This window comes from Delphinus delphis, chromosome 7 (genome assembly GCF_949987515.2).
Source record: "Delphinus delphis chromosome 7, mDelDel1.2, whole genome shotgun sequence".
NCBI classification, from domain to species: domain Eukaryota; kingdom Metazoa; phylum Chordata; class Mammalia; order Artiodactyla; family Delphinidae; genus Delphinus; species Delphinus delphis.
The window spans coordinates 43,815,559-43,959,737 of NC_082689.1; the positions used below are offsets into that span (position 1 = coordinate 43,815,559).

The window sequence follows — 144,179 nt, forward strand, 5'->3', positions numbered from 1 at the left end:
TACATTTAAGGTAATTATCGATATGTATGTTCCTATTCCCATTTTCTTAATTGTTTTGGGTTTGTTATTGTAGGTCTTTTCCTTCTCTTGTGTTTCTTGCCTAGAGAAGATCCTTTAGCATTTGTTGTAAAGCTGGTTTGGTGGTGCTGAACTCTCTCAGCTTTTGCTTATCTGTAAAGGTTTTAATTTCTCCATCAAATCTGAATGAGATCCTTGCTGGGTAGAGTAGTCTTGGCTGCAGGTTTTTCTCCTTCATCACTTTCAGTATGTCCTGCCACTCCCTTCTGGCTTGTAGGGTTTCTGCTGAGAGATCAGCTGTTAACCTTATGGGGATTCCCTTATGTGTTATTTGTTGTTTTTCCCTTGCTGCTTTTAATATGTTTTCTTTGTATTTAATTTTTCACAGTTTGATTAATATGTGTCTTGGTGTATTTCTCCTTGGATTTATCCTGTATGCGACTCTCTCTGCTTCCTGGACTTGATTAACTATTTCCTTTCCCATATTAGGGAAGTTTTCAACTATAATCTCTTCAAATATTTTCTCAGTCCCTTTCTTTTTCTCTTCTTCTTCTGGAACCCCTAAAGTTCGAATGTTGGTGCGTTTAATGTTGTCCCAGAGGTCTCTGAGACTGTCTTCAGTTCTTTTCATTCTTTTTTCTTTATTCTGCTCTGCAGTGGTTATTTCCACTATTTTATCTTCCAGGTCACTTATCCGTTCTTCTGCCTCAGTTATTCTGCTATTGATCCCATCTAGAGTACTTTTAATTTCATTTATTGTGTTGTTCATCGTTGCTTGTTTCATCTTTATTTCTTCTAGGTCCTTGTTGACTGTTTCTTGCATTTTGTCCATTCTGTTTCCAAGATTTCGGATCATCCTTACTATCATTATTCTGAATTCTTTTTCAGGTAGACTGCCTATTTCCTCTTCATTTGTTAGGTCTGGTGCATTTTTATCTTGCTCCTTTATCTGCTGTGTGTTTTTCTGTTTTCTCATTTTGCTTATCTTACTGTGTTTGGGGTCTCCTTTTTGCAGACTGCAGGTTCGTAGTTCCCGCTGTTTTTGGTGTCTGTCCCCAGTGGCTAAGGTTAGTTCAGTGGGTTGTGTAGGCTTCCTGGTGGAGGGGACTAGTGCCTGTGTTGTGGTGGATGAGGCTGGATCTTGTCTCTCTAGTGGGCAGGTTCACGTCTGGTGGTGTGTTTTGGGGTGTCTGTGGCCTTATTATGATTTTAGGCAGCCTCTCTGCTAATGGATGGGGTTGTGTTCCCATTTTGCTAGTTGTTTGGCATAGGTTTTCCAGCACTGTGGCTTGCTGGTCGTTGAGTGAAGCTGGGTGCAGGTGTTAAGGTGGAGGTCTCTGGGAGATTTTCGCCGTTTGATATTATGTGGACCTGGGAGGTCTCTTGTTGACCAGTGTCCTGAAGTTGGCTCTCCTACCTCAGAGGCAGAGCCCTGGCTCCTGTCTGGAGCACCAAGAGCCTTTCATCCACACGGCTCAGAATAAAAGGGAGAAAAAGTAGAGGGAATTAGTAGAAGTATGAGGAAAGAAAGAAGGAAAGGAGGGAAGGAAGGAAGGAAGGAAGAAAGAAAGAAAGAAGCAAAGAAGGAAAGAAGGCAAGAAGGAAAGAAAGGAGGGAGGAAGGTAGGAAGGAGGGAAAGAAGGAAAAAAGACAGAAAGAAAGAAGATACAGTAAAAATAAAATAAAGTATAATAAAGTTATTGAATTAAAAAATTCTTATTTAGAAAAAAAAAAGGGACAGATAGAACCTTAGGACAAATGTTGGAAGCAAAGCTATACAGACAAAATCTTACACAGAAGCATACACATACACCCTCACTAAAAGAGGTAAAGAAGGAAAAATCGTAAATCTTGCTGTCAGAGACCACCTCCTCAATTTGGGATGATTCGTTGTCTAAAGGAGGGAAGGAAGGAAGGAAAGAAAGAAAGAAAGAAAGAAGGTAAAGTATAATAACGTTATTAAAATTAAAATTGATTATGAAGAAAAAAATTTTTTAAAAAAACCATGGACGGATAGAACCCTAGGACAAATGGTGGAAGCAAGACTATACAGACAAGATCTCACACAGAAGCATACACATACACATTCACAAAAAGAGGAATAGGGAAAAAAATCATAGCTCTTGCTCCTAAAGTCCACTTCCTTAATTTGGGATGATTGGTTGTCTATTCAGGTATTCCACAGATGCAGGGTATATCAAGTTGATTGTGGAACTTTAATCCGCTGCTTCTGAGGCTGCTGGGAGAGATTTCCCTTTCTCTTCTTTGTTCTCACAGCTCACAGGGGCTCAGCTTTGGATTTGGCCCTGCCTCTGCATGTAGGTCGCTGGAGGGCGTCTGTTTTTTGCTCAGACAGGACGGGGTTAAAGGAGCCGCTGATTCGGGGGCTCTGGCGCACTCAGGCCGGCGGGGAGGGAGGGGCACGGAGTGCGGGTTTGCCGCCGTGACTTTGCACCAGCCTGCGTTCTCCCGGGGAAGTTATCCCTGGATCTCGGGAACCTGGCAGTGGCGGGCTGCATTGGCTCCGCGGAAGAGGGGTGTGGAGAGTGACCTGTGCTCGCACACAAGCCCCTTGGTGGCGGCAGCAGCAGCCTTAGCGTCTCCCGCCCGTCTCTGGGGTCCGCGCTTTTAGCCGCAGCTCGCGCCCGTCTCTGGAGTTCCTTTAAGCAGCGTTCTTAAACCCCTCTCCTCACGCACCAGGAAACAAAGAGGGAAGAAAAAGTCTCTTGCCTCTTCGGCAGGTGCAGACCTGGACTCCCTTCCGGCTAGCCGTGGTGCACAAACCCCTTCAGGCTATGTTCAAGCCACCAACCCCAGTCCTCTCCCTGCGCTCCGTCCGAAACCGAAACCCGAGCCTCAGAGCCTCAGCTCGCAGCCCCGCCCGCCCCGGCGGGTGAGCAGACAAGCCTCTCGGGCTGGTGATTGCCGGTCGGCACCGATCCTCTGTGCGGGAATCTCCCCGCTTTGCCCTCCGCACCCGTTGCTGTGCACTCCTCCACGGCTTCGAAGCTCCCCCCTCTGCCTCCCGCAGTCTCCGCCCGCGAAGGGGCTTCCTAGTGTGTGGAAACTTTTCCTCCTTCACAGCTCCCTCCCACTGGTGCAGGTGCCGTCCCTATTCTTTCGTCTCTGTTTTTTCTTTTTTTTTTTTCTTTTGCCCTACCTAGGTACGTGGGGAGTTTCTTGCCTTTTGGGAGGTCTGAGGTCTTCTGCCAGCTTTCAGTAGGTGTTCTGTAGGAGTTGTTCCACGTGTAGATGTATTTCTGGTGTATCTGTGGGGAGGAAGGTGATCTCCGCGTCTTACTCTTCCGCCATCTTCCTGAAGACCCCCCCCCATCAATCACTTTTGAATATTTTTTCCCCACCAGTTTTATCGCATGGTCAAAAGACTATTTGCCTCAGAATCGTAAATGTAAATTCCCAGGCCATACACTGTACCTACTGAATATGAGTCTTTGGAGATGGGACTCTTATCCACACCAAAATTTGAGAACCACTACTTTAAAGGATTCCACAGCTCTCAATTTGAATGGAAAGATCTGAATTGAATTTGACCAATTATCTTTTATCAAGGACTTTAGCAATTGAGTTTAGAGAACATTTGATGTATTTCTTAATAAATTATATTCTAATCCCTCCCAACATCATTTATTCATACTGAAAAGCTACCTATCTTTTACTTCTGACATGAATTATTAAAATTACTAAACTAGTATATGGCAAGTCAATTTCAAAGTATTTCTTAAATGAAATATGCTAAGAAAATCATGATCCAACAAGTCAACATCTATTTTTATTCTTTTCTTTTATGGAGAAGTCTTGAACAGCCTGTTTTTTTCTCTTGATATATAAAATTCTAAAAATGGGAATTTTTAAAAGGGAGAAATGATGGCGTATAACTTCTATAATCTTTGCGGCATTGGTGGATATCATTACAGTCTTTCTAAATCTTTCTTTATGAAAGAACCCAAAGTAGTAGAACTGCCTATTTCTTCTAATACATTTAATTAAATGTTCTACCTACCTAGAAACCAAGTGAAAGCTCCTAAATAATTTCTGACATGAGCTAAATTTTACTTCTGATTCACAATGACTGATTATAACCCTATGACAGTTACAGAAAATTAATTAGTTATGAAGAGCAAGAACTCTAGAAATAAAAATGCAGAGGCAGAAATTTGAATTGTAATCTTTTTCACACCATGTGGAAATAGTCATATGGAATTAAAGAACTTGGGTCATTAAAATAATATTAAGGAAGCTCTTTATTATACATTTTTTAAAAATAAGTATAAGTCATATTCTAACAATGTGAATTACATAAAATGCACACACAGTATTTTAGCTGTGATTATAAACTTGCCCAAAATTCTACTTACTGTCAAGCGTGAAACTTGTAAAACTCAAAATTTAGTCCTAATACTCTTGATTCACTTGGGTTACATGTTAAGAAGAGACATTTGGGGCTCTACGCCCGATGGACTGAATCAGTCTCTGGAGGGTATGTCCTGGGAATCTGCATTTACAATGCTAAACATTTACATATTACCCACACAACTAGCATTCTGGCAAGAGTTCCAACTTCTTCCCTATCTATGAGATCCAGATCCCCCAAGTGGCAGTGCTTCGTTTTGTCTTAGAGACGGACGTGGGGTGTTTACCAGAAATCCATAGCTGAGGGACTTCCCTGGTGGCACAGTGGTTAAGAATCCTCCTGCCAGTGCAGGGGTCACGGGTTCGATCCCTGGACTGGGAGGATTCCACATGCCAAGGAGCAACGAAGCCCGTGTGCCACAACTACTAAGCCTACGCTCTAGAGCCTGCGAGCCACAACTGCTGAGTCCGCGTGCCACCACTATTGAAGCCCATGCACCTAGAGCCCGTGCTCTGCAACGAGAGAAGCCACAGCAATGAGAAGCCCGCGCACCGCAACGAAGAGCAGTACCCACTTGCCGCAGCTAGAGAAAGCCTGCGTGCAGCAACGGAGACCCAATGCAGCCAAAAATAAATAAATAAACAAATTTAAAAAATTGTTTCCGAAGCAAAAGCATCAGTGACAATACTCAAAGTATTGCCAATGTTGTTATTAAAAAAAGAAAAATCCATAGCTGAAATCTGTAGGCAATACAATTGGGCAACTTCTTCAAAGAGATAATGAATTTTGTCCTTTTTCAAGCATCTCTTTTGGTGTAGAAATGTATGGGCTGGTGTTAAAATTCAGTTACAATTAATCGTTTTACATCATCTAGGCAAATTTAATGGTGACCCCCCCCAACTACAACTTTCTCACCTCACTGACCCAGTGATGGGCAAAAATATTCTCTATTTTCTAACAGAAAGATAGAAAGCAAACCTGCATAATAATCCCAGGAGGCTTTGAACAGAAGATTCTGCAGGTGTCCTGTTTATATGGGATTTGGTTTTGGTTTCGTTTGTTTAATCAGTATAGTTCATCTCCTAGAAAGAGGCACACAAATGCTGGTGTAATTTAAGAACAATAGACTGCACTAATCACAGATTGTTAATCCCATCTGCTCCTCATGAGAAGGAAGCAGTGTTCCATGATGTGTCAAAGGACCTATGAGCCTTCCTAAATCTGACTACTCTCCTTATTCTGTCTTCTTGTATTTCTTTCTCCACGGTTCTTTGGTGTCTTTTTTCCCTTCTTCTCATTGCATTGTCACCACAAAGCTTATCTATTTTCATATGAGAGGTTTTCATATGAGAGAGAGGTTTGGGGAGGTTAGGTCAGATTTCATCATGGTCCCCCAATGACAAAATTATCACCTCCTAAGAGTCTGTTATCTCTGGAAAAAATTTATTGCTATCCTATAAAGAGCAATGTGGTGTTTTGAGTTAGCTTCTTTACTAAGAAGCTAAAGATATTTATTAAGAGTATGCTACATGGATAGCACTTTAAATATTAATTTAATACACTACTTCCTGTCCTTTTATTCCTCTACCTGATACAGCTGTAGGAAAACACACTTGTCGTTCAAGAATATACCTGTTAAAAAAAAGAAAAAGAATATACCTGTTTCTTTTAGCCACGTTTCGTAGTGCCATTCAAAATTAAACTAAATCAAAATGAATATGGTTAGGGAAAAAAAATGTTGGGCAAGAGGCAAGTGGGGTCAGGGTCTCTGCTATTTCTCTGGAGATAGTCTGCAGGGTAAGACAAGGTAGGAGTTCAAGTAATAACAGTTTATCTGTAAAAATCATCCTCCCCAGGAGTCCTTTACAAGATTTCTGAACTTTCAAAAAGCCATATATGGGTGTGCACATGGCACCAGGGGGTTGAAGGCAGTTGGTTAAACCTAACTTTGAAGCCAGGGAAAGTCTTGTGAGTTCTACTCAGATCTTTGGGGAAAATGAGGCTAAGCTAGTTTTAGAGGTTGATTTCTGTTACAACTGGCTTCTCTGAAGTACCTTAGCAGAAGTCCAAAATTAGAAAAGAGGAAATGACCTTTTGTTCTACCGAGTGTTTAGTAGGAAATATTGAATCACATTAATGGGTTTCCAAGGCCTGAGGAGGGTTTGGACCTTAAAAAAAAAAAAAAAAGTACAGTATAATAATGTTTAAGACTACAAGCTCTATACTCATTATCAATATTAAAACCACACCAGATATTTTTCCAGGTTTATTGAGATATGACTGACATATAACACTGTATTTGTTTTAGGGGTACAACACAATGATTTGATATATGTATATATTGCACATATAATTTATTTAACATCCGTTTCATCACAGTTACACATTTTTTTTAATGACGAGAACTTTTAAGATCAACTCTTAGCAATTTTCAAATATTCGTTACAGTGTTGTTAACTTTAGTCACCATTACATCCCCAGAACTTACTTATCGTATAACTAGCAGAAGTTTGCACCTTTTGACCACCTTCACCCAGTTCCCCCACCTCCCCCCACCCTGGCAACCACTAGCCTGTTCTCTACATCTTTTTAAACACACACACACACACACACACACACACACACACACACACACACGTTAATTTTAGGGGATATATTGGTGAGGGAACGTTTTACATGCCGTTTATACTTAAATGTGAAAAGTCAATGCTATTTAAGCAACCAAATTGCCAATCTGTTACTGTTACAAACAAAAAGGAAAAATAAACTGATTTTTATTTCTAAATAAAGGGTTGCTGAAGGGCCTTCGCCTTCCGGGGGTATGACTCTGAGAAGCTCTGACAACTGAGCCCTAAAGCCCCACAGTCACGGGTCAGGGCAGTTGTAAGCACAATTCTCAGACGAAGGGTCGGCTCCTCCCCACACCCTCCAGGGTGAGACGGGGCGGAGCCCGGAGGGCCCCGGAGGCGGGAGGGGCGGGACAGGGCGCGAGCGGGCCGGTGGCGGCGGGGGGGGCGGGACCTCCGGGTTCCCGCGCGCAGGCCGCAGCGGCCCCTGGTCTCCTTCTGGGCCCCGCGGCATTTCCGCTACTCTCGGCCGAGAGGGACCCACAGGTCTCGTCCCGCCGCTGGGCCGCGCGGAGCTGACCGCCTGGCGGGATGCGGCCGTCCCCGGGGACGTGCTGGCTGCTCTTCTGGCTGCCGCCGCTGGCCGTGCTGCCGGCGGACGCGGTGCGCGGCGAGGAGGACGAGGCGGCGTTGTCAGGTAATCGCGGGCACGGGCGGCGGGCGCGCGCACGCTCCTCGGCTCCCCCGCTCCCTATCCCCGCCCTCCTCGCCCCCTCCCCCCGTCTCGGCCGGCTCCCCGGAGATGGACCAAGCTCTCCCTTCTCCGGGCGGCGGGGCGCGGGGAGCTGTTTCCTTGCCCGGCTTAAGGTTTCCTCCGCGGGCGCGGCCTCCCTTACCGCCTGCTTGGGCGTCCCTGGACTCTGCTGGCACTTGGACATTATAATTTTAGGGTTAGAAGCAACTGCAGAGTTCATTCTGGCCCAGTTCCCTCGTTTTGCAGAAGCAGCCGAAGCCCAGAGAAGTTTTGATTAGTCCAAGGACACACAGATAGTCATTGTACAGATGATCCTAGTCTCCCGACTTTCAACACAGGGCATTTGTATACATCAACTTAGGTTGAAAATATTATTATTTATCTAGGTAAAACTTTGGACTCAAGACTAGAGAAGGTTTGGCTTTAGAATTGGACTGAACTTCCCCTGCCCTTACTAGCTCTGTGACCTTGAGTGAGTCATGTTACTACCGGTCACATGTAAAACACGGATAATATTTCACAGGATTACTGTGATGTTTAACGTGTACCTGGTACAAAGGAAACAAGAAATGGTAGCTGTTCGTAGTGTTGTTATGGGCTGTCTGGAGTGGGGCAAGGCAGGAGTTCTAACTCCACAACTGCTACTAATTTGCTATGAGCTTAACGTTTCTTTTTCACTGTTTTCACTATTTTTAAAAGATTTCCTGGAATCACTGTCCACTAACTTCATCTTATTGCCCCCCTGTGGTTGCAAGGGAGGCAACCAAGTGTAGCTGGGCATAGCTGCTACCCTCCAATAAAATCAGGATTGTTTGTCTAAGGATAAAGGCAGTTATCAGATTGAGCTGGAGCTACCAACTCCTCTGTATCTTGCAGTGAGGTACGCCTTGGGGGACTCTTCTATACCAGTTTTCATTGAATGGACATTTGTTGAGTATTTACTATGTGCTAGGCAGTGTTAAAAGTGCTTTAACTGCATTATCTTATTGAATACTCATAGTAGCTGTATGGGGTAGGTACCATTTATATACCCATTTTACAAGAGGGAACAAAGGCTTGGTAGTAGGAGAGGTAACCAGTATGTACTGATGAAAAAATAAATCACAGATCTGTCTAAGAGGGAGGATTTCTGAGTATGGCTGCAAACAGAAAATTGTAAGTAGCCTTGGACCAGCATCCAGAACGTTGATTTCTCTAGTTCGGTCATTACATTCAGCCACCCACTTGCAGAATTCCGTTGGTCCAGGCTTGTCTTTATGGGCCATAGTTTTCTCATCAGTAAAGATGAAGAAGTTCTATTACTGAATGTTCTCCAATAATTTCCTTACCTTTTATTTGCCTCAATGAACCCACTGTTTTTCAGGTTTTTGTTACCAGATTTAGTGTTAACATGTCAACTAATTTATTTTGTTAATCAAATCATACATAAATGCTTCTGTTCTGCCTGAGACATGCAGGATGCCCACTGAATTGATAAAATTCTAGTCCACAGCTAAGAGAAATGGCAACTTCTGTAGCCTTATAGCAACACTTGCCCTTACAGATGGGCTTCAAAACTGAGACTTTTTTTTCTTTTACATCTTTATTGGAATATAATTGCTTTACAGTGGTGTGTTAGTTTCTGCTTTATAACAAAGTGAATCAGTTATACATATACATATGTTCCCCTATCTCTTCCCTCTTGCATCTCCCTCCCTCCCACCCTCCCTATCCCACCCCTCCAGGCTGTCACAAAGCTCCTAGCTGATCTCCCTGTGCTATGCGGCTGCTTCCCACTAGCTATCTACCTTACGTTTGGTAGTGTATATATGTCCATGCCTCTCTCTCGCTTTGTCACAGCTTACCCTTCCCCCTCCCCATATTCTCAAGTCCATTCTCTAGTAGGTCTGTGTCTTTATTCCTGTCTTACTCCTAGGTTCTTCATGACATATTTTTTTTCTTAGATTCCATATATATGTGTTAGCATACGGTATTTGTCTTTCTCTTTCTGACTTACTTCACTCTGTATGACAGACTCTGGGTCTATCCACCTCATTACAAATAGCTCAATTTCATTTCTTTTTATGGCTGAGTAATATTCCATTGTATATATGTGCCACATCTTCTTTATCCATTCATCCGATGATGGACACTTAGGTTGTTTCCATCTCCGGGCTATTGTAAATAGAGCTGCAATGAACATTTTGGTACATGACTCTTTTTGAATTATGGTTTTCTCAGGGTATATGCCCAGTAGTGGGATTGCTGGGTCATATGGTAGTTCTATTTGTAGTTTTTTAAGGAACCTCCATAATGTTGTCCATAGTGGCTGTACCAATTCACATTCCCACCAGCAGTGCAAGAATGTTCCCTTTTCTCCACACCCTCTCCAGCATTTATTGTTTCTAGATTTTTTGATAATGGCCGTTCTGACTGGTATGAGGTGATATCTCATTGTAGTTTTGATTTGCATTTCTCTAATGATTAATGAAGTTGAGCATTCTTTCATGTGTTTGTTGGCAGTCTGTATATCTTCTTTGGAGAAATGTCTATTTAGGTTTTCTGCCCATTTTTGGATTGGGTTGTTTGTTTTTTTGTTATTGACCTGCATGAGCTGCTTATAAATTTTGGAGATTAATCCTTTGTCGGTTGCTTCATTTGCAAATATTTTCTCCCATTCTGAGCGTTGTCTTTTGGTCTTGTTTATGGTTTCCTTTGCTGTGCAAAAGCTTTGAAGTTTCATTAGGTCCCATTTGTTTATTTTTATTTCCATTTCTCTAGGAGGTGGGTCAGAAAGGATCTTGCTGTGATTTATGTCATAGAGTGTTCTGCCTGTGTTTTCCTCTAAGAGTTTGATAGTTTCTGGCCTTACATTTAGGTCTTTAATCCATTTTGAGCTTATTTTTGTGTATGGTGTTAGGGAGTGATCTAATCTCATACTTTTACATGTACCTGTCCAGTTTTGCCAGCACCACTTATTGAAGAGACTGTCCTTTCTCCACTGTACATTCCTGCCTCCTTTATCAGAGATAAGGTGACCATATGTGCATGGGTTTATCTCTGGGCTTTCTATCCTGTTCCATTGATCTATCTTTCTGTTTTTGTGCCAGTACCATACTGTCTTGATTACTGTAGCTTTGTAGTATAGTGTGAAGTCAGGGAGCCTGATTCCTCCAGCTTCGTTTTTCGTTCTCAAGATTGCTTTGGCTATTCGGGGTCTTTTGTGTTTCCATACAAATTGTGAAATTTTTTGTTCTAGTTCTGTGAAAAATACCAGTGGTAGTTTGATAGGGATTGCATTGAATCTGTAGATTGCTTTGGGTAGTAGTGTCATTTTCACAGTGTGGATTCTTCCAATCCAAGAACATGGTATATCTCTCCATCTATTTGTATCATCTTTAATTTCTTTCATCAGTGTCTTATAATTTTCTGCATACAGGTCTTTTGTCTCCTTAGGTAGGTTTATTCCTAGATATTTTATTCTTTTTGTTGTAATGGTAAATGGGAGTTTTTTCTTGATTTCACTTTCAGATTTTTCATCATTAGTGTATAGGAATGCCAGAGATTTCTGTGCATTAATTTTGTATCCTGCAACTTTACCAAATTCACTGATTAGCTCTAGTAGTTTTCTGGTGGCATCTTTAGGATTCTCTATGTATAGTATCATGTCATCTGCAAACAGTGACAGCTTTACTTCTTCTTTTCCGATTTGGATTCCTTTTATTTCCTTTTCTTCTCTGATTGCTGTGGCTAGAACTTCCAAAACTATGTTGAATAAGAGTGGTGAGAGTGGGCAACCTTGTCTTGTTCCTGATCTTAGTGGAAATGCTTTCAGTTTTTCACCATTGAGGACGATGTTGGCTGTGGGTTTGTCATATATGGCCTTTATTATGTTGAGGAAAGTTCCCTCTATGCCCTCCTTCTGCAGGGTTTTATCATAAATCGGTGTTGAATTTTGTCAAAAGCTTTCTCTGCATCTATTGAGATGATCATATGGTTTTTCTCCTTCAGTTTGTTAATATGGTTTATCACATTGGTTGTTTTGCGTATATTGAAGAATCCTTGCATTCCTGGAATAAACCCCACTTGATCATGGTGTATGATCCTTTTAATGTGCTGTTGGATTCTGTTTGCTAGTATTTTATTGAGGATTTTTGCATCTATGTTCATCAGTGATATTGGCCTGTAGTTTTTCTTTCTTTGTGACGTCCTTGTCTGGTTTTGGTATCAAGGTGATGGTGGCTTCGTAGAATGAGTTTGAGAGTGTTTCTCCCTCTGCTATATTTTGGAAGAGTTTTAGAAGGATAGGTGTTAGCTTGTCTCTAAATGTTTGATAGAATTCGCCTGTGAAGCCATCTGGTCTTGGGCTTTTGTTTGTTGGAAGATTTTTAATCACAGTTTCAATTTCAGTGCTTGTGATTGGTCTGTTCATATTTTCTGTTTCTTCCTGATTCAATCTTGGCAGGTTGTGCATTTCTAAGAATTTGTCCATTTCTTCCAGATTGTCCATTTTATTGGCATAGAGTTGCTTGTAGTAATCTCTCATGATCTTTTGTATTTCTGCAGTGTCAGTTGTTACTTCTCCTTTTTCATTTCTAATTCTATTGATTTGAGTCTTCTCCCTTTTTTTCTTGATGGTTTTTCTAGCCAACCATTTTCTTGGCTATTGGTTTATCCATTTTGTTTATCTTCTCAAAGAACCAGCTTTTAGTTTTATTGATCTTTGCTATCGTTTCCTTCATTTCTTTTTCATTTATTTCTGATCTGATTTTTATGATTTTTTTCCTTCTGCTAACTTTGGGGTTTTTTTGTTCTTCTTTCTCTAACTGCTTTAGGTGCAAGGTTAGGTTGTTTATTCGAGATGTTTCCTGTTTCTTAAGGTAGGATTGTATTGCTATAAACTTCCCTCTTAGAACTGCTTTTGCTGCATCCCATAGATTTTGGGTTGTCGTGTCTCCATTGTCATTTGTTTCTAGGTATTTTTTTATTTCCTTTTTGATTTCTTCAGTGATCACTTCGTAATTAAGTAGTGTATTATTTAGCCTCCATGTGTTTGTATTTTTTACAGATCTTTTCCTGTAATTGATATCTAGTCTCATAGCGTTGTGGTCGGAAAAGATACTTGAAACAATTTCAACTTTCTTAAATTTACCAAGGCTTGATTTGTGACCCAAGATATGATCTATCCTGGAGAATGTTCCATGAGCACTTGAGGAAAATGTGTATTCTGTTGTTTGGGGATGGAATGTCCTATAAATATCAATTAAGTCCATCTTGTTTAATGTATCATTTAAAGCTTGTGTTTCCTTATTTATTTTCACTTTGGATGATCTGTCCATTGGTGAAAGTGGGGAGTTAAAGTCCCCTATGAATGTGTTACTGTCGATTTCCTCTTTTATGGCTGTTACTATTTACCTTATGTATTGAGGTGCTTCTATGTTGGGTACATAAATATTTACAATTGTTATATCTTCTTCTTGAATCAATCCCTTGATCATTATGGTGTCCTTCTTTGTCTCTTTTAATAGTCTTTATTTTAAAGTCTATTTTGTCTGATATGAGAATTGCTACTCCAGCTTTCTTTTGGTTTCCATTTGCATGAAACATCTTTTTCCATTCCCTTACTTTCAGTCTGTATGTGTCTCTAGGTCTGAAGTGGGTCTCTTGTAGACAGCAAATATATGGGTCTCGTTTTTGTATCCAGTCAGCCAATCTGTGTCTTTTGGTGGGAGCATTTAGTCCATTTACATTTAAGGTAATTATCGATATGTATGTTCCTATTCCCATTTTCTTAATTGTTTTGGGTTTGTTATTGTAGGTCTTTTCCTTCTCTTGTGTTTCTTGCCTAGAGAAGTTCCTTTAGCAGTTGTTGTAAAGCTGGTTTGGTGGTGCTGAACTCTCAGCTTTTGCTTGTCTGTAAAGGTTTTAATTTCTCCATCAAATCTGAATGAGATTCTTGCTGGGTAGAGTAATCTTGGTTGCAGGTTTTTCTCCTTCATCACTTTAAATATGTCCTGCCAGTCCCTTCTGGCTTGCAGAGTTTCTGCTGAAAGATCAGCTGTTAACCTTATGGGGATTCCCCTGTGTGTTATTTGTTGTTTTTCCCTTGCTGCTTTTAATATGTTTTCTTTGTATTTAATTTTTGACAGTTTGATTAATATGTGTCTTGGCGTATTTCTCCTTGGATTTATCCTGTATGGGACTCTCTCTGCTTCCTGGACTTGATTAACTATTTCCTTTCCCATATTGGGGAAGTTTTCAACTATAATCTCTTCAAATATTTTCTCAGTCCCTTTCTTTTTCTCTTCTTCTTCTGGAACCCCTATAATTCGAATGTTGGTGCATTTAAAGTTGTCCCAGAGGTCTCTGAGACTGTCTTCAGTTCTTTTCATTCTTTTTTCTTTATTCTGTTCTGCAGTAGTTATTTGCACTATTTTATCTTCCAGGTCACTTATCCGTTCTTCTGCCTCAGTTATTCTGCTAGTGATCCCATCTAGAGTCTTTTTAATTTCATTTATTGTGTTGTTCATCATTGTTTGTTTCATCTTTAGTTCTTCTAGGTCCTTGTTAAAATGTTTCTTGCATTTTGTCCATTCTGTTTCCAAGATTTCGGATCATCCTTACTATCATTATTCTGAATTCTTTTTCAGGTAGACTGCCTATTTCCTCTTCATTTGTTAGGTCTGGTGTATTTTTATCTTGCTCCTTTATCTGCTGTGTGTTTTTCTGTCTTCTCATTTTGCTTATCTTACTGTTTTTGGGGTCTCCTTTTCGCAGGCTGCAGGTTCGTAGTTCCCGTTGTTTTTGGTGTCTGTCCCCAGTGGCTAAGGTTGGTTCAGTGGGTTGTGTAGGCTTCCTGGTGGAGGGGACTAGTGCCTGTGTTCTGGTGGATGAGGCTGGATCTTGTCTTTCTGGTGGGCAGGTCCACGTCTGGTGGTGTGTTTTGGGGTGTCTGTGGACTTATTATGATTTTAGGCAGTCTCTCTGCTAATGGGTGGGGTTGTGTTCCTGTCTTGCTAGTTTTTTGGCATAGGATGTCCAGCACTGTAGCTTGCTGGTCGTTGAGTGAAGCTGGGTGCTGGTGTTGAGATGGAAATCTCTGGGAGATTTTCACCGTTTGATATTATGTGGAGCTGGGAGGTCTCTTGTTGACCAGTGTCCTGAAGTTGGCTCTCCTACCTCAGAGGCAGAGCCCTGGCTCCTGGCTGGAGCACCAAGAGCCTTTCATCCACACGGCTCAGAATAAAAGGGAGAAAAAGGAGAGAGAATTAGTAGAAGTATGAGGAAAGAAAGAAGGAAAGGAGGGAAAGAAGAACGGAAGAAAGAAAGAAGGAAAGAAGGCAAGAAGGAAAGAAAGGAGGGAGGGAGGGAGGAAGGAAGGAAGGAGGGAAAGAAGGAAAAAAGACAGAAAGAAAGAAGATACAGTAAAAATAAAATAAAGTATAATAAAGTTATTGAATTAAAAAATATTTATTTAGGAAAAAAAAGGGGGACGGATAGAACCTTAGGATAAATGTTGGAAGTAAAGCTATACAGACAAAATCTTACACAGAAGCATACACATACACTCTCACAAAAAGAGGTAAAGGGGGAAAAATCATAAATCTTGCTCTCAGAGACCACCTCCTCAATTTGGGGTGATTCGTTGCCTAAAGGAGGGAAGGAAGGAAGGAAAGAAAGAACGAAGGTAAAGTATAATAAGGTTATTAAAATTAATTATTAAGAAAAAATTTTTTTAAAAAACCATGGACGGATAGAACCCTAGGACAAATGGTGGAAGCAAGACAATACAGACATGGTCTCACACAGAAGCATACACATACACATTCACAAAAAGAGGAAAAGGGAAAAAAATCATAGATCTTGCTGCTAAAGTCCACCTCCTCAATTTGGGATCATTCCTTGTCTATTCAGGTATTCCACAGATGCAGGGTATATCAAGTTGATTGTGGAGCTTTAATCCGCTGCTTCTGAGGCTGCTGGGGGAGATTTCCCTTTCTCTTCTTTGTTCTCACAGCTCCCAGGGGCTCAGCTTTGGATTTGGCCCCGCCTCTGCGTGTAGGTCGCCGGAGAGCGTCTGTTCTTCGCTCCGAAAGGACGGGGTTAAAGGAGCCGCTGATGCGGGGGCTCTGGCTCACTCAGGCAGGGGGGAGGGAGGGGCATGGAGTGCGGGGCGAGCCTGCGGCGGCAGAGGCTGGCATGACGTTGCACCAGCCTGAGGCGCGCCGTGCGTTCTCCCGGGGGAGGTGTCCCTGGATCCTGGGACCCTCGCAGGCTCCCCGGAAGGGGGGTGTGGATAGTGACCTGTGCTTGCACAGAGGCTTCTTGGTAGCGGCAGCAGCAGCAGCAGCCTTAACGTCTCATGCCCGTCTCTGGGGTCCGCGCTTTTAGCCGCGGCTCGCGCCCGTCTCTGGAGCTCCTTTAAGCAGCGCTCTTAATCCCCTCCAGGTACGTGGGGGGTTTCTTGCCTTTTGGGACGTCTGAGGTCTTCTGACAGCGTTCAGTAGGTGTTCTGTAGGAGTTGTTCCACGTGTAGATGTATTTCTGGTGTATCTGTGGGGAGGAAGGTGATCTCCGCGTCTTACTCTTCCGCCATCTTCCCGGAAGCCTGAAGTTTTGACTAAGTATTTTTACCTTAAAATGAAAGGTAATTTAGTTTATGACTAAACTCTTTAACCTAATTGTATCTTTATACATTTAGGAAAACATAAATGACAAAAGTAGTACAAAAGAATAATTCTAAATTTATCAGTTAAAGCAAGTGATGTGCAGTTGTCTTTTTTAATATATGATATGTAGTCCTAACATTAGATTAATTGAATATTTTCAAATTGAATGGTATTTTATGTGAACTAAGGGATTTCACTGGCAAAGGTAACCCTGACTCACATCCTTTGGTAATGTAAAGAATTGCACTTTGTCATAGCAGTTTGGGCACAAATGTCCAGAAATACACTGTTCTCCAGGAGTCAGGTTTATTGAAAGGTTCAAGAGAGCCTGCCGAGGACTACAGGTAGTTAAGGAGGGCCGTGCTCGGTCCATGGCCTTGCTGGGGTAGCCATAATAAGCATGGCATTCGGGGTTGGTCCTGCTTATACTCCTAAGTTTTTGGGAAATGAGGCAGAGCTGGGATAGCCCACACTTGCAGACCCCTCTCCTGACTTGAGGCTTGAGGAAGTGAATGCCTAGGTTATGGGAGCACCCTCTGGGGAGGAGAAATATATCAGCTCCAGGGGGAAGCAGTGGCTCTCCCTAGGCAGGTGTTGTTCTCGTCTGACCAAATGAATGATTATTATTACATTTTTATGAATCCCTAGAAATTCCCTTTTGTTTTCTGGATTGCCTCGTGAGGGGATGTTGTTGATATTGTGATATATTTGGATTTGCCCGGATCTGACACTAGGAGGTTCCAATCCTAGCTGAATGAACCAGCAAAGACTGAGACTGCATGAATAAATGACACCTGCAGACCTAAGAGCAGCTTCACAGCCCTCAGTGTCAGGGCTGGAACAGGTGGTAGAGTTCAGCCAGGCAGTGAAGCTGGCTATAATTTCTGTTTCCTACCCGCAGGCAGAGATAGAGGAAGTAGAAACTGAATAATGAAATGTCTCTAGAAGCTTACTGAAGGGAGGAGGGGCCTAGGAAAGACAACGTTTATAAACAATCTAAGATTAAAAGATCTGGTTCCCTCTAGGAAGGCAGTGGGCCAGCTGTGGTAAGAATCTTGATTGTCAAAGTCACTGTCTTATGCTAGTTGGCCATGGCTTACGATTCACATGAACTCACTTGGAGCTAGGGTTGTGGTTTCTTGTGGCTGTGAGTTTCAAGTTCCTTAGATAATTAGGAATTCTTGTGTGGGTGGATTGAGATGCATTCACCTCAGGAGACAGGTGATAACAATGAGGGCAGCCAGAGGGCACCATGAATTGCTGACACCTTGTCTATAATGTCTCATGTATTGTGTGAATCCAACATCAGTTTCACCTCAAAAGCCAGAGGCCGCTCTGGAGAATTCCAGGGGAGACGCCGCTTGCAACATGCTTTTAGTAGTGTTTCTGTAAATATCAAGAATCAGGGCAACGTACCCCTATCTGTACTTTCCTTAATCTGGTTGAAGACCAAGGTGAAATCAGAGCAAGTTCTTTTCTTCTAACTGGGAGGTCTTTACACAGAGTACACTGATGTACCATATAGAGTACAACAAAAACACGCTGATCACCACCTCCTGCCTCCCTCTGCCCTCTTCTACCTGGTGAGGAGAAAGAAGAGGGTTCTCAGCCCAAGGGATATTAAGGGTTACAGCTCTCCACCCTCTAGTTAAGGGTACATTGATGATGGGGTAGGGTAAGGCAGAGGTGTAGCCTGCAGGTTCTGTGGGTGGGATGGCAATGGCACAGGCTGGACAGGTGTCCAGCATTAGGTTGCTTCAAGGGGAAGAGCAGAGTGCCCCCCCTTTTACGGTGCTGGCACTGGCCAGCCTCTTAATAAAGATTGGCCAGGCTTTCACGGGGTCGGCTATGCACGCCCAAATAACCTACCAGTCCTCTCGAATTACAACACACACGTGAAAGACAAATATTTAAATGCTACATATACGGTAATGAACATGCCATGTCCCTAACTTCATGGAAAGAGAGTATAAACTAAAAAATACATATATAATATGAAGAGAATAAAGCAGAGTAAGCAGAAAGTGGGTGAAAGGGGTAGGAGTGTGCCATTTTAGACAGTGGGGCCAGAGAAGGCCTTCCTGAGAAGGTGAATTTTGAGCAAATACATACGTTATCTATCAGAAGGAGCCAGCTCTGCCGAGATCTGGGGAAAGCCGGTTGCAGATGGAGGAAACAGCATGTAGGAAAGGTTGAGGCAGGGGTGGCTTGGCACCCTGAGGACAGGACGCTTGGTGTGGCCGGAGAGGCTAAGCAGGAGGAAAGGTCAGAGGTACCCAGGTCCTAGGAAAGGAGGGTGGGTTTTCTTACGGGTGTGACGAGAAGTCATTGGAGGGTTTTGAGCAGGTAAATGCTGTGCTCTGGTTGATGTTTCTAAAAGGTCCCTGTACTGATTAGAGAATAGGTTGTAGGGGAGCATCGTAGGGGTGATTCTGTAAGCAGACCAGCTAGAAGTCCCTTATAGTAACCCAAGTGCAAGAAGGCTGCGGCCTGGACAGCAGAGAAGCATTTATTCCTAAATTCAAGCTATTGCGCTCTACCCACATTGCGTCATCTTGCTCTTATCTGAAGAGTTACAGATATCAAATGATTTAGGAGACAGTCTTAGGACCAAAATGGAAAAAAAAAAAACACCTCACTGGAAGGCAGCGTTTGTTTGCAAAGCTCAGGCTCCAAAGGGTTTTTCCTCAGACCACTAACAAGAGGGTAGTTCGTATACTTAGGGGAATTGACTCAGCCCTCGAAGTGGTGGAACGCTCTCTAGGAGACGGGATGCACGGAGGGACCCTGGAAAGACCACAAGAAAAGCCCCTAGTGAGCACGCGTATGGTGTTAGGAGTAACCCTGAAGAAAGAACGGGCTGCAGTTAACGTTCTCATGGTGGTCTGGGCTGCTGGGGTCTGCAGACCACAGACCTCACGCTCTTCACCTGACCCCAGCCCCAGAGTGTGCTCCCTTCCCAACGATAGGTAGGAATCCCCTCTTCCACTGGGGACTCCCAGCATAAGGTTCTCAACTCCAGCCGCCTGATTTCACCCTGTTCCTGCCTAGAGAGCCCACAGGGGACCGCGGAAGGCAGAACATGGGATACCAGAAGGCGAGTCCGGAGCCCTCCCTGTGGTCACTAGCTGAGGGCTTTTAACGTGCGTGGTGTGTTATCATTGCAGTCGCTCAGGCTCTTCCAGGGTCTGCACTGCCTGCTTGGACACGCGTCTTTCATACGGCCAGCTGCAGCCCCTTGGGGTCCCGGGAGGGCCCTGTCCCCTGTGCAGCCCGTGGCCAGGAGTCATTTGTGTCTCAGATACACGCAAGAAGGCTCTCAGCATCTGTTGCTTTGTGTGTGTTGTTAACACTGTTCTGCATTCTCCTTTTTGCCCTTGTGTGTAAACAGACCATGAAAGAATGCATTTTTAATTTTTGTATCCTATATTTAAAAGAGAGCCTCTAGAGCTTCCTTCTCGTGCCTTTTTGAGATCTGCCTCTTAACCTGGATTCTTATATTTGCATCTCATACTCTCAAACTCTGCAAATTTCTTGGTATATTTAAAAACATATGCGTCACAGTGTTAAGAGTAAAGATTAAATGGTTTCACAGCATCACAGTGGAGGGTACTGGATCCTCGTGTAACTTCTCTGCTTTGTACAGCCACCTGAGAACCTTGACTTTTATGTAGTTGTATTTTCAGAGCTGATGGGCATTCACAGTGTCTGTTTCTTCACTTTTCTCCAGCTTAATGCTAAGGTGTTTCTAGGCAGGACCAGGACCTATCTGGACTTACTTAGTGTTATTCCCTAAATGGATATAATTGTCGAGTTGTTATTACTGGTTACCCGATCCTTCCCCAACTTCGGTGTAGCAGGTTGTTCTAGCTTCATTTCAGGTTTTTCTGGAGAAACAGCTGATCACACTCTCCTTAGAGGAGTGAGGGTTGGGGCATAAAGCCTGTTTCTTGATGTGCACGTAAACATTCCCTGTTGCTGTTTCATATATGACAGACGTAGTGGTGATACCCTATCCTGGGTCCAGAAGCATCTGTGACTTTCATCTCACTTCATTTTAAATTCAAATATAGCAGCAGCCTCAGAAAAAAATGAACCCCATTACTTCATAATTTTCTTGTGGCATTTACTACATTTACCATCTGTAACGCTGCACCTGTCTTCTCTCTCTCTCTGTTACACTGTGTTATGTTGTATTATATATTACATACTATATATAAAATATTTTTTGTGTATTACACAGAACACACACACGTATGTATGTACTACATCTGTCTCCAGCCAGACTTCTCCTGTGCTACAGACCTATCCATCTTCACCTAGCCCCACCAACCAAGATTCAGTACTTCTAAAATTGAACCCTTCCCCTTTTTTTGCTTCTTCTCTAGTATTCCTTATATCACTCACCGGAACCATCAGGTCGTTTCTGAATCTCTGAGTCTGTTGATTCCACTTCCTGGGTGCTCTTACATCTGTTCTTTCTCCTGCCTCCTTAGTTTGTTTCTTGTTTAGACTGCTTCGGGAGCCTCCGCAGCTCTTCTGCTTTCAGTCTTCGGCCCCTCTAACATTTTGCGTGGCCTACAGAATGCTCTTTCTAAGACACGACTGTGTTCTCTGTTCCCACAGGTCCATTCTGTGCCTTGCTCACCCCTGCTCAGTTCCCGGAAGCTGGCCTCTGTGGGCTTCTTTGCCCTCTGGCTTCCAATGGTTTGGCAGATGAGAGGCACTGACGGGAGGGCGGGAGAGAGCTCCCCCTGAAGCTCTGGCAGGGCTTGCATCCCCTTAGACTACTGTCCTTTCGGCTCTGGTAACAACGGGTCCTCCCTTTGCCATTTCAGGCCTAGGGATGTTGAAGTCTTTCTGCTCTTGTTGGTGCCTGGGAACTTCACGGTTCCTTGTTGTTAATGCCTGAACCCTGCCTACATCTTCACTGAACTCTTCTCAGTGAAACCCTTTGGAATGTCAACAGTGTCTTGCCGACACTTTGACACTTACCTAAAATCCTTCAATGCTCTGCTTTCTGCGGGAAGTCCACCCTCCTCAGTGTAACAGAAACCACCTAGCTCTCTAGCTGCAGGTGTTGAAATGTCCTGTGTATTCCCTACACTCCGTCCTCGTGAATGGCCGAAGCACTTCCATGATTTCCCTCATCTCCATGGTTCTGTACACATTTGTCACCCCACCCCCTGACTTCTGTCTCGTTGCCTCTGACTGTGCTTCAGTGCTCCTCTCACGTTTCCTCCTTTCTGGGAAGCCTCCCTCAATCCTTGCCCTCTACTTCAAGATTGAAGAAGTGCCTATTCTCCATGCTCTTGCAGTCCTTCCATCTGTCATAAGAGTATTGGTACTGGACTGTAATCTTTTTGTCTGCCTCCTGCTAGATTGGAAAGACTGAAGGACTATAATTACCATGTAGAAGAATTTACTGGCCATAGACTACAAAAACAGCCGTCATTAACCCTGTGAATAAAAAAGAAGATAAGATTCTGGGCAATTACATATTTAGGAAATAAATTCTTTTTCCCATTTCTCAGTTGCAAGATGTAAAGCTTTGAAGGAAATGGATTTAATTAAAACGTCTCAGTCAGACTGTTACTGCTACAATCAAAAATCCCAAGTGAAATGGAAGTATATATGGTCAACTGTGCAGGTAAGAGCCTACTTTCAAATTATGTCTTAGGAACAGGGAGTTAAAACGTACTATTTCAAGAGTAGAAGTAGCTTTTGTATGACATAGAGCTGTGTATCAGTATGAAAGCTGCCTGGGGGATTACACACAGCAGTTCAGGTTGGGGGGGGGCTATGGGAGGGGACGTTAACCTCCATACTCTTCATCAGCCCCTCTCCAACCACTCCAAGTAGATATACTATCTGAGTGCAGTGTGCTTGCTGTTCGGACATGGCTCAAGACAATACCCTCTTGCCTACTTTCCAAAATAATTGCTATCTCAGACCCTTCTCTATAGAAATCTGAAGTTACCTCTGATCCCAGGTGTGGTCAAGATAGTAATTACTCTTAATAGCCTAGCACTTTCCTTCCTTCAGCATTTAATGAATATTTATTAAGCACCTACTAAGTGCCAGGAATTCTTCTAGGCTCTTAGGATCCATCAGTGAACAAAATAGATCCCCGCTCCTGTGATGTTTACACTCTTGGGAATGGGGGTAGGGGGTAGGGTGGGGTTAGCTATAAATGTAAAAGAGGAGAAAATTATAAAACTAGTAAGTGCTATAAAAAAAGAAAATGTAGAGTAAGATAAGTGGAATGAGGGGGGTGGAGGCAAGTTGCAGTATTAAAAAGAGTGGTCAGGGTCTTTCTCATTGAAAAGGTGACACATGAGTAAGATCTCAGTGATGTGAGTTACCCAGCAGGGTATCTGAGGGAAGAGTGTTCTGGCTGAGGGAAGAGCTAGGACATCATCATATCAGTAGGCACTTGATGTTGCTTTGTACTATTACTGATAATATACACCACTTTGGTCACTTGGTTAAGGTGTTATCTGTCAGTTTAGTTTTACCACTGTAAGATAACTATTTTCACCTCTGTAATGAATGACTATTTTGAGGGGATAATTTGAGACTGTGTATATATTTTATTCCTCATCAAACTTTTACCCCCTAGTTTTATTATCTGTTGATGATGCTTGCCTGAATCAGTTATCATCACGATGTTTATCAAATGGTGATTTTCTAATTCCATTATTCCTTCTACATTCATTGGCATTCTTCTATAAGGAAGAGTTTTACCTCCCCCATTTATTTATATCCATATGGTTTCATGGATTGCCAATTCATTTGCTGGACTACAATTCCTTACTTTTATTATTTGTTTTGTTATTCAAATTGTCCTAGATTTGGCCAGTAGGAGCCCCTTCGAACTAGCTCTTATGTTCTTTAACTTGTGCCTATCATTATTTGAGCACTTCTTTACCTTCTGGCAAACAAGATGTTCCCAAGCTTATCCTGTAATTTCTTAGACGCAGCTCTGGAGTCATACATTTTTGCAAGGAGCATTCAGTGTCAGGTGTGTTCATTACTACCGGATATCATTATCATATGTGTATATACACACCCATACTCCTATACACATGGCTGTTTCTTCCTTCCTTTCTTTCTTCTTACTTCCTGTCTGTCTGTCTTCAAAAACCATGAATTCTGATCTCTCCAACACCACTGGGTTCACTCTAGTCTTTCTCCTTTCCATATCTATAACTCTCTTCTCTGATTGTGAGAAACCTGGTTCCCATTCTCATCAATATATTGATTTATTTGCCTAATCCTAGAGTAATTTCAGAGTTGTTAAGCCATACTGTTGTGAAAAACAAACCTAGTAACAAGAGCTCAGTATTTGTTTACAGTGTGTTTTATCTTTAGTTTGAGGGGTCACAGTCTAAATATTGTGCTCAAAAGTTACTTGGGTTAATTCATTCCTACCCATCCCCCTTCAATATGGTTATATTATTCATTTGAAATACACTTGTTTTTATTTGTTTCCATTTCAGAGTTTTTCCTCATCCTGGTTGATTTTATTATTATTTTTTAGTATGTACAATATTAATATGGCTCAAAAGTCAAAACTACACAAAGGTATTCTCAGAGAAGCGTCACTCCCCCTCATCCCTTCCCACCCAACCCATGTAGGTAATCAATCTTGTTAGTTTCTGGTATATCTTTCCTGTGTTTCTTTTTACAAAAGTAAGTGGTGATGCGTATTTATAGATGGTGCTTAAAGCCATGGGACGAAGGAGTGAGTTTAGACGGAGAAGAGGAGAGGACCAGCGACTGAGCCTGGGTCAGTCAGATATTAAGAGGTCTGGGAGGAGGAAGGGGCCAGCAGAGGAGAGAGAGAAAGGGCAACAAGTGAAGGAGGTGCCCAGGGAGCCCCAGGAAGTGCGACAGGGAGGAGGGAGTGATCAGCAGCGCCAGACTCTGTTGATGGATCAGATAGAATGACTGGGAATGAGTTGACCATTCGGTTTAGCGACACCATGCCACAGATGACCTTGTCAGGGGCAGCCTGTTGGAAATGAAAGCCTGACTGAAGTGGCTAAAGAGAGAAATGGGGGAGAGGAACCGGAGGCTGCAGGTATTGGCAACTTTTAAAAAGAATTTTATTGTAGTGGGAAGCGAGGAAAGGGGGTGATAGCTGAAGGGGAAAATGGAGTCAATAAAAGGGTTTTTTGTGTTTTTCTTTAAGTGGGAAAAATGCCAGCATGTTTGTAAGCTGATAGGAATGGTCTAGTGGAGTGGGAAGAAGTACTGGTGGGATGTCCTTGAGTAGCCAAGGTGGGTCGGATCCAGTGCACAGGTTGGGGGCTTGCCTTTAGAATGGAGCATGTAAATCTCCATGGCAGAAATTTCCTCTGGAAATGCACAGGCCAGAAGCAGAGCATGTGCCTGCAGATGCTGACAGGTGGGGGGATATGGGGATAAGAGCCCTCCCGGTTCTCTTCCGATTTCTTCCGTTCTCAGTGAAGTAGGAAGGATCACCAGCCAGAAGTGAGGCAGGGAGAAGTCATTGGGGTATTGAGGAAGGAGAAGCCGTGAGGTCATCGTTGAAGAGAGTGGAAGAGCCACTGGATAGGAGTGTGTGGTATGATTGCCGACAGCCTTCCAGTCCTACTTCAGGTTCACAGTCAAGGGTTTGCAGTGAGAGCACTACGAGTTTCTCCAGCATGATCGGTGGTGCAGATGCAAAAGTGGAATAGGTGGAGGGTTGGATTTTGTAAGTGAGTGTGACAAAGCACAAGGGGTACAAACAAGTTAAGGGTACATATAAGGGAATGCTTTATAATGATTGATCATGGAACTTAGCTGGAAAAGAAGGGGCTGAGGACATCAAGGGTGAGGAGCAGAGGAAAGGTGCTTGCTCCCTGCTGGGGTTAATGCTTGCTGGGGTCGGGGTGTTAAGGAAGGCACGCTGGAAAGGTAGGAGGTGGTGGTCAGCTAGTGGGGTGCATTTCATGCAGCCTGTATTGGGGGCTGCAGTGTGGGACTGACAAGATTGGGGTGTGGCTGCAGGCATGATTAGCTGAGGTGAGTGGAGCATAAGAGGGGAGGAGTTCAAGGAACCAAGAGGACAGGATATTGGAAGGAGTTTTGTGTGTATCTTGTGTATATTTAATCCCAGAGACATGACAGGAAGTAGTATTGGAGAGCGAGCAGCAGAGAGCCAGGAGCTAAAATCCAAGAGAATCGGGGCATTGGTAGACAGATAATGGGTGATTTCACCTGAGGCCTGAGATTCAGAGCTGGTGCTCTCTTTTCCCTTTTCAGGCTTGCCGTATCCTTGGACAAAGAAGAGAAATAGAGAGGGACAAAGGCAGCAGCAGAGTTGTCCTTTAATGATCCCTGGGCTGTCATCATCTGCTTAGTATTGTAGGTGGTTCTTTGCTCTGAGACTTGAGTAGGACCTGGGGTTGGGTTCTGATCCTCCTTCAGCGGGCATGGTGAGAGAAGCCTGAATCACATATGCTCAGCTGATCTGTAAGATAGAAATGCTTTTTTCTCAGTCACAGTAGAAGTGGTAGATATATAAACCCTATTCTCATTAGGTTTATAACCAAATAGTTTGCTACCTATTATTTTCTATCTCATCCATTTTCACATGTCTCTTGGCCACAATAACCTGCTGGAAGAGGGAATTCCATTATCCACAACTCAGGGGAAGAAACATCCACTTTAAAAAGTGTCTGTGCTCCAGTGTGTGTTGACTAAACACAGATCTCTGGATCTGTCCCTGGGATCAGAATGTTGCCAGGTACCTCTGAGTGTTCTTTACTCAACCAGTCTTGGGCTCTCTTTACTCCTTTTCTCATGATTTTAAGAAGCTTGTAAGAAGTTTTAACTTCTGTGTTTGTGAATTCGTTTGTTCTTGTTTTGTAGGTGAAAATTACCAGTTCAGGCCTGCTCAGTATTGTATATATCACAGAAAGATATAATTGCCAGTATCCAGAAACCATTCTGTCTATTATCAAATGTGTGATTCATAACCTTTGGACACCAAAGGAGTCTAATGATATAACCATAACCATCAATCCATATCGGGAGACTGTGTGCTTCTCTGTGAAGCCTGCCAGGAAGATATTTATCTATACCGTAAGAGTGAATCGAAACAGTAAGTCTCTTTTTATTATACTTGATTTCTGGAATCAGTTTTTCTGGAGTGACATTTCAGTAAATTGACTTTTTTTCACTACACTACATTGACACAGAATCTTTGTTTGTTGTGTGTCTGTGTCTTTTTTGCTCCAGTTGTGGATTTCAAACTCTTCCTTGTGTTTGTGGCGGGCATTTTCCTCTTCTTTTATGCAAAGACCTTGAGTCAGTAAGTATTCATTTTTACTTTCTTAAATTTGTGAATCAAAAAGAGTAGGACATTTTTAACCCTGTGCTGAATAGTTCCACACTAGTTTTTAGGTCTTGCTTTAGATTTTGCAAACAATTGGTCTGAAGACAGTGTTTGAAAGGTTTTAAAACCAGTAACATTTGTTTGTATAGTATGATATGTACTGCTTACAGAGTACTTTCACATGCATTACTTTGTATTATGTATCAATATACATTTTTTAAATAGATTTATTTTATTTTAATTAATTTATTTTTTGGCTGTGTTGGGTCTTTTGTTGCTGCGCACGGGCTTTCTCTAGTTGCAGCGAGGGGGGCTACTCTTCGTTGTGGTGCTAGGGCTTCTTATTGCGGTGGCTTCTCTTGTTGCGGAGCACAGGCTCCAGGCGTGCAGGCTTCAGTAGTTGAGACACACAGGCTTCGGTAGTTATGGCTCACGGGCTCTAGAGCGCAGGCTCAGTAGTTGTGGTGCACGGGCTTAGTTGCTCCGTGGCATGTGGGATCTTCCCAGACCAGGGCTCAAACCTGTGTGCCCTGCATTGGCAGGCGGATTCTTAACCACTGTACCACCAGGAAAGCCCCTATACATTATTTTAATTGATTTGATTCTCTTAACAACTATGTGAGCTCTGGATTATTGTTCTCAATTTATAAATGAGAAAACCGACATCTGTCATTACATGAGTAGTCTTGCCAGGGCTGAAATTTATACTCAGGTTTTCTGATGCTGGGTGCCGTCCTCTCTCTTACATTTGCACCACCTCCTAGATTTGTGGCTCTGATACAGAAGGTTGAATTTTAACATATTATCCTGATACTTTTTTTCTTATAACTTCTCTCATGAAAAAGGAATATCTTTCCAATAATATTTTACTTCTTAACTTGCTATTCTGGACATTATTTATTTTCAAGTTTTTCCTTATGGCTTAAGAGAGTGTGTTTCATGTCCTCCATGGTCTTAATAAATTGGATGTTGCTTACATAGCCTGAAGAGTAAAGCTTGGACTCAGAGGAGATGGGCTGCAGGCCTGAATCCTCCAACTGGCAGGTACTGACTTGGGAAAGCCTTTAATTTCTTGGCGCCTCAGTTTCCTCCCATGTAAAATTTTCACAGGACTGTTGTGAGAGCATGTTAAGCTCTCAGACAAGTGCCTGCTATGTGATAGGTGCTCCAATAATTATTATTGGACCAGTCTAAACATAGAAGATAACTCAGACATTCTGTTTCGAGTTAGTGGCAAGCTACCATAAATTTCAAGTAGAGATTTCATTTTTTAAGAGTATAGGATGTAATTAAAGCTGCCATCTGAGTTTTTCTTCTTAATAATCTTTATGACTACTGTCAAGTTAAACATGTTTCTAATACTGAAAGAGCGACTTGGCATTTAAATGGCTTTTATCTGCTTGTCTTGACAGGAGCCCTGTTTTCTTTTACTCTTCGGGGACTGTGCTAGGTATTCTAATGACATTAGTCTTTGTCCTGTTGCTGGTGAAAAAGTTCATTCCTAAGGTAGGTATACCATGTACAAATGAATAAAAAAATGGAAATCATGATCTCATAAACATGAAAAATTGATTAAAATTAATTCACGTTTATTGTGAAAGTTCCTAATTCAAACCGTATTTCTACATTGTATAAACTGGCTTAAATTGTTTCTTTTCCAAGAGATTCCATTTTTATTTATTACTATGTGTAGGCTTAAGTATTAAGTTTTGGCGATACTTTTTTGAGACCCTTTTATTCTCTAGATAATAACGTTTTTCTTATGAGTGATGGGGGCTTATTCTATGCTGAGTGCAGATATCTCTTGGCTCAGCTGAGGAATGTCATGATGCTGAACCATTGGGGCCTTGAATAACAGCATTGCTACATCTGGGGATTTCTTCATCATTATTAGTTCCCCCAAAACACCTTCAATAAAAGAATGCCCCGCATTTAGTTGAGGATACATATATATTAGTTCATGATGCTCATGTTGTAGTTACTCTGATGAAAGCTTGCAACACCAGCATTATTTTGAGATAAATTTATTCTTTAGAACAGTGCTTCTCCAACGGTAATGTACATGCAAGTCACCCGGGGGTCCTGTTGAAATGCAGACTCTGATTCAGGAGTCTCAGTGGGCCTGAGAGTCTGCATCCCAGCAAGCTCCCAGGTGACATCAAAGCTGGTGGTGCGTGGATCAGACCTTTAACAAGACACAAGAAGAGTATCTTGAGTTGACTTCAGTGCAGTTTGATATAGAAGTTTTGAATACAAAGGGTTTATTTGTTTATTTCTATTTTTATGAGAGTGAATGAACCAAAAACTGTGTCATTTATTTTCTTCCACACACAGTATAGCACGTTTTGGGCTCTAATGGTTGGTTGTTGGTTTGCTTCAGTTTATATTGTGTGGCAACTGATGGAAGAGCTGAAGTGGCTGTGGTGTGAAAACAGAATATATATATTAGGTAGGTAAAACTTTAAATAATGTGGTCTATTATTGGTAAAGCTGAGAAGTACAGCCAGGGGCCTTCTTTTGACATATGTTTCTCTCCAGAATCCAAATTTTCATTTTGAACTAAGGAGAACTGTTAAAACTAATATTTTATTTTATTCCCATGCTTGGTGATTTCAGTTCACTAGTTCCCATTTTAGACTATTTCTGTATGACATCCTTCTTAGTTTTCTATACTAATGATCAAAAGAGCAAAAAAGCATTTGCCCTTTTGGACTGCATGTGCTTTTGAGCTGCGGTTAAGCTCTAACCACATCTAAATTGTAATGAAAACACTTCTCTAAAATGTGGCTCTTTATTTCTTTTTCTTAATTTATTCAGTATGAAAGGTGAGAAATCCTAAATATAAATGACTAATGAAAACTTGACTTTTCAGAAACAGAGACACTTGTTCTTCTTGTTTGATGTTATTTAAAAAAACAAACAAAAAAGAAAAACCCAACTTTTTTAAGTGTTTTATTTGGGAAATTATAGAGAATGGGAGAATCAATTTTCTCCTAACCTCTTAGTGCCAAATTTCTCCCATAAGTCCACCCACCCAGAACAAAAGCAATCAATTCTTTGTTTCACTTGAAGGTTTTATGTTTTTAGCCCATTTTTCTTTTTACGCTAAAGTATTTTCAAACTTAATTATTGCTATTATGGTGTGTTTCCTTAAATACTTCACTAAGCATCTCTACAAGGCAAGAGCATTTTCCTCTATAGTTAAATAACTATTAAATCTAAAAAAATGAATAATTACATAAAATCGCCTATTATCTAGGCCATGTTCAAATTTCCTAAACATCCTTGATGCTTGTTTTGTATAAGGTAGGATATAGTCCAGAATCACATTTTGCATCTATTGTGTCCTGTAAGTCTCTTTTAATCCATAACAGGTTTTGGGGTGTTTTTTTTCCCATCACAATGATATGCTGAAGAGACCCAGTTGTCCTATAGAATGTCCCACTTTCTGGATTTCTCTGATTATTCCTTTGTAGTATAATTTAATTTTTTTCTCTCTCCCCTGTATTTTTTATAAGCTGGAAATTAGATCTTGAGGCTTGCGTACATACAAATGAAACACTTGGCGAAATACGTAAGAGGCAATGCGCACGTGACATTGGATCACAACAGGAGACACCACAGAATATCTCACTGTCCCTCTTTTGGTAATACAGAAACTGAGCACTGGATTACGAGGGTGACAGCCCCATCCCTGCACTGTAAAATTATATTTTCATTTAGTGACTAGAAAATAAAAACTAGGAATAGCTTTTGTAGCAGACTGTGACATACACTGAGGCTTATTCCTGACCAAAGCAACTGTGATAACATTTGCCCTCTAGGACTCTGGACCAGAAAATAGGGATACTTACGTATTAATATTATAATAATTTATTATTATACATCCTTAATTATTACAAAAGTCAGCCTAATATCTCACATGGAAGGAATAACTAGCCCTAAATGTATTTTTCAACTTCATTGGAAAAAGAAAACAAAAATGAAGGTTTTCTGATATGTTCTTAGCTCTAAGCCATGGCTCTGCTGGTTTTTCCCCATAACTTTTCAGTTCAGTGTTATGTTGTTTTACATTCTTCTGCTCTTACAGGCTACGTCTTGATAGTTGGGTGTCTCAGCTTTACTGTTTGTTACAAGCACGGGCCCCTCGTGGAGGAGAGGAGCGTGACCCTCTTGGCGTGGGCGCTGCAGCTCCTCTCCCTGCTCCTGGTCTATGCTGGCGTGGCCATTCCTCAGTTCGCCTATGCAGTGATGCTCCTCACCCTGTCGTCCAAGATCCTGCACTACCCACTGAGAGCACTCGCTTACGTGAGATGGTGCGTATCTTTTTTTTTTTTTCCATCATAAATTTGACATTTTGAGCTCTGGTTTTATTTATTTTGGGGGGGGGATTTTTTGGACACATCATAGTTAATCTCACAATTAACTCCACTTCATCTGGATATTTCCCTCTGAGAGGGGGACAGTTAGAGAACGTAATAAGCATCTGATTCCATCCCCATTGCTAGTCGTCGTTCATCTTTCAGAGGTGCACCACCAATTACTAGGTAATGACAGCGCACCAAGAAGTCACTAAAATCAGTGGCAAAATTACTTGGGCTCGGAGTCGCCTATAATTTCTACTTTCATTTTACGTTTCCTTTTTTTAGGGCCCAGGACTGCTTTAGAGGTAATTGTGCATATGAGATAAGAGTTAGGGAACAGAAATGAATCACAAATGATTGAAAGTTATGATTTATATAATTCGGTTAAGCCTTTGGAAAGTACAGAAAGAAAGATGAGACAACTTCTGTTGTCACGGCTTTATGATGTCCTCAGTCATGGAGTCTGAGCACCTGTTTTTGTGTCAGGTGCTCAGGTGAAGGAGATGGTCCCTACCCTTGAGGTGCACTTGTTGACACATAGGCATATGTTTCTATAGCTCTGAAGTGTTAAAGTAGGCCTGCACAGGAACTGTGGCGTGTAGAAAAAGTTCAGGAAAGTTCCTGGAGGAGGTCACCGGGCTGAATTTTAATGAATCAAAACAGCCAGATGAATAAATGTAGGAAGGGCCTTCCTGACGGGGAGAAAGCCCAGTTTGGTACCATCACAGGGCCAGTGAGCGAGGCGGGTGTCGGCCAGGTCATGGAGGCATCACAGGCCCTGCTGAAGAATCTGATCTGATCCTGTAACGTGGCGGAGGCAGCTGACCGTTACGTATCTTCGTCAGTGCTCTCTGACTACTGCCTCGACAGGGTTAGAAATCAAATGCCTGGGGCCCAGAAGGTAGTGAAGGAATGAGTCCAAGCAGAGGGAAGGCAGTGGTGAGGACTGTGTGAAATTCTACAACATTGCCTCCTTGAAAGGGGGTCAGTTGCCATTCAGCCTGAGCTGACTGTTGCCATGTGGGAATATGGGCCTTGCCTTGCCAGCTCTTCTGGTTTTCTAGAGAAGCTGGGAACGTGGATTAGAATGTAAATTCAGACAACGTTTAAATGTTGGCAACTAATCTGAAAATAAAAATACATTCAACAAGCAAAAATCAAAGCAGAGACCATGAACATGCCTCGGGCAGTAGGAGGGGCCCATCTGTCTCCTGGCACAGAGAGTGGAGGTTAAGGGGAGGTTCCGGGGCAGGAGACCAGTCGTCAGACATCACAGCAATCCACGCGAGAGGCGATGAGGGCCTGGAGTAGGGCAGTGAGATCAAGGCAGGAAGAGGGAGTTAATAAATATTTACAGGGTAAACTTGGCTGTGAGGAAGGAGACTCTGTGGTAACTGGTAGTTTCTGGATCTGATGACTGCATGTGTGGTGATGTCACAGGGTTAAAATGCACCAGCGACAGGACAGGGCCCCTCTGCAGAGAATGCTGGGGAGACTGAAAGGCAGCAGGGTCGGGGGACTGATGCTGACTGCTTCCCCCTGCCCTGTCTCAGAGGTAGACAGTGACTGGGGGTCTCAGAGGTCCCTCTGTCAGGAGGACAGTGGGCACTACACATCCTTCAGACCTCTGGTCCTTTGCCAGGCTTGTGGCCCAAGGAGCCCAAGAGAGAATTCCTTCCACTTTCCCTTTAAACATCCACCGCCCTGCCAAGAGCAAAGTGTGATCTGTCATGGTGATCCTTTAGTGCATTTGCTGTGCGTTCTGTTAACACAAACGTAATGATCAAGATATTGTAACTTCCTCAACTTTTCATCTTGCTAGTGAGCAATTATGTGAAACATTAGGGGATAAAACAGGAACTTATAGGTTAAATAATAAACCAGAGGAAATACTTTGATTTGTATAGTACTTTCTAGTTTGCAAAGAGCTGTTTGAATATATTTTAATAATATATGGTAGCTGTTCTTCTGATTATCTTGGTTGAACACTTATTATAGACCACTCACTGTGCTACGCACTTGATACAAAATAATGTATTTCATCTGTACAGTGACCTCCTTGTTGCTTTCATTTTTTTCCATGTGAGCAAGGTGAGGCTCAGAACTGTGAAGGAATTGCCCCAGTTCACACGGTGGGTAAACCTCAAAGCTAGGACTGTGTCCCAGGCTTCTCCTCAGAGCCCAGGAGTTTTCCTCTAGGGAGACAGTCTAGGTATTCAGAAAAGGAGAAGGAAATCATGTCAGTGTTTCCCTAATTGAGCTTATCAACCACCAGATAATCAATAAAAGTTTAAAGATTTTTCAGGTCCCAAACCTCAAGAAAATGTATGTTTAAAACACCTCCTGGTGATTCTGATGCTCATTTATATTTGGGAATCTCTGGGTAAATTACATTTTAAACCACCTAAAAACATTTTTTTAACTCATTGGTAAGTATAACATATATGTTAAAACCTTTTCATCATTACCATTTTTATAAGATTCTTCACTTTAGGACTTTTTTGGTTGGAAAAGAATTCCAATGTAGCAGAGGAAGAATTATTATAAATGACTGTGTATACACGACCCTTGTACAGTATTTACTTCCTCTAAGGTGAGTCAGAATCCCCACCACTAGGTGGAGGCGATATTCCACAAATCTTCCTGGCTTCTCTGTTCAGACTAAGTGGCAAGTGATTCTGCTAGGTCTCCATAAAAGGACATCTCAGAGGCTCGCTGCTAAGAAAATCAGCAGGGCAGGCATAAAGAAGCCAGACTTTTAACTGCCTGATTTGAAATCACTGAGGAAGAAAAATGCAATCAACATCTCTATCAGAAATCGATCCTCAAACGCCGTAGGACATTATTTCAGATGGTCCAGGAAGAGGGGAAATGTACTGATAGGCCCAAACTACACGTTCTGTAAACCTCCGTCGTGATAACAATAATAAAGTGTAGTATGATATAGAGGAAGTTAAGAATTATTACCGTCACTGTTGAAGAAATGTATTTTTATAAATCTTAAGGGTTGAACTGAGCAACCAAATATGGCCAGGAATCTAGCAACCAAATGCCGCCTGTTTTAGGAAAATGAAGAAATGGTTTACATCAGAAAAGCCGGTGGTTAAGTTTCTTACTGAAGACGAGTACAGGGAACAAGCCGATGCTGCGACGACCCGCGCCCTGGAGGACCTGCGCCAGGCCTGCCGCAGCCCCGGCTTCCCATCCTGGCTGGCCGTGTCCAGGCTCCGGGCGCCTAAAACGTAAGCCCCGCTCCACTGCCCGCAACATAGCTTGGGTTGGAGTTACCATGAAAATAACAGGATAGTTTGGATCAGATACTTCAGGCTAGAAACAGACAACTTTCCTGGATAGCAAATGACATGGAAGCTGTCAGAGTCGCTTTTGCTTCAGTGCTCTGCCTCACCCTGTGGATGTGCCAGTGTCAGAATAAATGTTGATCAGATGTGTTTCATAGGGAAGGCCATAAAGATAACTCATAGGAGAAGGGAGACGGAATGGGATGTGTCACCTGCTTCTCTTCCTACAGGGGACGAAAAGTCATTTGTAAAGATCACCAAGAAAGACATCTCTGCCCCAGCATCTTTTCCCTACTGCTTTCCCTTCTTCCTAGCTTTATCCAAACGACAGTGCCCTCAAATTAAAGATTGAAGGGGGAAAGTCGTGACACTAAAATAATGAATAAATAGTACGTTTAATAAGAAAGAGAGAAAGAAGGAATTAGAAAGCAGGAGTGGGTATATTTGGCAGCGTTCGGTGCTCCTAAGTCTGCCTACTTCTCGATCCTTTCCCTGAACGTCTAGAGAAGGATCACATAAGCCATTCCTGTTTTTACACCCACTGTGCAAATGCCATCTTCTATTGATGCAAAGTCAAATTTAATTAAAGGGGATAAGTAGCCAGGGAACATGTTATCTTCCCAATAAACCTCTCTGTGATAACATTAACTTTATTTAAAACAAATACTAGGTTTGCAGACTTTGTTCTTGGAGGAAGCCACTTGTCGCCTGAAGAAATTAGGCTGCATGAAGAACAATATGGCCTTGCGGGTGCCTTCCTGGAAGAGCAGCTCTTTAACCTGAGGACTCCTGACAGTCTGCCTGCACACTGACTTCATTCTGGACAAGGAAGTGGGGAAGGGCAGGGATCCTATTAAAGGTGGGCAGAACTGTACCGGGGAACAGTGGCAAAAGCATTCACTATGGAGAAAAATCAAATCACGCTGGAAAGGAAAACTAAACTGTATTGAAGATAACTGATCCTTCTTGGACAGTTCTGTGTATTGTACTGTAGGTGGCCACCAAGATTCTGTGACAGTCATTACCACTGTCCTTGAATGAAGACTCTCATTAGGAACAAAGGGATCGTGTTGATCTTCAAGGGGCCAGTTAATTTGAATAGGTGCCTTGTCAACCGCAGGGCATTAAATCCTCTCTTAATCCCCAGAACCTGTGTCAAAAGACTCTGCATTGCTCTTCCTGCGTGTTATCAATGTAAGTGCTGGAAGAGACCTGAGATACACTGGACCAGTATTTTCCAAAGTGTAGTCCACAGGATGCTAATAAGTGTTAGTAGGTAAAGGAATCCTGAGGTCAACTAAGATGGATGCATGATTAAACGTACTGCAGGACTTCTCAGAGCCTTTAATAATGCTAATGCACACTGTGAACTTCCTAAAGAGGAGAAATTGTGTGCAGCATTCTCCGGCTTAATTTGACAACAGAACCCTTTTTCATGAGATTAATATTTCTTGGAACACATGTTTGGAAAATGCTGATGGTGGAGGAATGGAGGTTTCAGAAGGTTAAATAACTTGTCCAAGACCACAGGGCTTTTTAGAGGCTGCCCTGGGACTAAAACTCCATCCCTGCTGTTTCCAATGACTCAGGTAGAAGAAGAGACCTTTAGAAATGAGGCGCCATCTCGCCACAGCCTTGGGTCTCACAGTATTGGTGTGAGGGGCCATCTCTCCATAGCCTTGGGTCTCACAATATTCATGACTTATTTTTTATTTTTTAATAATAGCCAACTAACTGTTTGATAACTGTGATAAAGAGAAACATTTCCTATGGTTATATTTTAAAGTTTTGATAAGACTTTTATAGACATATATAAAGATTAGAATTTAGAATTACTTTTTACATTTTTTTGTATGTTGAAATTGAAGGCATTTAACCTCAAGTCGACTGGCCTATTTTATTTTATTTTATTTTTACTCCCTAAATTCAGGTCTCAATAGTGTTCACACCTGAATTTCTACAACAATTCTGGTTTGGTTTTTTTTTTTTGGCTGCATTGGGTCTTTCATTGCTACACGTGGGCTTTCTCTAGTTGTGGCGAGCAAGGGCTACTCTTCGTTGCAGTGCATGGGCTTCTCATTGCAGTGGCTTCTCTTGTTGCAGAGCACGGGATCTAGGCTCACGGACTTCAGTAGTTGTGGCACGCAGGCTCAGTAGTTGTGGCTCGCGGGTTCTAGAGCACAGGCTCAGTAGTTGTGGCGCACGGGCTTAGTTGCTCCGCGGCATGTGGGATCTTCCCGGATCAGGGCTCGAACTCGTGTCCCCTACATTGGCAGGCGGATTCTTAACCACTGCACCACCAGGGAAGCCCCTCGACTGGCCTATTTTAAAAAATTGTTTAGTTATACGTGTTTATAACAATTTCCTACAAAACAGATTTGTGATCTTTCTTATAGAGAACAAATCATTTTTCTTCTTGTGCTTCATGATTTTAGACTCCAGAGTGAAATGAGGGACTAACCATGAGCTTTGACCCTGAGGAAAAGAGGCCAAAACATAGGTCTGGGAAAAGATCTGAACATGGCAAAACAATCCAAGGGTTAAGATGTTGCTAACTTCTCTTTAAGAATCAAACGCAGGCTCTTTTGCTGTGGTGGGGCCATAAAGAGTAGCAGCATAAAGAATGAGGAATCTCCCTTTTCTAGAAGGGTTATGGAGGAGGGACACACAGATCATTTGGGCACTGCTTTCTGGAACCAAATTTAGTATTGCGTTTTTCTAAATTGTTCAATAAGAGTGTGGCTGCCTGTTTGGAATTCTTTAGATTGATTTCCAAATGATATTTCCTCTTTGAAGCAGTGTGTCAGTGTTTTACGGGTCTCTATTTTTGCCAGACACCTTTTAATATCAGGAGCTTTGCTATTTTTGTGAAATACACTAAATTTAATCTGTGCTTTCACATAGACTTCGATATAAAAAATCAAAGTATCTTCCATTCAGATTTATGAAGATGATGACTTTTATAAGTGTAAAGTTGTAATAGCGTTTTTGTTACAGTTTAATCTGATTTTTATTGTTTTGTAATTCTAATTATTGGTGCTATATTATAAACGTATCAGATGTGTTTGTGGTTGTGCTCACCAAGAGACGGTGTGTGTCCTACATAATGTGTGTGTGCATAACGTGTGCAGTCTGCTGGAGTTCCCAGGGGACATCCCAGCCAAGACAGCCACTGGGCCTCACCTGCGCCAGGGTGAACAGGTGCCGACAGTAGAAGAAAGCAGCTCCTGGTGAGCCAACAAGCTAGGTGTAGCTGTTTTTATTGTGATCTTTATTGCAATAAAAATAGCTAAAGGAAGAGAAAAAGAACAACAAGAGGCTTTGGGGATATTGTTTTTCATTTTTACTTTTAGAGGAAACCATGGATTTGTCAGTTTCTATTATGTGAGTACTGTGAGAAGCTAGATAATTAAAAGCACTGCTTGTGATATATTGGGTGTATTTCTGTTGTGCTTATTTGAATTGGGGTTTGTTATAGTGCTGATCATAGGTCTAGTCCCCATCAAGCAGTATGTTTGTCAGCTCCTCTAAGAGATCTTTTTTCTCTCCTTCCCTTCTTCCCTTCTCCTGTCTGTCTACCGTCTGTCTCTCTCTCCCCACCACCCTACTCCCTCTCTCCTCTTTTTCTTCATTTATTTAAAGGCCTTTAAACAATTTAAATGACCATTCAGTAAAATGGTTATGCCCTTCACAGGTTGTTGACAGTTGGTTCTGTGCCTCATGCCACCCTAGGTGTGCAGTTGTGGAGCACAACAGAACCTTTGTTGTGTTAGTGTGCCCATGAGGTGCCTCACAGAAGCTCACTGTTGTTAGCAAGTTGGACTCTTTGACCCCAAAACATATGAGTGAGATGTAGTGTAGGTCGCCATGCTTAAACAGTCATATTCAATGTTATTTTTTAAAGGTTTTTAAATAATATTTATTATTTTTGGCCACGTCGGGTCTTACTTGTGGCACGCGGGATCTTTCATTGCAGCGCGCCGGCTTCTCTCTAGTTGCGGCGCACATGCTCAGTAGTTGTGGCGTGCAGGCTTAGTTGCCCCGTATTGTGGGATCTTAGTTCCGCGACCAGGGATCGAACCCACGTCCCCTGCGTTGGAAGGCAGATTCTTAACCAGTGGACCACCAGGGAAGTCCCTATTTTTTGAAGGTTTTAAAACACATTTTACATATCACAAAAAATGTTTTGTCAATTAGTTGTATAGTTTGCCAATAATACTTAGAGCTGAATTACAGGGGAGTGTCCATCTGACATTTAGGACAATACTTGAATTTATGACTTTTCAAATCTAGAAATTTATGAGATTTTAGATATTAAGAGATTTGGAATAGCTGACATCGAAACATGTGGAAGAATTAAGACCTCCAGAATGATGTCAAGAAAAGAAAAAGGATCTTATATTATTCTGTATGTGATTATTGCCCAGAGTTAGAGAAGTACAATATTTAAATCACCTTTTTCTTTTGTCTGACTGAAAGAAGGATCCTATGCATAGATAACATAATAGATGTGGAATTCTGAAGATCCCCCACAGTGAGACAGGTATTTTTATCTGACCTGGGAGCCAGCTGTTTTCTGTATATTTTGGATATTAACCCTTTGTTGGTCGCATCATTTGCAAATATTTTCTCCCATTCCATTTTTTTTTTCCCCCATAGGTTGTCTTTTCATTTTGTTGATGGTTTCTTTGCTGTGCAAAACCTTTTAAGTTTGATCAGGTCCGTTAGTTTACTTTTGCTTTTATTTTTTTTTGCCTTGGGAGACTGATCCAAGAAAATATTACTATGATTTATGACAAAGAGTGTTTCACCTGTGTTCTTGGAGTTTTATGGTTTCATGTCTTACATTTAGGTGTTTTAGCCATTTTGAGTTTATTTTTGTATATGGTGTGTGGCAGTGTTCTAATATAATTGTTTTGCATGTGGCTGTCCAGCTTTCCCAGCACTATTTGTTGGAGAGACTGTCTTTTCTCCACTGTATATTCTTGCCTCCTTTGTCACAGATTAATTGACCATAGGTGTGTGGGTTTATTTCTGGGTTCTTTACTCTGTTCTGTTGATCTACATGTTTGTTTTTGTGCCAATACCATGCTGTTTTGATTACTGTAGCTTTGTAATGTAGTCTGAAGTCTGGGAGGGTTACACCTCCAGCATTGTTCTTAGTTCTCAGGATTGCTTTGGCAATTTGGGGTCTTTTGTGGTTCCATATAAATTTTTGGATTATTTGTTCTAGTTCTGTGGAAAATGTCCTGGTGTTTTGATAGGGATTGCATTAAGTCAGTAGATTGCTTTGGGTAGTATGGCCATTTTAATAATAATGATTCTTCCAATCTAAAAGCATGGGATATCTTTCCATTTCTTTGAATCTTCATTTTCCTTCATCAGTATTTTACAGTTTTCAGCATATAGGTCTTTCACCTCCTTGGTTAAGTTTATTCCTAGATATTTTATTCTTTTTGATGTGATTTTAAATGGGATTGTTTTCTCCCTTTCTTTTTCTGATATTTCATTATTAGTGTATAGAAATATTTTGCATTTTGTGTATATTAATCTTGTATCCTGCAACCTTGCTGAATTCATTTATTAGTTTTAATAGTTTTGGGGTGGAGACTCTAGGGTTCCCTGTATAGAATATCATGTCATGGGCAAATGTTACAGTTTCACCTCTTCTCTTCTAATTTGGATACCTTTTATTTTTCTTGTCTGATTGCTGTGTCTGGGACTTCCAATACTATGAGAGTACACATCCTTGTCTTTTTCCTGAATTTAGTAGGAAGCTTTCAGCTTTTCACCATTGGGTATTGTGTTGGCTGTGGGTTTGCAGTAAATGGCCTTTATTATGTTGAGATATGTTCCCTTCTCTATCCACTTTGATGAGAGTTTTGGTTTTTTGGGGTTTTTTCCCCCTCAGCAACAGAAGATCCTTTACTGAATCCTGAGTGTGAAAATCTACCATTTAGTTCTTTCTCCCTTCTCCCCGTGAGATTCAATAATCCCTTGATTTGCATGGAACATTGGTGTGTCTGCTTGTTCTTGCTGTTGTGTCCATTTTGTTGTTCTGATGAGAGTTTTATCATGAATGGATGTTGACTTTTGTCAAATGCTTTTTGTGCATGTATTGAGATGATCATGTGGTTTTTGTCTTTCCTTTGTTAATGTGGTGTATCACGTTGATTGATTTGTGTGTGTTGAACCATCCTTGTGACCCAGGAATAAATTCAACTCGATCATGCTATATGATCCTTTTAATGCATTCAGTTGGATTCAGTTTGCTAATATTCTTTTTTTTTTAACATCTTTATTGGAGTATAATTGCTTTATAATGGTGTGTTAGTTTCTGCTTTATAACAAAGTGAATCAGTTATACATATACATATTTCCCCATATCTCTTCCCTCTTGCATCTCCCTATCCCACCACTCTATGTGGTCACAAAGAACTGAGCTGATCTCCCTGTGCTATGCGGCTGCTTCCCACTAGCTATCTGTTTTATGTTTGGTAGTGTATATGTGTCCATGCCACTCTCTCACTTTGTCACAGCTTACCCTTCCCCCTCCCCGTATCCTCAAGTTCATTCTCTAGTAGGTCTGCATCTTTATTCCTGTCTTGCCCCTAGGTTCTTCATGACCAATTTTTTTTCTTTTTTTTTAGATTCCATATATATGTGTTAGCATATGGTATTTGTTTTTCTCTTTCTGACTTACTTCCCTCTGTATGACAGACTCTAGGTCCATCTACCTCACTACAAATAACTCAATTTCATTTCTTTTATGGCTGAGTAATATTCCTCTGTATATATGTACCACATCTTCTTTATCCATTCATCTGTCGATGGACACTTAGGTTGCTTCCATGTCCTGGCTATTGTAAATAGAGCTGCAATGAACATTTTGGTACATGACTCTTTTTGAATTATGGTTTTCTCAGGGTATTTGCCCAGTAGTGGGATTGCTGGGTTGTATGATAGTTCTATTTTTAGTTTTTTAAGGAACCTCCATACTGTTCTCCGTAGTGGCTGTATCAATTTACATTCCCACCAACAGTGCAAGAGGGTTCCCTTCTCTCCACACCCTCTCCAGCATGTATTGTTTGTAGATTTTTTGATGATGGCCATTCTGACCAGTGTGAGATGATACCTCATTGTAGTTTTGAGTTGCATTTCTTTAATGATTAATGATGTTGAGCATTCTTTCATGTGTTTGTTGGCAATCTGTGCATCTTCTTTGGAGAAATGTCTATTTAGGTCTTCTGTGCAGTTTTGGACTGGGTTGTTTTTTTTTTTGATATTGAGCTGCATGAGCTGCTTGTAAATTTTGGAGATTAATCCTTTGTCAGTTGCTTCATTAGCAAATATTTTCTCCCATTCTGAGGGTTGTCTTTTGGTCTTGTTTATGGTTTCCTTTGCTGTGCAAAAGCTTTGAAGTTTCATTAGGTCCCATTTGTTTATTTTTGTTTTTATTTCCATTTCTCTAGGAGGTGGGTCAAAAAGGATCTTGCTGTGATTTATATCATAGAGTGTTCTACCTATGTTTTCCTCTAAGAGTTTGATAGTGTCTGCCCTTACATTTAGGTCTTTAATCCATTTTGAGTTTATTTTTGTGTATGGTGTTAGGCAGTGTTCTAATTTCATTCTTTTCCATGTAGCTGTCCAGTTTTCCCAGCACCACTTATTGAAGAGGCTGTCTTTTCTTCACTGTATATTCTTGCCTCCTTTATCAAAGATAAGGTGACCGACCATATGTGTGTGGGTTTATCTCTGGGCTTTCCATCCTGTTCCACTGAAGTTTGCTAATATTATGCTGAGGATTTTTGCATGTGTATTCATCAGAGATATTGGCTTCTGATTTTCTTTTTTTGTAGTGTCTTTGTCTGGTTTTGGTGTCAGGGTAATGGTGGCCTTGTAGAATGAATTTGGGAGTGTTCCTTTCTCTTCAATTTTTTTGGAATAGTTTGAGAAGGATAGGTATAAATTCTTCTTTATATGCTTGGTAGAATTCCCCAGTGAAGCCGTCTGGTCCTGGACTTTTATTTGCAGGGAGTTTTTATCATTACAGATTCTATTTCACTTCTAGTGATTGGTCTGTTCAAATTGTTTGTTTCTTTGTGACTCAGTCTTGGCAGGCTGAATATTTCTATAAATTTGTCCATTTCTTCTGGGTTGTCCAATTTGTTGCCATATAAATTACTTGTCATTTTTCCCCCTTCTCTTCAACTTATGTTTTAATTTTGTCCCTTAACTAATTCATATTTCCAACCACTTAATGTTTACAATGCACGTTGGAACTGAATGTCTTACTAGACAGCTTATTAGGTATAGGTAAACGTTTAACATAGCACTGTAGTTTGGGAGCATGCAATATGGTTATAGATTAATGTTAACAAAGTACTAAGAGCTAGGGCCTGGATGGGAAATAAGACAACACTCCCCTTGCCATGGGCTATTTGTCACACAAAAATAATGGCAACATTTATCGAGTGTTTACTGTGTGTCAGGTATGTCATTTAACCATCAAAAGAACCTGTAAGGCAGATACTGTAATCATCTTAATTTTACAGAGGAGGGCCGTGAGACCCAGAGAGGTTACTTAATGTGAGTTCTCACTGGCAGAACTAAGACTCAAATCCAGACAATGAGGCTCCAGAGCCGGCAATCCTAACCTGTAAGGTCCTTGGGTTGCCATCTAAAAACCAGGACCTCCCTGGAGCCACAGTGGGGCACGTGGTCCTGTATTAGCCGTCCGAAGCTGATGGGAGTTGAGTGAGAGTAAGGTGCTCACCTGGACTGGCTCATTTCTTCCCCATTCTGGACATCACCAAGTTTCCAGTTACTCTCTTATTTTAAACCACAGTTTGTCCTCTCATAAGGTAAATTACTTAGTGATTTGAGAACCCACTCCCCCTTTCTCTCACCCCTTTATTCTGTTCCCATCCAGGCACTGACCTTTCTCCCATCTGCCTGATGGTTTGGAATTTTTGAGCCAGGAATTCTTAGAGCTTTGCTGAAATGACACAGGAGTGGTTTGGGGCTTCAGAAGTAGCTTTGTCTTGTCCCACTGCACCCAAGGAGAGAAAAATTTCTGAAGGGAAAATCATCTTTTATTTGCCTACAGTCAGCTCTGTCACAGCATGCCCTCATTTTCGCAAAATAACGTTAATTTTAGGGTCCAGTCTTTCACAATGAAGATGAGAAAACTAAGACCCAGAGATCTCCCAAAGGTAATTTTCTTCCTGTGTTCCTGCATTGTCTAGTATGGTAGCCACGAGCCACAGATGGCTGTTTAAATTTGACATGAGAGACTTCCCTGTTGGTGCAGTGGTTAAGAATCCACCTGCCAATGCAGGGGACACGGGTTCAAGCCCTTGTCCAGGAAGATCCCACATGCTGCAGAGCAACTAAGCCCGTGCACCAGAACTACTGAGCCTGTGCTCTAGAGCCCGCGAACCACAACTACTGAGCCCACGAGCCACAACTACTGAGCCAGCATGCCTAAAGCCCATGCTCTGCAACAAGAGAAGCCACCGCAACAAGAAGCCCGCGTACTGCAACGAAAAGTAGTCCCCACTCACCACAACTAGAGAAAGCCAGTGCACAGCAACGAAGACCCAATGCAGCCAGAAATTAATTAGTTAAAAAAATAAATAACAGAAGTCTAACTCCTCAGATGCACTAGCCACACTGTAAGCACTTAATAGCCACCTGTGGTTAATGGCTACCACACCTGACAGTGCTGCTTTACGAAGCTGTTGCCTCAGGTTACTGACCGGTGGGTGTGTCTGCTGGCCCTTCCCAGCTCCCCTGGCACTGGTCTTCAGAGTCCCTGCAACCTCCAAGTTTTCTCTGCAGGGTTGCCAGACCTTCCGAGTTATCTCCAGAGTGGCACTCATGATTAACAGAGCAGCAGGAGTTTGAAGGCGCTGGATTTCTATGTATCTGGGAATAGCCAGCGATCCTAAATGCAACTGCAACTACACAGGGTGAGTATCAGGCACACAAGGTAAGGGTTCAGAATGGCCGGGGCTGCTTTCAGGCTTGTTCTACCACAACAGAAGCAGAGGGTGGCCTCCCCGCCTCCTGGGGTTGGAGAAGGTCCTGGGTGGACCTGCACTTGGGCATCAGGCGGGTCTGAGTTTGAATTCTGGGACTGTGACCTTGTTCCCATAACGTAAGCCGAGTTCAGCTCCAAAATCCTCATATTTAAAGAGGGGGTAGTGATATGTATTACAGTGTGTTGTTGTTAGCACAAAACGATGATGTCATCAGCACACACCAAGCACCCCGTAACAGTGGGTGTGGCTCCCTGTTTCCTGGAATCATTGCTTATCTCCAGATTGGCTGCAAGGAATACCACTTAAATAATGGTCTCAGCACCACCAGTAGCCTCCACGCCCAGCAGTCCTGGAGGAACGGCAAATCAGAGGGGAGCACTTAGCCGACTGTCTGCTTCGTGTGGCCCGTGACAAGACTAATAAGCCAGTAAGGCAGCGATATTCTTCCTGTGAATTCCTTAGGCTTTTCATGAGGTTTATTGGCTGGTGGAGGTATGTGTGTTATTGTCATCTATTATTCTACTTAAGGCCTTGAGTGATAGTTTAATAATCAGTAACTAACCTCTTTGGATCCACGTGAGCTCAGCGCTTTGCGTAATTCACTTTTTCTACAATTATGGGGAAAAGCATATGAAACAAGTCATTAAGGTCGTGATTACCAACCTGGGCTTTGTGACCTCCCTGGGTATTTCCAGGGGATCTCAAAAGGGATTAGAAAATTCTCAAATCAAAATTTAATTTGAATTCACTTTAATTTTTTTTTTTTTAATGGCACTTTGAGGACAGGAGGAAGTCACAAAGTCCACAAACCCATGAAGGTGTCTGCTCTCAAAGGCTGGAAATTACTGCACTGTTTAATCACCTCTCACAGTAAACGTCTCATAACAAAGGCCTGTAGAGTTTGATCTCATTCATTACAGAGTGAAGGACTTTTATTTGTTTGGTCACATCGTTATCATTTAAGAAATACTTAAAAATGGTATTTATTTTTATTTCAACATGTCAACTGTGCATTTCCAAAACAGCAGGCTTTTCAGAGGAATAAATCAGAACTGTAAACACAAGACACAGTAGAAGTTTTTTGACTTCCTACAGTCAGTTTCACAAATCCACATACTGTACATTCATAGGTGAGGTTCAGCCTGTCACCCATTTCTTTATTTCTATAATGACATAAGCATAATAAATACATCTGATTTTTAAAGGTCACTTAAAATGAGTCATGATAATTTACAGTACAGTACATTTCAGTTCAAGTGCAAAAATAACTATTTGCTTAATTCTATTTCTTCCCGTTATTTTGTTTTTAAGCTGTGTTCTGTGGTGAAGCTAGATATCCGAGTGTAGACTTTCTTCTTCCAGATGCAGTTGTGGGCAGAAGTACTGTATCATGGAGAAGTCCTCACTTTATAATTGGTCCTGCCTAATCAGAGTCAGAGAGTAAGGTGAGTTGCTCATTTTTAACTCTGTTCTTTTCTTTCCTCTCTCCTGTACTCATCCACAGTATCATACACACTATATAATTGACCTTCCTTCAGCTAAAGCAATGTTCCCTTGTCCACAGCCCTCCCCCAAGGCTTCCTATAACCTCAGGTTTCATTTTTAGCAGCAAGCTTTATGCATGAGTCACCCGGCCATTGTCGACTGTAGCTGTAATATTTACAGTAGCATGCCTGTATCTGAACTGTCCAGTGTCTGACTATGTCTTCGTGGGAAAGAATATACTGAGAATTTTTTCTTTAGTCATTGGAAAGTGTACTTACTTCTTATTTCTGTCTTTTTCATTCCTGGTTTCCTATTCACCACCTTTTCCCCTCACCAAAAACAAAACAAAACTGAACCAGTATGTAATTTTTAAAAATTGTATCCCTTCCCTAGGCACTTAAATCTTATACTGTTATTTGTAAGTAGTACTGCTTAATTAAAGAAACCCTTAGGAATTCAGTGATTTTGTGTGTTTGTTTTAGTCCATCAGCTAATTAGAGCCCACATCACTATAAAGTTGTAAATAGTGATAGAGGCTATTTACAGTATCAATATATTTAGTAAACCCTTGTCTATCAAGCCACAGGATACTAAGTTGGTTGGCTGATTTCAAATATTCCCTCCTCTGGTCTTAAAGCCCATTTAAAACAAAAGGCATTTTAAAGCTCAGCTTAGCTTGCAGTAGTCAGTAACAGCTTTCGCCACTCAAAGAATTGACTATTTTCATTTTACACCATACCCATATAAAAATATATTTGCTAGAGATATGCCAAGTTTCTGATGAAACTTTTTCCTTTTTTTTTAAACAAAAGCATAGATGCCACTAACTTTTATCTGGTTACTTTTAAAATATGTCTTAAAATTTTTTTAATTGTTCTCTTTAAGAGAAACAAAATTATAGATGTATTCTGTTTCTTCCCAGTTTGCATTAAGAACCAAATAATTAGGATAAATAATCAGAAGAGGGAAATTATATCAGCATTCACCTTGAAACACTTTCTTTCCCTCCACTCATTTAGTGTAACTGCTGGTTTCGACTCTTACTGCCCTGACAGAGAAGTCCTGTAGTCCTTAACCTACCAATCCAAGAACTGAAAGTCCTCACTGAAATCCATTTTCCCTCTGTGACTCCAGTGAGACTACGGAAGTTGACCTATTTCTGCCAATATGTACTGTAGCTTCTACGTGTGTGAGCGTGTGTGTGTGTGTGTGTATTTCTGTATTGATGAATTCAGGTGTTCAGCAGCATATGTGGTGCTGTGCTCCTCAAGGTGCTCCCTCTGTGCTGGCAGAGGAGCCCAGTTCCATGCAGGGTGTGAGATGAGCAGGACCCCTCAGTGTCCCCCAGAGGCAGGCTGAACCTGCTGGTCCTCAGTCTCCTCCCTGCGCGGGTCTACACTGGGGTGAGTGGGGCTGCTCTGCGTCTGAGATGCTGCTGCTTGAGGGGACGGCTGGCTTCTTGATGGGTCAGAAGGAGCCTCACGTGGTCCAGGCCGGGCTCCACCAGTTGGAGAAGTTTCCCGATCCTCACTGGTCCCCTGGAAGGAAAAAATAGGAGGTGCCCCATGGTCAATGCTAGCAAACTTTTTATATGCTTTCAAGTAAGATATACGAAACATGGGGAGATCATCCTGAAGTAACCACTTCAGGAAACAAGTAACAGAGGAATAAGGATAGAATGTCTTACCTTTCATCTCCTTTCCTACGTGCAACTGTCCAAGCCGCATGAAAAACACAGACACTATAAGCAGACGTATCTTGTGGATAAAGGAACTTTACTACCAACATGCCTGTTACTCCTAGGAGAACAATTTACATCAGCACATATTTACTGGGCCCCCACCAGCCACTGTGGCAAGTCACTGGGCAAGCGGCATGGAACGGGAACTCAGTCCACTTGCTAAGACCAGAGAATTCAAGGCTGGAAAGCACCTTGTCCCACAGGAAGTGAGGAAGGCATCCTCAGCCTCAGAGACACGGCCAGGAAAAGAAGGTCCTGAAATTGAGTCCTGATGTATAGTTGGGATTTTAAAGTACACACTAAAAGTTGGTTTGTAAAAATTAGGAAACATTTCTTTTTTTATGGATTTTCCTCTGAATTAGTACCCATCACTTCAAAGAGCTGAGCACCCAAAAAGAAAAACAAAAGTTTTATTTCTGTAGTTCTAAACTGTAAAAGAAAAAATATTAGTATAATGACTTCTTCATAAGAGTAGCTAAGCCATACTAGCCAGTTTTTATTAATCTTAATATATCATAAAAAATGTTAATGATACTTAAGCCTAATAGGCTTCTGTGAAAACAAGGGTGAGTATCCAAAGTAATGCAAACATTGCCATTCAGGCAGAACTCGTCTTTCCTCTGCATCACCTCCTTGCTTCACATCCTTCCTATGCTCCTCCTACCCTGATAGCTTCCTTGACTTGTGAGCAGAGGATTTGTGTGAGTTTATTATCTTGATAAGCCAATAGGATCATACATGGACTAGACTGCATTATGGTTATCAGCAAAGAATCAGATTTGGTTTAAATTAGAGAAATATTACAGGTCAGTTTACAAAATTGTGATAAATTTAATTGAGGTAGTTCAAATTAAGGCAATTACTCAAACTACTCTTAAAGTCTTTCCCCTTTATTTTTCTCCTCCTGTGTCCTCTGAAGCTACTCTAGATACAGAGCTGACATTCATCAAGTGAAAGGGAGTGATTAATAAAAACACAGGGGAAGTAGACTCATTACTTTGGCTAAACTGTTCACAGAAGTTACGCTTAAACATTTTCCAAAAGCATTATATAGCTTCAGTTACAATTACCTACAGTGTTTTTATCCATGCGATTCGACGCTACTCAGGAGAGACCACGCCTCTAGGGACAAGAAAAACCACTTTTTATCTTTCAGGTGAGCCCGCTAGCAAAACCACATTTCCACTGAGTTAGGTGTCCTGTCAGACCCATTTAGTGGCTCAGAGTGTTACTTAATTTATCAGATATTTACTGAGGTCCTATTATATAGAATGTCCCCATTAGAATTTTTAAATTACAGAGATTAATATATAATTCACCAAGGCAAGAACCATATATCCATACTGTAACTAATGTCCACCAAAACAGACATTTCAAAGAAATATAAAATCAGAATGGATTTATTTTCTTTCTTTCAAGAGGTACTGTCTTCTCTGTGAGGCCTTCCTGAACCGCATAAGGCAGAATTTTCCCTCTATGGAACCTTGTATACACCTCTATAATACACTTGTCACAAAGCACTGAAATTATTTGTCTGCATGTCTATTTCCCCCACCAGACCTCCCATAAATCTTGTTGAATGAATAACTGAATAACTGAAACAACTGAGCCTGCTTAAGGCAAGGCAGCAGAGGAACTTTTTACCTGTAAAGGCTGTATCTCAGAAGCACGGTTGTCTCTTGTTAGCTGCATCATCTCTTTGATTTGGTAGAGTGCGTAAACAAAGGTCACCCAGGGAGAGGAGCTGACACCCCAGGCTGGCTTGTTCACATCCTCCTGTTCTTCCTGGTGCTTGGTTTTCTTAGGTGGAAGTCTGGGCTCAACGCGTGGCAGAACATCTTCTGTCTGTTGCTGGACCAAGTCAATGGTTGCTATGGGAACAGGACTAGAAGGAACAGGAATCCTTTCTGCCAGCATCGTCTTGTCTGGAGAGAAAGCCATGTTTAAATCGTTTCTCAGAGTTTTTACATATTTAAACAGATGTATGTATGTATGTATAAATAAATAATAAAAACTGAACAAATGGACAACCTCGATAAGCCCGTTCTAGTATGCTTGGGAATGTTGATAAGTTGCTGTGTAACAAGGGCGGCTTCTCTACTTGGCACAAGTACTGAGCAAATGAATGTGATGTTTACCTTCCAGGGTCTCCTTACAGGGCTTAACAGACATTAACTTATATTTATTTATGAAATGTATTGGTTCAGTTAACGTATATAACATCTGTGGGGCATAGGTTATAGTGAATGTTGCCTTAGGCCCACTTACAGGATTGAGATTTTTAAAGATAAGCATCAAAATAGGAAAAATCACACAGTAGCTGCCTTTATTGGCCTTTTACTGAAGGCATGGACTAAGCTGCATAAGAGAGATGATCTAGTTAGGATTATAAAAGAACAAGAATAAGAAAAGTCAGTACTGGTCTTTCCTTCTGAGTAACTTGTTGGAATTAAAATCTGTCTCTGGGGTTTCTGTAACAAGTTAGTTTTTCTCTTAACAGAAGCACTTCGGGTACTTGAAGCAAATGCTCCTCAAAGGACAGGACACCATAGAAGATGAGCCCTGTTCCAGGACCCAAGAGCTGAGAAAGAATATTTGTTTTAATGGTTGGCCTTCTTCATTGAAAAAAAAAAAGTTGATTCCCCCCAAAAGTTGAAAGCTTGTTCTCATCAACACATTATATTGGATATAACCTTCTTTCTGTATGATACATTTAAGAAGGCCACGCCTAATTAAGGGAAAACTTCAAATTTAAGGTTTAGACATTTTTATCAAATGAAGGTAAAAGCACAGAGATTAATCCCACTTCCTATCGCTAATAGTAAAATTACTGTATAATCCTATACATATCTGATTTAAATTTTAAATCTCTTTAGAATACCAGAGAAATTTAAAACCAATACTTTCCCCAGTACCTTGTACCGTAAAACAAAACAAAAGCAAGCTGCCTAAAACAACCAGTTCTTTTCAACATAGCAAGTGGCTTCTCTCCAGCAATGGTGCACGAGTTCACTGATACACCCCCGAGAAAATCTAGCCATGCAGGTCTGTGGTACACTCTGTTTCCACCTCTGGGTTTCTGAGGGGTATGTGTAGAATTCCCCACGGCTTCAACCTTTAGAACCATTAAAGAACAACGAACATGCTTACCTTCTTCCTCATCTGGCACCGCCAGCCACTGGATCAGGGCAAAGAACAGGAGGATCACCAGGCAGGCCATGCCAATTCCTCGGAATGTTGCAGCAGCCCCTGTGGAAACAAACAGCACTCTGTAGAGTGATTCCCGGAAAGACAGGTAGCCCTCATCCAAAATTGTCAATGTTCTGAAGTTCAGGGCAAAGGCAGCAGAGCAAAGAATGGCAAATGGCCATTAGCTTCATATAGTAGGAAAAGCACAGGTCTGGGCAGGTGTCAAGAGATCCAAGTGCTGGTGTTGGATATCTGTCATTGATCAAATTTTAAAACTGCATTTATAAAATAAAGGACTGTCTCCGAGTGCCATTTTAAAATTCAGTGGTGCTCTCTTCATAAAGACAATTTACCTAACTATATATTAAACAACCTTATTAATCTGTAATTAGAACAGCCGAGCTCAAGTAGTGCTATATATTCAGACATCTCTGAGCCCACCTTCTAGGGACCTGAATACTCAAGATTCCTGGAGCAGAATAATGCCATCTCCACCTCAGCCCTGCCCTTGTATTTCCAATAAGGGAGATCTGACAGGGCAGACAGACTGTGTTGTCACAGATGCAGTGACGTTACCAAAGCCAGCATATAGTTAGATTTTTTTGGTTCAAAATCTCCTGATGGAACAACAATGATGAACTCTCTTTCCTCTAGCATTATTATCAGCAGGTTTAGGGTACTTTACTTCAAACCAAAAGCACATGTGATTATTCATTTGTTTGGCTCCTTTGAGCTATCTGTGTAGCATCGCATTAAGCTGCATTAAGCTGTCAGAGAAGCGTGTACGGTTACAAGCTGGCTCTAATCATCTTAACTACTGAAGCATACTGCTCTGCAATTTTGACTACCATGAAAGCTAGAAAGAGAATATATGAACAATGGAGTTTAGCTTCTGGCAATCTTCAGTAATAATTTGAGTGTTTATTGAGGGGTTGCTAAAAAAATTTGTTAAGTTTTCATCAAAGAAGAAAGAGAAAAAGAGAAAACCATTCTTACCAAAATAATTGACTAACACGCCTCCGATCATGGCTCCACAACCTCTCCCCAAACCCAGATGAAGGCCCTGCAGGATGCCCTGAGCAGATGTCCTCAGCTCTGGGGGAACCGCAGCGCTGAGATAAGAGATGCAGGCTGCCCAGATGGCCGCGTGTGTCACTCCTGGAGAGGAAGAGGAGCGGGCAGGGTGACCGATCAGCACTCCTTACATTACTCTTTTTTGGAACATGAGTTATTTACTTAACTATATATATATATATGTGTGTGTGTGTGTGTGTGTATATATATACACACACATATACATACCTAATAAAGATAAATATTTTGTGGTAAAATATACGTAACAATATTTATCGTTCAAACATTTTTAAGTGCATGGTTCAGTGGCTTTAAGTACATTCACGGTGTTGTGCAACCATCACTACCGTCCATCTCCAGAATTTTTTTATCATCCCAAACTGAAATTCAGCACCCGTTAAACAATACTACCTCCAGGCCCTGAGAAACACCACTTACCTTCTGTCTCTATGAATATGACTATGACTGCTCTGGGTACCTCATATAAGTGGAATCATACAGTGTTTGTCCTTTGGTGTCTGGCTTATTTCACTTAGCACAATGTCTTCAGCGTTCATCCATGTTGTAGCATGTGCCAGAATTTCCTTTTTAGGGCTAAAGGATATGTAGCCTTGTAACTTTTTTATCCATTCATCTGTTAATGGACATTTGGGCGGTTTCCCCCTTTTGGCTATTGTGAATGCTGCTGCCGTGAACGCTGATGGGCAAGTATCTCAGTCCCCGCTGTCAGTTCTTTCGGGTCTATACCTAAAAGTGGAATTACTAGGTCATATGGTAATAATATATTTAATACTGTGAGGGGCTGTTTTCCACAATAGCTGCACCATTTTACATTACTACTAGAAATGCACAAGAGTTCCAATTTTTCCACATCTCACCAGATGTTATTTTCTGTGTTTTTTTATAATAGCAATCCTAATGGGTATGAAGTGGTATCTCATTGTGCTTTTGATTTGCATTCCCTAATGGCTAGTGATATTGATCATCTTTTTATGTGTTTTTTGGCCATTTGTAAATCGTTAGAGAAAGTCTTTTGTCCATTTTCAAATTGGGTTGTTTGGGTTTTTTGCTGTTGAGTTGTCAGAGTTCCTTATATATTTTGGATATTGACCTCTTACTGGGTACCAGACGTATAGATCAACGGAACAGAATAGACCCCAGAAATAAACCCATGCATGTACAGTCAATCAATCTGCAACAAAGGAGGCAAGAATATACAGTGGAGAGAAGACAGTCTCTTCAACAAGTGGTGTTGGGAAAGCTGGACAGCTATGTGTAAATCAGTGAAACCAGAACACTGCCTCATGCCATATACAAAAAATAAACTCAAAATGGTTTAAAGACCTAAATGTAAGACATGACACCATAAAGTTCCTATAAGAGAATATAGGCAAAACATTCTCAGACATAAATCGTAGCAATAGTTTCTTAGATCAGTCTCCCAAGGCAAAAGAAATAAAGCAAAAATAAACAAATGGGACTTGATCAAACTTAAAAGGTTTTGCACAGCAAAGGAAACCATCAACAAAATGAAAAGACAATCTAAGAAATGGGAGAAAATATTTGTAAATGATGCAGCCAACAAGGAGTTAATATCCAAAATATATAAACAGCTCATACAACTCAATATCATAAAAACAAGCCAATCAAAATACAGGCAGAAGACCTAAATAGAAATTTCTCCAAAGAAGACATACAGATGGCCAACATGCACATGAAAAGATGCTCATCACTGCTAATTATCAGAGAAATGCAAATCAAAACCACAATGAAGTATCACCTCACATGGGTCAGAATGGCCATCGTTAAAAAGTCTGGAGAGGGTGTGGAGTAAAAGGAACCCTCCTACACTGTTGGTGGGAATGTAAATTGGTACAAACACTATGGAAAACAGTATGGCGTTTCCTATAAAAGCTAAAAATAGAGGTACCAATCCCACTCCTGGGTATATATCTGGAAAAAGTTCTAATTTGAAAAGGTACGTGCACCCCAATGTTCATAGCAGCACTATTTACAATAGCCAAGACACGAAAGCAACCCAAATGCCCATCAACAGATGACTGGCTTAAGAAGATGTGGTGTGTATATATATATATATATATGCATGCATACATACATACATACACACAGTGGAATAATAGCCATAAAAAAGAATGAAATATTACCATTTGCAGCAACATGTATGGACCTAGAAATATTATACTTAGTGAAGTAAATCAGACAAAGACAAATACTATACGGTATCGCTTATATGTGGAATCTAAAAAATTATACAAATGAATCTATATACAAACCAGAAACAGACTCACACAGAAAACAAACATGGTTACCAAAAGCGAGAGGGAGGGCAGGAGGGGTGACAAATTAGGAGTATGGGATTAACAGATACTAACTACTGTACATAAGGAGATAAGCAACAAGGATTTACTTATAGCATAGGAAATTATATTCCGTATCTTATAACAACTTATAATGGAATATAATCTGAAAAAAATATAAGTGAATCACTTTGCTGTAATCTGAAACTAACACAGTATTGTAAATGAACTGTACTTCACTTTTAAAAGGTTATTTCCGGGCTTCCCTGGTGGCACAGTGGTTGAGAGTCTGCCTGCCAATGCAGGGGACACGGGTTCGTGCCCCGGTCCGGGAAGATCCCACATGCTGTGGAGCGGAGCGGCTGGGCCCGTGAGCCACAACTACTGAGCCTGCGCGTCTGGAGCTTGTGCTCCGCAACAAGAGAGGCCGCGGCAGTGAGAGGCCCGCGCACCGCGATGAAGAGTGGCCCCCGCTCGCCGCAACTAGAGAAAGCCCACGCACAGAAAAGAAGACCCAGCACAGCCAAAAATAAATAAATAAATGAAATTTAAAAAACAAACAAACAAAAAAGGTTATTTCCAATTTTTTCCATTATAATTAGCACTATGATTAACATTTTTGGAGATACAGCTTTTTTTTTTTTTTTTTTTTTTTGGTACGCGGACCTCTCACTGTTGTGGCCTCTCCCGTTGCGGAGCACAGGCCCCGGACGCGCAGGCTCAGTGGCCATAGCTCACGGGCCCAGCCACTCCGCGGCATGTGGGATCTTCCCGGACCGGGGCACGAACCCGTGTCCCCTGCATCGGCAGGCGGACTCTCAACCACTGTGCCACCAGGGAGGCCCTGGAGATACAGCTTTTTACATATCTTATTTACATTGGCTATAATTCTACAAGTGGGGTTAATGATTCAAAGAATATAAATTTTTTTTTGCCTTTTAATATACAGCTCCAGTTTGTTTTCCAAGAGTGTAGAGACTATTTACAATGCCTCATTACCAGTTTCATTATATCCTCACCATTTGTTGGCAGGGAGGGGAGGGTAAAGATAACAGGTGAAAGAAAATTTGATTATTTTAATGTACAGCAACTGTGCATTGTATGAATTTAAATCTTTACTAGAGCACGGCTTTAAGTGTAATAGGAAGAGGGACTTCCTTGGTGGTCCAGTGGTAAAGAATCCACCTTCCAATGCAGGGGACGTGGGTTCGATCCCTGGTCGGGGAACTAAGATCCCACATGCCGCGGGGCAGCTGAGCCCATGCGCCACAACTATTGAACTCGCACGCCACAACTATTGAACTCGCACGCCCCAATGAGAGAGCCCACGTGCCACAAACTAAAGAGCCCACATGCCCTGGAGCCCACGTGCCACAACTAGAGAGAGAAAACCTGCACGCCACAGCTAGAGGGAAACCCGAGCAGACTGCATGCCATAACGAAAAAGATCCCACATGCCTCAACAAAGATCCCGTATGCCACAACTCAGACCCAATGCAGCCAAAAAACTAATAAGGAAAATAAATGTAATAGGAAGATATTGTCACAACAGGTTTTATAGATAGCTGGAAAGGATTAAGAGATCATCTGGTTCTGCCTAGATTAAGTCTTGGACTTGCCTCCTGAAAAATAATCTCATTTGGAGATAATATCAACAGAAACTCAACCTATGTTTTAGAAAATTAAACTGAAAGATTAATATTCATTTAAGATTTAATCTGACAGTCTGCTTCTGCCCAAAATAAAATAACAGGGACTGGATTTACTTCCTTCTTGAAACAACAAACAACTGGACAAAATATATGAAACAATAGTTCCCAAGACACTGGACATCACTAACAAAGACAGTGATCTCAGAGAGATGGGAAACAATGAGGCGCTCCAGCTTACTGCCTGGTCAGAGTTTGAAAGCTACAGGGCACAGAGGGGGAACCAGTGAGTTGAAGAGATGGAGCCGACAGTCTGGGGAGACCAAGGCAGCTGGAGCTCCAGGTCAGAGTACCAGAGAGCAGAGAGTTTCACAGCAACTCCAGAGATCTGCAGATGGTTTCCCTCAAGTATTCAGCAGAGTACTGATTAGCAAGAGCGTGTATAGAAACTATCCAAAGCCAGGGAAAGAACCGCCCCAAAAGCATTACAGAAAGCATTCCTCAGAACCCATACAGGGCTGGGAATAATACCTGTTTCCACCAGCCACACTGGAAAAACTCATGATTCCTGGGATTGGTAGAGTACTCAAAAGGGTCTTGTGTTAGTATTATGAAAGGGTTAGCCCTAGTTTAAACACTGCTCTGGTACCACCTAAGTAATGTTTAAAAGCAAGACGCAAAAGGATCACACTAGTTCCAAGTAATCTAGTTGTGTCCCAGAACAAATCTCAAGAATATCTGTAGGAATACAAAAATATCCAGCACCTAACAAGGTAAGATTCACAATGTCGGACATATAATCAAATTACCAGGATGATTTTACTTAAGTAGATCCATAATAGAATAAACACTATTTTCACTGGGTACATTAGATTATATGCCCTATAGTAAACTGAGAAATATCAAAATAATTTTTCTTATATGTTTCAGTAATAATTTCAAGTAGGCTGTTTTTTAACTAGAAAGATGGAAGAGGCAGTATGCACACTTAATTTCCACAGAATTCAAATGAAGTGTTTGCTTTATCTGACTAAACAACTGCAGTACCTTAGATAATGCCAGCCTTCTCAGAATTGAATAATGCCTGGATAGAGTCTTAACTGTAAATGTTGACACAGTAATACACAATTAAAATATTATATGTTTTAAAGAATAGATTATTAAAGATGCAGCTAACTCCATTTCTTTTCAGATATGCATAGTTTTTCATTAACACTAAGGAAAAAACTCAAAAATATTATGAGAAATAAAATGAAATTTATTCAACATTAATTAGATTCAATAGTAACATCCAGCATAGATTTTGGAAATTATTTCTTAAAGATGAATCATCAAAGACCTGAAACCACATCAGATGGTTGTCAATTAACTTTAGTGGTGATGCCAAGTCTATTGTTATGTCTATATTTGACCAATCAATTACAGGATTTACAAGTAGACAAAGATGGGTCTATGTATTTATGTGACCAAAACAGTAACAAATATATTTTTGCTGTAATTCTAGATCAAATATAATTCTAGCAGTTATTCTCTTAAATGTGAAGGCTTGGACACACACAAACTCTTCCAATAATAGGGTTTCTTTTTTTTTTTTTCAATTCTAAGGGTTTTCTAAACCTTTGAGTCTTCTAAGATAATTAAAGCATTTTCCAGCAGGATGACTTAAATTAGGATACTTTTAAACTATTGTTAAAATTTGTTGGCTGGTATTACGTGGCAGTTATAAAAGATTCTCTGTAGTTAGAATTCCAGAGTTTCCTCATTGCTTTTTTGGGACTGATTAGATCATTGGAACACTCTTTAAAGCAACTCAGGGCATTAACTGAAGGGAAAAATAGTAAAGCATTTAGTAAAAAATTTTTTCTCTGGTACTAAAAGCAGAAGAATGAAAGCCATTTGGCTTGTATGTTCCAACATTTTCCAGGGTAGATGTAGAATTAAAATTGGTTTCTCTGAACTACCTTTATTTCAAAATATCATGTAAAAAGAAGAATCCATATTACTTCCTAGAAAAGAACCAGCAAATGTAAATCCACAAGAGGGGACTGGATTGATAACAATACCTCGTATACAAATGACAATTGTGGAGTTTTGGTTCTTGTTCTTAAACTTGAATATGCAACCTAGTAATCATACTAATAATCTGAAACGCTTGCCAATATTTTTACTACACTTGTGTTCTGGTCCTCTACAATAAAGCAATCTAGAAATCTAAAAAAATAAATTCCACCATTTTCCGTATTTGTAAAATGGTATTTTAGGTATAAAACAACTTTCCTTTAAAATTTAGAGGGTAAAAGATATCATAAGCAGAAAAAAGAAAATGTTTCTACTTCTTTCCCTTTTATTAGAGAACTGTGAGAAAGGAGTAGATGATTATTCTCTACATGATGAAATAAATAAGCAAATGTATTGTGTCACTGGTAAATGTGTTTACCCTAGAGCTATACCTTTTTAAACCTTTTAGTATGAGGTAACTAAGTTGGTGGATCAAACAGTAAGAATAAAAGGATGTTACCTCCGTGACTGACAGTAGTAACAAAGGCACATGAATTGACTCTCCTTGCAATGTTATTAACTCTTCCTTGGCTACTTGTTACAAAACTACTGATAATTTTGAGTGGCAATTCAACACCAACTCACATAACAGGTGCTTAATAAATATGTTTGAGTGGCAATTCAACACCATATGTTAACTGACAACAAATAACGCTCGAAGACCACATAGGTCACGGAAACTTAGCTTCTCAGTCCTTTCTTACCTTTACTGTGGTCCCTTGGGATTATCTTCAAGGCTAACAGAAACTCAGAGATATTTTCATACCACCTACTGCCAAGACCTTAACTGTTTGTGAATACACTACATTTGAATAACCTAGAACCATGAGAAATAATTATGATTAACATTTAATTTCTCTCATTAATAACGTTATTATAGCAGCTTACTCTACCAGGAGCTGTGCTACGTATTTTACAAAGATTATCTCCTTTATTCTTCCTAGTAATTGGTACCATTTTTTTCTTCATTTTCCAAAAAGGCACAGAGAGATTAAAGTGCCTTGTTCAAAGTGACACAGACAACAGGGTAGTGGAACAGGATTTGAACCCAAGGTGTCTAAGCTCGGAACTTCAGTGCTTAAGTACTATACTACACATCCTCATAACCACTGTTAAAAGTATTCTATAATAAATGTAATCATCTAATTTGAGAGGTTTTCTTGATAATATCAAACATGCCCAATAATGTATCAATTTTTTAAAAATGTACATTCTTACTACCTTCTTCCCCTCCCTCCTAAAAGAGTTCACATCACACATAATATCAAGTTTTTTATATGCCCCAAATAACTCTTTACCTTATAATATTCAACATTCTTACCTGATCCTGCAACACGAATTTCAAGATTGTTCAGTCTTGGCCCACAAGAATGCTCTATTGCAATACATGGCATGTACTGATATGGACAAGAAAAAATCCTTGCTTCCCAAGCAGACAGCTGCTTTTTGTACAGTGCTGCTTGGCTTGGGGGAATCACATCATAATGGCATGGGAGGGGTGAGAACTGATGCGGTATCGGGGAGCTAGTATTGTTTGTTTTGTTTTTCTTGCTCTGCCACTGACTTGTGCTTACTGAACACAACACACATATCCCTTTAGCAGTGGCACACCAAAGCAGTTGTGACAAACCTTTTCCATTGATGGACCAAAGCATACATTTCAATTAGCTCAGTGTACCTCTCAAATGCTGAGATTAAAAAAAGTTTCTGAAAGATCAACCTGGTAAAAACCAGTAAGAGACTACTCTTCAAACAACAACGCAAGAAAACAAAAACCAAACCAAAGCAAAAACAAACCCTCCACTGGGCAGGCGATAAAAGGAGGCAGTATTGGTTAAGGTAATGCTCCTGTTGTAAGAGAGAAACCTCAGAATCTTAGTGGTTTCACCCATTAGATGTTTTCTTTTCTTGCCCATATAAAGTCCAATGGTCAAGGCACAGGAAAAGTAGCAGCTCTGCTTCACATAGTCATTCAGGGACCCAGGCTGCAGAGACTCTGTCTTCTTCCTCACATGGTTACCCTGGGCACCGATATCCAGCAAAGGACGGAAGAGAGGATGGCACATGGAAAATTTTATGGGCTGAGTTTAGAAGTGACACGTCATTCCTGCTTACATTCCACTGGGCGAATCAGTCATATGCTCATACCTAAGTGCAAGGAAGGCTAGGAAGTGGAGTCCAGTGTGTGTCCATGAAGAAAAGGAAATAGCAGGTGAACAACAAGCCAGTATCTCTGCCAAAGTCAGGGCCACCAACAGCAATGGACCTTCCAGAAAGAGTAGAGGACCCCACAAAGAGCAGTGGACCTAGCAGAAGCTTCATGAACCTTCTTGTGTCGCATGAAAGAGACTTTATATATGACACGCAACAATCAGCACTTCCACGCCCACCCATGTGCAGCACTGCAAGAATCTCCTGCATTCATTCACTCAACAGTCCTTACTGAGCACCCAGACCACGTGCCAGAGCCCCTGCTCTGCACTGAGACTGTGACAATATACAGAACACGTGTTTAACCACCACAGAGCTTATAGGCTGGCGGGTGGAAGGGGGCAGGATTTACCTGAAGGAGGAGCAGACTGAGCTCCTTGGGGAGCTCATACCAGGACCTGGCACTGGGCTTGACACGTAACAGCAGCTGAGCAAAAGAGAGCTGAAACGAAACTGAGCAGGCAGTGGCCTGCGGGCTGGGATATAAGGAAGAAAGCACTTGTGGATAAAAGGCACCCTGGGTAACAATGGAGAAAACTTCCAACTCCCACGTATGAGTAAAAACGGAAAGAAGAAATGAAGTTTCAATAAGCTTCACTTTGCAAGTTTAAAAAAAGAAAGACATGTAAGTTGCTTTAAAAAAAGAAGTCTATAACTAATACAACAATGTTTTGGGGGCCTTTGTGAATTTTACATGCTGGCGTTACACCCTTGGCATACCTTCAAACAGGTCTTAGGAGACTGCCACCCCAAACTGCCTGTGTTTAAGGTCAAGACTTAACAACACTATATACTATATGCCCAATGTCTCCTCATAGCAAGCCACACGTGAGAACTGCTTTTACAGCAAAGCCAGTAAAAATTTCACTTCCCCAAAGATAACTTTAAAAACACTGTACACTGACTAGCCATTTATGGCCGGGCTCTCATGCATAATTGCAATGTAACCTCTTAGGGTAGAATCTTCTAAGTTACATTTCCCCTGGTCCTGATTTTTATTATAACTTTTTATTTTACTTTTATTGCATGTTATTTAACATTTATTGAAGGCTAACTATGTGCCAGGTAATATGCTATATACTTTGCATAGAATAGTTTATTTAGTACTCATTAGCCTATTCTGTAGCACAAAAGTCTAAGAGGCATAAAGTGATTAAGCAGCTTGCCTAAAGGACACAGAGCTTATAGGTAGGGGAGCTGGAATACAAGATAGTCTAATTCAAGCCTGAGCACTTTATGGTTTCCAGCTTACTGCATATTTTGGTAAGCTGTCTCAAATAATTTGCAGAATGAGGTGGGGACATAAGTAAATGATTAAAACACACTGCTGTTTTTACAAATGTGCAATGGATGGCAGGATGGTATCCTAGGGAAAAAGCTAACATATTAAAGATTCAACTTTTAAACTTAGTTTTCAGCTTTCCTTCACATATTTATAAGCTTCTAAGATAGAACTTCCTCTATTATTCAAAAGCTTTAATGATTAGAAAATATCAACTATAGTACATTTTGCAGGGGACTGTGAAATCAAACAACAAGCATTTACAGTATATCTTCCTGTGTGCATGCTTCTTTGGAGAATTCAAAAACTGTAAGGTGTGGTCTTTGCACTTAAGGGTTAAAACTAAGTCAGGAAGTAAAACTAGTACTTGTTAAATAAAATAATTGGGTAACAATTAAGTGCTAAACTGTGTAACATAGTCCATAACTCTGAGAACAATTCAGAAAAGGAAGAGCTAAGTGTCAGATGCAGTTTGCCAGAAAAGGATTCTTGCAGCAGAAGATATTTAAAATGAATTCTGAAGGGACAAAATAATGTCTATTTTTAAGAGATTGTATAAGAACTTTTAGTAACTGTAAAGCATGGGAATGATAAAGAATAAAACTGCTCTATTACAATTTATGACTATTCTGATGAAAAATTAACTTTAGCAGTAACATCAATGACATCCGTATGCCAATTTATTCACTGAAATACTAAACTTAGAGCATTTTGTATATCTTATATATTCATGTGACAAGCTACTTGTGTTTTAAGGGTTAAGTCAGACAGAAAATTTCCAATATGGGTGATAACAGCCTGGAATCACGGCTAGAATTTCCACTGTCAGATAAGGGTTACATTGTAATGCTTTCATAATTTCTCCATGTTCTTCCTGAGAGGAAGGAAAACATGATTCTCACTCGGCTGAGTAGGCATACTAAATAAGAGAGTAAAGCTTCATAAATGTCAGTTCAAGCTTTCCTACTGGTGACATTAAAAAACTATCTTTCATCATAATCTTAACCCAGATCCTACCGATCAAGCAATCTGCAGAGAAGGACGCGACACAGACCTCATTTTCACCCTTCAGTGCTTGAGCCATTAATTTGAGCACCACAAAAGGACCTCTTTAGTTACAGCAGCCCTGGTCTGGCCTTACTCTCCTTAAATACATTTTAATAGCAAAAATAATTTGAATCACATCCATCTCAAAGTCTTGCAAGGATTCACAACAAACACCGGCATACAAATGAGCATAAAAAATTTGACTGTGATTTTTATCAGAAGTGTATACTCCGGATCACAATCAAGAATATGTTTAAATGCTTCTCGTACAGAAGTAAAGGAGAAAAACATGTGGGTTCTTAAAATGAGATCCTATAAATAAATATAAACTATCCTAACCCCTCCACTGCACCCAGCAATGCTTTTAGGCACTTAGACCCACTGTGTCTTTTTAAAATAAATTACAGGCTCCTTATGAGTAGGAAATACATCTTCTGCTTCTTTACATGGTGGCACCCGTTGCCTACTGAATAACATGTTTGCTGCAAAAGACAAGTGAACGGCTAAAAGGCTGCAAGAGACACTGGCTGCTAAATGTGAGAAAGACCATAGGAAAGAAACATCCTCATAATCCCGAACAGTCTTACCTTGACCCCAAAATAGTTACCCACATAGCCTCCTTCCTAGGGGTCTAGAGAGGAGGAAATTTGCTTTATCCCCATCCCATCAGCTAATTATTACCAACATAGCCTGAGGAGATACATGCTGAGATGATGATCAAGAGCTTCAGGGAATGAAGGATAACAAGGAATCTTCCTCCATCAGTTACGGGTAACCCCAAAGAGGAAGAGATGAGTAGCCAGAGATATGGAATAAAGCACATCCCTTGTCTCCTCCCGTTGCTCCACTAGGTGGTACTAGTTCTCATGGTGTTTTAGGGATGAGGCACGGGGTGAAAGGTTGAAGAGCTAGACCTCACCTCTTTTTTTTTTTTTGCGGTACGCGGGTCTCTCACTGTTGTGGCCTCTCCCGTTGCGGAGCACAGGCTCCAGACACGCAGGCTCAGCGGCCATGGCTCACGGGCCCAGCCGCTCCACGGCATGTGGGATCTTCCCAGACCGGGGCACGAACCCGTGTCCCCTGCATCGGCAGGCAGACTCTCAACCACTGCGCCACCAGGGAAACCCCTCACCTCTATTTTTTAAGAAAACCCTCTGTGTGGCGCTGGGGCCGGAATCAAAGAGTGGAAGTGCTGACTGTTCAGTGTCACGACCATCAGTGATGAGAGCCAATGTCCTGCTTCCCCACCCTCCCCCCTCCTAAGGCTGGGTGTTTGGAAATCGTCAGGTAGCAGTTCCAGTCAAGGGATTAAGGGGCATCTACCATGATAGCGGGCTAGTCCTGTAATTAAATCATTCCGTGTTTTGTCATCATTTCTTGTTTTACTGCATCATAAGTAGAGCTGCCTTAAGCACAGGGACTTTAAAGTCATTTGGATGAGCTTGTAAATCTGGAAGAGTTCAGACTGGAAAAACAAACCCGTTCAGTCAGAAGTGTGTTCCTATGAAACAGGATTTATTCCACATAGATAATCCACTGTTTTCCGTAGGGTGGGCATGGGTCAAACAAAGGCAAGGGATTTTTTGTTGTACAGCCCAAACACTCAGCACTCACTTCTGCCAGGGAATGAAACCGTCTCCTCCAGTTTTAGACGCAAAGAGCTCTGTGGAACTGGTCACAGAGCCCCGTGTTAGATGTGGAGACTCCCCGTATTTACAGATTCCCCCTTTTTACTTGCTTCAGATCAGTAGCTAGGTTTCTACTGGCCCGGGGGAAATAAAATGAAACACAGAGGTATGAACTGTAGCCTGCCACGGGAAGCAGGGATACCTGCCCTAAGGTGCACATAAATACATATTATAAAAATATGTACTGGGGGGGCTTCCCTGGTGGCGCAGTGGTTGAGAGTCCGCCTGCCGATACAGGGGACACGAGTTCGTGCCCCGGTCCGGGAAGATCCCACGTGCCGTGGAGCGGCTGGGCCCATGAGCCATGGCCGCTGAGCCTGCGCGTCCGGAGCCTGTGCTCCGCAATGGGAGAGGCCACAACAGTGAGAGGCCCGCGTACCGCAAAAAAAAAAAAAAAAAAATATGTACCGGGTCAGCAGCTTAGGATGACAAACCCATCGAGCCCTAGCCAAAGCCTCCCACTCAGGTTCCCTGAGATGCCGTTCCACCCTCCACGGCTGTGCTTTGGCATGTGGCTCTTCTCTGTGCCAAAATGTCTGCTTCTCTTTAGGCCCCCGGGTGGGGTCCTGGTCACCCTTCAAAATCCAGCTTATCTGTGATTTCCTTGGGGAATCTTTTAATAATATCATCCTCCCACTCTCTGCTTCACAAAGCTAATCATTCCCTCCATGGAGCTCCTTCTCTGTTACCTGGCACATTTTTCTGATTCCATCTAACACACTGGGTAGCAATTATGTATTTATACATCTGGCTTCCAGAACAGTGAGACCTTGAGGCCTAAGTTAATATATTGTTTTTTAATTATATTCCCAGCACTCAGCATGCTGCGTGACTCTTGGTGGCTATTTAACATATCTTTAATAAATTAACAGGAAAAAAGATGTTTTCGATTCACAACAGCATTTGTTTTTTCCCTCTTATAAAATTCTTCTCTTGTTATGTCTTCTTTAACCACTGTTTTAAAAAAGCTTCTCTCTTTTGCTCTCTTTTCTTTTTTTTAATATATATATATTTATTTATTTATTTGGCTGCACCGGGTCTTAGTTGTGGCACACAGGATCTTCAGTTGCGGCATGTGGGATCTAGTTCCCTGACCGGGGATCGAACCCAGGCCCCTTGCACTGGGAAGCGCAGAGTCTTAGTCACTGGACCACCAGGGAAGTCCCTGCTCTATTTTCTTAAGTCACTAATGCAAACCATCCTTTTTTATCTAATTCATATTAAATTAAAAGGAAAGAAAAAGGTCTATGCATGTATTATTATAACAGGTATACCAGTTTTTTTGTTTTTTGTTGTTTTTTTTAAGTAAGAGTCTGCACGTGGTGTCATACCAATAAATAAAGCAGTTAAGTCAGGCGAGCACCCTGCCTCACAGAATAGAGTCAGAATTAGAGGTGGGAACCCCTAAGGCTGTGTTGCTTATACCTTGTTGTTGCACATTTCTTTCCTGCAGTTCATATTCTGTGCTTTGTTTTTCTTACATGACACAATACTGAGATGTATGCCCCCACCTCAAGACTATTCAAGAGTTCTAATTATTACAAACAATAATTTCTTATTATAAGACCAAATTTCCATTTTCTATATATTTATAAACAAAATCTCTTTTCATCATTTATACCACTGCATCAGACCTGAGAAAAGCACCTTTAAAGTGTGTCCATATTTGAATTTTATAATTTTAATGTGACTATAAATTATGTCTCCTTTCAATTAGGACAGGTTTTTTTTTTCATTGCCACGATGGGATTTGGTGAATGAGCTTTCGCATTTTATACATTTTGTTTAGATATATAATTGTGAGTCTTTCATCTTAGATACTATGATAAAGAATTATGTTGACTGTATGGCATTTGCATCCTCAGGGTTAGGGAAAATGACAATGGCAATCTATAACGCTAATAAAATTGTATATAGTCATAGACTGTTTGGTACAATTAATGATTTAGGAGCCTGGGCAGCCCCGGAAGACCTCAACTCCAATGATGTTATCCTGAACCTTTATTTTAATCATAATGCCAATCACCAAATGGTTTAGCCAAGCTGCTAACAGAACTTCTCAGGATACAGTCTGGATTATATGAGCTAATGAATAGAAATCAATGTTTTCACTGCTCTTAAGCCACATGGCAAGAAATTTTTTTCAAAGTTACATGTTGAAGGGTCCAGTGAAGCAAAGAGAAGAACTCAGGTCGGGATATTTGAGCAAAGATTTTAAAGGTGCATGGGAAAACAACAGCCTGACTATAAAGCTTGTGTTACAAATCACTAGGTGTGATCAAAGTAACTGAAGAAATATAATAATTATGACTTTTTTTTTTCAGTAAGTATAGTTAACCTACAAAAATACCAAAATCTTTAAAATATAAATCGTTTTATATTTAAAACCACCTTTGGATGTGTACACCTAACAGCTGTACATGAGAGTTTATTGCAGAGTTCCTCTTTCTTTGTTTAAACAGAAGGGTGTGGGAAATAATCAACAAACAAACACAGAACACTCAGAGGAACTGAAGAACCAGCGCCCTGACGTAACCTGTTCCTTCACAACCACTTCAAACTTATAACAGTGCCTCTGCCCTTCCTTTGTAGAGTCAGATGCTGAGGGCCACTGAACTTTCATGTAGTCATAACTCACGTAGAAAAATAATTCTAATTCCAACTGTTAACTTGCCTTGAAGAACTTCCATGGGGAGAACAGTCCAGGCATTTTCCAGGTAGGAAATATAAATATAGCGAGCAGTATTGCAGGCCAGGCCAATGTACAGAACCCTAAAAAAAGCAAAGGAAAATAAGTTGAGGCTCTGGTAGAGATACAAAACATGCAAATATCACCTAGTTTTTCCCCTGCCCAAAACATCCATCATCCAGCAGGCAGTGTTCCAAACTCAGAAGTGGGGAAGCTAAAGGACAATTAAATTTAACCATAAACTCTTAGGAATAAGAAAACTGCTTCTAACATATCTGCTCTCAGCCTTTTCAAAATGCTTGTTAATATAAAAGCAAACATCACCCTTCCTGAAACTTAATTAGTAGCAGAGATGATGCTTTTTTAAGATAGTCTGGGCATACTGCCATCTGTAATGACATTGCTGGCTTCCTTCCAGGTGGCTGTAGGGTAAATATGCCTGGGATTGCAGCCACTTCACTATGATGGGGGAAGGACAGGCTAAAAATGAGAACATGTGAATATGTGGCCCCGCTTGCAATACCCAAGACACCAAGCAGTTTCACAAAGAGACTCTCAAGGTCATTGAAAACTGTCATCCAATGATGAATAATAACTATTTGGAAATCAAACACTTTTTCCTATCAGTTCAATTGATACAAGTTCATTATTTTAAAAAAAAATCCATGATATCACATGTTTACAAAATTGATAAATATATATCAGCCTCTAGCTTTCACTGTCACAATCACCACCACAAAAATTTTGAGTAAAAACAAAATAAACAAAGGCCTTAAACGGTGAATCCAAGCATAAGGTTACCATCTCTCTCATTCTGAACTAGACAGGCTGGTTTGGAAGCAAATGGTGGCTACTTCTCTTTACAAAAACACAACCCAGGGGATTTCTTTTTCTTGGTTGTTTTCCATTTTCTGTTAATTTTCCCCAACCTTAATGCTTTTCTTGTGTTCTAAATCCAAGTGGATGAAAACTAGAAGGTAAAAGAAATAAACCAATTGGACAATCAGTGGTATTTTCCTAATCTTACTCAACTGTATTTTTATATTAAAATCATTCTTATAAACAGTGTCCTCTTTTTCCAACACTGGATCAAGGAAACGAAATGCTCTGAGGCATCCAGCTGGTATTAACTGCAAATATGGAGTGGAAAGAAATATGGGGAAAGACAACAAAAGGGTTGAGGGGGTGGGGATGGGATAGGAAATGGATATTAGAATGGATTTAGCTCTTCAATAACGAAAAGGTCTGGGTTGTCATATTCTTTGGACTTTATGCTCTTTTTACTTGTATGTTTTGAAGAAAAAAGTATGTTTCAAACCTGTTTGATAAAAAATTTGCTGAACAAACTTGCTATAAATCCGTCAGCCAGGGTCCCAATGCTAGGAAACAGCAACGAAAAGCCCACAGGAGATTAAAATGCAAAATACACTATACAAACACACAAGTTACACAAATATGTTTCCTTCCAGGTTCTAAGGCAGCCCCGCTGATGACATCAACTTAGCCTAACTCATGGTCAGCAAAGATTTTCTATAAAGGGCCATATAGTAAATAGGTCTTGTAGGTCTTTTGCACATTCTCAACTCTGCTGCTGTAGCATGAAAGCAACCATAGACAGTATGTAAATGAATAAGCATGGATGGCTGTGTTCCAATAAAATTCGAATTATGAACACTGAAATTTAAATTTCATGTAATTTTCATGTATCACAAAATAGTATGCTTCTTGTGATTTTGTTTTCAACCACTTGAAAGTATAGAAACTTTTCTTAGTTCCTGGGTCCTACAAAACAGGCAGTAGGCCAGATTTGGCCCCTGGCCATAGCTTGCCAACCTCTGACCTAGCTCACTAGTTCTTATTAACTCTGCCTGTACATCAGATTTACTCGGGCAACTGTTAAAAACTACAGCATTGAGGCCCATGCCACCCTCAGTTAAGGCTCTTTAGGATTGGAACTCAGGCTCCGTGCTTTTGAAAGCTCCCCAGGTTATTCAGATACTGAGCCAAAGGTGGAGAACCACTGACCTAGCTCATTCTAAGCAGCTCCAAGTAATTCTTGCCCATAATCCCATCATAAAAAGATTTGGTACTACATCTTCCTTGTGTTCATATTGCCTATCCTATACCTTTCTTTTGAGCCCACTTCTGAATCAGGGTTACCATGACAACCGCTATTCAATCCAGGCCACAGTCCACAGGGCCTGGCCCTAAGTAACACATAAGAGGTAGGTTGCGCTATGCCTTCAAACCTCTCTCTACCCCCATGGAATTCAGCCACTGGAGTCTGTAATTTCTCGGACCCTTAGGTCTCGGATTGCCACCAACCAGCCCAGTGACTATGAGCTTGATATACCTTTCAATTCTTTTCCATGTTTGTAATCTCACAACTGATAGTTCTTTGGGACCAAAGAACTGATAGTTCTTTGTAAAGGTGAAAACACAAAATCAGAAATATCCAGCGCAAATTACTTCATCTCCTAGAGCCTCAATTTCCTCATATATCAAGTAGACAACAACATCAACTCTGCAGGCTTGTGATAATTACAACACAGTGAGTTGCCCATAATAAGCACTCAATAAAAGGTATTATTATTACTATTCTTATTATTATTTTAAAGAAAAGTGTCCAAGTATCCTTCTTTTTTCTGATAAAACTTTTATCCCAGAATTCCAAGAGAGGACACTAGCATTCCTCCCTCACCAACCCTTCTGGCGAAGCCAGTGGCTTAAAAAAATCGGCAAGTGTAAAATGATGAGCAGAAAGGAAGGCAGCATTTTGATCTATGAAAAGGGAAAGAAGTAGACAACATATTTATTGAATAATCCCTGAAAAGTATTGCAGCAACCTAAGAATCTCTTTAATATCTGAATGGGATATTTAAACTGCCGTAGTATTCACTGTTATGGGCTGAACTGTGTCCCCTCCAAAATTCATATGTTGAAGGTCTAAGTCCTAACCCCCAGTATCTCAGAGTGTGGTTAGATATGGCAATAGGGCCTTTAAAGAGGTGATTAAGGTGAAATGATGTAATATGGGTAGGCCCTAATCCAACATGACTAGTGTCCTGATAAGAAGAGATTAGGACAGAGACAGACACAGAGGGAAGACCAGATGAAGACACTGGAAGACAAGCCAAGGATAGAAGTCCTCAGAAGACATACATCCTGCCAACACCTTGATCTTGGACTTTTAGCTTCCAGAACTGTAAGGAAATAAAATTTCTATTTTTTAAAGCCAGTCTGTGGTGCTTTGTTATGGCAGCCCTAGGAAATGAATACATGCACACTCATGAAATTAAGGATTTGCTAATAAAAAGGAATTTATAATATGTTTTACTAGATCATCTTCTGGACAAATTCTTTATGCTGAATATAGAGCATATGTTTGGAGTCCTAGAATTTGCCTGAGCATTAAGAGGTCTGGAAATACAGAAAAATAGTCTGAAAAATGCCTCTCAGTGACATACAGAGACCCATTGAACACTTACAGTGAAATAGCTCAGAAACAACATCATTGCTTTCCTATTTCACAACAAGAAGTCAGTAAGTACAAAAGTAGACAAGAAATAAAGACAATTTTAGAACAGGTGTTATAGATAACTGATCTATAAAGAACACAATTGGTAAGGAGCAGATGATTCAGCAGAAAACACTACACCATGGAAAACCCAAATCACTGGTCAAACTCCTTGATTCTTTATTTGAGCAAAATATAATGGTAGGAGAAAAGTACTTACGAGTTTCTAATTTCTTACAAAACCACAACCCACAGTGTTGACAGGGTAAGTTGATTGGTGATTATCTTATAATGAAACTGGTACTTTTTTGTTTTATTTGGTTTTTCAGAATGACAGTATTCAAGATACAGAAGCAATTAATTGTGAGTCATCCAGCAATTCCTAACAGAGTGTGGGTTAATTATGATGTCCTACTTTTCTAATTTAAACCATCTATAATATAACATGACTGAATAACCCCTGAGAACATTTCTAAATTACAAAGAACATGAATTTTGCTCAATAAACATTAACTGAGATACCACTATGTAACATACACTGTGCTGGATGAAAGGGAATAAAAATGAAGAGAAATCCTCCTTGCCTGCAAGGAACTTAGTCTAGTGGGGAGACAGGCACAGAAGCAAATAAGTTAAATACAATACCCTAAGAGGTCTGCACAAAGTGCTGTGGCTACACAAAGGAGAGGTTCTTAGCTACCCCTGGGGGTCCCAGGACACTTGGGTTAGAAGCAAACGGACAAAGGAGGAGGGACAAGCATCACAGGCAGAGGGAACAATAGAAAGGTTAACCATAAAACCTCAAGCATTTGCAGGCAGAGAGGGTATTTGAAAGATGTAAGACGGATCAAAGTCTAAGGATTTATGAAGAGATAAGTGAACTTTTCCAGCCCAGATCCAATACGGAAATTATTCTCTATTCCAGAGACAATACAGGTTATGAGCAGCAGAGAAAGATTTAAGTAGGATTATCCTATAATGCTCTCAGATATATGAGATGAAAGAGCAACACCACGCAAAGAGAACCCATTCTCAGCTGAATGAGTAATTGGCAGCAAGCATGTTGCAAAGCCTCTAATGGAGAAACAGAAAAGTTCCTCAAAAAAGAAAAAACACTGGATGAAAACAAAATGCCCTGGATAAGGATGGTTCTTATCAACCAGACATGGAGCATTTGCAGATGGAGTCTGAACATGAGCTCAATCTGTGGTACAAGCCCTCGCACAAAGACACAGTGTTCCAATGCACAGAAGTGTTGCTCCAGGGCTGGGTGGAGATGAAGACACACTAGCAGGACTTCCCTGGTGGCGCAGTGATTAAGAATCCGCCTGCCAGTGCAGGGGACACGGGTTCAAGCCCTGGCCTGGGAAGATCCCACATGCCGTGGAGCAACTAAGCCCGTGCGCCGCAACTACTGAGCCTGCGCTCTAGAGCCCATGAGCCACAACTACTGAAGCCCGCGTGCCTAGAGCCTGTGCTCCGCAACAAGAGAAGCCACCACAATGAGAAGCCCGCACACCACAACAAAGAGTAGCCCCCGCTCGCTGCAACTAGAGAAAGCCCACCTGCAGCAACGAAGACCCAATGCAGCCAATAAATAAATAAATAAATTCATAAAAAAAAAAAAAAAGACAGACTAGCAACGAACCATGATTCAGAAAGTAATATTTTGACAGGTTAGAGGCCACTAGGACAAGGTCCTCAGCTAGAGGACAATGTCACCTAGCTAGAGTTTCACTAGGAACACCAGTTCCTAATGGGAAAGAAGTGCCTCATGTATGAGTCAGCTTAGGTTTTCTGTATGGTAAACAGTAAACGGACTCACCCTTAGGCTGGGTTCCATCATTCCCAGATCATCCTTTTATGGTCTATATGAACTTGTCAATTAAAAAAAAAAAAAAGTTCTTTCAGATATTGCTACAGGTGTCTTTCTAGAGCAGACAGACACCAGCTGCTAATTAAGGTCAGGATTCTGATGCTTAATGCAAGCATTCAGCGTAAGCAGTGCCCTCCTCCCCAAGAATGAAGCTTATTTCCAGCATAATCACCTGATACTGACAACCTTAGAGTAAGATGATGTTCCCGACTGTCAGCTTTATCAGTAGGAAAATATAAATCCAAACTCTTTAGAAGATAACTAAACTAGAAGGTGTAAGCCTTGAAGAGTTAAATTTTAGTCTCGAAAATTACTGTTTTTTCATATTCATCCCCCTCCTCCCAACCAACCTGCATGATGTAATGTCACTGTGGGTGTCCTCCCAGGATTTCTCTGCCTCTATGTAGCAGAATAGGGTTTTACTGTCACTGTCTGGAATCTCTTGTCCTGCCTCCCCTTTCTTGTCCTCTCTACCCTGTGTCCCATACCCAGGGCTGGCTGGCTTGAACGGATCCTAGCTGGCATTCCTTGGAACTCCCACCCTAAGCACAGGGCCCGAGCTACCATCATGGGACACTTCTCATGCCACAGTGGTAGCAAAAGCAACCAGAGTGAAGACGTGGCCTAGAGTCAATGACCTGAGCAACATGTGGCAGAAGCTGTCACACCCCATGCCCAGTGCTCACCTAGAAGTGGCAGAGCTGATGACACACCTGTTCCTTCTTCCAAGACACGACTTTGGGCACTAGTATCTCTGATTGTGAGAGTCCTACACTTGAAAGTGCTCATCTCTTCTAAGAAACCATCTCAAATGTCCCCAGGTATAACTGATCCTATCTCACCATCTCAAATGTCCCCAGGTATAACTCTTCCTCTGTTATACTCTTTGTTTCCATTAGAGTACTTGTCACAATCTACAAGTGCTATACACAGAAGACCGTGAGTTCCTGGGAAGCAAGGACTGTGTCTTTTTCACCTTGTACTCAAAAGGAGCCTGCCTTACTCAAGTGCTCAGTGAATTATAGTAAAGTAATTTAATATAATCTTATGTAAATGGATAAAACATGAGGACAAAAAAGAAGCACTATTTCCATGAAAACAGCGTTTCTCGATGGGCCACCATCATTTTGGATGCTATATTCTTTATCATATGGGACCCACCCATTCACCGGGGGATGTTTAGGATCCTGGCCCTTGGGCGCTAAGTGACAGTCTCTGAAAAAACTAAAATGCCCCCTCACACATTTCTAAACACCTCCTATCGGGAAGCACTAGATAAGTCCCTTAAAACAAAGGCTTCCTGGTCACTGTATCATAAAATGTCCTGTGTGTGTGTGTGTGTGTGTGTGTGTGTGTGTGTGTGTCTCCATATTCAAGTTATATTAGTACCTAAACAAATCTAGAAGGAGACAGACACCAAACCATGATCAATGGTTACCTTGGAGATTTGTGATTACAGACCATTCATTGTCTAAGGAGTGTATTTCTGTAGATTTTGAGTTTGCATAGTGAGTTATGTACTTTTTGAAAATCACGTAAAAATAACATTTAAAAGATGGGGAAAAAACTATCAAATTAGGCATGGGAAGGCAGCCATTAAAAACTTAGGTTAAAATAATAAAAAAACTTGGGCTTCCCTGGTGGCGCGGTAGTTGAGAGTCCGCCTGCCGATGCAGGGGACACGGGTTCGTGCCCCGATCCGGGAAGATCCCACATGCCACGGAGCGGCTGGGCCCGTGAGCCCTGGCCGCTGAGCCTGCGCGTCCGGAGCCTGCGCTCCACAGCGGGAGAGGCCACAACAGTGAGAGGCCCGTGTACCGCAAAAAAAAATAATAATAATAATTTAAAAACTAATAGAATTCTGTACCCAAATTGTTTTTAAAGTATCTTTATGTCTGTGTTCCACACAAAAGAAGCCAAAACTGATGGAAATCATAACCCCAATAACAGAATCATTTTCAAAGAAAATGTTTGGCCCTACAACCAAAGATTAGCAAATGTTTTTATATTTTTGTGTTTCAAAATGTTTAAGTTGTGAATATGTTACATCTTATCATTAATCCACCAACCACTAACTATTTGATACTGTCACCTAAAGCGAGCTAAAAGTCACTGCAGAACAGTAAGTACAGCACTGTAATCCTCACGTCAGGGAAGGAGAGTTACATACACATGTATTATGCACTTACATGTGAAGAGACTATCTCTGGAAGAAGACACTAGAACCGCATATCACTGATGGGCTCTGGGTGGGGGGTGGAGCTGGGGAACTGTCGCAAAGGTGGGAGAGAGACTTTACTGAATATCTTTTAGAACTCTTGAATTCCTTCCCATGTGTGTATCTACCTTCTCAAAGAATAGAGATTAGTCGCTGTGCTTCATGTAGCTATAAATAGGCACAGTAAATGATGTATGATGCTTGACCCATGGTTTTCCAACCTGAAGGGATCATTATCTGGGTTTCTATTTTGGTTTAAAAATAATACAACATTCTAGCTTAATTAATATTCAATATTATTTCCATCTTTTGAATCTGTTATGAGATTGGGTGTAAGTCAAAGATTCATACAAATTAAGAAAGGCACATGAACTATTCAGCATTGCCATGATTGTGCTCTTTCTGGACAAAGAAAATTGGCAGTCTATAGAGATAAACTTAAGAAAAGTATTCATTTGGTTCAAGAGCCACTTGGATCATCAGAAAGTATTATATGTAATACAATGGGAACCTTTGAATCAAAACCGCTAAGAACCACCAAAAAAAAGATTCTACTATAAAACATCTTTTTTGGTAGACTGTCTGGCACAGTGCACTGCCTAGCTTCTGTCCTCTAGCCACGTGAATTCCCAGTGGACCCACTGGGCCACTGTCCCCACCCATCCCTACCTGTGACCTGATTCCTACTCCTCCTTCAGCTCTCACTCAGCTCCTTCTGCATGACCCTTATCTCTCCTCATAACCCTTATCTCAGTTGTAACTGTCCATTGACAACTGGACTGTATGCTCCATGCAGAGTGATGTCTACTTCATATTATGTCGGCTCAGATTTATCTCGTGTGCTTGACACCTAGCAGGCACTCAATAAATAGTCATGGACTAGAGGGAAAATATAAATACTTTAACCAGAACATCACACAACAAATATTTACTGAATGAACATACTCTGTGTTAAGTGCCAGGCGTATGGTGGTGAACACGATATAAATGTAAACTGTGCATATACTATGCCTGTAATTGTATGTGTACATAGCCACCTATTATATTGGTAATTATATATGCATACTTGTAATTATATATATATGTATAAGACACTTGATCATGGTACAGGAATAAGTGATGGGTATGTGAAAGAATGAATTGACTTATAAACGAGGCCTAGAAATAGAATGATTGATAAAATGGATGTCCACATTTGGCAATATTTTTGATTAATGTTAACAGGCTACGCTCGAAGATAAGTATTCAGTCATTTATGTGGACAAGGAATAGTTCAACGAATAGCTGACTACAGTCTGCTTTTGCGGGGCATCCTGAAGCACCATGCAATGGATCCTCAACACATGTGCACAAGCAGATAACAAGGATCTTGGGTACCCACAAGCCTATCTCACCAGAATAAGAGTTAGCATGTAAGCCACAGAGCTCAAAGAGTCAGTGGCCTTGCCATACCAACCACAGCATAGCCAAAGGGATCACCAGTAGAGACCCTGGAAGCCACCAAGCTTCTATCGCCAAACAGGTGTATGTAGCTGGCCAGTGACCCATCTTTGTAGAACAGAGAATAAGAACCACACTGTGTATCAGAAGAGTAAATGGGGGAAAAAGAATATTCATCTAGCTATGTATGTTTTCTGCAGCTACTAATACTTCCTTCTATTTTTTCCTGCTAGAAAAAGAAAAGATAAAAGTGAAGTCTCAGTCTCTGCTGGTCTTAAGTCATTATTTTGCTGCCTTCAAATCTTTCCTCTTCAAATGACAGATAAGCTAAGCTAAGAGTATAATACTAGTAACCGTCAGCCGGGTCACGGTGCTGGTTCCTGGCCATATTTACATCTTTGCATTGCTCTTTTCGTTTATCTGCCCACTTTTTCTTAGCTTGTGTATATCTCTAGGTAGAAAAATAAGGATGCTGAAAACAAAATAGAACCTTGATTAATGGAACCCAACCACTTAAAAGATACAATATGCTGTTTTGTTGTTATACCTTCCATTAGGGTAAAAGTCAAATGACCAAACACACATACATAGACAGCACACACCCACGTACACCATGATTTTGTTTAAAAATTTTCCATGCGATGGCCTGAGGTATACATAAAATACAAATTCTATAATTTCCAAACAAGAATCATTGACATTTGTCACAGCAATTAATTTGAAAAAGGCCTCAAGAGTTTTAGTTGACCCTAAGCTAAATTTGAGGGAACTAAACAAGTTCATCAAAATTCAGGCTGAAGGAATATCATGACCAAACCAAAAGGACATAATAATCCTACTGTTCTGGACTTTGGCCAGACCACAGCAGGAAGTGGGTACAATTAGGAGATCGCTGACAAAAAAAAAAAAAAAAGGAAGGAGTTTGAATGAGGGGGAAGATTAAAAAGAGGAGAGTCTGGGATAAGATGTTCTGGGGAAAATCCCTGAGGGAGTTGGAGAAGCAAAGCGGCAGGAGGGACATTCAAATATGTGAAGGGCTTTACTGCTGAACAGGGTGTGGGCTGTGTTAGCCCACACCTGAGAGCAGTCAGTACAATATTGTTGTTTTAGCTGCTAAGCAGAAACTAAGGGAATGCGGCATTCTCTCTTTTCAACTGGACTTGATCCTGGGAAGATGTGCACCTGCCTGGGACCTCCGGTGTAAGCCTAGAAATGAAGCCTACCCAACAGGAGGCAGAGCTAGTAGAGGGAGAGACCAGGCTCTGATCACATCATTTGAGACCCGATTAGAGCCACACCTATGGCCATGTGCTAGACTTTTAAGTTAGACAATACACTCCTTGTTTTGCTTAAGCCACTTTGGGTAAGGTTTTCTGCCACCTCAAGTGAAAGAGTCCTAAGGGACACAAGATCTTAGCTACCTTGTGAGATAGCAAGTTCCATATCACCAGAAGGGCCCAAACAAAGGCTTAGTAACAATCTGCCAAGGATTAGGGGGAAGTGAACCAACCTGGGATGAAGCTGGGCCTACCTGACTGTATTATTTTGCTAGGGCTACTGTAACAAATACCACAGAGTGTGTGGCTTAAACAACAGAATTTATTTTCTTATAATTCTGGAGGCTCTAAGTCTGAGATCAAGGTGTTGGCAGGATTAGTTTCTTCTGAGGCCTCTCTCTTTGGCTTGTAGATGGCTAACATTTCCCTGTGTCCTCACATGGTCTTCCCTCTGCATGTGTCTGTGTCCCAATCTCTTCTCCTCATAAGGACATTAGTCATATTGGATTGGGATCTACCCTAACAGCCTCATTTTAATTTATCTCTTTGAAGACCCTATCTCCAATGCAGTCACATTCTGAGGTACTGGGGAATAAGGACTTTAACATATATGCATTTTCAGGGAACACAATTCAGCTCACAAATGACTTCCAAGGCTACTTACAACTCCAACATGAAATAAAATTTAGTAAAGAGCGCCAGTTTTTTGTTGTTGTTGTTGTTTTACTCAAGAGCCATTAACTCTGTGGACCAGAAATAGAGCCTGTGATACCAGTGGCAGCTTCTCTGGCCTCTAAAGTCAGAGAGTGAGTCTGCACCCTTCGCAGAGGATTGTTAGCATTTTGTACAACCCAGTCTGACTATATTTATTCATTTACGTTATCTAGGGGATTGCTATTTACTTTTCCAGGGGTTGGTGTAAAATGAAAGGCTTTGACAAACAGTGCTAATAAATGTGTTTTCACAAGGAGCAGCACAGTGGGACGTATGCTGCACCTGGGCTGAAGTGGTGGAATCCGGGGCACGGACATCCCGGAAGTGGACTTTTCTCAGGAATGGTCCTAACCGCCCCGGCTATACTACAGGGGTTTTAAAAAGATCAAATAAGCACGTCAAGAAAAACTGCAAACATCTTGCAAATGTGTAAACTACCATTAAATACGATGCACATATTTCACCAAGAGCAGCCAAGTCTTTCACAAATTCTGTCTGAGCCAGCGCATGGAGAAATGGCTAAGGTTTAGGATTCTAACTTCCATTCAAGTCAGCTGGTGTCGGAGAAACAAAATTCTCTACACACCGATCCCAACGACTGCCATCATAAATCACATCCCCAATCACTGGCTAGACAGTCTGTTGTCATGGCATGGCCTGGATGAGTTGGCATGAACGGCTGTGTGTACATTTCTGACTTATCAGCAAAAACCATTCAAAGCCTGAGTCCTTGGCAGGGTGGGCAGGGAGGGGTGAGATCCGATGTGTGGTTTTTCACACACTGAAACCAAGCAAAGTAAAAAGTTAGATCATTAGAGGTAGAACTAAACAAAGACACAACATCAAGTCCAATCCTCTTATTTTAGAGAGACAAGGAAATAGAGGTCCAGAGAGGTAGAATGGGGCCACTGTTAGTGGGCCAGTGGAAGGTCAAGGTCCCTGCCCCCTTGCCCTGGGGCTCTTTCGGTAGGTAATAACAATGTGCTGTGTTCCTACACCAAGGCCCCTGCGTGAAGTCAAACCTGGACACGGACTTGAAGAAATGCCTCTGGATTGGACCAGTGGAGACAGGGACTGGTTGTGTTGGCCTAGTTATGCTTCTGGTAGCAGCTGTGCACTTGGATTAAGGAAGTTGGGTGTATGTTTGAGTTGACTTTAGAAGATGGTTAATATTTTAAACTTGGATGAATGATTAGTAGGAATGAGGTAAGAGAAAAGTAGAAAAACAAATGCCACTCAACGGCTGCCCAATATCCTGGATCACAAAAGAAAAATTTACCCAGCAAAATTTTGTGTTCTGAGATGAAATGGACCAAAAGACCATTTCTACTGATGTAGCCCCAGAGGCCTCAGGTATCAAGGCAGAGGCAGGACACAGGATGAGCCAGGACTTCTGCCTCCACCTGTGGGCTGGACAAGGGCTGCCTCGAGCAAGCAGGCTTTGAAATCAAATAATCAGAAGTTGAGTGTAGGGTTTGGGTTGCATAAGGATCAGAAACTATGCAGGGGCACATCCCCACTCCCCACCCCCAACCCCACACAGAGAACAGGACTGTGAGAGGAGAACAAAGACAGGGGAAGTTCAGGAGGCTGCGTCTTGGGTAGATCCGACCACAGGCACAGGCTCTGCTCACCACGCCTGCAGGTCTCTAGATGAGCCCGGGAAGTCTCCGAGATGGGCTCACCCCCCAGGGGCGCTGAACGGCGCCCCGATCTTCTCCATTCCTCGACCCCTGAGGTGGCTCCACAGAACCCACTGGGAGGGGTCTCAACTGCTCCAGCAACACTGGGTTTGGGGCCATCTCCCTCTCTTTTTTGAACTTTCACTTCCAGACTTAATTCAATGTGATCCCAACTCATAATGCTAAACATCTTCCCTGAAGTGACCATGAACTTCTGGATCTTTCAAGTATGGAAAAAAGAATGCAAATACAATTACAATAAACTCCTGCCCCAAACTTGTCAACTAACAGATTTTTGTGACTAGGAATTCTGTGCTATTCTTTTTGAAAACAGGGAACTTAACTGAATAGTAGACAGTAGCCACTTCTGTCCCCTCTTTTTGTGACATTCGGGAAGAAAGAGCATCAACATCAGTAGTCTTGAGGCTTCTGTTTGCTGCAGGCCTCTCCCCATGCCCATTGCCCCATACGAACATTTTTGTAATATTCTCCAGTTTGCATTTTCCCCACTTAGTATCTCATTTATTCCTGCCAATAATCTTCTGAGATGGGAAAGGCAAGAGTTACCGTTCATTCTATTTTACAGCTGAAGAAATCAAGGCCCTGAAAAGTTAATAACCAAGTTGCAAGGTCTAAATAAATTGCAGAACCAAGACTCAACTCTGGGTCTTCTGCTGTCAAATCCCAGGCCCTTTCCATGGTCAGCAGAGCCCCTCCATCATGAGTGTAAGACTTCGACGGGAACTCAGGGAAATTTAAAAGGTGCTCTTTTTCACACACAAAAATATTAATGGCCGCCCTACCTTAAACATCTTGTTTCACAGAGATTTGCTGTAATATTCTCTCTGTACTTGAAACAAATTGTTAGGTTTCTAACAAAATCTCATTAACAGAACTAAGAATAACTCAATTATTAATAATAACTTAATAGTAATGAAAGAGTAAGAGTAATTAATAGTAACTTGATTGAGTAATGAAATAGTAATGATACTGGTCTTCATCTACTTTGATGAATACCAACATTGCTCTTGATAAACTGAAAAGAGCATGGGAATTATAAGCCAGACACCCTGGGCTGAGTCCCTACTCCATCACTCAAAAGGGTGGACCTTAGGCAAATCCTAGCAAATCTGTTCCTTCCTAGGCTTACATGGTAGCTCTGACCAACCAACCAGTATACCTGCTACCAGGAATGTGTACCCAAGCAGAAGAATAAGTTTGCCACTGCCAGACCCACTCTAACTGTCATCCCCATGCTGGGCCACAGGTCCCTCCTACTCTAGTGTCCTCTGACTCTTAGAATCTTTGGGAATCCCAGCCATCTATACCCTCCTCAGGCTCTCCTTGCTCTGTCTGTTTAGGCACATGTCTTAGTCTGCTCAGGCTGCCACAGCCTGCTCTGGGTGGCTTAAACAACAGAAATTCATTTTCTCACAGTTCTGGGGGCTGGAAGTCTGAGACCAGAGTGCCAGCACTGTCAGTTTCCAGTGAGGACCCTCTTCCTAGCTTGCATATGGCTACCTTCTCACTCTGTCTTCACATGGCTCAAAGCAAGAGCTAGAGCAAGCTCTCCAGTGTGATTTCTTATAAGGGCACTAATCCCATCATGAGGACCCCATGCTCATGGCCTCATCTAACCTTAATTATCTCCCAAAGGTCCCAACTCCAAATACCATTACATTGGGGGTCGGGGCTTCAACATATGAATTTGGGGGGACACAATTCAGTCCACAGCAACACAGTTCTCTACCCTAATACCCACACTCTCTAACACAATTAGGAACAGACCCTGGGGCTCCATGAACCCTGACTGCAGGTTCTCAGGGGCTCCACCCCAGGCCCCCTGGGAGTCAACATGGTCTTTCCACCAATGGAGGATATCAGGCTCTCATCAAACCACTGTAAAATGAATATAAGAAAACTTAACAGTTTTGCAAGGTGGTTGTAACAATAAAAATATTTATGAAAACTGTATAAATTGTAAAGCCTACAATAATATTATTTCCATTTATTTTTATCGGTGATCTAGAAATTGGAAATGGAAACAATGATTTTCTGATTTAGCCTAATGAGGAAACTGAGCATAAAATTGTTCCCTATTAAAGATACAAGAATCTTCTTTGTGGAATAAAGTATAGTCCACCTACCAGTAGCATTCCTGAGGTAAGGCAACAAAAACAATCCTACCCTCGGGCATTTGTGTTAAATACAATAACAATGATTTCTTTGCTGTTATAGTCTTGGCTTGATTTCTTTCTCAGTTTACACTGTACTTAACAGATAAGCACTAGGCACAGAAAATCACACCTAAGCCATTAGGCTATTTTGGGCATCATATTCCCTCTGGTACTGTGGTTCTCCAGGCCCACAGAAACGCAGGGGCCACAGTTCTGAGGGTGAATGGAGGCTCACTGTAGGATAAAGGTCTCGAGTTATGAGTGAATAACATCAAGAGAACATTAAAGATACAGCCATCGGGCTTCCCTGGTGGCGCAGTGGTTGAGAGTCCCCCTGCCCATGCAGGGGACACGGGTTTGTGCCCCGGTCCGGGAAGATCCCACGTGCCGCGGAGCGGCTGGGCCCGTGAACCATGGCCGCTGAGCCTGCGCGTCCGGAGCCTGTGCTCCGCAACGGGAGAGGCCACGGCAGTGAGAGGCCCACGTTGAGGGCCTCTCAACCACTGCGCCACCAGGGAAGCCCCTATATTATTAATATTATACTGTAATTATATTTTTTGTTAAGGTTGGAGGTTTTTTAATTTAAAATTTTTATCTTTTGTTTATCTTCTAGAGTCTAGGGCTATTCTGAAATTTTGAAGTTGCTAAAAAAAAAAAATCTTCATCTGGGATTGAAGGCATTAAATCAACAAAGGTCGTGCGTGAGTCACCAGCTTATGACTCATAGAACAACTGATAATTTCTCTGAAACTCAGAGGATGAAGTAAAATGGGACTTTTCTAAACTAGAGCAGGATAAACAATAATAAATGCTCCACCCATGTAAGTGTTTTAAAGAAATACCAAAGTAGAAATGTGTTCACGTCACCTCTTGCTCACATTCACCAATGGCTTCCCACTTCTCTTAGAAAAACATTCTCTCTCTCAGTGTGACCTGGAGGCCTTGCACAAGCCCTGCCCACCTCGCTGACTTCTATTATTCTTCACTCTCTCCTTAGGCCATTCACACCTGTGGCTTCCTCATCTTCACTGGGTGGCTTCTATTCAAATGTCTCTCTGCTCCAGTGTCTCTTCCTCCGAGAAAGCCGCCGCCCGGCTGAGTCAAGCCGAAACAGTTGCCTCTCCTCAGTCGTTCTGGGAACCCTCATCCTGCATTAATTTTGCCATGTATCACTCATCATTATCAGCCATGAAATAATCTGTTTAGTGCTCACTGTCTACCCCAATAGGTTAGTTCCATGAGGACCAGCCTTTGTCTATCTTATTACACACTCCATATATCCCCAGGGCCTAGAAAAGTGTCTGTCACCTAGTGTGTGCTTAATAAATACTTGTTGAAGGAGTGAATTAATAATAACAATAATATTGATAATACTACCTGTTGTTTACAGTGGAGCACTTACTATGTGCTATGCATTACCTCATTCATCTTAATGCTATGAAGTTACATACAATTATTACCACCACTTTACTAATGAGGAATCTGAGGCTTAACAAAGCTAAATTGCTGACTTACCCAAGGTCAGACATACAGTTAAGTGTGGGATTTGAACCTAGGTCAAATGCACACACACACACACAGACATGCACACACAAACACGTGTGCACTCTTTACAGGTGAACTGGCAAAAAGAAGAATATAAGGAAACAGGATAGCTACTAGACTACTCAACACTCCTACCAGGGCTTGGGAAGGTGACTGGAGTCAAAACTGGACCAATTTGCTTCCTGCTCTTGTTCATTCTCCTTAAAGGAGTGAAATGCTTGGCCAACATCCACAGTTGTAACCCAGAACCATGCCAACCCTCCATCGCTGAGGAGTCCTCACTGCACTCAGCAGTCCACAACACACAGTAGCATGGTCCAGAGATACAGTCCCCAGACAAACGTAACCTAACGTTGATACTTTCCAAAAATGTCTGCGCTTCCATCTACATGTTATCTTTCTAAAGGAAAGAAAAAGTTAAGAAGTTACTGTTTGTCAGCCTACAGATTACTATTCAAAGATGTTGTTGTCAGCAGAGAAAAGGCAGAGAAAAGATGATTAATATTTGAGAAATAAGAATGGGGTGGTATTCTTCCTTCCAGCTGGAAAGGCTTTGGAGGGGTATGCTATGAAGTAAGCTCTAAGAATACTTCTTTTCTTATCTACTCTTCAAAGTATCCTAATGAAATTATATAATTACAGTCTACCAAATACTCCAAGGATAAGTAGAAATATAGTTAGCTGCTTAGGTTTTTGACTTGTACAAAAAAGGCAGTAAGTTGACACTGTATGACTTGAGATAATTAAACAGCTGGTGCAAACTCTCATACCTGGACTCACTGTCAGCAATAAACTTCATGATCTTTGGGATACCACTTGGCTTTTTGGTACCCTGATTTCTTTTTATATATAAAGAAATATCAATATTATGATTATGACCCAAATCAGGGTTGTTGCATAATTCTGACACTAATTCCTAATGAGATAGTATAAATTTGCACCTGATTTCATTTTAAAGAGAAAGAAATAAGACCTGAGGCCATGATAATTACGTAAAGTAGGCTTTTAATCACTTAAATTTATGCTACTTAGGGAAAAATATATGGGCAATATACATATTAGTGGCACAAAATCTCAATGTTTACCTGATATATGTGGATACAGTGTGTCTCTTTAAAACATATACAGCTACACACACACACACACACACACACACACACACACACACACACACACAGAGTTGGTCTTTTTATGGGAGGTTAATTATATTGATCCACTGTTAAGGAGACCTAAGCTTCAAGCTATTTTCCAATATAAAATACCAAAAAAGGTAGGGAATACATATATGTAGCACCAAGAATGGAAATTATGAATATTTTGCTATATTTCCTTAAAGAAACAAAATGTTACAGATAAAGTGGGGGCTTTCCTTGTCCTCTTTGTTCCCCATCCCAGTCCCTTCTTTTTATGTCCTGTCCAGAAAACTAAGACTAATATGAATTCAGAATGCATTTTCCCTCTATAAATGTAAATGTTTTTCTATACGATTAGGTATATCCATAAAAATATGTGTAACTTTTGAAATGCATTGTTAAAATCTGCATAAGTGTACCAAAGTGTGTATCATTCTGAAACTTGTTTTTTTCCCATTCAACATATTTTTGAGAGCTTTCCATGTTGACATATTGATCTAGTCCATTCCTTTTAACTTCTCCATAATATTCCATCTTATGCTTATACCATATTGAATGTATCCACTCCCCAATTGATGGATATTTACACTAATTCTCTTTCTCACTGTTAGAAAGCTGCAGTAAGCAAGTAATAAGCATCCTTGTACATGTCCTTCTGTGTGTGTATAAAGGTTTCTCTAGGCAGGTATATATATCTTAATATGCAATTTTCAAGCCATAGGAAATGTCCAACTTGCACATTACCATGGACTACTGAATTTGTCTCCACAGTGGTTATCTAGGTCATGAAAATTTGTAGGAGCTATCTTTACTCTTGTCTGGGGCACACTTCAAGGACTACCCACCTTGCCCCATGAGACGGTGAGGGGGGCCACCTGCAACTACAAAAGCTACAGCTCGTTCGGAGTTAGTCCTGCTCTCTTTAACTCAGTGAGTATCTCATTCAATGCAGCCACCAAAGGTGGAAGAGAAAACAAACCAAATATGACACCAATAACTAAAAGCCCTGGATTCACTTACACTACCTTGCAACAATGGCCTTTTATTCTGAACTATGAATAGCTCAATTATCAGTAATGCTGTTATTAACAAGTCAGCCTGGTAGCTATGATGTAATATAGTAATATATTTCTTAGCAAAGATGTTCTTTCCAGGGGGCTATAAAAACCAAATTACGCCCTTTCAGCTCTTGATCATAAATTCTTCTACTTTTGAGACTCTACAGCTTACAGATTAATAATGAGAATCTATACTTGAAATAGCTCTAAAAGACTTTTCCTATAAAAATGAATACCAACATCTTTGAAGGCAAAGTGGGAAAGGAATAGAAAAAAATAGAAACCTACCCACATATAAATAATAATGGCTACAATTACAATCATTCTGTATGCCAGCTATTACAGAGTTAGTCACCAAGCCCTAAAAAATAGCACAGAGAATATAAACAATCTACAGTCATCACAAATTGGGGGGAGAAGATCTCAATTTGACCAAAATGTTTTTAAGGAGGAATTACTTATTTTGAAAGCCACAAACAACTTTGCAGCCTTAAGGATCTGTACACAACCGATAATATACCAAGTCACTGTATTTTTATCAGATCTAGTGGGTCTTGTACTCATAAGCAACATAATGTATCAGAAGATTGGCAAAGTAATAATAAAAAAACCAACTGAACTCTGAATATATGCAAGTCACTGTTCTAAGCAATTGCTGTGTTTTTATCTCATTTAGTCTCCATAAAAAAAATCAGAGGTTAGTACTCATGATACTCCTATTTACAGGTAACAAAACAGAGATACAAAAAGTAATATAACTTGTCCAAAACCACATGGTTCCAAGTGGTAGAGCCAAGCTCTGAACCAGGCAACGTGACTCCCAGCCCATGCTTGTAACCACTATGTAACACTGCCTTTCATGAATAAGGACAGGAAGAAACCTTCCCCCGGAGACAGCAGCGATTCCTCTCGCTATTTTCTTACTTTCGATCTCTGTTCCTTATATTTCCTCTCCCTTGACTTTTCCCTCTCCCTTGCTTATGTCTCAGGTCCATTGATAAAACACTCCTAGAGGGCGCCTGGATCAGGTAATGGCATTGGAGGGGTGCTCAGAAAGTCATTTGCTCCTGAAGCAAGATGTGGAAACAGGTACAGCAAGTATCATACAACACAATTCCTCTTAAGCATTAGGATACTTACTTTAAGCAATAAAACATAAACTAACATTTCAATAAGATCAGAAACTCAGAATAATATCTTGGAGACAATCATAATTGATTTTCCTTAGCCCACGTCTCTTCTTTCACCACAAGGTTTCCTTGCTGATCTTATCCATATTTCTGGTTTTAACTGTCCCAAATCTGTACCCCCAATCCTAACCTCTTTGTTGAGCTTCAAGTTTTATAATAGTCAACTGTCATCTAGACATTCCCATCTAGATGTTCCACTTTTAAGCTAAACACACCCAACACTGGATTCTAATTGCCTCACCACCCTCTCCCCAATTCTGCATCTCCTTCTTGAATTTCCTACAGGATTTAGTGGAACCACTGTACCCAAGCTGAAACATGGGGGTCTCTACCATCACTTCCCACATCAAACCACTGCACTGATTTTACCTCCCTCAATTTCTGCTGCTACTGCTGCATACCAGGACTGTAACACCTCTCACTTAGACGATTTTGAGAACCTTCTCAGTGGGCTCCCTGCTTCAAAGTTACCCACTGCATTGCAAATAAATGAACATCTGTGGCCCTCCCCTGCTCTGAACCTTGCTATAATTCCCTACTGCACCCAGAATAAAGCTCCTTTTCCTAATCCCAGCACTCATCTGGCCTTCAATCTCCCTGTCTTTTCCAACTCCCACCCTTTTAGTGCTCATCCTTGCATCCTATTAACCTGGGGCTCCCCAGGCCTAAATAAACTGTTTGTTTAACTAAACGTAACAAATATCCAGGGGTTTGATTTTTAAACAACACAGAGTAATACTCCTTTAGATTATGTGTAAATTATAATTTCAAATTTACTATGAGTTCAAATTTACTATGAGAAATTAAGCCTTAACATTTTTTTTCTATTGTGGTGAAAGTCAATTTTTAAATAAGAAGTAACACTCCATTAGGACATGAGAAGGGAAAAAAGTTGTTTAAGGTCCACCAGCTTGTTTTTTTTTTAAATCAATAATTGAGTTTTTCTATTTCCATTCTATTCCTTCACTGCGGCGATTGGCATCAGAAGTTCTAAGCAGTTAAGGATTGTGTATAAGTTAGGATATAATCAGGGAAACAGGCACCGATCTTAATTCGGGGGCTTGGTTAGATAGGTGGCGGAAGAGCCAAGAAGCCAGAGTACGGTGAGAAAGCCACAGACAGCCTCCACGAGGTCCATGTCCGAAGAATGAAGGGTGAGGGCCACGTTACCAGAGCTCAAGGTCCCCCACAGCGGGCAGAGCCATAGGTGAGAGGCAGCAGCTATCAGAGATGCCGTCTGACAGGGTACAGAGGACTCCTGAGTTGAGGAGGCAGGGCTGAGAGTCTGGGAGCAGGGCTGAGTACCACAGTGGAGGGAACTACATCGAGAGAGGGCTGCAAAGATCTGCAGAGGGTTCCCCTGCAATACTGATTCCCTGCAGTTTCCCTGCAGTCTCCAGCTGAGTACTGATCAACACCTGCCTGTGAAGAAACCACCTGAGGCCAGGGCAAGAACCACATGAAAGGATTAGAGGGCACAGTCTCCAAAGCTCACACAAAGGGTAAGCTGTGACAAAGCGAGAGAGTGGCATGGACATATATACACTACCAAATGTAAAATAGATAGCTAGTGGGAGGCAGCCGCATAGCACAGGGAGATCAGCTCGGTGCTTTGTGACCGCCTGGAGGGGTGGGATAGGGAGGGTGGGAGGGAGGGAGACCCAAGAGGGAAGAGATATGGAAACATAGGTATATGTATAACTGATTCACTTTGTTACAAAGCAGAAACTAACACACCATTATAAAGCAATTATACGCCAATAAAGATGTTAAAAAAAAAAACCCTACGGAGAGCTAGGGTTTTTTCCCTTCCTCCCTCCCTCTCATCCTCCACCTGTGCCTCTCACCAGTCTGGTGGTTAGCAGTTTTGGCTGGAATGACTGGGAACCCCAAGAGAGTCTGATGTAATTGGTCTAAGTGCAGGACGAGCATTAGGAGTTTTAAAAGCTCTCCCAGGAAGTCTAATGGTTGAGTACCACTGCAGGAGGTGAACCCAGCAGACCGGGTCCTAGAAAAAGCAGCCTGTGGAAATCTGCACCATGCCATGCAAGGTAAGGAGAGGACCTGAGAGCCAGGGGATCCAGGATCAACAAATATGGCACAAAGAGGTGGGCAGAAACAAGGAAGAGGATAGGAAGCAAAACAAACATAAACACAATCCTAAATCCTTCACTGGCTGGCTCAAATTCAGCTTCCCTGATCACCCCAGCTGCAGTTTCCTCCCTCTTATAACGCTGATTGCTATCCCTCCAATCACAAAATGTTAACAGGTACTACCTCCCAAGTGTTCTCAGTTGGTAGCCGGCATCTTGCTGTCTGCTCTGGGTCTTCCTGCAGTGCCCACCAGGAAAGTCTGTATGTTCCTCCTCTTGCTAATTGCATCATGCACTTCCTTCTTTCCCTGACTGACTGGCTAGCTCATTTGGATTCTTAGCTACTATTAAGTAGTAATTAATGGCTAATAATGGTTAATCTATTACCCCTTCCAGATAGCATGTGCATGACAAAACTGACTTTAAGAATTTCAGGGCAGTCAGAGTTGCCTGAGTAGATTTTTGTGTGTCCCTTAAAATGTAAATAAATTTGAATCACATAACACAGGTGATGGCCTAATATTGAATAGTAATGATCTACAAATCTACAAATGATTAATTGCAATGTATTTTGATCACAACCCTACTCATGGCTGCTGAAACATTCAGCAAGGGGCATATAGCCTAAAAATACATTTATATCTCTAGTTAAAGAAATCTAGTCATCATCATTACATAAATTAGCCTAGAAATATGCTTGTAAATTCCAAAGTCTTGAGGTTTCAAATCAAAAGACATTTACTTTTTTTAGTGGAAATAGTAAACATTATCTTATTTGCCTGAGAAAGCCACTTTCCAAAGAGGACAGAACCCAAGGTCAAAATCAGAAATCATTTACTCTGTGTGTGTGTGTGTGTGTGTGTGTGCGTGTGCATGTGTGTTTAGACTGATAGATAGGTTTTTCCCTGAAAAACTGAGCCCAAACTGCAGAAATGTTCTAATAGTAAATGGTTCAAAATTGGACATGCTGTTTTAAAAATTGTTTCCTCATTATGAATCTATATAAAAATTTGTGACGATCCACTTTTGACTCTCTTAGAATAGTTACAATCTTTGTGGTAGTGCTGACTCCTAGAAACAAACTCCCATAGGACAGTCACAGAATACTGAAAAACATGCGTGCATACATAAGGGCCAGACAGGTATCTCCTTATGATCCTACAAGGAAAACATAAAGACTGAATTCGTACAAAGATGATTTCTCTTCATCAACTAATGCATAATGTTCTTCCAGTGAAAAGTTCACACTTCCATCTCTACATTTTCAAACCCCCAAATCTCAACCACCACTAACTGGGCTCCAGAAACTCTCACCAAAAGAAACATATCCATTCTACCTGAATACGTGGGCATAATCTCACTACAACTATCAGAATCTTCTAAACGCAGTTAATACATTTTAATGGACAGAATAAAAATCCAAAAGAGGTAAATGACCACAAACTGATGGAACCCCAGTAGGCTTTTGGGACCAACAATGCGACAAGAGCTTTCTTCTTCCGTCACATCATTAAAGAAGAAAAAAAAAAGATGCTTTTGTACGTAAAACTAGAAAATTAAGGTTAAGTGAGCCATTGGTTTTTACGTAATGAGTAACTTGTAATACTTAGGAAAGAAAACACAAGTGTAAGTTCATGTAATTACCAAAATTAATAGCAAACCCACTAGGATTTTATCATGTTCGGTATACACCTCAGACAAAAAGCAAAGACAGAAAAGAAACTACTTTTCTTAGCATGTAAGAAGAACCTAACAATTTCTTTGAAAATAAAACCTATATACGTACTCTGTACTGAGTCAACATTCAATTAACACTATTTAGTGATTAAATCATGATGTCTAGGAACTCCACTCATGGCTAAGACCTGACAGGGTACCTTTCTGGGAATAAATGGCTGTGGTTTTTAAACACGCTATTAGCCGAGGCGAGATCCTGCTCATACCAATAACCAAGCTGAAGAAATTCATCACTGTGAGTCGGATTCATCACGGTCAATCCACACAGCTCAGAGAATGTAAACATGACCTGGACAAGGTTAAAGGACATCCCCAGCCCTTAATATTACAAGGCTTTTTTTCTGATTGGTCCCAATGAGTGTGCCTCGGGGACTCTGTGTCTCTGGGAACTGCCCATACAGTGCCTGACTTTGTTTGTGACAACAAAGGGGTCAAAGATTTGAGAAACAGAAGGGACAGCACACAGCCTCCCAAAGCAAAACCAAACCAAACAAGGAAAAACACTCACAACTGTATGGGGAAAAGAATGATTCTAGGTTGAAACTTCACATTAGAAAATACTTTCTTCAGTTAGTCAAAGGGAAATTAAAGGAAAAAAGACCCATGTTTCTCAAAGCTTGTATCTATTTCTCCTTTGTAATTTCTCATGGAAACAGCAGATTTAAAGATTACCAACCACATATACACAAACACACACAGTTGCTTTCTTTTAGTTATGGCAACTTCAAATTTTAGGGACAGACATGCCATGCTTTTCTATGAGGTAAGAATGCTTAAGTGTACCTGGCTCTACATTTTAGAGCCAACAGCAAAGCAGAAAGACTTATGAAGAGCAAGGTACTATTCAAACAACTTCAGACAAACATTAATGGTGAGAAATGTTACACAAGAAACACTGGGCATTTATAGATTTTTTGCTTAGAAGGATTACATGGGAAATTTTAGGTAGAAGCAAGATTTTTAAATAGCCCATGTCTTCGTGGCAGATAAAAACACAGAGGCTTATGTAATAATCAGAAAAAATTATGTAAGATTCTCTTCCACATAATATCATGGATTAGGGATGATGGTGGGTCACACCACAGCTTTAGTAAATATAATGGACATCTTCATATACCATATATTCAAGGTCTTTCTGTGTCAGCAAGTGGCTGAGAATAACTGAAAGCTGAAAAAACATAATCCCCTTTATCCACTTAAGCCCCTCTTCATAAATGCCTGAGACAGGTGGTCGGACCCTTCAAGGTCCATGGAATAATACAGTTGACTAAATTGGTGTTCCTGTACCTGAAAACATTTACTGTAAGATTCTCTTAGCATACAGAGCAGAAACAGCATATTTTGTTTGAGATAATCCAACTAGGTTCATCACCTCCTTCCTTTTGTTTCTATTTTAAAGAGAAAGAGAAACAGAAATCCCCATTCCCACCCCAACCCTACCCCCAACACAAATGATAATATCCTTAAATGTGCCCAAAGGAGCTATAAACTACGAAAAGATAAAGTTCAATTGCTGAGGGGCAGCAACAGTACACATGTTCTTACCTGATGTGGCCAATCAATTCAATAAGCTTGTGACTAAAAAAATAAGCTGTCAGCTCAGACACATGGCTCAGGACTGAACAGACCCCAAAGAGGGTTGTCGTGCCATTCAGGTCCTCCAAATGCCAGTAGAGAAAGGTGAACACGAAGCCGTATCCGAAACCCATAAACCAAGCCACGAACAACACGGAGCCATACTGCACACTGCAAAGCAGCCTGATTAAGTCCCAGAAGTTGAAGGCCTGCACGTGGCTGGTGGTGGTTGGTGTCTCCTCAGAGGATTCTGTGGAGCTGTTCCTCTCTACTTGAGGGATCTCCACCTCTTTCCCTTTATTTTCACTGTTTTTGAAGTGGCTGTAGCGGAACCGGAACTGAGTAGCGACGATCAAGGCCATGGTCATGAGAACCCCAAAGACGATGAAGACAATCTGGTAGTTCCGGTATTCAGGGGGCTTACACCCCTTCCCATTGATGAGCACGTCCACGTGGGTGTAGTCAATGCCAATGCCCACGGACAGCATCGCCAGGCCCCAGCCCAGGGAGCCCCACATGCGTTGCAGTCCATAGCGGTCTCTGTGCTTTCCCAGATACTGGAGTGTTACCGTGTCCACAATCGTGACAGAGGAGGCACTGAAGAATTCTCCTATTATGACAACTACCAAGATCACCAAGAATATAGCTTCTACTTCTTGTTGATCATAAACAAGAGTGACTTGGTCAGAAGGTAAAGATTTGGTGGTAGTGACAATAGAAGTGGTTGTCTCCCAGGTTGCATTTCCTGGGGGAGCAGAGGTTGCAGTGCTTGGGTTCATGGTCAAGTTCATAACATGGTCAGTAATTTCATCAGTGTGAGGCTGCAGAGTGGGCGCACTGGTCTTGTTTGGAGCTGTCGAGAAGATGACAGTTTCCGTGACACTGTGCCCTGCTTCTAACATCTCTGACCCATTGTAAGGAGGCAGGTTCCTTTTCTCACGAATTCCTGGTGATGTAGTAATGGAAGAGACAATGGAGGAATTCGCTGGCAGGAGAGTGAACAGGTGACTTGAACTGGTGGGATGAACTGTCGGAGGAATCTTTGGTACACACCGCAAGGTAGCAGGTTTGACAAATCCGATGCCCAGGTTGAATAAAACCCAACACAAAAGAGAAAAGAGGAGGACGATTTTGCCTTTTTTAAAGCGATCTGCAACTACACCCCAAAAGGGGGCACTGCAGAATTCAATGAAGTATCGAATACCTACCAGCAGCCCACTCTGGCTTGGTGACATTCCCAGCTGCTTATAATACACAGGCAAAAGGGGGTAAAGAGAGCCATATGCAGAGTAAAAGAAAAAATAAAAGACCTTGGAAATTAGAAGATCATTGTTTATTTTAACACAATGTTTCTCTATCCAGTCTATCTCCTCCTCAGGAATAGCAGCTGTTTCAGAGGGGGAGGGTGTTTCATTTGAAGGTGGTTCTGGTTCCCTGGAAATACCATTAAAAGGATCGGCAAGCACATATTTTCTCTTCTGTTCCTCTTCATCATCGGTTAAGATGGCAACTTTATCATCTGTCGCCATGGCTTATCACCACCATCAGAAAGTTGATGACCTTCAAAATTTTGGTTGTTGATCTGTAAAGTAAAATTTAAAAGAAGGCTTAGTATGAAAATAATAACATTTAGACATAGAGCTTCATCTTGCCGGAAACTGAGGAGTTTCAAACTACATCTAAAAATAGTAATTGTGAGAGAGAACCATCACCACTTATCACTTGCAGCCATATAGTACTGATAAAGAAAAATGGCTTTCAAAAAATCAAGTACTCGCTTTGTGGCCGCTGACTGACTAATGCCATCTTCTAATGACAGGTGTATAGCTCACGTTCATTCTCAATCTTTTCATTGATTCCTAGGGAAAATGTACAAATGACAGGGTTTATGTCCAAACCAAATAGAGGGAATTGAAAGTAAACAGTATTTATAGTTTCTTGGTTTTACTTTTCAAATAAATCCACTGCACTATGAAGTCCAGAATTCTTAGAAAATAAAGGTAGCTAAAACCGTTCAGTTTTTAGAGAAAAACAGAAATAAGCTCTTAACCACAACCGCAAATGTGATGAGAAAGACGGAGCCAACTGCACGTTTGCATCTGTAGTTGGTCACTACAGCCATGCCAATGATATCCTGGTAAGGAAGTAGTCTTTACGCTGCTTATATCACCTACATTTTCCAGATGTGCTTTTATAGATTACAGTTTAAGAAAATGTCAGAAAAAAAATAGCAGATAGCATTTATTGAGCATGTACTCTGTGCCAGGCAACACTGAAAAATCTTTAAATGTATTAATTCATATTCATTAAAATAACCCTATTATCTTCTCCATTTTACAGATGAGAAAAATGAGGAATGGTGAGTTTAAATAACTCACATGTGGCAGAGCAAGGACGTGAACCCTCATATTATGGCTTTATGACACATGCTCTATTACACCACACTGAACTGCCAGATACCATATCTGGATAATAAAGTGCTATTAAACCTTTTTATGAGACAGGGTGCTGCATATGAACGATAAGCAATATATCAAAGGCATAAATTTATAGGAATTGTGCCACATTCCACCAGAACTTCCCTTTCTTCTATTATACAAATGATTAAAGAGTCAAAAGGTCTTGCTTGCATCAAGATTTGTCAAGTTGCAATGAATATAATTGGATGTAGGAGGTATACATATTAAATAGTTATTAATTCATTTCATCTTCTTTACTAGAGAGAAATAACTCCACTTGCCACCCCTTGGAACACATCTTGCTCTCCCTTTTCCCCAAATGAAGAATAAATTTCTGAAGATCTTCCAGAATCATGCTTGTAAACATTTTAAAATCTCTATATAGCTCCTAGGCAGACAATAGAAACATAATTTACTGAGGCCTGTGTAATAAGTCAGTTTATCTTTTACCCCCAAGGCCAGGTGTTAACGTAGCTATAAGCTTTGAAAACGTTCATGTATTTCTTTTTCTTATGTCAAAACTTTTTTATTTGAGGTAAAATTAATATAACATAAAATTAACCATTTTAAAGTAAATGATTTAGTAGAATTAGTAGATTCACAGTGTTGTGCAACCACCACCTCTCTCTAGTTTCCAAATCATACTAAAAGGTTTTCCTCAATGTTCTCTACTTCTTTTTCTTTCTTCATTATTGCCTCTACCTACCCAAGTTAGCAGCTCCAATTCTCTTTCATTACCTGAAAAGAACGGCAATTCTCCTTTGGACTCATTTTCTAAATTAATTTCATTTTGAGCTCAAACTTGAAAGAAATATTTGTTTTTAAAACGTATAAAATTATATGACACTTCTAGATAAAAATGGCAGATTGAGTGCATCTGGTTTTACTCCATCCCTAAATCCAACTAAAACAACACACACACACACACACACACACACACACACACACACACACACACTTTTAAAGTCATAATCCAAACTGGGAAAATTAAAGTGCATCTGGTTTTACTCCATCCCTAAATCCAACTAAAACAACACACACATACACACACACACACACACACACACACACACTTTTAAAGTCATAATCCAAGCTGGGAAAATAAAATAAAATTCTGGAAGCCAGAACATAGACAATTGGTAAATCACGGTAAATCTGAAAAAGCTGAAACCCTGGCTGACAATGGGAAAAGCAAGAACTAATACATTTGTTCCTCGGAATCCCTCAAAGGCTCATGGGTTGGCCATATTAGGTTTATCTGCAAGTAAGAGAGTGTGTGTTTGAGGGGGGCTTGATTAACAGAGTTAATCGAAAGTCTGGACCCCCAACTCCGAATGCCCAATTCCCTTCTCCACTCCACATAGCTAGCCAAACAACTAGAGGTTTTTCCCTCTGGAGAGGATGAAACAGAGGTTCTTGAGCCCTAGAGCAACAGGAACAGTTGAGAGTAGGGGTGCCATATTGAAAACAGGGGGCATTAAGTGAACATACACATCCTAGATTCAAGCCCTGGCCCCGACTCCAGCCTCCATCCCACTTACCTCGCTAGGTTCCCAGAGGCTGGCAAGGCTTTTATCCTCCAAGGCTTTCATCCTCCCAGAGGCTGGCAAGAACTGGAAGGTTCTTTGGGGAGAATCTGACTAGCCCGAGGGAAATGACCTCTCAATCCTGATATTGAAGCCTCCCCAACTAAAGAACCCAACCAAATCACTCCACACAGGAGTTCAGAGTCTTATCTAGCCCTGCCACTAAATATGAGCAGTCACCGAGAATTACAAGGTATTTGAGGAAAGTCTCTTCCAGGAAAGATAGAACCGAAACAAAAAGGGGAAAAAATCAATATGGAGAAAATAGAAGCTCTGTGAGGAGGAAAATATTTTTTAAAATATATTATTAATATCTATAGGAAAAGAAATGCAACTATGAAACAAAAGATAATACATATTTTTTAAGGAGGAGGAGGAAGGAATAAAAGGAATGCTTGAATGAAAAAAAAAAAGGTATAAAAATGTGTTATAGAAAAAAGAGCACACGGACTTCCCTGGTGGCGCAGTGGTTAAGAATCCGCCTGCCAAAGCAGGGGACATGGGTTCGAGCCCTGGTCCGGGAAGATGCCACATGCTGCAGAGCAACTAAGCCTGTGCGCCACGACTACTGAGCCTGCACTCTAGAGCCCGTGAGCCACAACTACTGAAGCCCACGCACCTAGAGCCCGTGCTACACAACAAGAGAAGTCACTACAATGAGAAGCCCATGCACTGCAACGAAGAGTAGACCCACTCGCTGCAACTAGAGAAAGCCCACATGCAACAATGAAGACCCAACACAGCCAAATAAATTTATAAATTTATTTTTAAAAAAAGAAAAAGAAAAAAGAGCACAAATGAAAAATTAACAGATGATGTGAAAGGAAAATTTGAGGTGACTTAGAAAAAACAAAAACAACAATAAACAGATACCTCGACCTCATGTCATATAAAAATCAATTCCAGATGAATTGTATATCTAAAAGTAAAAGATAAAATAACATAATTTTTAGAAGAAAACACAGAAAAACATCTTGAAGATCTCAGGATAGAAAAAAGATTTATTAAATAGGACATAAAAAGTGTTAAGCATTAAGGAAGAAAAAAATAAATTGGAGTACATTAAAATCAAGAGCTTCTGTTCATAAAAAGGCAACATTAAATCTGAAATGGCAAGGCAAAGAGTAGGAGAAGGTATTCTGGTGAGGGTGAATGTTATATATATTTGACACAAGAATGTATCTGATATATAAAGAATCCTTCTTAAAATTTATAGGTAAATATCAAGTAGCCCAATAAGAAAAATGAGCAAAAGACTTGAACAGGCACTTCACAAAAGAGCTTATGCAAATGGTGAATAAATATATAAAAAGATGCTCAACTTGACTAAAGTGAGCAGTGAAAGCAAATTAAAACCAGAATGCAATAATGTAACATACCTCCAAAATGGGAAAAATAAATAAGACAAATAATACCAAGTGTTGGTGAGGATGTGGAGCAACTGGAACTCTCATATATTGCTGGTGGGAGTGTAAAGTGATACACTAATAACTGTTTGGGAATAGCTATTAAACCTGAATGTATAGCCCATGGCAAGTCTAAGGTATGTATATTAAATAGTAACATATTCACCAAATGATATCTACAGAAATGTTCAGGACAATTTTAATAGCCCCAAACTGGGAGCAACCTGTCCACAGCAGAATACATGAGTTGTGTTATATCCATACAATGAAATGCCATATAGCAATAAAAATGAAAAAACTACAAACATGTGCCATGACAAGGATAAATCTCACAAACATAATGTGGAATGAGAGAAGCAAAAACCGAAAGAACATATACTACATGATTCCACTGATACAGAGTTCAAAAGTTGGCAAAACTAATTTATGCTATTATAAGCCAGGTAGACTTCTGCTTCTGAGAAGATGAAGTAGACATACTTTTCCTTACTGCTCCTGCTAAGTACAACTAAAAATCTTGGACATTATATATAAAACAAACATAGAAGACTCTAAAACGTAGGCAGAAAAAGGCAGACCTGCTGGGGGCCTTGATACCCAAAGAACAACACAACGATGAGTGGGGCTAAAGAACTCAGAAACATTAATGAGGATGGACCAAAAAAAAAAAAAAAAAACTGGGCCTCTCCAGCCAAAGAACCAGGAAAGGGCAGCCTAGAAAACCAGAAAGCTATAGATAATTGCTCTATTCCAGTTAAGTAACACAGAGAAAGAAAAGCGTGTCCTACTCCCACCTCTACTAGCAAAGGCCAAATGGGGAACCTAGACTTCCACCTTCACCAGCTATAACAGAGCACCCCAACCCTTCAGCTCAGTTGGTGTCAGAGCAGGTCAAGTATGGAGCTGAGACTTTCATCACTGCTAGGTGGTAATGAGGCCACATGCCCACAGCAGTGTCAGTGGAGGCCAAATGGGGAATCTGGACTTCCACCCCACCTGTCAGATTAACAAGGCACCCTTTCCCCACTGAGGTGGTGTCAGAGAAGGCCCAGTGAAGAGTCAGAACTTTCACTACCACCCAGCAGTAACAAGATTACTCCCCCTACCTCCACTGTGGTATCCACGGGAGGCCATGTGGGGAGCAGTAAAAAGGCACTCCTACCCCTCCCAGCCAGGGAGGTATCAGTGGACACCTAATCATGAGCCAGAACACCCATCTCTACTGCAGGCGTCAGCACAGACTGAGTGGGGAACCTGGACTTCTACCTCCATCTGGAAGTAATGAGGCAGCGTCTCCCATTCCCTTGCCAGAGCAGTGTCAGAAAAAAATCCAGCTAAAACAGAAGGCTTAAGTAAGATCCAGAGTCTCACAACATAAAACCCAAAGTGTCCAGGTTTCAATTTAAAAAACCATCATACCAAGAATCAGGAAGACCTCAAACTGAATGAAGAAAGACAGAAGATGCCAACACCAAAATGAGACAAACGTTAGAATAAGGTAACAAGGATTTTTAAACGGCTATCAAAAATGCTTCAACAAGCAATTACAAACATGCTTGAAACAAATGAAAAAAATAGAAAGTTGAGGCACAGAAATAGAAAGTCTCAACAAAGAAATATAATATATAAAGAAAAACAAAACGGAAGTTTTAGAACTGTAAAATACAATAACCAAAATATGAAAAACTCAATGCATGCACTCAACAGCAGAATGGAGGAGAGAGAGGGAAGAATCAGTGAGCTGAAAGAATAATAGAAGTCATACAATCTGAACAACAGAAAGAAAATAGACTGAAAAAAATTAAGAGCCTCAAGAACCTGTGGGACTATAACAAAAGATTGAACATTCATGTCATCAGAGTCCTTGAAGGAGAAGAGGAAAAGGGCAGTACTGAATTACTCAAAGGAATAAAGGCTGAAAACTTCTCAAATTGGCAGAAGACATAAACCTACAGATTCAAGAAGCTGAATGAATTCTAAACAAGAGAAACCCACACCAAGACACATCATAGTCAAACTATTAAAACCAAAGACAAAGAAAAAATCTTGACGGCAGAGACAGGAATCACAACTTACCAACAGGGGAAAAACTATTCAAATGATAGCAGATTTTTTAGCAGAAACCATGGACACCAGAAGGAATACAATATTTTTTAAATGCCAAAAGAAAAGAATTATCAAGTGAGACTCCTGTATCCAAAAAAAACGTCCAAAACCCAGAAAACTATGGACCAATATCCCTATAAACACAGACACAAAAATCTTTAACTAAATGTTAGAAAAGAAAATTTAGCAATATGTAGAAAGAATTGTGCATATGACCATGTGGGATTTATTCCAAGGATGCAAGGCTGGTGCAATATTTGAAAATCAATCAATGTAATCCACCATATAAACAAGGTAAAGAAAAAAAAGTATCACGATCCTATTAATTGATGCAGAAAAAAGCATTTGACAAAATTAAACACTCATTCAGGAAAAGTCTCAGAAAAACAGGAATAAAGGGGATCCTCCTTAACTTGATAAAGATCGCCTACAAAAACCCACAGAGGGGCTTCCCTGGTGGCACAGTGGTTGAGAGTCCGCCTGCCAATGCAGGGGATATGGGTTCGTACCCCAGTCCGGGAAGATCCCACATGGCACGGAGCGGCTAGGCCCATGAGCCATGGCCGCTGAGCCTGCACGTCCGGAGCCTGTGCTCCACAACGGGAGAGGCCACAACAGTGAGAGGCCCACATACCGCAAAAAAAAAAAAAACAAACCCACAGGTAACATTACACTTAATGTGAAAGACTGAATGCTTTCTCTCTAAGATAGGGAGGAAGGGAAGACTGTCTGGTTTCATCATTCTTATGCAACTTTGTGTTGGAAGTTCTAGCCAGTGCAATAAGAAAAGAAAAGGAAACAAAAGGCATACAGATCAAAAAGGAAGAAACTGTCTCTATTTGCAGTTGGCATGACTGTCTATGTAGGAAATCCCAAAAAAGCTACAAAAGCTTCTAGAAAGAAGAAATATTTCAGTATAAATTAACAAAACATGTACAGGACTGTATGCTGAAAACTACAAAATGCTGATAAAAGAAACTAAAAATTTAAATAAATGGAGAACCATACCATGTTCATGGGGTGGAACACTCAACACAGTAAAGACTTCAATTATCCTCAAATTTATATACAGTTTTAACACAGTCCCTATCAAAATCCCAACAAGATTTTTTTGTGGATATAGGTGAGATTACTCTAAAATTTATCTGAAAAGGAAAGGGAACTAGAATAGCTAAAGCAATTTTGAAAAAGAAGATTTATTACTTAGCCACATACTAATCACCACTATGTGGTACTGGTGGAAGAACAGACACATAGATCAATGGAACAGAACATAGAGCCCAGGAATAAATCCACAAAAATATGTCCAAGTGATATTTGACAAAGATGCAGAAACAATTTGATGGGAGAAAGATAAAAAACTTTTCAACAAATAGGGCTGGTGCAATTAGTCATCAATAGGCAAAAAATGAATGTCAACCTAAGTCTCATACCTTATATGAATACTCACTCAAAATGGATTCATGGATTTAAATGTAAAACTGTAAAACTTTTAGGAAAAAAAAACCTAGGAGAAAATCTTCGGGTTCTAGTGCTAGGCAAACGATTCTTAGACTTAACACCAAAAGCATGACTCAAAAAAGGAAAAAATGAAAATTAGACTTTATCAAAATTTAAAACTTTTGCTCTGTGAAAGGCTCTATTAAAAGAATGAAAAACAAGCTATGAACTGGGAGAAAATATTTGCAAGCCACATATTCAACAAAGGGCTAGTATCTAGAATATGTAAAGAATTCTCAAAACTCAACAGAAAATATACCAAACAATCCAATTAGAAAACAGACAAGACATGAAGAGACATTTCACCAAAGAGAACATACAGGATATACAGATGCAAATAAACACACGAAAAGATGTTCATTGTCATTAACCGTTAGGAAAATGTAAATTAAAAACATGATACATCACTATACACCTATAAGACTAGCTAAAATAAAAATAGGAACACCACCGACTTCTGACAAGGATAAAGAGAAACTAAATCCCTCATACACTGCTGCTGGGGATGTAAAATGGTACAGCAACTCTGCAAAGCAGTTCGGCAGTTTCTTATAAATCCAAACAACGTGACTACCACGTGACCCAGCAACTGCACTTCTGGGCAGTTATCACAGAGAACTGAAAACTTATTTTCACACAAAAACCTGTACACAAATGTTTACAGCATCTTTATCAATAATAGCCCAAAACTGGAAGTAACTCAGATGTCCTTCATGGATGAATGGTTAAACAAACTGGTACCTCCATACCATGGGAAATTGTTCAGCAATAAAAAAGAATAGGGCTTCCCTGGTGGCGCAGTGGTTGAGAGTCCGCCTGCCGATGCAGGGGACACGGGTTCGTGCCCCGGTCTGGGAGGATGCCACGGGCCGCGGAGTGGCTGGGCCCGTGAGCCATGGCCACTGAGCCTGCGCGTCCGGAGCCTGTGCTCCGCAACGGGAGAGGCCATAGCAGTGAGAGAGGCCCGCGTACCGCCAAAAAAAAAATAAAATAAAAAAATAAAATAAAACAATAAAATAAAAAGGAATAAATGATTGACACATACAATAACCTGACTGAATCTCCAGAGAATTATGAAGAGTGAAAAAAGCCAATCTCAAAAGATTATCCACTGTATGATTCCATTCATATATCATTCTCAGACTGACAAAATTATTGAAATGGAGAACATATAAGTGATTGTCAGGGGTTCAGTAGCGAGTAGAGGTGGGAGGAAAGAGGCGGCGGCTACAAAAGGGCAACGTGAGGGATCTGGTGGTGATAAAAATGTTCTGTATCTTGACTGTATCAACGTCAGTATCCTAGTTGTGCTATTATACTAAAGTTTTGCAAGATGTTATTACCACTGGGGGAAAGTGGGTACTGGATAAATGGTCTATATCTGTATTATTTCTTATAACTGTATGTGAATCTATAATTATCTCAGAATAAAAAAGATTAGTTTAAAAAATTCAAGATAGTAATTACCCTTGGGTAAGGTAGTAGCTAGAAGGAGTTCTGGGGTCCTGATAATTTGGGGGTTTTGGGGTTTTTGTTTTTATCTGGATCTTTATTAAATGGAAGTATTCACGTTATAAAAAGTCAGTGAACTATATTATTTTTCAACAACAAAAAAAGAAACTTAAAATATGAAGCGAAAAAGAAAAGAGATGAAACTAGCAGAGAAAAGACAAGACAAATATAGGATCACCCAGAAAGTCAAGTACCTAAAAAACAGGAACTCCAAGAGAAAAATAGAGAAAATTGAGAGTTAGGAATCTTTTTAATTCAAGAAAATTTCTCAGAACTGAAAGATATATGAGTTGTCTGAAATGACCACGGAGTACTTAACACAGTGGATAAAATACATCCAAGCCAAAGTATATCATCAAGCTTTCAGAACATTAGGACAAAGAGACGACCCTACAAACTTTCAGAGAATAAAATGTGTCACATACTAAGGATCAGGGACCAGAATGGCTTCAGATATCTCAACAACAACACTGGAAGCTGTACTCAACCCAATTATCATTCAAGTTTATAGGTAAAAGAAAGACATTTCACTTATGCAATTTCTCCAAAAAAAATGTACCTCTCATATACCCTTTCTCAGGTTGTGCACTGCCAAAACAAGGGAATAAAACAAGAGAGAGTAAGACATGGAATTTAGAAAATAAGAGAACATAGGAGAGAGGCAAAGGGAATACGGCATGCTGGTGACTGGAGATCCCAAGATGACACAAAAGGCGGCCAGTGTAGCTGGGTCAGGTGTGCAGGCTCCAGGAGAGGCTTTGTCAGCAAAGTGACACCAGCAGAATACCAATAGATCTGAATGTCCTAAGAGGAAATTTAGACCACTGGTGAAGAGTTTAGGGATGAATTACTGGTAAGTTTAGAGAAAGGTAAACAAAACACTACAAGAAAACAAAAAGTTGCACAAGAAAAGAAAAATAATCGTAGTTTACTACATGTCTCAGCTTCGATCACATAGTCATACTAATGTAAGGAAGGGCTACTGAACTAACCAAAATTGCCACGTAACTATATGGGGAAGATAGGGAAATGAGAAGGCTGAATGGGCACAGAGAGCCGGGACAGCATGGAGAGTAACTCTGTATCTTCCGTAGTGGGAAGACAACAGATAATGCCTACATTTAAAAATCATGAATTAAGAATACAAGCTTTTTATTTCAAAATGCACTGGTGAATATCAAAATAATCACCTTAAAGACAGAGAATGTAGTTGCCTCTGGGAGGGAAAATGAGGAGGGATGTCGTAGAAGTCTGATTTAAAAAAAAAAAAAAGAAACAAGTTTTGTAAACTTGCTAATTTTTTTTAAAAAAGCTTTGTACATGCATAACTCACCTAAAAAATAAAAATCAAAGCTAAAAAAGAAATATGCAGTCACATGGGCTTTGTCTTGGTACAAGATAATCAAAAGCAGCTGCTAGTATCTTTCTCTCACAGACTAAAAATAGTTTTCAGAATTGTACAGAAGGAATGCTGACTGCATGAATTCTTGTCAGGTGGCTTTTATTTAATTATCCTCCATAAGTCAACTGCTGCTTCTATAACAAGAAGGACACAAAGTTACCTTTAAAAAGCATAATTCCCGAATTGTTCAAGTGATGATGAAGAACTGAATCAACCCCCAAATGCTCATTCAAAGCTGCAAAATATATTACATTAGGAGGTTGATTTAAACCTTGATGAGTGACTTCCCCTAAACCACTCATTCCTCTCCATCTGATTCAAATGATTTTTAATTATCATAGGTTATGCAAAGTTTCTCTTGTTAACATGAGTCCAGATGTTAAGTAGTTGTCAAAATATCAACAAATGCAAAGTAGTGAAGAAAATGTTCCTGTAATATGGCATTCAGTACCTTTTATATGAATGTCACATTCAATAACTTCTATATGAATTTCAAATCTAAAAATACAAACAAACAAAAACTTTTAGTTTCAACTCTGGACATTAGTGTTTAGACTCAATATTTTCAGGTCATATTTAGATACTGATGAAAAGGAACTGAAATAATCACATTGTGAACAGAGAAACAAAATAAAGTATAACTACAGTCATCTACGTAATCAAAGTATCAGGGACAAAACAGAAACAAATGAACCCCCCAAAAACCTCTGCATTTTAATAAAATTAAAATATGTCCCAAAGCAGGGCATGCTTTGGATGACTTAGATTACATTTAATTTGCCATAAGGATTGATAGAGTAAGTATAAGGAGAAGTTAGAATATTTACATGCTGTATGAAGTACTTAACCTGTTTACAAATCTAGGGGAGACTTTTTTTATTTAATAGTCCACCAACATGAACCCATTAAGCTAATATTTTGTTTTAAACTTCTGAATCTTAAAGATTTTTTTTAAAGAAACTTTAAAAAAGAGAGAAGACATTTCAAATTATAAACAGAAATAAATCTATGAATTTCTCTAGAAAAATCTATATTACAGGTTTGCAGTTAATCCTACTTGGATAAGAAGGGCTTTTGTTTGTTTTTTAGAAAAGCTTTCTCACTTGGCACTCTCTAATGATAGCAATCAACATCATTACTGTGAACATACATAACACAGCCTTTTAAAACCTGGAAGGGCATTCATTCTACTGGTACCTACACTGAGTCATTAAAAAACAGCAGCTATTTCTGAATTATTGATGAGGGGTGAAGAAATCATTCTTGTTAAAATTGATAGCTTTCTTCATTAAATATTTAAATGAAAGCTGCTCAAAATTACATTGAGTTATCCACAAATACATGAGTATGGAGACGGATTCAACTTTTGAAGAAAGAAAATCTTAAACCTGAATATATTCCTTGGAATAATAATTGCCAAAGGTCAGATCTGCCAACGCTATGATAATGTGTGCTCTAATGTATCAGTGACATAACTACCAGTGATGGAGAGGAAACAATCCCTGGATTACTGGGACATTCCTCCTGGCACCACAGCTATCAACACAATGTTGTTGCCCAGAGACCAGGACTGAAGCTGCAAAATGGGGAAATCCACTTCCTGAACCCTCAGAGCTATAGCTCTACCCTGTCAACTCTTACTGACCACTCTCTATGCTTCTGAGCAATGTGAATCCCAGAGCAGAACTCTAATCACTGCTGCAGTGTATTCCCAACATAGACATACAGAAGCTCCTCTAAATGAGCCTTCACATCCTGGTATTTACATACTGTACCGTGAACATTCAGTTCAACCCCCAGCATTTTCCAGAATAGAGCTTTCCTCAGAAGCACAGCACTCAATTTCAATTCCAACACATCTTTTCTCAATAAGGATTGCTTTAGCATCTGCTACACATTGAGCCAATGCCATGAAAAAGAAATATAAGGTTGGTTTTACAACAGTTACACATGCTACAAGGGCATTAAGGTGTGCAAAGGTGAATGACTATTTTGGAACCTTCCTCTTCCTTTTGCAGCATTTTGACGTGGCTCCTTTATGGCTACATCAAATTGTGAAAGAATCAAACTAGCTCTAGTTTTGTCAGCCCCGATTCTCCGGAGTCTAGTTTGAGCCCTGCAGGCACTCAGTGCTACACCCACAGGCTCCCCACAGCTGCTAGCGACAGCATTCCACTTGGACTGAAACTCTTCCCAGAACCCAGAACCTGCTGTCCTCGTCATTCTTGATGGACCTTTCCCAGGCTCACAGCAAAACCTGTCTGCTAGGTGCCAAACTGATCCATACAGTGGTTAATTCACAGCCTGTGGTTGTCCCCCTTGGACAACATTTTTGTATTTTAATAAGAGTTTTCAGTGGGCTATATTATTCTCACTATTATTACTAACTATACCACCACAACACTTAAATAACACTTGCTATGGGCTTAAAATGTACTAACTCATTATTCCTCACAACAGTTCTCTGGGGTAAACATGATTACTTTCCTCACTTTACAGATGAGGAAACTGAGGCACAAAGAAGGTAAATAATTATCCCAACGTCACACAGGGAATATGCAGCAGAGCTGGGATTCAAATCCAGACAGTCTGTGCTCTTAGCAGGTACTGCCTGTCAACCCACTGTGCCGCTTACTAGACAAAGAGGTCTTGGGCCTCGAAGACTTTATAGTTGACAAGGTGAGCCCAAAACACAAGGAAGATTTAAATGACAAGTCAGAGCAATAATACAAGAGAAGTCACAGAACACTGCATAATTAACCAAAAATGTTACTGATGACAGGGGTGCTTCTGGAGTTCAGAGTAGAGAGTCCCAACTCCAGATGGGAGTTGTCAAGAGAATGAGGGACTCAACTTGAACCTTGAAAGATGTGTACGATTTGCCTTAGACAAAGGATGGAAAAACTACTCCAGGATGCGGGAAAGAAAAGACAGCAGGAGATCCTTACAAGGTTAATACTGGGGCTGAAGGGCAAACGAGGCTAGCAAACAGCAATAGATTACAGATGCCCTCAAGTATCAAGCTGAGGGATGACTGGGTAGAATACAAAATACTACATCAGAGAGTTATAGTGAAGATAAAGACATGCTTTCTTTTTTAATCCCACAAGCATGAATTTAACACCAACCATTAGATGGGATGCATGCTTGGTGATCAATAATTCAAATGGCGTAAAGACGTAGTCCCTGCTATCAAATCCAGTGGAGAGAGAGAGGCAGGGGTCTCTCCACAACCATGACCTGCTGTGCCCAATGTTAAAATAGGTGCAAGCACGGGTGACACAGGAGTCTCTGGGGTGGGGCCTTAAGGGGAGCCTTAGCAGATGAGTAAGCGTAACCCACAAAGGAGGACCATGGAAGGTGCTGATCAAGAAAGGCCTTCTGCACAATGCCAAGGGGTTCCTGAGTCGGGAGTGAGAGACTGGCCGAGATTGGGATCCTAGCTCGGCCACTGTCGAGTTCTGTGGCCTTGGGAAAGCTTTTAATTTCTCTAAGTCTTACTCTTCCTCATATACAAAATAAGGAACATCATAATATTTTTCCGTTAGGGTAGCCGTGAGGATGAAAAAGGATAATGTGTGTTGAGCTCTTAGCACAGTGCCTGATACGTAAGAACTTGGGCGTATTAAGTGTTTTGAGCATAAAGGGGAGCCTCCAAAGAGAACTGAACGGGAGAGTAGAAGGGCCACATTTGTATTTTACAAAGATCATTATAGCTTCAGTGTGGAAAACAGACTGGCAGGGTTCTGCCACTGCAACCTCTACTAAGGATTCCCTAACATCTGACCTTCTATTTTAGTGTAACACTAATTGCAAATACTGATATCCTGTGATGGAATCATTTTAGACAGTACTTTATGAACTGAATCTAAGGCAATTTTTTATAACATCTGGAAATAGAATAAACTTGCAGTATTTTCCTAACTCCTTCCTCTACCTCTGAAGATTACTCCCACACCTGAGCTGTTGCATGAGGTAGGGGTAATTTTATTGCTCTTTTTATAGATATTTCCTGTTTGCCCAACTAGATTATAAACTCGTTGAGGGAGGAATCCAGTACTTAGCATACTGCCCTTTACTCTTGTAAGCTCTCAATAAATATTGGCTATTTTTGACAAATACCTGATGGCAAAATACACATAAGATTTTACTAAAGCTTAAGGTGACAGACATTAATTTTAGGAAGTGCAGAGAGAAGTCTCAGTTGCTCTCCTGGCTTTGACAAAGCACCGCCTCTTTGAGCCTCCCTTTCCTCATTGTAAAATGGAGATTAAAAACACAAACCAGAGTCAATTAACTCTCAGAGGGGTTCTAGGGCTTAAATGAAATAATGTATGAAAAAGCATTTTTCTAACTCAAAAGCAACATAGCAACATTTGGTGGTGGTGGTGGCTGTGATCTCATTCCAGGGTATGATATTTCATTACAATGCTGGGCCTTATTTTGCAATCACTCCAAAAGCATTCTTCCCAAGTGTTTTCGTAATCCCTGGCACCACCCTTGAACCCCGGAACCCAGCTAGCATTTTATCCATCACGGCTCATGAATTTACATCCATATCCATTTCCACGACCACAGCCTAGCTGGGAGGTGGGATGGGTGCACAGGCTTATTAGAGAACACATTGTTGGCTTATGGACTAGAATGATAATTAAGTATCCACGGCAAGAAATAACTATTCATTTAAAATAGAGCCCCCTGGGACTGAGTAAACTGATGAGGATGATTATACTTTTTGTGACTTTCTGTTTGAATAAAAAAAAAAAAAAATCCCACAAGGACTCAGAGGCAAAAAATATACAAATCAATTTTCACTGCAAAGTAAAGGAGCTGTTACAGTGGAGGATTACTGGACTGAATGTCAATATTATGACATAGTATGAGTGTGTTTCCTGTTTGGTAATTGCAATCATTGTTGCTTTTGTTGTGGTCATCCATTTACCATGCTTGGTGTCAGTCTATTTATCTCTTGTAAAAATAAAATACTGTGTGTGTGTGTGTGTGTGTGTGTGTGTGTGTGTGTGTGTGTGTGTGTGAAAAAATAAAAAAAAAAAATAACCAGGTGTCTTTGGGCAAGTTATGTTACCACTCAGGTCACTGTCCGCACCTGGGAACAAGGGCACAAGCCCAGCCTATTTCACTGGGCAATTAAGAGGATTGATTGTGCTTAGAAAGGGTGTCACGTCATAACTAAGAGGGTGAGCACGAGAGGCTGAAAGATCAGTTTTGAAGCAATTACTAGCCACATGGCTTTGGCCAGGTTTCTAACCTCTTCACCTCTTAGGTTTTACATTTATAAATCTGTAAATCTCATTCGCACTAAACTCTTAGGATTGCTGCAAGGAATAGATGAAAACAATGCATGTGACAGGTTAATAGGGCTGGTACATGGTAAGCTCTTAATAAATGGTAACTTTAAGAAAAAAATAAAAAAATAAAATATAGCCCCCTAGGACTTCCCTGGTGGTCCAGTGGTTAAGACTCCGCGCTCCCAATGCAGGGGGCCCGGGTTCCATCCCTGGTCAGGGAACTAGATCCCGCATGTCCCAACCAAGAGCTCGCGTGCTGCAACTAAAAAGATGCCACAGGCTGCAATGAAGATCCCGCGTGCCTGTGCCGCAACTAAGACCTGGCACCACCAAGTAAATAAATATTAAAAAATTTTTAAAATATAGGAACAGTTTAATTATATCTGTAACATAATAAATGTGAAAGAAAGGGGACAAAGCCAACTCTATTTCCCTTCACCTACTAAGATGGTAAAAAGAACAAATTATTTCCATGGGGGGTGGGGTGGGAGTGCAGGGGCGTGGCATAGACTTTAACCCTAAATGTGGTTTTAGTAATAAAAGCCAAGGGGGTTTTCACTTTCACTTTGTGGAAGACACATTTAAATGTCAATAAAAAATTTGTAATGTAGGTCCTTAGACCTTATCAACCATCATGGAAGCAGATTTCTATTTATTCGTTTTAGGCTTTTGATTAAATATTGTGCCAAGAGCTTATAGTATAAATTTGAAGCAGGCCCCCGAACCTCGTTTCCTTCTACCTCTCAAATAAACTTCCTAATACTACCAAATGTCAAATAGAAAGCTAGTGGGAAGCAGCCGCATAGCACAGGGAGATCAGCTCGGTGCTCTGTGACCACCTAGAGGGGTGGGATAGGGAGGGTGGGAGGGAGATGCAAGAAGGAGGAGATAAGGGGATATATGTATATATATAGCTGATTCACTTTGTTATAAAGCAGAAACTAACACACCATTGTAAAGCAATTATACTCCAATAAAGATGTTAAAAAATAAATAAATAAAACAAGCCCAGTGTGAGGAACAAGTAACAGTTCATAGTACAGCATGGAAGAAAAAGGTTTTTAAAAATATATTTATATCTTGTTTCTGCAACTAAAAAAAAAAATCCAATAGGTGTTGAAAATAGGAAGTAAAATTAATTGAATATGCTGCTGCTGACACTCTGCATTCATTTGTCAAGAAGGAAAACAATGTAAGGATTTAAGGGGGCCACAGAAACTTTTGAAAAATAGAACCAGTGCATAGTCATCTCTCTCTAAACCAAAATCAATAGGCAGACACGGCAATGAAATTGTTTGTTTAAAATAACCAAACTCCTGAACGGCCGGGTTTCCAATATTCATTGTACTTCAATTGCTGAAGCTTAGAAACCATTTCCCCACTGAAATAATCTTACAAATAGGGGTGGTACTCAGATTACTGAACCAAGAGTGCCAACCTCAGTGTTACAAAGCACATAACTTTTAAATTGGGGAAAATTCTTTCTACTTTGCAATGTGGAATGCCGGCAACAGGTCTCGAAAGACAAGCCCACCCAGAGCTTCCCTACCCACTCCCCTCCAGCCATGAGCCACAGAAGCGGGCATGGACTCACCCGCCACTGGCTTCCTCCAGGGCAACAGTTCTAGCCTGTGGGAGCTGTGGAGTTACTGCCAGTGGTCTTTGAAAGCACTGAATAAATGTGTCATACATACATGTTCCACTCATTTTCCAATGTATATTGATGCTACCATCATACATCTATTTCTCTAATAAATGTTTATGCAATTCTTATTAGCTTTCCAACATTATGCAGTTTCTCAGATTGAGAACCCTACAAGTGCAATTATTTTCATGTGGGAGCCTGAGAACTATGCCAGCATTGCAACGGTGTCTTCAAACACCTTCTAGGTAATAGAACAGGTACCGGGTTAGAAGAGGAGAGAAAGAGGAAAGGCTGGAACCTGGTCAGCACGGGCACAGGCCACAGTGAAAGCAGAAGCCACAGCAAGTCACCTCTTGTCATTTGAAAACTGTCTCTATTATCAAATTATTTACGATTTTAATGATTATAGACACAATTTTTGTTTCTTTGCCAAGAAGTTAACACAGAAAAATCTCAGCTTTTCTTTTTCGTTTCTTATCTTTTCGAAGTATAAAACAAAGACTTTTTTAAAGATTGATTTTGAAAGCTACGTTATTTACTTAAAGTTTCAGATTTTCCTCTATAAATTATTGCGTGCTATACTTGAGAAGCAATTTATACAGAATATATATGAGTAAAAAAGAAATTCAAATTCTATTAAAATGTTTTTTGGTTTATTTTTAAACCTAGTTATGTGAATATTTGTTCTATACACACAGACACACATTCAATTTTTTTTCAAATTTTTTCAGAAAAGGACTTGGGCAAATATAATTAGTATAGGACTATGGGTCCAAAATCTAAAAATACTAGGAACACAGGAAAAGTAGACTGTGGAAAAATAAGAATTATAATGAGAAATAAAAATACAACTCCAGGTATTGGTACTGTAACACTGGGTTAGAGCACCAGTACACATATTATATATGTAAAATAATGCTATATTTATAATGGGTGCTTGATAAATGCTTATTCAACAAAAGACTGGCATTATTATGTAGCTATTCTGGCACTATTAAGACACTGAGAAACTTAAGAGGCTTAAAGAGTATACAGTCTATCTATAAGACAAGGCATTCTAAACAGAAATTTATAGGTGTTTCTTTCTCAGACATATCTTTTACGAGTTTACAATCTAGATGAAAATACAGACCTCAAAGTTTAGGATACATTCTTCTATAGACATGTAGCTACTGTCAATGACTTTTCTTTATATCCCTTAAGCACACTATAGTCTAAAATAATCATTTATATCCTAAGCACATTCCAGCATATGTAATCTAAAATTATCTTGTTTCTTATGCTGTTAGGACTCTGATAAATTGAGAGGTACCAAGTGCTATCAGTTTCTTTCAGAAAAAGATTTACTACCTCGGCCATTAAAGAAACGAGATACTTCAATAAACATGCCATACTAATATTTTTGAAAATGAAAATATTCAATGCTGGTAAAGATGAAGATCGATAGTCACTCTCATCAACTGAGAATAGAAGAATAGTCTTTCTAGAAGGCAAGGATTTAAGTGTATGGATGTTTACCATAATGATCAAAACTGAAACAAAGTGAGCAATCAGTAATAGAAACAGTTAAATAAATTATGGTATGTCCACATGAGAGAAAAACAGAAACTTACATCCACAGGATGGAAAAACTGAAGTTAATAGAACTTAAATAGAATTAATAGAATATGGGAAAATGCTCATAATCTGTGCACTGCATTAAGTGAAAAAAAGCAAGACACAAACCTGTATGTATTGTAAGAGTTTATATTTGTAAATCTATGTGCTTCATACAAAATATACTTTAGAAAAAGATATGAAAATAATACCAAAATATTACTAGGAGTTATCTCTCAGAAGTAAAATTAGGAGTTACTTTAATTTTTTCTTAGACTTGACTGGATTTTTCTCCAATGAGCATATATCACTTTTAAAATATATGTTTGGGACTTCCTTGGTGGCACAATGGTTAAGAATCTGCCTGCCAATGCAGGGAACACAGGTTCGAGCCCTGGTCCAGGAAGATCCCACACGCTGTGGAGCAACTAAGCCCGTGTGCCACAGCTACTGAGCCTGTGCTCTAGAGTCCGTGAGCCACAACTACTGATGCCCGCGTGCCACAACTACTGAGCCGCGCACCTAGAGCCCACGTGCCACAAGGAAGAAAAAGCCACCACAATGAGAAGCCCGCACACCACAATGAAGAGTAGGCCCTGCTCGCCGCAACTAGAGAAAGCCCGTGCGCAGCCACGAAGACCCAATGCAGCCAAAAAATAAGTTTTTGAAAAAATAAAATAAATAAAATACATATTGTAAAGGCATTATTTGAAATATAAGGTATCTGAGTGATAACTGGGACACCCTTGACCCTGTAGTTCCTGAAAGGTCACCTGGAGTTGCTCAGCTGAAGTCCGCCTATCCTTGTGCTGTTCCTGCTCACCAGCAGGAACAAGTGAAAGGGCCAGTTACAAGAGGTCTGAGATACGGTTTTTTTGGTTTTTGGTTTTTTTTTTTGCGGTACGCGGGCCTCTCACTGCTGTGGCCTCTCCCATTGCGGAGCACAAGCTCCGGACGCGCTGCCTCAGCGGCCATGGCTCACGGGCGCAGCCGCTCTGCGGCATGCGGGATCCTCCCAGACCGGGGCACGAACCTGTGTCCCCTGCATCGGCAGGCGGACTCTCAACCACTGTGCCACCAGGGCAGCCCTGAGATACTCTTAGAGATATTACACTTTCAAAACACAGGGAACCTCATTAATGGGAAATAAAATTTAAGAGTGTGTCATTTTACCCCTTTGATACTCTTTTATTCAAACTCCCTCATAAAGGTGAGTGTGGGGTCTACCTGTTCATTAGTTAAACACAATTCCACAGAAAGCATTTTGAAATAGAAGAGAGAAGGCACCCCACACAGCTACAGAAGCTTGGCTATGGTGCATCACATCAGTGCACTTCTTTAAAAAGTCACAGATAGTGTCCACGTCGCTCTGTATGGTTCTACTTTAAGTGTTTAGTGTGGGGCTTTGGGGCTTGGCTGTGTTGAGAAAGGCCTTATTTACCTTGGGCCAAGTGTGTTCTACCTTAACCTTGGGCCTAAAAAAGCCCAGAGCAGTTATAAGAGAAGAATTCGCCACATGGCTTATAGGGACTCACTCCTCCTCTGTTCTGGGGCTCAGAGTTCCTCTGGGAGTCCTGGACTCTACTGCTCCATTTCCGCTCTTCACCCCACAGTGGCCACGTGGGGAAAGTGGGGTGGGGGGCACCCAGGTCTCTCTACAGAACCACGCAGGGAGTTACTACCAGTCTAGGCTTCTCGTGCACTTTCACCAGGCACAATTAACCACAAATCAAGTTTGTTGAGACAACACCAGTTCCTCTTTCCAATTCCCCTTTTATCCCCAACAAATCCACACCAGAGCTCCCTTGGCCACTGCTGACTCATAACGTCCCATCTCCCTCTCCCCCAAGTTCCACTCTTGGTCTCACATCAAAACATTTCCTCAGAGTCATTCAAAGCTGGACTTCCCTGTTTTCTACTTGCACATCATTCCCTGAATTTGTCTCCCCTACTCAAACACAGGCCAGAACAAATGTCAAAAAAGATGTCTCGGCCATCCTTTACTCAATCCTCTCTTATATCTCTGGAATATGGTTTTTGTAAGAGCCTAGATCTCTTCTCATCTTTGCCCCATTCTCTCCCATTCCTAAATACAGCAGGACCACCAGGTCACAAGGTAATACAGGCCAGTCATTCACATTTCCAAACCTTAACATCTCTTCAACACAATCATCAGCACATCTATGGCTCAGCCATATTCACATTACAGTGGACAAAAGCAGATGAAAGGTACTTTTAATACACAACATTTGGGGTATTTTTGTTGGTGCTGAGGTAGCAGGTGTGTGTGTGTGTGTGTGTGTGTGTGTGTGTGTGTGTGTGTGTGTGTGTGTGTGTGTGTGTGTGTGTGTGTATGCTATTTAGAGCCACAAACTAGCAACCTGAGTTGCAATAGCTATAGTAGACACATATTAATATACAGGTTCAAAGTTTAGGTGTTCCACATTTTTTATTTGTTTTGGTTTGGTTTAGTTTTCTATTGGGCTCCGCGCCAATAAATCAATATCTTAGCAAATGGCTCTGATAGTTTCCAAAAGCTACGCAGCCAAGTAACTTAATTTAAACAATGCCATTTTACAAAGCAGTAAATAAGTGTCTTATAAATACAGAGAAGGAAAACCAGCTACAAAGCAAAGTTACTGAAACCCAACAATAGGGCTAAGTACTGGATAACATGTCATTCAGGATTTAGGACAACAAATCAGGCTGACACAGGCATTCTCACCCTCCAAAATGCCAGTAAAGTAGAATAAATGGCCAAAGACAGCTAATGTTGGGTAACTAAACATGGAGGAATCATATCCAAATGGAATGTTCCTGATGGAGACATTAAGGGTGTTTTCTTTGCCCCACACAGAATTCACAGCAGATGGGTACGTCTGCATTTCCCAGGAATCCAAAATGCTGTGCACTGGGAAATGACACATTCATTTTGCTTTGAGGAAAAGGTTTTACCAAAACTGGCTTTGTACTAGGGTAGGATTTTGCACTTGATTTCTGGGTTTAAAGAGAACCTACTGAGCAACAAAGTTTCCTAAATCAAAAGCCTGAGACTTCCCTCAGCCCAAAACATAATTAGAACCTTGAATGAAACATTGGATGACACCTAAAATTGTCAGAATATCTCTTCTGCAAAATAATTTTACAATTATGTTTTTCTCGTTATTGCCTATTACGTTTATAATGAACCAACCTTATTCACTTTTCCTTTGGGTACAAAACACAAGGAAGAATGTGTTTTCTTGATTCTGAAAAGTCTGAATGTATTTGATTCTGGATTTCTAAGTCTGAGCAGGAAAATGTATTAATTTTTAAGGATTCTAAGCAATGATTTTTATTAGTATTACATAAAACAGAATTGTGGGATTTGTATATATACATCTGTATGTATATATACACATCAGACAAGATTATGTACATATATGCACATGTATATGTATCTATACATATATATGTTTAGATATGCATCAGACTAGATTAACTTGACAACTTCCTGCTCCTGAAATTATGTTACTAAAAATAATTACACCTGAAGTCATCCAGAATGCCGTAATTTCAGGAAATGACACAGCAGATAAATTTATTTCTCCTACTCCTACCTTCTACATAAAGAACAATTACGCTTCCAAAGACAGCCACCACTAGCAAGAGCAGGAAGAAATTCTTACCACCCTATCCAGCAGGTAAATTGGGGTGTGTGCACCAAAGCATTCTTATTGGGGAGGAAAATTGGGGGTGCTGTAGAACACCCTATAGATACTGTTAGAAAAGGTAAAACTTAGTCATCCAAGACTGGTCACCCTTTGCTCCTACACATGCGATTCCCAGAATACCACCTTCCTCTTTGATCTCCTGAGTCTCATATTTCACTTCTCTAACATTACAGAGTTTAGGCACATTCAATTTTTTTCTTATTTTTGATTTTTATTAAGTGAATCAATTCTATTCCTTTTGTTTCTCTTTTTAGTTTCTATAATAAAATAACAAATGCTTGTTGCAAAAAAAAAAAAAAAAAAAGCTTTTTAAGCCCAAACATAACTTTATAAGGTAAAAAGTAAAAGTACCCTCTTTTCTTTACCATCTGAACCCACTTCCTTCAGGAAGCCACTGTCAACAGTTTGGAGACAACAAGGTATACGTGTGCTTGTATGATGGTTTGTATATAAATCTCTTCCTTTTTTCACTTACCATATCATGATTTTTTCCCAAGACAATGTGCCAAAGCAGCTAACAAATACATTTACATCTATTGCATTTCTCCCTTTCCCTACAATGAGACTGCTAAATCAAGATGTACTGAATATCAAAAGAAGTCAAACAAAAAACCTGTCAGCCTAACACTAAATATATCTGGTTATATTCATTTTTACACTTGCCTTCAACCTAAAAATGGTGAGAACAAATGGGTAAACATACATGCGTAAATATATATGCACTATATAGATTATCTTACACAGATAAATGTTAACATATGTAATGTATGTATGTTGCAATGAAATTAATTTTCAAAGGCAAGAAGCAAAGGAAGGCACCTGTGTAGGTGGTGAGACTTAATGGGTCCTGAATAGGGAGGGACACCGTGTGGAAATTTCCTGGGCTTTGGAGCCAGAGACACGGGGTCAAACCTAACTCCACCTCTTACTGATTATGTGGTTTGTGTAAGTTCCTTAACCATTCGAGCTTCCTTTTCATCATCCATAAAATGCGACAAGACTTATCTTACAGAGATATAGAAATCAAGTGTTTAAGATGGTGTCTTGAACATACTAAGTGCTCAAAAAGTGCCTTATTACTGTTAATCATCCAGAAACTATATATGCTAGACTTGGTGATCCAATACCTCATATCACCAAATACCTGCAAACCTTGCTGTTTCGTTTATCTTTGTGTTTTGGTTTGCCTTCATGTTTTTACATTTACCTTATTCATACAGATACAGAAAGTGCCTTAGAAATAAATTACTGTAAACATGCTTAGTAGCTTTAATGCATTATTGAAATATGATCCTTTCTCCTCCTACTCCCCCAGCCCTGGGCTCAGCAGCAATGTCCCAGCTTCCTCCTAAAAGCAATCTTAAGTTTTACTTGCAACTTGTGATAAACACAAGCGATCTGACTACCACAAAATAACTGAAAATATCTTCCGTGTCTGCTGATGACCATCAGCTTAAAGTGTCAAAAGCCGACCTTCCCTGTGAGGCGACTTCCTATCCTCTCCTTTTACTTAACAAGGCCATCAACGATGCACATACACCTTTAGCAGACTAGTGGCCACGTCTTGGGGAAGAGATGCTCTGCAGACACCAGAGGCCTACCAAAAACACATCTGCTTTTATCACATGTCATTGGTCAACTGTACATCCACCCACCCTTTACATTCATTTATTTTGAAAAGGTTAGATTTCCAGAAAATCCTAAACTTCTAGAACAATTAGGGGGAAGCTTGACCACTGTACTATCCAACCATCTCCTTTTACAGGTGAGAAAACTGAGGCTCAGGAAGATGTGACATGCCCAACAGCATAAAAATATTTAGACACCAGTCGGGATTAAAACCTCAACTCTTCGAGGTTCTTTTCTACTACTAATAGGCAAGATTTTATCTGTTCCAGTAGCTCTGTAAAATGTTTAACTATTAAAGATTTTCGGATGAAAGGAAATGTTTGTGGTTGCGAATATATGTGGGAGAGGCGAAATGCACCGTGTGCTGGCCTCCAGGGTAACGAATCCACCTGCCTGTCCACGTGCAGATGGGATAAATGAAGGGGAAAGTCGCATTTGGAATTTTTCACCCTCCTACTTAAATTTACAGGGAGCCGTGTAGGGGACACAAAGGACCCCAAAGGACTAGAAACCCCGACTGTTATCTCATAATGGCTCTAGGGACATGTTAGGCCAGGCTGAAGTAAAGCAGCACGGAGGCGGGGAATTTCTCCCAGGATGATAGCAGGCAAGGGAAAGAGGTATTTTGCGTATTTATTCACCTGGGTAAGCAGACGCTGTCAATTTCCTCCTCTTGCCACCCAAGGAGCTACGTCCCTGCACTCGGATTGTCTGGTGTTCTCGCCTCCCTTTCTCCCGAGGACGGTTATGGCAAGGGCGCGAGTGCGGCCGGGCCGACAAGGGCCTGGGCACTGGGGCGCAGCCCTCACCCGGCTCCCTGGCTGCTGCCGGCGTCCGGCGACGGCTTCCTTGGGCAGCGCCTTTGTTTTCCCGACTGCAATTACGTTTGCGGAAGTGCTGCTCGCGCCGGGCGCACCGGGGGTGCAGGCTGTAGCTGCCCTCAGCGCCCCAAAAGATGACAACCGACTCGGGATCCAAGGGGAGGGAGACAGTAGCAGGCGAGCGGGACTGGGAGCGGAGACACCCCCCCACGCCCTGAGGCCAGGCCCCTCCTCGGAAGCCTTTCAGCGACTGCAGGTGTGAGCGCCGCAGGGGGCTCCTCGCCCTCCGGCCGGGCCCGGCCCCTGCAGGGGAGCCCAGGGTGGGGCTACCCCGCCGCCCCGCCGAGCGCGACCCCTTCCCCCTCGCGCCGGGCTCCGACTCACCTGCGGCGGGCGGCGACGGCGGCGAGAGCTCAGCTGCGCGGGGCGCGGGGAGCCATCTCCCCCGGGCACGGGGCGGCGGCTCCGGGCGCCGGGGCGGCGGCTGTCGAGACGGCGCTCACCATCTCGGGCGGGTCACTGGTTCCTCGGGAGCTGCGGCGGGGCGGGGCGCGGCGGAGGGATGCGGGCCGGTGGGGGGACCGGGAGCGGCGAGCCGAGCGTACCGGTCGGCGCGACCTTCTCTCCTCCTCCTCCTCTGGCCCGGCTTCCGCCGCTCGCTACCGGCTGGACCCGTTTCAGGGCTGAGCGCCGAGGACCCGCCGCCAGGTGCAGCGCTCCGCCTCCTGCGGCGGCGGCGGATGCGTCGGCGGCTGCTCCTCCCGGCCTCCCGCCAGCCCTGGCGGCCCCGGGGGACCCGCCGCCCCAGCCCTGCCGGGGAGGCGCGCCACGAAGGGGGAGAGCAGACGCGAGGGTCTATCCCCAGGTCCCCGCACCCCGGCTCCCGGCTAAAAGCCTCCCACCCCGACCCCAGGCAAAAGATGCAGGCCTAGCTCCGGGGGGAGGGGGCGGGGAGTAGATGGCCGGCTGGTTGGGAATTGTAATAATAATAACAACAGTAGCAGCAACAATAATAGCCATCGTTTGTAGGGCATTTATTCAGTGCCAAGCAGAATGCTAACACTATTAATGCGTTGCCTCAGCGTCTCTGGGCCAGCGGTGGCTGTGGCCGACTGTCCTCAGTTGACCTGGGAGAGAGGAGCTTGGCAAGAGACAGGAGGCAAACAACCAGGGTTTCAGGACTCACCGGGGAAGGGCTGAGACTAAAGCACTCTTTCAAACTGAGAAAGTGCTACGGAGTATCTGGCAGCTTGCTGAAGAGGTAACCATGTGTGTCGCATCTGTAACGCAATTATAGTTGTATTTCTGGTTAGACACGTAGAGAGGGTGGGGAGAGTGGAGTTGGCTGTAAAAGGTATCATTCCTTCAGCAAGTATTTTTTTTGGTGCCTGTAATGGGCCTTTGGGGTGCCAGATCCTGTCCTCAGGGAGCTTATCGTCTTGTTCTGGGAATAACAACAATAATAATGGCAGCTAGCATCGACGAACATTTCTCATACATGAAACACTGTATAAGTACTACTTAAGCTTTACCGTAATCCTAAAAATATAAGTACTATTATTCCCATTTTACGACTGAGGAAACCAAGGCTGAAATTTAATGTGACTAACCTAAAATGACTAAATAGTAAAAGGGTGAGAAGTCCTTTATCTCCAGTGTTTAAGCTCTTAACCACGAAATCATACCGATGAGAATTTTATAGGCCCTGAAGCTTTAGGAATTGAGGTCCCTCTTTAGGAAGAATAAAACAAAATTACAAAGTCACTGTGGCCCCTCCTGGAACCTACAAAGGGTCCCTGAAGTTTATGCTCCATTAGCCTCATGATAAATCCACTTGCAATACTGATAATAGCAAACCGATGAAAAGCAGTGAGTGCTCAAGTTTCATATGAAAGAGATTAAAGTGGTTGTTGGACTCTGAGATTGACAGATTTTGGTCTGGTGTGGCCTGGAGACATCTTCCCCTGCAGTATTTGGAACTGAACGGCTCATAAAGTACCCAGTTGGTAGCTGTCATAATAGAATCATCATCCTTCTTATCTGTCCAGATATTAAAGAAGCGACCTTTTGAAAAAGAAGGAAAAAGAAAAGTGAACAGACTCCAGGTCTAATATGATTTAGGTTCTCTCCTGTATACAGAAGGAGGGCAGGAAGGGGTGGGGGGGTTGTTCTTAACCTACAGCTGCTCAGAAATGGCTCCATGTTGAAAAGTGAAGCCAAATCAAACTAGAGGTTAAAGCTGGTTTCAAATAGGACAGGGTAGCCTCCAGGGTCATCACAGCAGAAAATGTTGTTTTAATTGGCCTTATTAGGGCAGGATTTTTTTTTCCTGGTAGCCCCTTCCCTTTTCAGTATAACTAAGGAGAAGATGCAAATATGTATTAAGAAAAAGTGACTACCACTCCTCCCACATCTCCCTACCCGCTGTGAGGTAACTAGTGGGTGTGGTGTGGGAAGTTAGCTTCCAAGTATACCAGGAGGCAAGCTATCCCAGAGGTCATTGTACAGAAAGGCTCAAAGACAAAATTAGGGTGTTGAAATCACATGGCTAATTGAATCAATTTAAAATGCAGAGTAAGAAGTCAGGAGATAGAGTAGATTAACACACTTAGGCTAGGGCACAAGCAGGGGGTATATTTTATGAAACGTGTAGAATCTGTGCCTCCCTGAGTCAGGCTTCTGGTGCTGATGGTGTGATTACAAGGACCAGAGCTGAGGTTGATACTGGCAGTCAGAGGGTACCTGGGGCCAGAGCCAGCACACACTTTCTCTGTTGAGAGACACAGGAGCGAGGATGGCTGGCCAGTTCCAGCTCACCCATTAGCCCGATGAGCAGCTGTGGATTTTATCTGCATTTCTCAGGCAGAGAACAAATGGAGGCTGTGTAGCTGTCACCAGTGGGTGGTCATTTGAAGCCTGCCTAAATATTGAGTGCTAATATGCCTCATGAATATTTACTGTATCAAGAATATTTGGTGCCTATTTGGACCTTCCAACCCTTCCTCTCTACGTTCAGCTCATATATGCACTACTTACTTTGTCTCACAAACTACTTGCTTTCATTTAATTTCATTTCTTCTCTTATAATGTTTGTTTCTCTTATTTCCTTTGGCAGAATTGATTATTCTTTTTTTTTTTTTTTTTTGCTGTACGCGGGCCTCTCACTGTTGTGGCCTCTCCCGTTGCGGAGCACAGGCTCCGGACGCGCAGGCTCAGTGGCCATGGCTCACGGGCCCAGCTGCTCCGCGGCATGTGGGATCTTCCCGGACCGGGGCACGAACCCGTGTCCCCTGCATCGGCAGGCGGACTCTCAACCACTGCGCCACCAGGGAAGCCCCCAGAATTGATTATTCCTAAATAACAAAGCAAATGCATGACAGTAGGTAATAATGAGAACAAACAGCTAACACTTATACAGGACTTACCTGTGCCAGGTACTGTTCAAAGCCCTTTTTATGTATTTATTAATTTAAGCCTCACAACAGTCACGTACACGTAGGTACTATCACCCCATTTTACAAATGAGGAAATTGGTGCATATAAACGTGAAGTAACTTTACCAAGCTCACACCACTTGTAAGTGATAGAATCTGCGTTTGAACCTAGGTAGTCTAGCTTCAAGGCCCTGGCTCTTAACCAATCCCTCTTCCTAGCTCATGCAAACTCTTACAAACACGTATATTCACATATGGCAGGTTGGGGATTTTATTTTAGGCAAATGGTATCATCTACTTTTCTCAGCAACACTAGACACTACTGAGTGTCCCCCACCTTGAAACTCTCCCTTCCTCAGACTTCTGTGACCCACAGCCTTGGGTTTTGCTCTTCCTCTCAAGCCACTCCCCTTTATATACTCCATTTTGGTTTTGTTCTAGGCCTTTCTTCTCTTTCTTCTGTGATTGCTCTTACCCCCTCCCTTGGCTTTAATCATGGAATATTTGAGGATGTCCCCAAAGCCCTCTCTCTGGGACAGCTTCTCCCCTGAGTACCAGATCTGTATGGCTAATTCCAGTAGGTTGTTTCACAGGCACCCATCTTCCGCCCCTTCCCCTGGCTTTTACGTCTGGGTTCCCAAACGTCATCCTCCTAGTTGTACAAGGTCCTGTACTCACCGCTCCCTCCACCCTTACGCCCATACCCAGCATATTAGTTTTCTATGCTGCTATAATAAGTTACCACAAATGTAGTGAATTAAAACATGACAAATTTACTATCTTACATGTCTGTAACTCGGAAGTCCGAAATGGGTTTTACCAGGCTAAAATCAACGTGTCGGCAGGGCTGCATTCCATCTGTAGGCTTTGGAGGAGAATCCACGTTTTGGACTTTTCCAGCTTCTAGAGGCTGCTTGGCTCATGGCCCCCTTCTCCATCTTCATAGCACCTCACTCTAACCTCTGCTTCAGCAACCATGTTGCCTTTTCTGACTCTGACCCTTCTGCCTCCCTCTTATAAGATCCCTTGTGATTACACTGGGCTCACCTTGATGGTCCAGGTTAATCTCCTCCTCTCAAGAACCATAACTTAATCATATCTGCAAAGTCTTTTTTTTTTTTTTTTTTGCGGTACACGGGCCTCTCACCGCTGTGGCCCCTCCCATTGCAGAGCACAGGCTCTGGACGTGCTGGCTCAGTGGCCATGGCTCACGGGCCCAGCCGCTCCGTGGCATATGGCATCCTCCTGCACTGAGGCACGAACCCGTGTCCCCTGCATCGGCAGGCAAACTCTCAACCACTGCGCCACCAGGGAAACCCTCTGCAAAGTCATTTTGCCATGTAAGGTAATATAGTCACAGGTTCCTAGGATTAGGACATGGACATCTCTAGAAGGCGATGATTCTGCCTACCATACCCAGTAAACACCAAGCCCTGCGGAGTCCTCTTTTCAAAATATTCCTGGAATTTGTCCTCTTCTCTGTATTCCTGTGCTATGCTAATCCAAGAGGTTCTCTCTCCTCTGCCTTATGATGATCACTTCTCTGGCCTCTCTGCCTCCATGTGTTTTCTCATCCAATCAATTTTCCCTATTGCAACCAAATAATCTTTAAGAACATCTGACAGGGTGATTTCTTTGCAGTCCCACAGGGTTGCACAACAGCCTGGGGCACCTTTCACATTGTGTTGTGCCTCCTGGATTTGCTACCAGCAGACCTTAATTCTCTACTTAAAACCCATGCAAAGGAATTCCCTGGTGATCCATTGGTTAGGACTTGGCACTTTCATTGCCAGGGCCCAGGAACCCTGGTCGGGGAACTAAAGGTCCTGCAAGCTGTGTGGTACCGCCAAAACAAAACCAAAAACCAAAAACCAAGGCCCCCTTTACCATAACAAAGAGATTCAAAAGTCCAGTAGTCAAATAGAATTAGAATTTTGTTTCTCATATAACAGTCCACAGGTGGGCAGTCCAAGGCTGATGGTGCGACCTCACCATCTGCACAACACATGGATTCCATGTCTGGTCCAGGGTGACTGCTTCAGTTCTCACCGTTTCCAGCACATGGGCCGGGGAGAGTATAGGCCCTGTCCCTTAAATGGAAGCCCTCACGTTTGTACACATCATGTCCATACATATCGCCTTGGCTGAAACAGTCACGTGCCCACATCTGAGTGCAAAGGAGGAAAACGTAGTCTTTAGCCAAGTGGCCAGAGACCCAGCTAAATTCCATTGCTACAAAAGAAAGGGAGAATGGATTCCGGGAGTCAACTAGCAGTCTTCCACAGGAAAGAAGACAAAGTGTTATGCAAGAGAAAAATGAAGAATGTACTTTACATTGGAAGACAGGAAAGGCCTGTTTGAGGAAGTCACAGTAAACTGGACCTGAGGCGTAAGTAGGAGATGACCAGGAAGAGAGTTCTGGAAAGACCTTTCCCCACAGGAGGAGCTGCCTTGAGTCAGCAAAGAGCTAAGCTTTGGTGACTGGAGCAGAGCGAGTAGTGGCCTAAGGGGAAATGTCAAGAGATGAGGTGGGAGAAATAGGCAAAAGCCAGGTCAGGCAGCAACCTGGGTATCGTGTCAAGCATTCTGAATTTTAACTTACATTCAGTGAGATCCATTGAAGAACGTTTAGGAGATCTGACTTGTTCCTTTAAAAGGTCGCTGTGGCTGCTGTGTGGAGAATGGTATGGAGAGGGCAGAAGTGGAAGTGAGGCTCAGTTGGAAAGTAACCGGTGGTGACGAGAGAGACCAGCAGTGGCTTGGACTAGAGTGGTGAGCAGTGGGGATAGAAGAAGTGGATGGATTTGAGAGAGAGTTTTTGGAAGTGTATCAGCACATTCGGTGATGTATTGTGTGTGGGAGGCAAGGGAAAGCAGGTGTAAGAATGAATCACAAGTTTTTGGCTCGAGCAACTGGGTGGATTGTGACAACCTTCAGTGAGAGGGAGAAGACTGTGGGAGGAGTAGGTTGGAGGAAAGAAAGGAAGAGTTCACATTCTGGCATAATAAGTTGGAGGTGCCTGTGAGACTTGCCGGTGGAGCTGTGAAGTAGTCAATTAAGTCTATGAGTCCAAAACTCAGAAGAGAGGGCTGGACTTGGCAGTCATCAACACTGAGGTGCTACTTACAATCATGGGAATGAAGGGGTCACCACAAGACAGAATATACTGAGAGAACCCTGAGAAAGGCCAACATTTACCAGCTGGTATAGGAAGAGGAACCAAGAAGGATCAGCCATAGACGTAGGAGGAAACTCAGGAGGGTGTTGTCACTGAAGCCTACGAAGTGATTTTTCAAGCAGGAGTGAATGGATAACACTCTACCCCTCCTTCAGATCCCAGATAAAACATATGTCCTCCACAGACTAGGCTTGCTACCCCTCAATGGCCTCACGTACCTGGTGCCTCCTCTATCATGGCACGTATCAAATACTGTTATAATGATTTGTCTTCCGTGCTGGACTGTGAGCTCCTTAAAGAAAGGAACATACAGCCACTATGGAGAACAGTATGGAGGTTCCTTAAAAAACTAAAAGCAGAACTACCATATGGTCCAGCAATTCCACTCCTGGGCATATATCTGGAGAAAGCCATAATTCAAAAAGATATATGGGGCTTCCCTGGTGGCGCAGTGGTTGAGAGTCCGCCTGCAGATGCAGGGGACACGGGTTCGTGCCCCGGTCCGGGAGGATCCCACATGCCGCGGAGTGGCTGGGCCCGTGAGCCATGGCCGCTGAGCCTGCGTGTCCGGAGCCTGTGCTCCGCAATGGGAGAGGCCACAACAGTGAGAAGCCCGCGTACCGCAAAAAAAAAAAAAAAAAGATATATGCACCCCAGTGTTCATTGCAGCACTATTTACAATAGCCAAGACATGGAAGCAACTTAGATGTCCATCGACAGAGGAATGGATAAAGAAGGTGTGGTACATTTATACAATGGAATATTTCTCAGCCATAAAAAAGAATGGAAAAGTGCCATTTGCAGCAGTATGGATGGACCTAGAGATTATCATACTAAGTGAAGTAAATCAGACAGAGAAATACAAATATCATATGATACTGCTTATATGTGGAATCTAAAAAGATGATACAAATGAACTTATTTACAAAACAGAAACAGCCTCACAGGCTTCGAAAACAAACATACGCTTACCAAAGGGCATACAGTTACCAAAGGGGAAACGTTAGGGGGAGGGATACATTAGGAGTTTGGGATTAACATATACACACTACTATACACAAAATAGATATCAACAAGAACCTACTGTATAGCACAGTGAACTCTACCCAATATTCTGTAATAACTTACATGGGAAAAGAATCTGAAAAAGAATGGATATATGTATATGTATAACTGAATCACTTTGATGTACACCTGAAAGTAACACAACATTGTAAATCAACTATACTCCAATATAAAATAAAAATTAAATTGAAAAAAAAGGAACAACTTGTCTTATTCAAGATTTGTATTACTTGTATTATTTTGTATTATTTATATCAGTTAGCATGTAATAGTCCACATACAGTGGTTTAAACAAGATAAATGTTTCTCCCTCATATAAAAGTTTAGGTAAATAGGTGTCTCAATGGTGTTGGGGACCAGGGGATTTATGTTCTTTTGATCTTATTTTTCTGTCATTTTCAACATAAAGCTTCCATCTCAAGGTCCAGCATGGCTGCTCCAACTCTTCCCATTGTGTTCACATTCCAGTCATTAGGAAAGAGAAAAAGTAAAGGGGAAGGCATGTTCCTTCCTTTTAAGACATCACCAGATGTTCAGATTAATAAGTTGTACATATTAACACATATTTCAATTCCAGTGGCAGAACTTGGTTGCATGGTCACATCCAGCTGAAAGGAAGGCTGACAAATATAGTCTTTCACTGGTAGCCATGTGCACAGATAAAAATTCTATTATTATGAAAGAAGGAGAGAACAGATAATAGATGCAGCTAGCAGCCCTGACAGGCCATTGTAACTGTGTCACAGAATGACTGTGGGAATATGCTTGAATGAGCATAGAGAAAGGTGGAGAAGAATAAACATCAAGCTCTTGACAGTGATTACTCACATGGGAGGAAATGGAAGGGAGGAAGAGGTGATAAATATTTGTTGAATAAATCGATGATAGTAAGTGGATAAACTCAGTGGTGACAACATTAATGAGGTTGGTTCTCTTTAGTTCCCCCTACCATCCCCTTTCTTTCCTTGGCACTGGCTTCATGGAGAAAGTGGGACTGATACTGGACTTAAAAAATGACTTAAAGTGTAAATAGGAGGAAAGAAGGTTAACTTACAGAAATTTTTTTTTAAATTAATTTATTTATTTATTTTTGGCTGTGTTGGGTCTTTGTTGCTGCATGCGGGCTTTCTCTAGTTGCGGAGAGCGGGGACTACTCTTCGTCGCACAGAACAGGCTCTAGGTGCACAGGCTTCAGTAGTTGTGGCGCACGGGCTTAGCTGCTCTGCGGCATGAGGGATCTTCCCGGACCAGGGCTCGAACCCATGTCCCTTGCATTGGCAGGCGGATTCTTAACCACTGTGCCACCAGGGAAGTCCAGAAATCTTTTACTCTGATATCTTATTGCTTAATTCTCTTGAGTTTTCCAGAGATGGATGATCATATCAACCTACAAATAATGATACTGTGGTCTCCTTTCTAATATTTATACCTACTTTTAAAATTTTATTACACTGACAAAACAATGATAAATATTCATGATGATCAGTAGTTGTCCCCTTCTCTTACTACCTTCTTTACTATGAGTGTCTTTCATGCTTTACCACTGAGTATGAGGCTGGCTATTGCTTTGAGATAGATAATTCTTCATTAGGTTACTAAAGTAGCCTTCTGTATATGATTTGATAAGAGTTTTAAAAATTAACAATAGATGTTTTAATATAATTTCCTTCATGTATTTTCTAAGATATTTTCTTGTCCATTCCAATCCAGTTACACATCATATATTGTTTTTTGGTGTTCTAATTATGATAATTTAAATGATAATAAATCTACTGTAGTGGAGCAGAGAGTTCCTGGAGATAAAAGGAAGTATAAAATCCAGTCCCTTCCATCAAGAGGCTTGTGATCTACTAGCAAAGACCTGGCTATAAATAGATCGATTATAATAGAAGATAGCATATGCTATGAGTGGTACACAGATTAAGTTTTCAAAAATATCACTTTCGGGGCTTCCCTGGTGGGGCAGTGGTTGAGAGTCCGCCTGCCGATGCAGGGGACACGGGTTCATGCCCCGGTCCGGGAGGATCCCACATGCCACAGAGCGGCTGGGCCCGTGAGCCATGGCCGCTGGGCCTGCGCGTCCGGAGCCTGTGCTCCGCAGAGGGAGAGGCCACAACAGTGAGAAGCCCGCGTACCGCAAAAAAAAAAAAAAAAAAAAAGGAATCTAAAAATATCACTTTCATAATTTCTGGCCTATTGCATAAAGTTCCAATCTTTAACTACCTTCAGTCAAATGCTAAGTCTTGCCAACTTTATCTCCTTGGTATTTCATTAATACGTTTCATCTTATCCATCTCTACACACAGTACTCTAAGGCTCTAACACAATCTCCATAATGACTTTCCTGTTTCCAGCCTTGCACATCTATCCAATACAAATCAAGGCACCTAAAATGGATCTCAGTTATGTGATTTTTTAAAATACACTTATTTTGGGGAGTTCCCTGGTGGCCTAGTGGTTAGGATTCCGGGCTTTCACTGCCATGGCCCGGCTTCACTCCCTGGTCAGGGAACTGAGATCCCGCAAGCTGTGCAGCGTGGTCTCTCTCTCGGTCTCTCTCTCTCTCTCTCTCTCTCTCTCTCTCTCTATATATATATATATATATATACTTTTTAATTTTCAAAACTTTTTCTTAGAGTATGACATATGTACATAAAAGTGCATAAGTCACAAGGGTAAAATTCAATGAGTTATAATAAATATGATTAAAACTTGTGTAATCACCACTAATAGCAAGAAATTGAATACTACCAGCACCCCAAAAGGTCCCTTTGTGACCCTTACAAATTACTACCTCTCCCTTCTCCCCAAAGGGAACCATCATTCTAATTTCTAACCCCACAGATAAGTTTTGCCAGTTTTAAACTTTGTATAAACGGAATCAAACAGCATGTAATCTTTTTTTTTAAGGTCTTAAACGATGATCTGGTTTTTTTTTAATTGACGCCAATTCTACTTATTATATTCAAAGCCCTTCTAATAAAAATAGTTAAACATTGTTGCTGAGCTATATTCTTGACTGACCAATGGTTAATAATAGGCCTAACTCCTCTCCCTCACTGATCCCTCTTGTACCTGCCATATTCCACTAGGAAGTCAGACAAAACAACTATAATACTATTCATTAATAATATTTCTGATGACTGTGGAAAATCAATGCCACTTTAAACATGCCTAACTAAAAATCTTAGGCACTGAAAAGATCTGGTTCAGCAGGTAATCTTTTGTGTTTGATTTATTTTGCTCAAAACGACATTGCTGTGTGTAGCTATTTTATTTCCAATATACAAAGATATCACATTATTTTTTTCCATTCTGTTGATGGACATTTGGATTATTTACATTCTTCGGCAATTATAAATAATGCCGTTATGAACATTCTTGTACTTGTTTTTTGATGCATATATATACGAATTTTTATGGTATATACGTAGGAGTGTAACTGCTAAATCATAGGATATGCAGGTTCTCACTCTAATTAGTTAATAGCAAACAGTTCCTCAAGGTGGTTGCGAGAATTTATACTCCTACTGGCAGTTTTATGATTTCATCTCCTTACCTTCATTTGGTATTTTCAGTCTTTTCTCTCTGTCTCCTTTTAGTCTTTTATTTTGAAATAATTTAATACTTACAGAGACGTTGCAAAGATAGAGGAGAGATCCTACATAACTAGAGTACAATGATCAAAATGGAGAAATTGACATTGCTGCCAATACCGTAACTAAACCCCAATACAGATCCTATTTGGACCTCACCAGGCTTTCTACCAACATCCTTTTTCTGTTCCAGGATCTAATCCAGGATTCCATATAACAGTTATGTCTCCTTTGTCTCCTCCAATCTGTGACAATTCCTCTGTTTTTCGTGCCCTTAATACTGGTCAGGTAGTTTGTAGAATGACTCTTAATTTAGTTTAACTTATACTTTCTCATGGTTAGAAGGAGGTCATATATTGGGGGAAGAATGTCACTGAGTTTATGTGCCCTTCTCAGATCATATCAGGAAGCACACACATCATATATCCCATTACCTGCGATGTTAATCTTGATCCCCTGAGAAAGATGGTGTCTACTAGGTTTCTGCACTGTAAAGTCACTGTCTTTCCCTTTATAAGCAACAATATTTGGGAAGAGACACTTTTATGCTATGCAAATATGCCATTTTCCCTTAAACCTTGATTCATTCACTTTAGCATTCGTTGGTTGTTCTTGCCAGCAGCTGTTATTTCTGTGATGTTCTAATGGAGATTTTTTATTTTCCTTATCACTTCTACATTTATTAATTGGAATTCTTTTGTACAGAAAAGTTCTCCCTTCTTCCCCACTTATTTACTTATTCAATCATTTATTTATATCAGTATTGACTCACAGATACTAATTTTTTTTCTTTCACTTAAAAATCAATATTATTGGGCTTCCCTGGTGGCGCAGTGGTTGAGAGTCCGCCTGCTGATGCAGGGGACGCGGGTTCGTGCCCAGGTCTGGGAGGATCCCACATGCCGTGGAGCGCCTGGGCCCGTGAGCCATGGCCGCTGAGCCTGCGCGTCCGGAGCCTGTGCTCCGCAACGGGAGAGGCCACAACAGTGAGAGGCCCGCGTACAGCAAAAAAAAAAAAAAAAAATCAATATTAGTATTTATTTTCTTTCTCAAATTGTTCTATATTTTGCCATTGAGTGTTCTTTCAGGTTGACTTCTGTGTTTTTTTTCTTTCAGGGTGGAATTTGTGTATAATTTATTAATTTCAGCAGAATTTAAAATGTATAAACAGGATAATTTTGCCATGAACTTTGCCAACATATCTGCTAAAATCAATTCTCTCATTAGTTGCTTCATAAACTCATTTTTTTAATTGTGGTAAAAAATACAAAATTTACGATTTTAGCTGTTTTAATTGTATAATTCCATAGCATTGAGTATGTTCACACTTTTTGTACAACCAGCACCACCATCCACCTCTAGAACAATTTTATCTTCCCAAACTATGTACACATTAAACAATAACTCCCATCTTTCCCCTCCCTGCAGCCCCTGGGAACCATCATTCTACTTTCCCCATGAATGTAACGACTCCATATACCTCGTATAAGTGGAATCATACAGTATTTGTCCTTTTGTGTCTGGCTTAGTTCACTTAGCATGATGTCTTCAAGGTTCATCCATGTTGTAGCATGTGTCAGAATTTTTTTAAGGCTGAATAACATTTCATTTCATTTAAATATTCATTTCATACAATGAATATTCATACATACAATGAAAATACATTTCATTGTATGTATATACCACATTTTAAAAAATTTCAGTGTCTCTTTGACATGCTCTATTTATTTATTTACCTAGGAGCTTTGGTGTCACAGGTTGCTCCAGGTGCATCTTATATATTGCCTGCCCCAACACTAGGATCAACTCCTTCTCCAAGGAGCTCTGGTTCTTTCCATTGGATGATGGTATTGAGAAACCACGTGACTGCATTCATTATAATTAGGATATCACCGCTTCCTATCAGTGGATAGAGTAGGAAATGTATGTATGTATACTAACCCATTTAAACATACATATCTAAGGAATTCCCTGGCAGTCAGTGGTTAGGACTTGGTGCTTTCACTGCCATGGGCCCGGGGTTCAATCCCTGGTCAGGAAACTAGGATCCCACAAGCTGAGTGGCACAGCCCCCAAAAATAAAATAATAAAATAAAATAAACATACATATCTATATTTCTGTACCTATCTAACTGTATATATACTTAAAAATAAAATAAAATGTGAATTCATACTGATACCTCCAACTCCAATCCAGCATCATGGGATTCATTCTAGCATTCCCCCTTTGCTTATTTATAACTTTTTTCTACCAGTGAGAAATCTGATTTGCATTGTCTACAATATATTTACTTATTTGTTCAAACTCAGTATACAACTTAAAGTAGTTTCAGAGTTGCTCACTAATGCCCCTACGAGAAATAAATTCACCAACTAGACTGCAGTGTTTTGGAAATTTATTTTTTAGCCCTACTCTATTCAGTGAAAACACTGTTTTCCAAAGCTACTTAGGTCAAGCTCCTTTCTTACCCAACCCTTTAATGTGGTCACTGATGTGTAATGCAGTAATTTGTAATGCAATTAGAGTCAGTTGCCAAAACTCTGCATTTTATCTTGCGTCCCCCTCCTATATCCTGTCTGACTGTTTTTAATTTGCATACAATAAAAAACACTGGATTTCGTATATTGTTCTGTGGGTTTTAAAAAATTCATAGTCATGTTTCTACCATCACAGTAACATGAAGACCTGTTCTATCACCTAAAAAATTCTCTTGTGCTATGCCCCTTTGTAGTTAACTCCCACCATCCCCAACTCCTGGCAACTACTTGTCAGTTATCTGTGCCTATAGTATTCCTTTTCCAGAATGTCGTAAAAATGGAATCATAAAAAATATAGCCTCTTAGATCTGACTTCCTTCACTTAGCAATATCTATGTAAGGTCCACTGACATTGTATGAATCAATAGTTCATTCCTTTTTATTGCTGAACAATATTCCATTGTAGGGACATAGCATAATTTTTTACCCATTCACTGATTGAAAGGTGTTTGGGTTATTTCCGGTTATTGGTTATTATTAATAAAGCTTCTATAAACATTTGTATACAGGTTTCGAGTGGCAAAATTTTTAATTTACTTGTGTAAATACCATGGGATTGCTGGGGCACATGGTAAATGTATGTTTAACTTTATAAGAAACAGCCAAACTGTTTTCAATGTAGCTATAACATTTTGCATTCCCACCAGCAATATATGGCAACACTTTGTCAACACTTGCTATTTACTGTGTTTTAATTTCAGCCCCTCTAAAGGTACTGTATTCAGTGGTAGATCATTGTGGTTTTCATTTGCCTTTCCCTAATAACTAAAAATATTTAGCATCTTTATATATGCTTATTTGACATGTATCTCTTCTTTGGTAAAGTGTCTGTTTAGATCCTTTGCCCATTTTTACTGGGTTGTTTATATTCTTATTGTTGGCTTTTGAGGGTTCCTTATATATTCTGGATACAAGTTGCCTACAAGATATGTGGATTGCAAATGTTACTCCAGGTTCATGACTTATCTTTCATTCTCTTAACAATGCGTTTTTGTAGGGCAAAGATGTTTCATTTTCATAAAATCAAACTTATCAACTTTTTTATTTTATAGGTTATATTTTTGATGTCATATCTAAAAACCTTTGCCAAATGAATAAAATTAAAGGTTGGTTCTTTGAAAAGATCAAGAAAATTGTTAAACTTCTAGCCAGATTGAGCAGGTTATAAAGAGAGAATATAGGAGTTCCCTGGCAGTCCAGTGGTTAGGACTTGGCGCTTTCACTGCTGTGGCCTGGGTTCAATCCCTGGTCGGGGAACTAAGACCCCACAAGGCGGGTGGCCCAGCCGGAAAAAAAAAAGAGAGAGAGATAGAGAGAATATACAAATTACCAGTACAAAGAGAGAGAGAGAGGGCAGGAGGGAAGGAGGGAAAAAGAGAGAGAGAGAGAGAGAGAATAACTACCAATCCTATTAAAAGGATAAGAAGAAAATGTTATGAATAATTATATGCTAATAATATGTCAACTTTGATGAAATGCACAAATTCCTTTGAACATAAACTATGGAAGCTACTTCAATAGAAATAGACAACATGAATAGCCAAGTATCTATTAAAGAAACTGAATTTGTAGTTTAAGACTTTTCCACAGTGAAAACTCTAGACCTAGGTGTCTTCATTGGTAAGTTCTACCAAACATTTAATAACACCACTTCTATACAAACACTTCCAGAGACTGAAGAGGAGGCAACTCTTCCCAGCTCAATTTATGAGGCCAGCATTACTCTGATCCCAAAACCAGACAAAGATATTAAAAGAAAAGAAAACTACAGACTAATATCCCTAACATTGGTACAAAAATTCTTAATGAAATTTTAGCAAACTGAACCCAGCAATATATTAAAAACTGTAGTACACCATGACCCACTGGAATTTATGTGAGAAAGGTAAGGTTGGTTCAATACTTAAAATTTAATCAATATAATTCATTATACCAACATAATAAAAAGGAAACATGATTATCTCAATAGCTACAGAACAAATATTTGACAAAATCCAATGTCTATTCAACATTGTACTAGAAGTTCTATTTAATGCAGTAAGGCAAATAAATAAATAAATAAAAAGCATCCAGATTGGAAAAGGAAAAAAGTAAAACTGCGTTTATTCACAGATTACATGGTTGTCTATGTGGAAAATTCCAAACAATTTATGATAAAAGCTGCTAGAAAAAAATAGAACTAATAAGTGAACTATCAAGTTTGCAGGATACAGAAATCAATTTAAAAATCAATTGTATTTCTCTGAACAAGCAGTGAATAGCAAGCAATTCAAATTTATAAGACATTACCATTTACATGACATCAAAAATATAAAATACTTATTTTTGACCTATTAAAAACTTTTAGTTAAAAAACTCGTGTTAAAAATTATAAAACAGGGCTTCCCTGGTGGCGCAGTGGTTGAGAGTCCGCCTGCCAATGCAGGCGACACGGGTTCGTGCCCCGGTCCGGGAAGATCCCACATGCTGCGGAGCGGCTGGGCCCGTGAGCCATGGCCGCTGAGCCTGCGCGTCTGGAGCCTGTGCTCCACAACGGGAGAGGCCACAACAATGAGAGGCCCGCGTACCGAAAAAAAAAAAAATTATAAAACATTGCTGAGATATAAAGAAAGCCTAAATAAATGGAAGTGATCCACCATAATACTGGACTACAAGGCACAGTGTTGTTAAAATGTCAATTCTCCCCTATTCTACAGATTAAACACAATCCCAGTCAAAAAATCTCAGAGGCTTTTTTGTAGGAATTGACAAACAGATTCTAAAACTTACATAGAAATGCAAAGGATCTAGCATGCAGACCAACGTTGAAAAAGAACAAAAGGACGTACACCATCCAATTGCAACACTTATATAAGCCTATGGTAATCAAGACACTGTGGTATTGGTATAAAGACAGATATAGAGACCAACTGAACAGAATGGAGAGTCCAGAAATAAACTCACACACCTATACAACTGATTTTCAACAAAGCTACCAAGGCAAATCAGTAGAGAAAGAATAATCTTTTCAACGTAAGTGCTGGAACAACTGGATCTCCATATTTAAAAAGTGAATCTTGGGGCTTCCCTGGTGGCACAGTGGTTGAGAATCTGCTTGCCAATGCAGGGGACACGGGTTTGAACCCTGGTCTGGGAAGATCCCACATGCCATGGAGCAACTAAGCCTGTGCGCCACAACTACTGAGCCTGCGTTCTAGAGGCCGTGAGCCACAACTAATGAGCCCACATGCCACAACTACTGAAGCCCACGTGCCTAGAGCCCTTGCTCCACACGGAAGAGCAGCCCCCACTTGCCGCGACTAGAGAAAGCCCACGTGCAGCAACGAAGACCCAACGCAGCCAAAAATAAATAAATAAATAAATCTATTAAATAAATAAAAAGTGAACCTTGACCTTACCTCATACCACACACAAAAATTAACTCAAAGTTAGTCATAGACCTAAATATAATAGATAAAACTATAAAACTTCCAGAAGAAAACAGGAGAAAACTTTAGTTACATTTAATTTGGCAAGTTTTCTTAAACAGAATATAAAAAATCCAAACTATAAAAGAAAATAATCAATAAATTGGACTTCATCAAAATTAGGAACTTTTGCTCTTCAGAACACAATGCTATACAAATGTAAAGGCAAGGCATAGAATGAGAGAAATTATTTTCAAACACATATCCAATAAATGACTTGTATCTAGAATATATAAGAACCCTTCCAAAATAACAAGACAAACAACCCAATTTAAAAATGGACAAAATGAAAAAAAAAAAAAAAAAATGGACAAAATGGAATTCCCTGGTGGCTAGTGGTTAAGAATCCGCCTGCCAATGCAGGGGACACAGGTTTGAGCCCTGGTCCGGGAATATCCCCCATGCCGTGGAGCAACTAAGCCCTGCACCACGACTACTGAGCCCACACACCACAACTGCTGAGCCCACACGACACAACTACTGAAGCCCACGTGCCTAGAACGCATACTCCGCAACAAGAGAAGCCACTGCAATGAGAAGCCCACACACCGCAACGAAGAGTAGCCCTGCTTGCCGCAACTAGAGAAAGCCCGCGCTCAGCAACGAAGATCCAACTCAGCCAAATAATAAATAAATAACATAAATAAATTTATTTTAAAAAAATGGACAGAAGATTTCAAAAGACACTTTACCAAAGAAAGTATATCAATGGCAAATAAGCCCATGAAAAGATGGCCAGTATCATTAGTCATTATAGCAATGTTTTCAACTGGGTGCAATTTTGCTCCTATACCCCAGAGACATTTGGTAATATCTGGAGACATTTTTGATTGCCACAACTGCGGTGGAGAGTACCACTGGCATGTAGTGAGTAGAGGCCAGGGATGCACATAAACTTCCTACAAAGAACAGAACAGCCCCACACATAAAGAATTATTTGGTCCAAAATGTCATTAGTAATAAGGTTGAAAAATCCTGCATTAGAGAAATGCAAATCAAAAACACCAGTACACATGTAGTGGAGTAGGTAAATAAGTAAGTAACAACAACAACAAACAAAAACAAAAATGAGCATACCAACTGTTGTAGAGAATGTGGAGCAACTGGAACCTCATACAAAGCTGGTGGGATTATAAAATCATTGTAATACTTTGGAAAATAATTTGGCAGTTTTTTAAAAGGTCAATCATAAACTTACCCCCAGCTATTCCACTCCTAGGTATTTCACCAAGAGAAATTAAGGTGCATGTTCACATAAAGTCTTATACATGAATATACACAGCAGCTTTATTTGTAATAGCCAAGAACTGGAAACAAACTAAATGTCCATTGATTTGTGAATGGATGAACAAATTGTGGTTTTTGCATCCAATGCAATACTACTCAGCAATTAAAAGAAACAAACTACTAATACATACATTAACGAATATATAAACACACATGGATGAATATCAAAAATAATTATCTTGAGTGAAAGAAGCCAGACACCCCCCTGCAAAAAAAGAGTCCAGTATAATTCCATTTACAAAACTCTTAAAAATGCAAACAGATTCATAGGAACTGAAAGCAGATGGCTGGCTGCGTGGGAATGGAGGTGGCTGGGGAAGGAAGAGGAGAGATGGGATAATTATAAAGGAGTATAAGGAAATTTTGGTGTATGATTGATAATGTTTATTACCTTGATTGTCGTGATGGTTTCAAGAGTAGTTTATAAAAACTTATCAAATTATACACTTTAAATATGTGCCTCTTATTGTATGTCAATTATCACTCAGCAAAGCTGGGGAGGCACGGAGGTTGCAGCTCATGTTCTGTGTCAGTGAGTAAAATCACCCCTTCCCTCCTGGACCACATCTTATTCATAAGCCAAACACAACTCTGCAGTACTGGACTGAAAGGCAGTCAGTAACTCAGAGTATTCTTGCCTTAAAACTCTGCCTAGTAGGAGTGCCCCATATTGGATGCTACCAAAGGACGCAAGATATTGTATAGCAAATTAGTAAATTTCCCTCCCTTGCTATGTAAAGTTACTGTTTATTTTTATAATAAACTCTCATTTCTAAGGATAAACCATGCATGTTAAGGAGCCGGAAAAGTACACCCACTTACACCCATCTTCCACATGCTTGCTGAAGCACCCTTCCAGAACTTCTCATCAATGAAATAAGAAAATAAAAGGTTGGTTACACATGTTAGAAAGGAAGAAATAAAATCATAATGTTTATACCATTTGATTGTATACCTGGAAAATTTGGGAGAATCAAACTGAAGAACTATTAGAATTAACAATAGGTTTATGTAATATGACAAGGTACAAAATTAATATACAGAATTCAGTATTTCCCAAATACCACTTAAAATACCAGCAATGTAGGATGCGGAAAAAAATGACTCTATTCAGACAAGAAAGTCTTCACTATCCTGGCCACTTCCTCTGAATATTTTCTAATTCTTCTGTATCCTTTTTAAAGTGTTATCTTGGGAATCAACTAAAATGTATTTATGGTCGTTATGCCTTTTTGGAGTAGCTATCACTGTGGTATCCAAAGTGTCATCATTTCCCCTTGATTCAGTGTAATGCCTTGGTTTCCACTTCATTCAGTGTTCTGCCCTCCACAAGCCATGGCAGGATCCATCTTACCATTTTGTTGTCTGCGAATTTTCTAATGAGTTGATTTACACAAAATGTAAATACTGGATATTTTTTATACTGGATATTTTTCTATATGATGATAGACATTTAATTCAGGAGAGCTGTGTAGGTAAAACAACATTTGTAATTATAGATTTAAGTCAAACAAGAAAGCAAATATTTGTGTACTCAGCAACTTGTACAAATAGAATTTTAAACTTTTGCTGTATGGTATTTTTAAATATATCTCAAAAGTATGAAACAATTAAAATATTTTTGATTATCTAAAACCAAATTCTGTTTATTATTATAAACATCACAACTGTTTACTGTGGGACCCTGACTCCTGAGGGCACTGAGTTCCCTCACCGTGTGTAGATTACTGAAACTTTCTAGATATGAGAGTCTCTTTTATAAGATTAATTAACTGAGAATTGGTTACCTTTAAGGCCTCTTTAGCTAAAAATTTTTGTAATTGCATGTAATCTATACATCTCAAGTGTTTTCATCTTCTTCTTGCTTTTAAAATAGTATGCAGTAAACGTTTCCCTTTAAAGCCAAAAGCCCTGTGCTTTTTTCTGTGTGTTGGTATTGTTGAAAATTTGTTTGTAATATCAATATTGTTCTATGTAACCTATTTTTTATAATGTTATTACACAGCACACAGAGAATGTAAAAAGAACCATAATTCTATCTATCCTCACTCAACTAGATTCAAAGTCGAGTTTCTAGTTAATTAATATTGCCAAAATAAAATAGGGATGATGTTTACATTCTTAAATACCAGGTTATTATTTTTATCATTGATGATATGTAAGTAATTAAAGATCAATAATTTAGCAATTATTCAAATAATATTTACTAGGCACTCAAAGTTCTGGTAAAGTCCTTATTGAAATGGAATGATACAGATCATAGAAAGAACAGGCCATGATATTAAGAATCTGTCAGTCTCAACAGAGAAGAAAATATATTTACAGCATATTTCAAGAGTGTATGTCACAGTTGACCCTTGAACAGCATAAGTTTGGACTGTTTATGCAGGATTATGCTAATGCAGGACATTCCCAAAGGTAGCTATTACGCTCTTTTCAAAGATTAGGTTCCCAGGGAAGCAGACTCTGAGATATCCATAAGTTGGGACCAATACTTGTGGGAGGGAAGAGAAGAAAAGGGGTGGGGGGGGTAGAGAGGAAAAGGAGGCGAGGGAAAGAAACATGATTGGGCAGAGGTAGAAGTTGGGCTAAATTGCAATCTCAACAAGTCTTCAGCTAACTCTACAGAGAGCTCTGAAGCTGGCATAGCTCTTCAGTGTTTTTCCAAATTGGGGTGAGGGCCTTTATACCCAGCCCAATAGTCAGAGATATACTCTCAGGCCAGGCAGCCCTCTTCAGCTGAGGCACTTCCTAAGACCATTCCTGAAGGGGGAGCTTGGTGGCACATTCCATGAGCTCTGCTTGGTTTTGAATATTATATAAATGTTATCATATAGTATATACTTTTTGGGTGTTGCTTCTTTCATTCAACATTATGTATGTGAGATTAATACATGTTGTTTCATTCCATTTCTTTGTACCATAAAATAGTTACTCATTCTACTGTAGTTGAACATTTGCTTAGTTTTCAGGTCTTGGCTATTATGAATACTGTTGATATAGATATTCTTGCACATGTCTTTTGATGTATATTTGCATGCAGTTCTGTTGGGTATATACCTAGAAAAGGGTCATAGAATAAGTATACGTTTAGCTTTATTCAATATTGCCAAATATTTTCTAAAGTAGTCATACAAATTATACTCCCACCAATGAGTATATGTAAGAGATTTAGTTGTTCCAAATTCTCACTAATACTTAACAGTGATTATTAAGTTTTAGTTATTCTGGTGCGTGTAGTGGCTCTATGGTGTTGTAATGCATTTTCCTGATGATTAGTTATGTTTACAATTTTTCACATGCTTATTGGCCATTTAAGTACTCTCTTTTGTAAAGGGTCTTGTGGCCATTTTTTTAATTGGGCTTTCTGTCTTTTTCTTGCTGATTTATAGGAGTCCTTTATGTCCTTGGGATACAGGTCCTTTGCTTGATATATATTACAAATATCTTTCCCACTCTGTGGCTCATGTTTTCATTCTTTTATGCACAGAAGGAAAACAGCTCTAGGAAAGTTGACTAAGATGTCAACAGTAGTCTTGTCTGGACGTTGTTTTTTCCTTCTTTTTACTTTTTCATATTTTCTAGTTCTTTAAGAAGCATGTAATGAGGAGATAACTTAAAACACAGTAAAAGGAATGAGTTGTCTACGAAAAATGGCATATTTAAAACATGATGATGTAGTTTAAAGGCGACCCATTGGAAATGGTTAGCAAAGACAAGAACTTTGCTACAATTTTCCTTCACTGTTACCTATGTGCCTGCGCAAATCTGCTAGAGCCACCTGGTGGAGAGTGTTGAGAAGTTTACAGCAAATGTTCGAAGATGCTGAAATGTGCTTAGAATGTTATAGCATAAAAGGCCAGCTTACTTAGCAGGTGAGAAATGTACGTAAAACACACTCTGGTTCTCTTATCACCTCAGTTTCCAAACAACTGGAAAGACCCTTCAGCTCCCAGATGGGGGTAGACCTAGTTCACCAGTGGCTGGGTTTGACCTTGACCAGCAAACATGACAAAAATTCAGAGAGAACAAAAGACAGTGAGGTTAGGAGTAGAAATGGGACCAGTTCAGGGCTGGCTACATAGCTGGTAGCACCTGGGCAAGATGAAAATATGTAGCCCCCTGTACAGAAAACAGGAGAAAGGCTTCCATTATAGATACTAAAGTAAAAAGAGGTTCCTTCCTTCTACTATCTCTCTCTCTCGACCTGTTGTAATATTGTTTATTTGCTATTTAATGTCATTCTGGGTAAAGAAAAATTTTTAATTTAAATTATTACTGTGAATTTTACCATTCATATTTATATTGTACAATGCCAGGTTTCAGTGTAAGTATAAGAGTATTTAACTCATATGTGGAATCACCAAATTACACAATTCATTTTTTATAGCTCATACACAGATATATATCTTATTCTTACCAGAAGAGTGGAAAGAGTGCACAAAAGTAACTCAACTGGTTTTTTTTTTTAACATCTTTATTGGAGTATAATTGCTTTACAGTGTTCGCCATGGTTTACAACTTTTGCCATGGTTCTCTGCTAAACACATTCTCTCCTTCAGTTCTAAGGAAAATGAACGTGGAATGCCTTTTTGCCCCTATAATTCTAGATACATAAATGAAATATTAAAATAACTGTTTATGAAGTAGTCAAACAGGATTTTAAGTGTAGGATTTCTTACAGGTTAGTCACAGGTGTTTTTTTTTTAACATCCTTATTGGAGTATAATTGCTTTACAATGGTGTGTTAATTTCTGCTGTATAACAAAGTGAATCAGCTATGTGTATACATATATCTTCATATCACCTCCCTCTTAAGCCTCCCTCCCACCCTCCCTATCCCACCCCTCTAGGTGGTCGCAAAGCACCGAGCTGATCTCCCTGTGCTATGCAGCTGCTTCCCACTAGCTATCTACTTTACATTTGGCAGTGTATATATGTCAATGCTACTCTCTCACTTCATCCCAGCTTACCCTTCCCCCTCCCCGTATCCTCAAGTCCATTCTCTACGTCTGCGTCTTTATTCCTATCCTGCTCCTAGGTTCATCAGAACAACTTTTTTTTAAAGATTCCATATATAAGTGTTAGCATACGGTATTGCTAACACTTATATATTTCACTTCTCGACATGCACGCATCGTGCCAATCCTCTCTACCTTCAGCTGTCTGGCAAGGAAGGACAGGAAGAGAAGGAACTATGGGTGGCCCTACCTTTCCCTTTCTTTCCATGCCATCATTTTCAGCCTATGTGATTTGCTGTAATTATACAGGAAAAAAACCAAACAAACACAAATAAGAAAGGGTATGATAGATTTCGTTGGACCTTTATGCTTCTTAGAATGCCATTGCCATCTTTTGGCATTCCAAGGAAATCCTGGTTCTTGGGGGCTGTCATCCCCCCTCCCAATTAGTCATAAATGTAATACACTTACCTTGTGCTTGCTTTAAGTCTCATTGAACCCCCATACATCATGAGTCCACAGGAATTCTGTGCTCACCGGGCACTGTGAACACTATGTGAATGGAATGGTGCTGCAGGGAAAGAGGGTGAATACATGTTGGACATCGCACCTCTGTTCACACGTGTGCTTCACTCTCCTTTCAACTTAACTTACAAGTTCAAAGATAAAATTTTTGAGAATTTCAAGATGGCAATAGCAGAACCCAGCATGGTGCCCTTCTGAGTGAGAAGCCTTCCGCACCTGCAGCAGTCACAAGCCCATGCAGCCAGCCTAAGAATGGTTCTTTCCTCTTTTTCTTTTTAATAGGTGAAGAGAGGAAGCTCTTAATCCTATATGATCGTGGCTCCTTCAGGATCAGGAGCATTGAAAATACAGCTTAGAAAAGAAAGATCATATTTAGAATTGCAGGCATTTTGTACAGAGTCAGAATATAAAACATTTGAAGAAAGATGTCAATGCTAAAAACAGCTACTTCCCCTGGTCGAGTTTCAAAGATCTTTTTGCATACATACCAGGCTTTAATTGAGTCCCCTGCCACGGAGGGGACATTCACAGTTCTTTAGGCCTGCTTTATGAACGTGTGTTACAACCTAAGCACCAAGCCAGGTACAATTAAAGTGTTAACTATGGATGTGAAAGGTTATAACTTACTGTTTCTACTCTGTCTTTGCATTTAGCACTTACAGAAAAAATAAGAACAAAAACAAAACTGGGGAACAAGAAGGAAACTGTTGGAAAATTTTGTTTGCTTTTTCCCCCTTTTGGGAAAACAGCAGATGTGTGCAAATGTGTGGAGTGGGCAGGGCTGTTTTTGTCCGGTAGCTGTGTTTAAGGCTGATGACAGTAACATGCTCTGGGCTGTGGATGCAGGACGAGGGCTTACGAGCAGCTGCTGTGTACTGGGCCGAGCAGACTCTTTCAGTGGATGGCTAAGCAACGTATTGAAAGTTGAAAGCAGAGACCTGACAAAGCTTGTCTGCATGCTGAGCACTCAACAGAGGCAGAAGGTGTGGTCTGATAAGAGGGGGCAGTAGGCTTCTAGGCAAAGTGCCAGGATCAAGAATCCCAGAGATTTCTCACAGGTCTTAAGACAAGAATAACTGTTTATGTTTGTCTTATATTTTCATCCGTGCTTTTACTGGCAGGAAGTTCCCTTTCTTTATCATCTTGATGGATGTATGTATTTATGGCACTTTTCATTCTTTGGAGGATGAAGTGGATAAGTACATCCTAAGTAGGTAAGTGAGTGTAGCTAAGGGTTGGAAAAATCTGGCTATAAATGTCATGAGACCTTAGTAAACAGAACGAGAGATGTGTGATCAGAGGTCGGATGAAGGCAGAAGCCTGGACAGCTCATTTGGACTGGGCGATAGAGATTGCTAGATA

At 40.8% G+C, this 144,179-nt stretch overlaps 2 protein-coding genes across 12 annotated transcripts; one reads left to right on the top strand and one right to left on the bottom strand.

Annotated features, from left to right (window-relative positions):
* Nucleotides 1–7,352: 7,352 nt before the first annotated feature.
* NEMP2 (nuclear envelope integral membrane protein 2) lies at nucleotides 7,353–49,585 on the top strand. 9 transcript variants are annotated; one of them, XM_060016413.1, is made up of 13 exons: nucleotides 7,389–7,654; nucleotides 21,894–22,009; nucleotides 26,245–26,476; nucleotides 26,614–26,686; nucleotides 27,692–27,754; nucleotides 28,123–28,216; nucleotides 29,045–29,159; nucleotides 30,801–31,026; nucleotides 34,140–34,316; nucleotides 35,044–35,232; nucleotides 43,534–43,588; nucleotides 44,217–44,347; nucleotides 45,782–45,867. In XM_060016413.1, the coding sequence occupies exons 1-10, from the start codon at nucleotides 7,549–7,551 to the stop codon at nucleotides 35,183–35,185; spliced, it is 1,344 nt and encodes a 447-aa protein (XP_059872396.1). In that variant the 5' UTR covers nucleotides 7,389–7,548; the 3' UTR covers nucleotides 35,186–35,232; nucleotides 43,534–43,588; nucleotides 44,217–44,347; nucleotides 45,782–45,867. The 9 variants fall into 9 exon arrangements, with proteins under 9 accessions (XP_059872404.1, XP_059872403.1, XP_059872402.1 ...); XM_060016412.1 differs by lacking the exon at nucleotides 43,534–43,588 and adding an exon at nucleotides 49,451–49,585 and having other exon boundaries at nucleotides 7,390–7,654; nucleotides 45,782–45,864; XM_060016420.1 differs by lacking the exons at nucleotides 34,140–34,316; nucleotides 35,044–35,232; nucleotides 43,534–43,588 and adding exons at nucleotides 44,701–44,911; nucleotides 49,451–49,585 and having other exon boundaries at nucleotides 7,354–7,654; nucleotides 45,782–45,864.
* MFSD6 (major facilitator superfamily domain containing 6) lies at nucleotides 45,153–119,416 on the bottom strand. Of its 3 annotated transcripts, XM_060016411.1 has the most exons (8): nucleotides 119,151–119,416; nucleotides 92,053–93,664; nucleotides 66,836–66,933; nucleotides 51,831–51,992; nucleotides 50,796–50,894; nucleotides 49,290–49,570; nucleotides 47,592–47,616; nucleotides 47,302–47,442 (listed from the first exon to the last, which is right to left on the bottom strand). In XM_060016411.1, the coding sequence occupies exons 2-8, from the start codon at nucleotides 93,609–93,611 to the stop codon at nucleotides 47,432–47,434; spliced, it is 2,235 nt and encodes a 744-aa protein (XP_059872394.1). In that variant the 5' UTR covers nucleotides 93,612–93,664; nucleotides 119,151–119,416; the 3' UTR covers nucleotides 47,302–47,431. The 3 variants fall into 3 exon arrangements, with proteins under 3 accessions (XP_059872392.1, XP_059872393.1, XP_059872394.1); XM_060016409.1 differs by lacking the exon at nucleotides 47,592–47,616 and having other exon boundaries at nucleotides 45,153–47,442; XM_060016410.1 differs by lacking the exons at nucleotides 47,592–47,616; nucleotides 119,151–119,416 and adding an exon at nucleotides 118,587–118,723 and having other exon boundaries at nucleotides 45,153–47,442.
* Nucleotides 119,417–144,179: the final 24,763 nt, after the last annotated feature.

Coding starts and splice junctions, on each gene's coding strand:
- NEMP2 (XM_060016413.1), top strand. CDS start 7,549: ATGCGGCCGTCCCCGGGGACGTGCTGGCTGCTCTTCTGGCTGCCGCCG. Junction 22,010..26,244: donor ATATATGGTCAACTGTGCAG/GTAAGAGCCTAC, acceptor CTTGTTTTGTAG/GTGAAAATTACCAGTTCAGG. Junction 26,687..27,691: donor TATGCAAAGACCTTGAGTCA/GTAAGTATTCAT, acceptor TTGCTTACATAG/CCTGAAGAGTAAAGCTTGGA.
- MFSD6 (XM_060016409.1), bottom strand. CDS start 93,611: ATGGCGACAGATGATAAAGTTGCCATCTTAACCGATGATGAAGAGGAA. Junction 50,895..51,830: donor CGTGTTAGTCAATTATTTTG/GTAAGAATGGTT, acceptor TTGTTTCCACAG/GGGCTGCTGCAACATTCCGA. Junction 49,571..50,795: donor GGTGCCAGATGAGGAAGAAG/GTAAGCATGTTC, acceptor CTTTCTCTCCAG/ACAAGACGATGCTGGCAGAA.